Source organism: Monodelphis domestica, chromosome 2, assembly GCF_027887165.1.
Source record: "Monodelphis domestica isolate mMonDom1 chromosome 2, mMonDom1.pri, whole genome shotgun sequence".
In the NCBI taxonomy this organism is placed as follows: domain Eukaryota; kingdom Metazoa; phylum Chordata; class Mammalia; order Didelphimorphia; family Didelphidae; genus Monodelphis; species Monodelphis domestica.
Window position 1 is genome coordinate 254,916,639 of NC_077228.1, and position 121,896 is coordinate 255,038,534.

A 121,896-nucleotide genomic window follows, 5' to 3' on the forward strand; every position below is an offset into this window, starting at 1 on the left:
CAAGTTTTCTTGGAGGACTCCTACATATGCCTTCTCAATTTATTTTCTTCTCTATATTCTCCACAGAAATCTCTGAAATCTACCCCTTTGGGCTAAAAATTGGAATCCAAGATAGCTCTAAATCAACAACATAACCAGGACACTAATGTTCTTATTTGCCTTTATGTGAAGATTTTGAAAGAGAAGTAAGGATTTAAGGGAGCAAATGGCCCCAGGAAACAACACTGTTAGAGCAAAAAAAAATGATGATAAGGTCTAACACAATAAGTACATAATCTACATAGAAGATATCTCCTAGGAAAAAGGTAATAAATTGCTTTGGTACTGAAAGAAGAAGCCCCTGATTGTAATGAAATGTCTTTGGGCTATAGGGAAAAGCCTGAAATTTTTCATGATTGAGGCAAATTCTTCTTTTCAAACTTCTGAGCAGTACCATTTAATGATATAGCTTCTTGGTTAAGGACAGTCTTATATAAACTAGACATAAGATGGGTATTCTTAGGAAAGAAAGAAGAGGGAGCTTTCTGGCCAGTTCAGCTATAATTTCCAGTCCTCAAAAGAAAGCATTACAAAAATTGGAGGCAAAAATCAATGTTATTTGTATTAGACATGAAACTAATAGCACACCGACTTTAAAGATTGCCTCTAGAAAATAAGAAGTCAGATAACCAGTACAAGAAATAACAATAATAATTCAGTCAAACCAATCATATAAATATCTTGAAGTGATTAGGCGAAAATAAAGAATGTAAGTGTTCAGACCTTGTTGTTCAATGCTTTGCTCAAATTATTTCATTGTCTTCCTAAACAATGAGCTGAAGTTTCACATGCTAAGAGGATGAGTTTGGATTCTGTTTTCTAATTCTGTTATCCTCTTCATTTAATAAGTGAATTCATCCCATTGACAACACAATTATGGTTGTTAAGTATTTCTTTCCCTCTGTCCTACTCTTTTACACTTTTCCTTCTGTTTCCTGCCCTCTCTTTAAGAATTTAATTTGCTTTTGACTAATACCTCCTTTATGCTACCCTTTTTCGTCTTCTCCTTTTTCCCTGAACCCCTTTCCCACTATTTCCCTGTTGGGTGAAATGCATTTCTGTTTTTCTAACTCTGTGTATGTGTACCTATAAATAAAAAAACATATGTAGTTCTTCCCTCCACTGATAAGTTAAGATGAGAGTGAGGTTCTAGTTTCACCATCTTCCCTCCTTCTTATTGCAGAGGCTTCTACTTATGAACCCTAATTATATGAGATAATTTTTATAAAATACTTAGTATACTTACTTAGTATCTACCACTCAGTATAAATTTAATAAATGTTTGTTCCTTTTCCTCACACATCCCCTCCCCCTTTTCCATTTTTACTTCAAGATCATGGAAACATAATAGAACCAAATTAGACTCCATCTTTGACTTCTAATGATGAGTTCTGTGAGAATAAATGTTTCATCTTCTCATATAAGGATGTAAATAGTTTATCTTTTATCTTTTTATTAGTTCTTTATGATTGTTCATTCATGTTAACTTTTTTAAGCTTCTATTGACAGCTGAATTTAAAAGCTAAAGTTTCTGTACAGTTCTCTTCTGATAAGAAATGCTTATAAGCCCTCTATTTCATTAAAATCAATTTTCTCCCTTGTAAGATTATACTCAATTTTCTGGGTATGCTATTTTTGGCTGTAAAGTAGATCATTTTGAAATATTGTATTCTGACAGGGACATCTACAGAGTCGTGATAGGGGACAGTTTAGAACTGTCAGGGGACAGCTTAGAGCTGTCGAAGAACAGCTATGGAGTTGCAAGAAAGAAAGACTGGAACATTATCAAAGAGGGATAATGAACATTTATTGTAAGCAGCACACCAGATTTAAAACTCTTCTCGAGAGACACAATCTATCCTCCCCAATCCTCCCCAGAAGGTGAACAGGGGAGTTAACCCGTTCTCAGGATTTCTTGGAACTGTTTATGCAGCCTTGAACTTAGATTTCTATGTTTTGGCGTACTCAGCTGGAATGGTATGTCACAAACACCTGGGAAGAGGAACTCCATTCCATGAAGTCATGAAAGGTTCACTGCAGTATTCCAAACTCTCTGTCATGTATGATTCTGACCTCAGTATTTGAATTCTTTTTTTCTGGCTAATTGATGTTAGTATTTATTTTTTGACTAGGAATCTATGAATTTTGACTATAATCATGAGAACTTTTTTTTTAGGAGGTGATCCATGAATTCTTTCTGTTTTGACTTTGCCCTCTATTCTAAATGATCTAAGAAATTTTCTCTTATGATTTCTTGAAATGTTATGCCTAGGCTCTTTGTTCATGACTTTAAGATATTCTAGTTCTCTTAAATATGTTTTGTTTTGTTTTGTTTTGTGGGCAAATGATTCTTGCTATGAAATGCTTTTCATTTTATTCTTTTTTCAGTTTTTTGACTTTGTATTATTTTTTTGAAGTCTCATGAAATCAGTAGCTTCTTATTTAAAGTGAGGTAGCACAGTGGATAGAGTTCTGGGTCTGAAGTCAGGAAGGTCTGAGCTCAAGTCTCACTTGAGGTACTAGGTTTGTGACCCTGAATAAGTCATTTAATCTGTTTGCTTCAGTTTCCTCACTGAATGGAGATAACAATAACCCCTATCTTCCAGAGTTGTTGTGAGGATTAAATAAGGTAATAATTTCAAAGTGCTTAGTACAGTGTCTGGCTAACTATTATATATACTATTATAATAGTATATAGTAATGCTAATAGTAATTAGCATTATAATAATTATTATTATTGTTTCTATTAGTCTGCTACTGTGTTTGTTGTTGTTATCATGATGATGATGAACTGAATTCTAATTTTCTGGAAGTTGTTTTCTTTAGTAAGATTTTGTACCCATTATTCCAAATTGTTATTCCATAGCTATTAATTTTCTCATTTTTTCCTTCTGTTGTTCTCATTTGATTCTAAAAACATCTATTTAAAAAGCTCTATTGAAAAAAGACAAAACAACATACTCTTGCTTTGCTTCTTCGAGGATTTTTTGTTGGAATAACCTTAATTTTTCTTTTAGTCATTGCTTATAAACATTTTAGAATATTTTGAATTCATGCTAGAGCTTATCTATTACTATAATAGCTTTTTATGTTAGGATTCTTTTGCTCGTTCACTGTTCCAGCCTATTTCTTAACTTTTTATGTATTTCAGGTATGGGCTACTCAGAGGATAGAATAGTTCCTGCTCCAGAAGCAGAGCCATGTAGCTGCCCCACAAAATGGAGAGTTTTTAATGAGTTGATATGCAACTACTTTTACATGGAATGAAGAGAAGTTCTCTTTAGTCATTTGCTTAGGGCAGGTAGCAGTTTCTACTTAGTAAGTAACAGAGAATACTGAATTCTGTATTTCTCTCTCTCTCTCTCTCTCTCTCTCTCTCTCTCTCTCTCTCTCTCTCTCTCTCTCTCTCAAAAACCCTTACCTTCCATCTTAGAATCAATACTGTATATTGGTTCTAAGGCAGAAGAATAAAGATGGTAAGGACTAGGAAATGGGGATGTAATGACTTGTCCAGAACACAACTAGGAAGTATCTGAGGTCAAATTTGAACCTAGAACCTTCCATCTCTAGGCCTGGCTCTCAATCTACTGAGCCACCCAGCTACCCCCTGCTGGGCATTTGAAAATATCATATATTAATTTCTAAAGCAAAAAAAAAAGTATTCTAAACTGAACTTCAAAGCTTACCTTTTCAGGAGGCAATCTATGTAATTTGATTTCACCAATTTCATAATTAGTAATTCAACTTACTGTCTTAGAATTTATAAGGCTCTCATTAGTCATATACATTTTTAAGATAGTTTCTTCTTCTAGAGTCAATAAGATTTTATGAATTTGTCTGAATAAACGGTCCCAAGGAACCTGAAAAGTCCCCTTCACAAAGATTAAAAATTTATAATTTTTAATAAATTTTATAATTTCCCAAAACACTAAGTAACCATCATGATTATAATTTAAAATCAATTAAACACTTGACGGATTTTTTAAACCATAATGCAAAAGTTTATAACAAGTGATAATTTATATTTATAATTTTATAACACTCAGGATCAAAAGAGGAGTAATCTAAAGATTCAAATGCATTTACCCAATTAACATCATTTCTTGTATCATTATTTCTGAAAATCACAATGTGAGAAAAATAGGTGTTTAATAACCATATGAATAATATAATGGATTAAAAACATGAAACAAAACTTGACACTCAACTGATATCAAATCGGTTAAGTGAAATTTTTGAATTATCCTTTATTACATAGGAAATAATTTTATTCATCTATCAATTTGAACGTTTTATACTAGTTGCATTCAGAGACCAGTACACATGGTCCAAGTATACTTATAATTCTTATTCTTCTATTTTCTAAACATATCATCTTAATGCCAAATTGAAGTATATTTACCATTATTATTCTAAAAGGAAAAACATCTCACTTTAAATGAGGCAGCATTATAATTTTGTTTAAGACAAACTTCACTGAATCAAATCTGAATTTATGGGGCAAGTAGGTAGTTTAATGGAAAAAATGTCAGCCCTGGACATGGAATGTTTGGGGTTCAAATCTGACCTCAGATACTTCCCAGCCCTGTGACTGGGCAAGTCACTTAACTCCAGTTGCTTAGCCTTTATTGCTCTTCTGTCTTGGAACAGATACTCAATATTGACTCTTAGATAAAAAGTAAAAGTTAGTTGTTTTTTTTTTAAATCTGGGATCTACAGTTGCACATGGTATTCTACAGAATTCCATTTTTCCTTAGGACCATTCACTGCTAATAATTCAAATTATAGGGCTTAATTCTTTTAACAAGTCTACTGCCAAAGATTAATATGGTACCCTTTAATTCTTATTCCCCTCTCCCCTTTGGGGGTCAATGAGACTTTTGAAACATGGAAAATTGCTGACAAAGCCTTGTTATGTAATAATGAAATAATAAAATGCCACTTTAAATGCAATCACACAAAATACGGGGATGTAGGAAAAGAAAACTTTGGGAAATACTAAGGGACTTCTGGGGGATGAAGTCCAAAGGCTCAAAATCTCATATATACATCATATATGTTATATAACACATGCCACTTAATAGTAATGTATGTTTATAGTCCACAGTCAGGAGATAATTTTACTTTATTCAACTTTCAAATTGAAAGTTTACTTGAGCCATTTTCTATTTAGCTACAGAGAAGTGAAATGATTCACACAGCTGGTAAATACCTAAGGTGAGACTGACAGCCAGGTTCTCTGACTCCACATTAAACGCTCTTTCCATTTTGCCATATTTCTACTCTGGGGAGGAAACTGAAGCCCTAAACAGGTGAATTGACTTATCCAAGCACACATAGCTTGTTAATGAGAGAGCAGACTACAATTTATCTCTTCTGGCTCTATATCCAGTCCTCTCTCTGTCTCTGTCTCCGTCTGTCTGTATGTCTGTCTGTCTCTCTCCCCCTCCCTCCTAGACATCATCTCTTTTCTAGGAATGATGGAGTTGAGACTCAGGTGGAATTAAATAATTTTTCCAGTCATATGAGCATGTTGGACTTGGGATGAAAGATGAAATGCCTTTCATCTTGCCATAACAATTTATTTTTTTTTAATCATTAACTAGAATTATTTTATTAAAAACTGTTGAGATACTTTACAATTCCTCTGAACTTCATGAAATGGCCCCCGGTTTTTTTACTGGACCACAGCCAGATCCTATTACCAATTGCTTCAGGGCTCCTTTCACATCTTTGTTCCTCAAAGTATAAATGAGTGGATTTAGCATGGGTGTCACCACAGTGTAAAAAAGAGAAACGAACTTACCCTGCTCATGTGAACTGCTCTTAGCAGGCTGAAGATACATGAAAATGATGCTCCCATAAAATAGGAACACTATCATCAAGTGGGAGGAGCAAGTGTTAAATGCCTTGGCCCTCCCCTCAGTGGATTTGATCCTCAGCACAGCCCGAGCAATCTGACTATAAGAAACCAGGATGAGTCCCAGGGGCAACACGACAAAGATGAAGCTGGCTACATACATCTCCAGCTCATTGAGACTGGTGTCCACACAGCTCAGCTGCATGATGAGGGGCATCTCACAAAAGAAGTGGTCGATGCGGTTGTACCCACACAGAGGCAGTTGTACTGTGAGTGTTGAGCCTAGCAGGGAGGTAGAAAGACCACCAACCCATGCAGTGGAGGCTAGACCCCAGCAGACCCTTGAATTCATGATAATAGTGTAGTGGAGGGGCCGGCAGATAGCAACATAGCGGTCATAGGACATGACTGCTAAGAGGACGCATTCAGTGGCCCCCAGCCAATGGGAAATGTAGAACTGGATCACACAACCTGCATAGCTAATTGTTTTCTCTGGACCCCTGAGGTTGACTAGTAGTTGAGGGACAATACTAGTAGTGAAACCAATGTCTAAAAAAGAGAGGTTGGTGAGGAAGAAATACATCGGAGTGTGAAGCCGAGCATCTAAGTGAGATACCAGCATGATGGTGGCATTTCCCAAAAGGGTCAACATATAGAAAATTGAGACAAATATGAAAAGAATCATCTCTAATAATGGCCGGTCAGAGAAGCCCAACAATAGAAAGCCTTCTGAGATGCTCATATTGATTTTTTCCATTATTCTTAATTGGAAGGGAGCACTAGAAAGAAAAGAGAAAAACATGATCAATATTCTTGCTTCATATATGTGTGCATAGAGCCCCAAATGAGGATGAGGTCATCTGATGGGCTCAGATGCCTCTGTTGAGTTTTTTTGTTAATGCATTATTACCTACTTATACCCACTCATCCCCATGGTATTTGAAATAACCTTTAGCTTTAATTCTTCAGAAGCTAACAGGTCTATAGAATTCTCATATGTGACATTTCATTTTCTCCCATGGATTTGCACAAACTCTTCAGTCATCCCATGACTCGAATTTCCTTACTTACCATTGCCTCAGAGAGACCCCAATTTCCTTTGAGAATCAATTCAAGTACTATATCATAAATATAGTTTATTCTCATCTTCAAGTTGATAGTACCCTGTCCTTTTCTAATTACTTTGAATTGATTTTGTTGATCTTTAGTAATTACTTTCTTGGGTATATGGTGCTTCTTTTAATAAAATGTAAACTTCTTAAGAGGCCTAATTATTTTTATTTCTTTTTATTATTTGTAGCCCTGAATGTAGTATCTGACACATGTTAATAAATGATCAAAAACATTTATTATGTACTCATCATGTGCCAAACATCATAATAAGTGCTAAGGAATACAAATACCAAAAAAAAAAAGACAATTCCTGTCTGAGCATATATGTTATATTTCCCTATTCTAATAGGGAGAGGCCCTACATATAAGTGAGTAATGGCCAAGAGAAGGTGTTTTAGTCTGTTAAGTCCATGATATTGGCAGTAGAGTCAAAGGAAAATTGATTGACATGAGTTATTCAGAGCAATGTTAGTATACATGTATATGGAAGGTCAGAGTTGATCAATCATTCCCCTCCCTCAGCTCAATTCATGAAATCATAGGAGAGGCAGGAAACAGAGACAAAAAGGTGATAAATGAAATACAAAAATAAGTGTTTTCACTTTGCTACCTCTTTAGAGGTGTGAAGATATGAAATAAAAAAAAAGTTCTGACTAAAGGTCAAATACTAGTCAAGGCCCTTTAATAAACTATTAAAACTTTAAAAAACTGACAAATATGGGGACAGAAAAGGCAGGAAGTCCTTGTAGACCTCTAGAACCAACAGGAAAGTCATCTATGGAAAAAGAGCCTAATTCTTGAGAGAATATTGCTTTTCTCCTTTCTTTTTGCAATTGCCAGGAGAGAGTGACAGGAATTTCTTCCTCTCCCCGCCCCTCCTTGAATCATAACCATGGTGACTTATGACAGAGCTATTTATTCATTGTGAGACTCTGTACCCAGCAGAGAGTCAGAAAGATAGTCAATGGAGGCAGCTTCAAAGAGGGACCCATGGTAACAAATTAGTGTCAACCATAATTTCAAGAGAAAATTAGCTCTGACAGTCAGGAGTTAAGCTGCAGAGAGGAGTGGGCTTAGAGAGCCCAGGTGACTAAACTACCCAGAATAAGCCACTGAGGAAGGGAGAAAATCAGGGAGGTGAGGACATGAGGACATCATGAGAAATCAAAAAAGCTTTGGAGTCCTATATAGTGCTATAGGTATAAGTCATTGTGAGCATATGTACTTCACTCTCAGTATACTCCAAGTTTATGCTCATTCTTCTCACTGATGCTATATGTATTTTATGGCAAAATATGCCCCAAGTTTGTTTCTTCTTTTTTTTAGAGGGAAAGATGAGGAGAAGAATTTTGTAGGAACTTACTTTACCATCTTAGGAAAAACATTTTTTTTAATTGGACTAATTGTGTCTACTAGCTGATTATTAAAAGTAAACAAACCAGAAGGGGCTTGGGAGTTATAATTTTAGCACAAATTGCTCTATGCAGACCCAGATAATAATCATCCTGGTGTAATAATTAAAATTATGAGACTGCTAGTAGCTTTATAACTTTATAAAATGAAAGTAGTAGTAGTAGTAGTAGTAGTAGTAGTAGTAGTAGTAGTAGTAGTAGTAGTAGTAGTAGTAGTAAAGAGAGGGAAAGATAGGAGAGAGGTAGAGAATTATTTAGTTTACTAATCTAATGGTTGCCATGATGGATTGGAGCTAACCTCCAACAAGGGTTCCTCAGCTCTCCACAATCCAGTCAGAAGACTTCAGCAGGCTCCTGAGTCTCCCCTTATGAACTGTTTTCTCTACCCACTAGCTCTCACATGTCACATCTAAGGAACCAACCATAGTTTATTAATTTTCTTGGGCCATGCAGAGGGGCAGTGCTCATGGAATCAATTTCCTGTCTCATTTGTTCCTTGGTTCTTTAATGTTCTTTCTCTGAGGGCTTATCTATACCTAAATTTATGCAATGGTCTTTGACCTCCAAGTCAAACAAAGCTACATAATAGAGAGAGAAATTCTCTTCCAACACTGGGGACCCAATAGGCAATTTACTTATTTAAGTGCAAGTTAGAGAGAATAACCCTAGAAGGGGTGTGACAATGGGTTTAATTTGATTATATTTTCCAGAGTAAGAGGTAAAACATATGTGGAATACATTGGAAGGCCTGTTCTTATATGGCCAAGGTGAATAGATGAATCATATGCATGGCCTGGTTGCTCTAACTTGAGATTATGATTAGACATCAGTTCAGTTTGACCCCAGGGCAAAAGTTCTGAAGTTGAGTAGATTAAGTCTCACAGAGAGACCTAATATTTTGAAAGCTGCAGTAATAGATGGATGGAAAAAAATTGCCTAGAGTGAATGACTAGAAGAGATAGAACAAATAAGAGGTGCTTGATAATGGTGAATGGATGAATTTGAACAATGGGCCTTTCAGTCAGAGAGAAGTTAGAGTCATTAAAAGCAGTGTGTAATTTCCCAAAGTCAATCCATCCTACAATGCTCATGTGATCAATTCTGGTTCTATTTGAAGTATCTCTCCAAGATATATAAACAGATCTATCATCTCTATGTGCTGTCCATCTCACTACATATGTTAGTATGAATAATAAACATTTTTCATCTAGTTTTTTTTTTCCCCTAGGGGATCAATAGATCAAACTATATTAAATGATTATGTATCTCATTTAGGAGTCTATTCATTCTCATTCTTACCTTGTCCCTGATTTTCTGGCTAAGGCTGAACTAAAATATAGTAAGGATATAGACTTTGCAATCTAAACTATATACCACAGTGATAAATTTCAGAATTTAAGGAAAGAACACTGAATTTAAATTTGGAAAATGTGGGTTTAAGTAACCATGTGACTATTGACAAGAACTAATTTAAATCTAAAAGCTTCAGTTTGGTCATTTATAAAATGAGAATGGTAATAGATGTATTTAACCTGCCTTTTGGGATGGTTTTCAGATGAAATGACAGTGCTTTGTAAAGTGTACCATAGAAAGGTAAAACATTAGAATCTCTTTTGTTTTCTAGTGCAAAAACAAAAAAGAGAAAATGAAGGTTTTAGGCCAGAATTTCTTAACCTAGGTTCTATTTTTTCCACATATATATATTTTGATAATTATCTCATTATAATTAATTTCCTTTGTAGTCTTATAAATTTTATTTTATACATTTTGCAACATAATTCTGAAATAATATCCAGAGTCTTTACCAGATAGTCAAGTGGTCTATGGTGAAAGAAAGGGGGGATAGGATAAGAATCTCTACTATAAACTTTGAGGTCCAAACCAAACATTCTAGTCACTTGACTCAATTCTGGTTCTATGTACCACATCTAAATTGATTAATAGACCATCTTGATCAGTGATGGTGAACCTTTTAGAGACTGTGTGCCCAAATTACAACCCTCACATCACATGTGAGCCCCCCACCTTACCCCAGACAACGGAGGGAGGAAGCACTCCCACTGGGCTGCTAGGCAAAGGGGAGAGTGATGTGAGAAATGTCCTCAGGTGTGTGTGGATTGGGGAAGGGGAGAAACCCCCATTGGCATGTGTGCCAGAGGTTTATCAACAGAGATCTAGATAGTATATTAAGATGGACTATGAGGGAGGAGGAGGCTTATGGGTGTTTATAAATGTTAAATTCTGAAAAATTCTCTTAGGGTCTTTGGGACTCCTCAAATTCATAATCCCAATTCCTATAAAAACTCTAAAGGGTTAGCAGTCTTCAAAGACAGGTATAATAGAGTTACAGTTCCCATTCTACTTTACAGATAGACACAAGAGAACTGAATTTGCCAGTCAGATCTGGATGGACTTTTTACCATTTACCTGGCACTAAATCCTCCAGTACCAATTCACAAAACACAAGGTATTTTTCTTCAGAACTAGACTGATCCATTTTCAGTCTATTTTCCATATAGTAATCCCCACAACTAGCTATCAGCAACAAAATGCTGTTAAAGAAAGAAGGTGGTCAGTAATTTTTTTTGCTCCAAGCCCCAGTTCATATTCCCTATATCCCCATGCCCCACCCTCTCAACCCAACATGAGGATTTCATGGAGATTTTCCCTGGCAAATATTTGGAAAAATAAAATACAAAAAATGATTTAAAGTCTTGGTATTCAACCCAAAGAACTCCATGTGCTGAGACACTGATGGGCAGGGGCTTCTGCCTCTCTGGATCACACCTAGGTCACCTCCTGACTCCCTAGTCATTAAGGCAAGAAGAAGCAGGAGCCAGAACAAGACCATCATCTCAGCGTCTCAGCATCTGTTCAGAGCCCCTCTCAATACTCTTAGATCTATGACATCTTGGGAATTGAGGGCCCCATTTTGGATCTGAATATCAACTTACCAGAGAGATTAATTAGATTGACTATGACTTGCCATCTAGTATCTTCCATTTCTTGTTGGGAAATCTGTTTTAGAACTCTACCAGTAGAGATGTTGAATGTTAGAACTGGAAAGCATCCTAAAGGTTTTGTAATACAGCTGACACATTGAAAAGATGAAGAAACTAAGGTTGAAAGTAGAGAAGTGTTTTGTCCAAAGCCATGCTGACAGTCCATGGCAAAATTTAGGATAAATCCAATCCAAGATAGATATCTTTCAAAATAGGAAATAGGAATCTTTACTACCCAAGAATCACCTAAACCTATCAAAAATGTAACTCCTACTTCATAAGTTAAATCCATATTGGTTGTCTTACATAGGCACAGGAAAAAGTAATGGCAAAGTGCCTATGACCTGGATTCAATATCCAAGTGATCCAGTTGCATAATCCATTGTATGGCTTGCATCCCTGAAAATGGTTATGCATGTCCATTAACACTTGTAGATTATAGAAAGACTGAGTTTGAAATCTGAATGCAATGATCCTGGACAAATTTAACTGTCTAGTAGTTAAATAAAAAAAAAACACTTCAAAGCACATGCTATACTAACACTACATTCATAGTATTTCCCCCCATATATATCTTGCAAATGCAATTATCATTGTTCTCATAGGATCCCAAAATATCCTCAACTATTCTCAGGATTATTAATCCAAAAGCTCCAACCCATTGATCTTCTTCCAAAGGAAGAGATAGAAAAGAAAACAATCTCCTCAAATATACCTCAAGCACTACTAAGTAGAAGAGGATGAGGATGCATTTGTTAATATCTCTCCTCAAAGCAGGGAAATGTATATTTAGACAGAGAATTGAGTCTGATCCCAAAGAAACAAAGCTAACATAATAAAAAGCCTTTGTGAACTGGGCAAAGGTATCATAATCCCTGGGGCTTTGGGGAAGAAATCAGATTGAAGAAAGGGGAGGGTTAGAGAATACATGGATTGTTAACTCAAGAGATGGTTTCCCCTATGGAATAATTACAATTTAATTCTGAAGTACCTGAACAGACAAATGCATGTGGGCATTGTTTAGGGGTCTTCTGAGGAGAGTAGGAGTTGGGGTGAGGTAAGGAATGGAAAATGGGAAGTATTATCACTTGATTTATTAAAAAATGATGATGTAAGGTAATGAGTCAATAGGATTGTAAAGTTCTATCTATAGTTATCCTGTTGATCTGTCTATGCAAGTATGAAAGTAAAATATCCCCCTAGTGACTATCCATCATCCTGAATAGACATTCATCTAATTTCATATTCTTGTAACTATATTCTCCCATTTCAGCTCTACACTGAAAACTATCATATGTACTTAAGTTGTGTATAATATTAACAATATAGTACTAACATCAAGGGTCTAAAGTCCAAGTGCTGATCTCTTTCTAGCATTGATCACCTTCCTCTCTAATGTAGAGTTGCTTTCACCAACTTGGTGATAATATATGTATGCCTATGTAAATAGACATATCTGTATATGTGAATCTATATAGTGTCAACATGGAGATCTAGAGATCCCCAGTTTATTTAGTTGGAGTATAGAAATCCCAGGTTTTGACTTTCTCACAGGAGAGTTTCCCCCTGAGGGAAGGTCCCTCTTCACCAGACAGTGAACTTCCTGGTAGTTTGGGTGGGAACAGCAAATCCCATCCAATGTTAAACATCCCTTTTGTCCCAATGGTTTCTTCCCCCTAGGCTAAAGTCCACGACCAAGGTGACCCAGCCCTAGGCTGAGTCTTTCCCTTTTGTGTCCATTGTGGGGCCCCAGCCCCTCACTATTATTCCTGTCTGGAACTTCTCATTTTCCTTTCTCACCATTGTAAAGTCAATCAACTGTCCCTCTAATCCTAAAGCCCCCAGGTCATCTAGAGTGGTACATAGGTTCCCCAAGTTCTTTTGTTCCTCGGAGTCCATCCTGAGTCGGTGGCACTCCCAGGGGCTGGTGACCAGAGTGTCTTGACTCAGGTGCAGTCTTGGAAATCAGCTCTGTTGTCATAGTAGCAGCGCTAACCCCTTTTCCCTTGATTAAAGAGTGATTTTGACTATTTAATAGTTCTGTGTTTTTTCTAGTTGACAATAGCCAGAAACTATTCTATGATAGTCAAATGACATAGCTATAACATACTGAAGTGACCATTATTCTATTGAATAGAATGACATTCTATTACAGTCATCCCTCACTATATTGAGGTTCACTTATTGTAGCTCTATTGTATTGCAGATTAAATATATATATTTATATATGCTGTCAACATGGAATTTAGGAATCCCAAACTTGTGGCCTAGTGGGATCTGATGAACCCCAATTTTCAGATTTAGCTTGTAGATTGGAGACCCCAAAGCTTGTACTTGTTCCCTGTTCCCATGGGAATCTACCCTGAAGGGAATCCCAAGTTAGAAGTTTTAGACTGAGTGGGGGACCCTCAGGGAAATGAGAATCCTGGTTGGGTGAGATAAGCATATGCTAAGGACCCTCTTTGTTTTAGGTAGTCTCCCCTATTGTATTAGAACCTTTCCCAGGAAGATCCACACCTGAGCTGGAACCATCCTTCAGTATCTATTGTAAGCAGCCCCTTCTCTTAAACCCTAGCCTCTAGCTATGATTCCTTTCCCAAGCTTGATTGTATCCTGTCAGTGTAGTTTGAACACTCCCATTTTCCTTGTAGTGATGTCAATCATCTTTCCCTGCCCCTGGATCTCCCAAATAGTATATAGGTTCCCCAAATTATTTTGTCCCTTGGAGTCCATCCTGAGTCGGTGGCACTCCCAGGGGTCAGTGACCAGGGCATCCAGACTCTGTGCAGTCTTGGGGAGCAACTCTGTTGTCACACTTAGTAGCGATAACTCCTTGATTAAAGAGTGATTTTGACTATTTAATAGTTCTGCATTTTTTTTCTAGTTGACAATACCTAATTCTGTATTGCAGAGTTATACTTATCAAGGCATACTATTGGCTGATGGAATGAAAGGAGACCAACCACAGTGCTGTGTTCTGTATCCTGGGTGCTGATTAGCTCAGTGACTATAATTTAATAAGAGTGTAGAAAAGGTGTATAGGAGAGTGGGAAGGATTAATGAAGCTTTAAAATATACATAAATAATAAAATAAATATAATGCTGCTATTTCACAGATTTTCACCTATCCAGGGGGTCTCTGGAATGTAACTCCCACGATAGGTGAGGGATCACTGCATTTTCTTTTCAGAAACCCCAAAGCTCTTCTCTGAGGCCAAGCTCAGAAAACAGAACAAACTCTTAATTTGTTTCAAGAGTCCTTTGTTGCCTTGGGGAGAATGAAAGAAACCGATTTGTTTAATATCTAGAACTTGTGGTCTAGATATCAGATTAGATGTTTCCTTCCTCTCTATGAACTGAATGATCATCTACATTTCTTTCCTAATTTACTCATGAAAAATAATAGACCAGAAGTTTTTCTCTCTTTGTGACTCCATAGCTTGACATTAGGAAAAGTCTCCCAGCTATTCTGGGTATATGACATGTATGGTGATTTAAATTAACTGATGTTTAGACATGAGAGTAGAGTGAACAATTGCTTTCTTTGTGTTGTGATGTTTGTTATAATTGTGAAAAATTATTTAGATATGGTCTTTCAACTTTCTTCAAAGATGTGGAAATTTTTACCAGCTCAAGCCTACTAAATACTAGTCATTCTCAGAGATCCTCCAAAATCTCACTTATTCTCCCTAAATTCACTTTTCTTCCAGGATATTTCTGTTGTAAGCACTATCATCCATCTAGTTAAAAGCATTGGAGTGTCCTTTTACTCTTTACTCATTCTCACATCCTCTTCTCCAATCAGCAACCAAGTATTATTGATTCTTCCACCACAATATCTCTTGTATCTAATCCCAATTTATTAGTCACATAATAACACAGGACTCTATTATCTCTCACTTGGACTATTGCAAAGCTTCTTAATTTTGCTGTCTGCCTCAAGTATCACTTCTTTCCAACCCATCTTCCAAGGAGATGCAAAGCCGATATCCTTAAAATATATTTGATGACTACAATCTCTTGCTCAAAAAGCTTCAATGCATCATTATTACTTTTTAAATATAAACCCCTGTACATTTACCCCAAACCTCACAGCAATGTGTGAATAAATTCCTTATTCAGTTTGAAAAAGTGATAAGGTCATTGGATGAAGGCAACTAATACAACACCGGGGAAAGCTTTTCTTTGGCTGAAAGACTTAATAAGTCTTTGAGCTTCATTGCCAAGCAAGCTTAGAAGCAATAGCAAACCTCAAATGCTTTAATGCCAAGGACCCTCAGACAAAAGTAGCACTAAATTTCCCAGTGCTGTCCAGAGAACTTTTGAGAATATTCAGATCATTTAGTTTTCAATCTTTATTTCATCAATTAAGAAGGGAGATTTTATAGCGACCCCCCCCCCCCACGGGAGTCCTATAATACTTATCTGTGGGTAATAACCTGAGGTGGAAAAGAGGAGGCTAAGGAAATGGAAGAATAATAATGACTCAAAGGCAGAAGTTGCTGGTGAAGGACCATAGCTGGACAGTATTAATGTGATCCTTGACAAAGACTACGAGTCTACTAAGCAAAGAATCCTTAGGCTAGGAGTCACAAGGATGCAATGAAGCAGAAGAATTTCCCTATCAATACTCTGCCCAAGTTTCTGGGGGTACAATGTCCATGGCAATGCCCATGTCATCTCCCCCCTTTCCAAATATCTAAGGGAAGGGTGCAATGGTCTCAGTCTTCTGTAGATTCTTCAGAGCTGAGAATGGTTGTAACCCTGCCTATTGTTAGGAGAGAAGTATTGACTGTAGGCAATGTCCAGGGCTTCAAGATGGAATACTTGCCGAGGTTACAGGGGCATCTGGGTGACTCCTGTGAGTGCTTTTACCCTAGAAGCAACTAGTGAAGTGATAAGGTTACAAATGCAAGGTTCACATATCCCACAGGGGAGTAGCTAAAACTTGAACAGGGAGGGAAAGGCTGTGGACACAGGGTCTTTAGGGGCATGTCCTCTGTGAATGCCTGGGTCCTAGGTAGGTGAGGACCTGCTTGGAGATCTGAAGGATGCCCAGCAACTGCTTCCCCCGATTGGTAGACAGGTCACAAGGGGGAGAGTCACTCCTTAAGATAGAAGTGTAAAAATCAGGACTGGGGCAAAAACTAGAACACCAGATAGAAACAGAGAAGCCAATAGACTCCGTCTTCAGAAATCATCTTCTGACAAGAATAGATTCCTTTAGGAAATCAGATTCCAGAGTTGTCTGCAGAAATGATGTTTCTGTTAAAGAATATCCTTTTGCAAAGTACACATTAGCTATAAACAACTTGAGTAACAATATTTTACAGATGTATTTCTTTACCCCAAATTCTGGGGGAAATTCAAGAAAGCCTTGAGTTATATTTCCAAACTCAAGATCCAAACTTCAACTGTGGTAAATTAAGGCTACAAATACAAGCCATCTATTAATAAGCTTCACCTACTTCTCAAAGTATGTTCCCTAACAATTTAAGAATTTTCAATTATTAACCTAATAGGTTGTTTGGGGAAATGGAAACTTTAATTTTACAATTTGCATTATGTGCTGATTATGGGAATTTGTCACAAAGGAAAAGCCGACAGGAAAAATATTTCCTCATGTCCCAAGGGACACATAGTGAGGGCTTCATGTACAGGCCAAAGCTATTATTAGCTCATTCCACCATTGTATCACTCAAGGATTAACAGCCTAGATGGTCAGAAAAGGTCTATTCCTAGGAGAGCCCAGAATATGCCTCTGTAACCATCCCAGGACATTCTCTGTCTTTTGTGTACTTTATCAACATTAGATCCCAGAAGCCTTCTTTTTCCTTAAAAGACAAGTCTCACCCATTACAGCTCAGAGAAATTCTGCTTATCAGCAGTCCAGAAACAAATTTCCATACCCTCAAACAAGCCTTTTATATCCCTACAAGGCTGATCACTCACTTATTCTTATGTGTTATGGCATTAATTTACACATCACACTTTAGTCACAAAAACCTGAAATAAAGAACATGAGTGAATTGAGTAGCTCCATAGTGTGAGATTTAAAATGGTTGAGGGCTTAAACTGTAGTGAGTTAAAATGGTGGAAGATATAAATTGTGATAGATATAAGGGAGGGTGAGTAAATTTGACCGCAGAAAATATGTTTCACTACAGTGTCTTGGTTTTCAAATCAAATATGAGGTGGTCGCCAGGGAAATATTCCCAATTATTCAAATACCCAAGTCAATTGGGTTTTATAGAGATTTTAATTAACAATACGAGTAATCAAAGAAAGAGAGAGAGAGAGTAAGAAAGGAATAAGTATGAAGGGCCTCAAGCCAATATGGCCTAGACCTGAGTCTTAAGAGAGAAATCAGTCAGTCAGTCTTTTAACACTCACCACAAGGTCTGCCTAAACAAGGATTCTAGTGACACCAGGCCAGCTCCATCTCAGCTGACTTCACCAGAGAGAGCTCCCAAGCGATCCTCATCAGAGATCCTCCAAAAGGACTTCTCCAAAAGGATATCTTTTCAAGAAATTCTGCTTTTTCTTATATAGGGATTTTTCTCCCATGTCACCTCTGTGACATGGAAATCACTTTAAAAGACTGATATATATTAATTTAAGAGTGCCAAGGAATTCAGCTATGTAATTCCTAAATGAAAACTCAAGTCAGCAGTCAACCTTTTGGAGTTTTTAATTACAAACAGGAGGAAGAAAGGTATTAGAGAGAGAGAGAGAGAGAGAGAGAGAGAGAGAGAGAGAGAGAGAGAGAGAGAGGAGAGAGAGAGAGAGAGAGAGAGAGAGAGAGAGAGAGAGAGAGAGAGAGAGAGAGAGAGAGAGAGAGAGAAAAGGGGGAGAGAAGGGAATAGGACTTAAATACCCCTTCTGTTTAGGCTGGGCCAAAGGCCCAAGCCCTTAGATAGCTGAGGCAAAGAAAAGAGATCAGTCCCTATCACTCACGTGACCAAAATGGAGAAACAGTCTCAGGGGCCTCCACCTCCAGACTACTTCAGAGCAAAACCTCTCAGAGCAAAACCTCCTCAGAGCAAAACCTCTCAGAGCAAAAAACTCTCCTCCCTCTGTCCTCAGACCCCGCTAACTTTAAGGAAACCATCTAAGTTCCCTCCCCTCAGTTCTCACATCTACCAATCACTGTCAATGTCTCCCCTGTGCCAATGGTGGCTCTAGTTTAACCCAGGACCGCCCAGAGGTCTGTGGCTTTGCACATATCTGTTGAAGGTCATATTCTCAAATAATTAAATCTTGATCTTTGCTGCAGCCCTTCCTAAATCCTGTTACTCTAAGTAGGGTGGAGATTGTATTTTCCAAGACCTGGTTCTGTCATTCCAAGTATCTCTATTGTATCAATTCTAAAATCAATCATGACTCAAAGAACTTCCTGTTCTATGCTTAAGCATAGGTCAAAACCCTTTCCATTGTTCAGCAAAAGGTTTCTGACCTAAAGTAGTCTTAAGTAGGGAGGAGAAGGATCCTCCCATGCCAAGGGGTTTCACATTCCAATAGAGTTCTTACTATCAGTAGGAAATTTTTTCCAGTATGAAATTTCCCAATGGGGAAATTTCCAACATTCATAAGTCTAAGAAATTTTAAGGTTTACACCTCCTCTAAGTCCCTACATCTACCAATTACTGTAGACGCTTTCCAAAGAACTGCCTCCCCATCTAAATTCCTGCTAAGTCGACCAATCTCCTCAGTAAGTCTGAATCAGAAAAAATGCTGCTGTGTTAACCAAATCTCCTCAGTAAGTCTGAAGGAGAGAAAACACAGCTGAGTCAACTAATCTCATCAAGAGAAAACTTCCCCGACCCTTTTAGGTACCTAGCATCTCATTGTATCAATTCTAAAAACAGGCCTGGCTCAAAGAACTCCTTGCCCCACCATAAGCATGGATCCAAGTACTTTCTTTGTTTAGCAAAGAGTTTTCTCCCCTAAAGCAGTCTTAAGTATGGTTAGAGTAGAGGTCCTCCCATTTCTGATCCTGGAGAGTTCTCACATCAAAATGGGGAATGTTTCTCATTAGGGAATTTGTTCCAATTAAGAATTCCTCGATGGGGAAATTTTTAACATTCACAAGTCTGAGAGATTTCAAGATTTACAATAGTAATATAAACCAGAGCTGTATCATCTCTTGGACCTAAGCCATCTGAAAGACTAAGACAAGATCAGTCAGGAATCACTTCAGGGTAACTGTCCAGAGAAATTATATAATCATATGTGATTTTCCCACAACATATACATTAATTTTAGAAATTATCCCTAGGCCAGGGATCCAATTATAAGAGTAGAACATCTATCTGTTCTCTTTCACCTCCCTGTGTGTCTCCTTTTCTCTCTCTCTTCCTTCAAAACCCTCTGCCTAAAAAGCAGAGCAAGATTTCCATTCTTTCTTCTGTTGGGCATCACTTTAATTGCTAATCGGTAAACCAAAAGAATTCTGATTTGAAGGATTACATCATTGAACCACTACATCTTTAGCATAGTGCTCATCAATTATAAATTACTGATCATTTTAGCAGCACATCATATAACAATCATAAAATTCTGAAAATATACTTATCTTTAAGTTCTATCACACAGTGGTTGTCAATTCTGTGAGGTCCCTATTTCAGCAATTTATCCTAAGGCTGCTTGGCTCAATTTAGGTTTTAACCTTGTCCCATCCTTTTTTAACAAATGAGCTTAGCTTACCACAATTTAAAATTTTGAATGTATCAAACCCCCTTCATAATAATTTACTCTCAATGGATTATAGTTTGAACTCCACAACTTCCAAATAACTTTGATTAAGTCCTTTAGCAATCTTTCAGTGTGTAACCAAACTGAAGTGCAAAACATTTACCTGTACTTCTCTCAAACCTGTTTAAAGTAGAACAGAACCTCCAGTTTAGTTTTCTTTTAGCTCAAAACATTGCCACATACATGATTAAATTCCATCAACATTATTCCAATTTATAATTTGTTGTATCTATTTCACACTAGAATTCATAGTATCAACTAGTAACTCTATCCATTCTCTTATTTCTTCTGGCTCCTCCTCTTTTCCATTATTGTAAGTAGAGGAAAGGTACTGTACTGAATTTTATTTAATACTCATGACAAGCCCTTCTTGATTTAAGCACTGGTCAAGTTTGTCTTCAGGACATACAATTTGCATATCATATGCCCTTAACCTTTTTAGGTGGAAAACTTAATTCTCTCTATAGCACAAATGCACACATAATTTGTATCTGAATACATGTTCATCTCCAGATCACAAATTCCTTCCTATACATTGTGCACATTTTTAAACAATTCATAAAACCTGAGTCAAAGACAACACCATTTAGAAATTCCCTCTTGAAAAATACCAAATTCTTAGTATTTGTATTATTAAATCCCATGCACAGATTAACCACTTTAAAAAACTTCTTGTGTGTCATATGATTTCTTATTGCTAGTTCTGACAAACATTAAAATAACATCTGATTTTAAAAGATCCCACGTTTAAATTCTAGAATAAGTTCTTCTCAACAACATAACAACTTTTTCTGGATGACTTTTACATCTATAAATAGCCAGTACAATTTCTATCCTTATAGAATAAAACATTCCCTCTCTATGTCAGGCTGGCTATCAATCACATTTAGACAATTCTCAAATTCACTGAAATCATTATGCATTACAAGATCTAACAAAACAAACTTCTAACCATGAGTTTTGTTGTACTCAAGAAAATCTGGCTAACATTTCACATTGAACTGACAGTTACCACAATACCTGAAATTACATTTGAACCATATCAAAATCATTAGCAATCCTCCCAAGTTTCATGCAGCAACCCTCAGTCTTTTTGTGAGTGTCCAATTTAAGAATACATAGAAATGAGATTGTGACAAAGACAATGATAAACAGAAACATCCCCAAAATAGGGACATCTCACTAGTTGTCTTTCTGTTCAGAATCAACCCTCTTCCTCCCTGAAGCAGAGGAGGAAGACAGATCTGATCAGTGAACTGACAGCTTCAGGTTGCCTGTTTTTCTTATCATCTCTGCCTGGATTTCTCAGTGCGCCCTTGCCTTAAAATCTAAGCAAAGAGTAAGGGGCTTCTATCCATATTATGCCCTCTTTCTTGTAAAATATGTCCAATTGCCTCCTGGTGTTAGAATTTAGGGTATCAAAAAGCCAATTTCCTCATTTTTTTTCCTCTGATGGTGCTTAGCTATTTAACATGAGAAACAAACAAACAAACAAACAAACAAACAATTGAATTCTACCTCCGGTTGCTTAGATTTGATCTCTTCCCTATAGGAGGAGCCTGTGAGGAAACTTTTCCCTTTGTCTTAATTGGGTTGGCTAGTCCCTATCTGGCTCAGACCTCAGGATTGATAGCCACTCCACACCTGAGGCTTCCCAGACTGAAAAAGGGAGAAGTCCAGCACAGCCACCACCCAAGTAGAGGATGGCATTACAATTTTAGGTTGTCATGGATAGGCCATACCTCTTGCTTATTGAAGGTGTAACACAGTCATTCAACATTAAAAAGAAATTAGTTTGGTTTTTTTTTTTTTCCAAGCTATTTAGAGCTGATTTTTCTAAACACAAAAGCAGGCAGGGCAATATGTGATGGACTGGACAGTCAAGACAGATACAACAAATATGAACGTTGGGCTGGATGTGCTCCCCCACCCACCCCAGTGGTCCCCAAAACAAAGTGGTGTGGCCAGGTTTCCCCCGGGGCCGCATTCCCTTCCTCAAGTGTATCCATTGGGTTTCCTACTTTCAATGGGGGGCCTCTAGCCACCCCAAGTTCCAACGGGGGGGGGGGGGGGCCTCTAGCCACTCCTAATTCCTACCACCTGGGGTAGGAATTAGGGGTAGGGGGGCCTCTAACCACCTGGAACTGGGGACTCTAACCCCAGGCAAGGGCCTCTAACCCTGCTACTGAGGTCCAACCTCGGTGCCCTAGTTCCAAACTAGTCAAAGGGACTCTCATCCCCTGTATTTCAGGCAAAAAATTCACAACAAACAAGAATTCCTGCCACCCCCTCCCCCCCCACCCCCCATGTTCCGGGCAGAAATTCTTGGCACCACAGTCAAAAATTTCTGGCAGTAATACAAACTCAAACATTCATCACCAAAATGCTTCCCAGGCTTTCCGGCCTGGCCCCTCGAGAGACACAAGAACTGCATACTAATCTGGTACACACACACACACACACACACACACACACACACACACACACACACACACACGGTTGGGACCAGACCACTCAACGGAATTGGACTTGACAATAGGCCCCCTTCGTATAAACCCCGAAGACGGTGGGACTGGCCAGGCCACTTAGTCATAAATCCTAATACGGTGATCAGTTCCCTATCATTCACAGTCATACAACACTACCACCAACAGTCACACTAACCTGGTGTTCATCTTCTGGTGGTCCACTTGTGGAGGATTCCCAGCCAGCGCACCAAATGTAAGGTCCGAGAAAATCCCCCAAGAATGGAGTCACAGAGACAATGCAAGTAAGCAAGGGAACACCTTTATTTACTAGCTCACTAGGGCTGCTCTGAAGAAGGAGCCGCACCATCTAGGCTTGGGGAAAATCTTTTATAGCATAAGCATAGGAGGATCAGGCTGTGAATAACAGGATATTTCAGTTTGGCCATTGCAGCTGGCTAAGGGGCTATGGGTTTTCACAATGCAGGGAGTGTCTGGCCAGCAGTTAGGCTGACTTGGGCAGGAATTTACTCCTGGCCCTCAAAGGGAGGTTGTTCTGACCTCCTTCACTATCTCAGGGAAAGGGGAGTGAAAGGGAGGAGAGGGGCAATTTGGATATTATAATTTTAGGACTTATTTGTAAAAGATTGTTATTACATATACTTGGGGAAACTAAATGCTAAAAATTTTTTTAAAGTATATATTGTCTCATACATAAGAGCACTGGTAAGACTTTGAAGTCTTAGGGTTTGAGTTTGAATCCAAAGTCTGTCACTTATTGACTGCTGGGCAAGTCCCTTAACCTCTCATGGCCTTATTTTCTCAAGCACGAAAGAAAGAAGTTGGACTAATGGTTTCAAAGGTTCTCTTCAATTCTAAATCAATAATCTTCTGGGCAAACATGGCGGCAGTCTAGACGCAAGACTCTCCTCAGCACCCACAGATATAGACTACTTCAAAAGACCAAAATAACAAAATTCATAAGAACAAAGGGACTCTACAGTAGGGTGCAGAATTGAAGGTATGTGGGATTTGGGCAATTCCACACTATAAGGGGGTGAAAAAGCTCCTACCAAAATGCAAGCTGATTTACCCTCCCCCAACCCACCTATGGAGCCAGAGTCAGAGCCAGCATGTGCCAGAATCAGTGAGTGAGCAAGGGGCACCTCTAGAGTGGATAAGGGGCACTTCAAAATCCTTGGGAGCTGACTAAGATCACCAAAGACCTACCCCTGAGAGCAGCTGCACCTGAAACCCCAGCAGGCTGAAGAGCACAGACTGTTGGTGCTCTCGGGAAGATAGCAAAGAGCAGGTGTGACGGCAAAAATATGGGTTCAAGACTTTGAATTGCCAAAACTGTAAAGATAATTTTATTGTCTTGAATTAAATCAAAAATAAGTGGTCACCATGGGTAAAATTCCCAAATATGAAATACCCAAGTCAGCTGGGTTTTATGGAGATTTTAATTAATACAAATCAAGGAATTAAAGAAAGGGAAAGAGACAGAGTAAGAGGAAATAGTAGGAAAAGGCTAGGGCCTAGGTCAATGGCCTAGGCCTTTTCTCTTTAAGAGAGAAACTAAGTCAGTCTTTAATCACTCACCACAAGATCTTTCCAAGCAAAACTCTAGTGTTCAAAGACCCAGCAGCCTCCTCTGACTCCTGATCGCCAATTCAGCTACCAAAGCTGAACTAATTTGAACTCCCTTGAACTGGTTCAGATAGCTCCTTTTAAAGAGAAATTTCTCTTGTGTCACCTCCCCTAAATTTTCACATCTACCAATCACAGTAGATGCTTTTCCTAGGATAGCCCATTCTTAGTTTTTAGTTCTCACCTTCTCTGAGTAGGTTATATCTTCTGAGTATTCTGCACCTCTTTGTTAAGCTTGCCCCTTGCAAGTTGCCTGACCTTTTAGTGATTAATTTGACCTTCATAAGTACTTAGCACCCTTTTGTATTATATCTAAAAATAGACCTAGCTTAAGGGCTTTTGCCTCACTATAAGTATGGGTTAAGTACTTTTTCATTGTTCAGTAAGGAGTTTACAACTTTATCTTCCCCTAAAGTATTTCTAAGTATGGGTGGAATAATATAAAGTTCCCAATATATTACCTCCATTGTTTAAATGGGAAATAACCTTAACCATAACCTTAAGATAATGTTCCAAGGTAGAGTCTGAGAAATTTTAAGATTCATAAAGGACAGCAAACGGCAGAAGCTGTGGAGATTTGAGAGCTTGCCTCAGTTCCAAATCAATAGTATCATTTTGGATAATGTTAACATAATCATCATTTCTTTGATGTGTTCTTTGACACATTAGTTTCTGACAACTGTTACTTAGTTTCCATTTGTCAATAACTTTTGCTTCTATTTTCTGTATTTATTTCTAATTTTATTGTATTTATGGTCTGCAAAACACATTTAATATTGATGGTATGTTACCCATATTTATGATACCTTTGAGTTATTACATAAGATCAATTTTTGTAAAGGTATTATTTGATCCTGAGAAGCATGTATTGAGTGCTACTATGTGCAAAGCAATGTATGAAGTGCTAGAAATGCAAAAATAAAGTAAAATAAAATTTAAAAAGGCAAAAGTTAGTCTTTGCTTTCAAGTTGCTCAGAGTTGCCTGCTCCATTGGTGGAAGAGGTAACATGCAAACAACTATGTTTAAGCAAGCAGGATAGAGCAACAGATGGTACAATGGATATAGTGCTGGGCCTGGAGTCAAGACAAACTCATCTTCCCGAGTTCAAATGTGGCCTTAGACTCTTACTATCTATATCAGTGTTGGCAAATGTTTTCGAGATTGGGTGTCCAAAGTGCAACTCCAAATTGCCTGTGAGCCCCTGGTATTACCGCAGACAGTGGGGGGAGGGAGTGCTCACACTAGGAGGCTGGACAGAGGGACAGGGCATGCAAAAACGTCCTTGGGCACTGTGGGGGGGGGGGGGAACAGAGTAGCCCTCTCCATGCCACTCCAGCATCCCCTTCACCAACATGGATATATATGAACCTGAGAAAGTCTCTTAACTCCGCCTCAGTTTCTTCATCTGTAAAATAAGCTAGACAGGGAAATAACAAACCACTTCAGTATCTTTTGCCAAAAAAAAAAAAAAACCTGAGTGGAGTCATGAAGAATTGGACATGACTGAAAAACAACTCAGCAACAATAATGGTGGGGTTCTATTTCTAGAAACATAGACCTGCTATCTTAAGACTGGGTTCAATTGAATAAACAAATCCAAAAACTGAATGAGTGTCATAGGTAAGACCTATGAGACTACTGCACAGTTTAGGTTTTGAATTATATCTCATTTTAGTGATGGCATAACAAGAATGGCATACATCTTTGCCTTGTTACATGTTTCCTTTTTGTTTGTCTATATTAATTAATCTAGTTCTGAAAAAGAAAAAAATAAAGGCAATAATTATGTTACTATGTGTTTGCAATTTCAGTAAACTTTATTCATTTCCATGATACTCCATTTGTGTGTATTTAATAATGTCAACGACATCTTTAAATATGTCTTTGTTTCCCTTGATCCTCTAAATTTTATAGTTAACATGTATGAAATCATGTTTATAGTCCCTACCTTTTTAGAACTGCCTGATATATAAGAAATTTTGATCCAAATCTTTGGTTTAATTATCTTTGTGCTTTGGGTTTTTTTGGTTTTTAATGTATTCTTGCATATAGCAAATTAATAGATTTTGTTTCTTTATCCATTGCCATTCCCTTTCCTTTCATCAGAAAGTCAAATACATTACTACTTAAAATTATAATTATTAGTAGAAAATATGTGTATGAGTGGGTAGTCATGTAATATAACTATGGCTGGCCTGTGTTTGGCATGCATAAATATGTGACCTGGGATCTGGCTCACCCTGTACTCAGGGGAGATTTATAAGGAACAAGAGGAGGGCCATCTACCTTCAGAGGTACAGAATGGACCTAGATGGGCAGGCAGTCTCTACCACATTCTCCTTTCTCCAAAAGAAAGATTAGTCTATAATTATTTCTATCTATCACACATTAAATATATGTAGTCTAGAGTTACAAAAAGCTCAGTATAAAAGATACTTTCTTTGAGTCAAAAAAGGCAATAGTTGTGTTGGTAATAAAGGCAATTATCAAGGCATAATATTATTTAGCTTACTATTAAGAGTTTAGCTCCCTCCCACCAAATCTAATTACAGAAGACTATCTCAAATAGCCAGCAGAACTTTTTTTTATCAAAGTGAACAGTAAGAAATTAGGGATGTCACGCAGATTAGAGTAGTCCAAAAAATTCATAAGAATAAATTAGCTCATATGGGCAACTAGGTTGTTCAGTGGTTAGAGAGCCAGGCCTGGAGATTGAAGGTCCTGGATTTAAATCTGGTCTTAGACACTTCCTGGCTATGTGATCCTGGGCAAGTCACTTAACATTCATTGCCTATCTCTTACCACTCATCTGCCAAGACTGAAGGTAGAGTTTGTTTTTGTTTGTTTGGTTTTTTTTTTTTTTAAGGGGAATTATCTCATCTAGTGAGATAAGATCTCAGTTCAACTAAGAGAAAGAAAAAATCTCACTGGGGAAAATCCAATGAGCAATCTCTAGGGCTGTAGGTGTTGTATATCACTGAAATAGGTTGGAGGTCATCTTCCTTAAATGTTTGTATTGCCAGAGAAATCTCTTTTCTACCATTCAAAAATTCTGCATTTCCTTTTTTTTTCCCAAGCTCTTTTGTTTATTTAGAATATTTTCCCATGGTTACATGATTCATGATTTTTCCCACCCCTCTTCCCTCCCCACTCCTGGAACTGACAAATAGTTCCACTGGGTTATACATGTATCATTGTTCAAAACCTACTTCCATATTATTCATATTTGCAATCTTTTAACTCCAAAACCCCAATCATGTCCCCATTGAACCATGTGATCGATCATATATTTTTCTTCTACATTTCCGCTCCCACAGTTCTTTCTTTTGATGGGGTCAGTGTTCTTTCTCATAAATTCCTCTACATTGTCCTGGATCATTGAATTGCTGCTAGTAGAAAAGTCTATTACATTCAATTGTGCCACAGTGTATTGGTTTCTGTGTACAGTGTTCTCCTGGTTCTGCTCCTTTTGCTGTGCATCAATTCCTAGAAGTCTCTCCAGTTCACATAGAAATCCTCTATGCTTATCATTCCTTTAAGCACAATAGTATTTCATCAGCATCAAATACCACAGTTTGTTCAGCCATTCCCCAATCGATGAACACCCCCTCATTTTTCAATTTTTTGCCATCACAATGATCAAGGCTATAAATATTTTTGTACAACTCTTTTTCTTTATTATCTCTTTGGGGTACAGTCCAACAGTGGTATGACTAGATCAAAGGGCAAACATTCTTTGAAAGCCTTTTGCTCATAATTCCAAATTTCCCTCCAGAATGGTTATAATAACTCACAACTCCACCAGCAGTGTATTAATGTCCCAATTTTGCAACAATCCTCCAACATTTATCACTTTCCTTTGCTGCCATATTGGCCAATCTTCCAGTTATTCTTATTTGCATTTCCTAATCAGGAAATGTGATTATTGATAATTTTTATTTCTTCATCTGAGAACTGCCTATTCATACCCCTTGACCATATGTCAGTTGGGGGATGGCTTGATTTTTTGTAAATTTTATTTAGTTCCTTGTATATTTGAGAAATCAAATATTTGTCAGAGTTTTGTTATAAAAATTTCTTCCCAGTTAGTTGCTTTTCTTCTAATTTTGGTTTAATTTATTTTGCTTGTACAAATCCTTTTTAATTTGATGTAATCAAAATCTTTCATTTTATATTTTGTAATGTTCTCTATCTTTTGCTTGGTCTTAAATTCCTTCCTGTCCCACAGATCTGACAGGTATACTATTCTATGTTCATTTGTTTTATTTATTATTTCATTCTTTATATTTAAGTCATTTGCTCATTTTGAATTTATCTTGGTATAGGGTATGAGATGATGATCTAGTGTGGAAAGGAAAACTAAAACAAGTTCTGGACTTTCTGCCACTGAGTTGGAACAAACAGCAGTGGGAATGTTAGAGAGAAGATATTAACAAGACTGACAGTTGGTAGGGGAAGGGGCAAATGGGAGTGGCAGTTGGTCTTGTGACAGGCACTTTCTTCCTGGCCCTGGAAGTGGAAGGAGCTCTCTCCTGGTCTCTGGAAAGAAGTACCTTTATTTTCCTGATTTTCCCAACTGTGTGCTCTCCCTGGATTCCTGTGATCATGTCATCAACAAAAGGACTTAAGGGAAGCAGTTTGAACTGTAAAGCCTGTCTTTAGGGGCATCAGCCTAAAGAGACAGGCCCAACCAGATCTGAAGGTCAGAACTTTTCTTCATCTTGCTGTCTATTGCTAAGATTTTTGAAATTAAGAAAGCTAGCACAGATAAAGCATAGACAGGAATAAGAGAAACCCTCCACCAGTCTGTGAGTTCTGGCCTCAGCTGAAAAGCTGAGAGAGACTCAAACACCTCATCTAGGGAAGTCCCTATTTCCTCTTCCCTGGTACCACTCCAATCCAAACTTGTTATTAAATTTTATCTGTATTTGAATATCACAGTAAGATAAGAGGACAAACATTTCAGGGGATATAGAGGGAGCTTAACCTCAGGACAGCCATTCAACTATAAACTATCCTTATTGGACCCCTGCTGAGCGACTAAGTCTGGGGGGAGTCTTGTCCCTCAGGAGGGCCCGTGCTTACCTGCTCTGGGGTATCTGCAACATCAATATATAGAGAAGACCTTCCCTCAGGCTATCATAAGTGGCCAATTTCTCACATTTTTTCAAAAATAGCCTCTCAGCAGGGGGCATCTCTCTCCTTATACCTCACTGGCAGCCATATTCCCTCTCTCCCTTCAACTCCTCCATTCTCTGCTACAAAACCTTCCATATCCCCTGTTCTTCATATCCACCCATTTTCCATATAAATATTACGAATTAGATCTGATCTTTCCCATTATATTTTCCAATTTTCTCAGCAGTTTTTGTCAAATAGTGAGTTCTTGTCCCCAAATCTGGGATCTTTGGGTTTATCAAATAGTAACTTGCTGAGGTTATATTCTATAGTCTATTCCATTGATCTACTCTTCTGTCTTTTAGTTTGATGACCACTGCAATCCTTCACATTTTTTTTCATTAGTTCCCTTGATATTCTTGATCTTTTGTTTTTCCAGATGAACTTTGTTATAATTTTTTTCTAATTCTGTAAAAAATGTTTTTTGGTAGTTTGAGAGGTTACATTTGCTTTTCAAAGCCCTCCAACAATCTGGTATTATATCTCCTTCTTTATACATAATGTCAAAAGCTTCAAATTCCTTCAGTTAATTAAGAAAAATATATACTTACATGTATACACAACTCAGTATAAAGTACCACAAGGAAACTAGGGAAATGTGTTAGTTTGTTTTCAGAGAAACCACTCTAAGTTTAAGTATAAGTGGGGTTACATTAGATTTTTATTTTCTTCCTTTCAATTCTCTTGTATTGATTTCTCCCCTTCTTTTTAAATTGATGCTTGCATTTTTCAAATGTGTTTATACAAATTTTATCTCTTTCTTCCTCTAAGTTCTCCCTTTCTCTACCCTAAGACAAGGTTGTCTTAATTTAATTTTCTCTTATCCATACTTTTTCACATAAATAAAATGAAGCAAAGCTGTAGTAAGCTAGGTTATTAAAAATCACATGAAGTATTCACCAACCAGGAGAGTAAGACCCCCTAGGAAGTCATTTCAGAATCAAAATGCTTAAGTACTTTGGACAGGGCATGAAGAGGGCTAGTTAGGATATAACTGAAGGGTCAACTTGATGTTTATGCATTTTCTTTTGTCTAGGACAGAGTTCATTGTCAGTAAAGGTCTTCAAGTAAAATCAGCATGTTGATTTTTTAAGGACATTGTAGAGGAGATTTCTGATAGGGTGTCAGTAAAGTCAAGCCAAGAAGTATTTATTAAGTCTCTGCTATGTACGAGGCACAGAACTAAGAACTAAAGTTACAAAAAAATACAAAAAAATAGATCCTGCTCTCAAGGTGTTGATGGCCTAATGGGGAGACAATAGTAGAACAATTATGTACAAATAGTATATATATATAGGAAGGGGAGGTGCTAGAGTTAAACAGGAAATGAGGGAAGGGAGTGAGCAGAGATAAGGAAGAAGAGAGTTCCCAGAATGAGGGACAGTCAGTAAAAAATGCATGGAGCTGGGAGATGAACTGTTTTGTGTAAACAACAAAAAGGAGACAGGTGTCATTGGATCAGGATCATGGGGAGGTGAGTAGGAGTGGGAGAAGTAAAGTATAAGAAGACTGGAAAAGTAGGAAGGGCTTAGATTTTGAAGGGGTTTAAATGCCAAAGTAGTTTTTATTTGATTCTATAACCTTTCAGATCTTTTCTAATTCAATGTTAATGAATTTTGGTTCATTGGGAATTTAAATATAGAATTGAGGCAAATCTTGATAATTCAATTAAAATATTTTTGTTTCAAAATTTTAATACTATTGATATAAAAACATTAAGAGATTCGTTGATAAGTACTATTCAGTCATACTTAGTGGCATTCAGAGACATTTTAATTACTGGTTTTATTATATGCTCAAAGCAGAATCTCGTGGTAAAAAACATAAATCAACAGGTACCATCAGTAACATTTTCAGTAATCTTACATAGGAAAAAGCAGGATGGATACTACTGGAAGTTTTACAGAAAGCAAAGTGGAAGGTAAAGATTTACCCACTAATGGACCTATATAGCAGATGAACAAGATCTACATCAGGCAAAATAATAACTGGATCAGCAAATGCTAAATGATCTTTTCCAGAATTTAAAAATTAACAAGGAAATGATCGTTATCAGGAAATAGAGTTAATAAAGTTGATCCAGAAATTCTTTTTTCATTTTACCAAGTTTTCATTTAACTTGACCTAAAAATTTGGAGGTCTCAGCTGAATTCTAGAAAAATTTCCATGCTGTCTCAGGGGAAATGGTACCTATAATAAAGTTCTCTTATGACATTGTAAAAAAAAATATTTTAAATTTGAATTTCCTAGGTAATTACATCAATTCTCAATTTTTACTTTGTATAGACAGTCAAAATTATGTTTTAGCGAGTTGCCATGACTGTATAGATGCAAGGCCTAAACCATTATTTGAGGTAGTTCATTCAAATAATCTGTATAGACAATAGTGTGGGAAATCAGGCAAATGATCTAATTTAACTATATAGTTTATAGATTTAAGCTACCAGTTACTTGACCAAACTGATCAACTATTTGATTAAATTTATTGCTGACTGGGAACAGCATTGTATAAATATTAAAATAAGGATAATTGAAATTATAAATGATAGGAAGTGTGTTTTGATTAAACCTTTTTGAATAGAAGTAACTTAGGAAGATGTAGAATCCATATTAGTTTGGCCTTTGGGTCCTTTTTTTCCATATCAGTTTAGATCAATTAGGATGGTAGCAATGCCTATGAATAAATTTATTTGGGGTGAAGCTCAGTGTATAATGTGGCTGAAGTATCCTAATATGTTTAAAAAGTTGATAGTATGGCTTATTGTGTTTATAAGTTTATTAGTAAGTGAATTGAGTTCTATTTAGGAGACCTAGAATAGTAATAATAATGGCTGATAATTTGGTTATGATAGATATTGTTATAGTGATTGAGGATGTTGGTGGAATGTTTATTGTTAGGATAAATCCTGAGAAAATGCTGCCTAAGTCTAGGCATAGAAAAGGATTAATGAGGTTTGAATTATATGTAACAATAATATTACTTGGATAATGGGGAACTGTCAGTTCAATCAAATAGTTAGTTGATATAGTAGCAGCTGGGAAGATGAAATTTCTCTTAAAACCCAAAAGCTTTCTCTGGGATTATTGTCATCCATGTTGGTCCTTAGAGTATCCTGTTAATCACTGTATGAAGCAAAACCCTAGGAAATTATCATCATATAAGCTCTATGCATACAGAGGTACTACTATCTTTTAATAGCCAAATTCTTCACTTTACATTGATGTTATGAATCATTGAGTTTAATAAATCCCTCTGAGTTTTAGACTTCAGGGAATTAGTAAGGGCTGAGATCATCACTGTGATTACTGATCTTTCAGAGAGATAATAATAATCTTTGTGATTTACTCTTCAAAATTTTTAGATTAATCTTTGTTAATGTAGCATACCAGGCATTTTAGCATCTGGGAAGTATGATTGATGTATTGACATTGTACTACCTGACACATGGTCAGAACTCTTGATGTTAAAGGGACAGTCCTAGGCATTAGCAAAGGACAGGCAAATTCATGGGCTGGGTCTTGACAGGCCACACTGCCTCAGCTCAGAGCACATTCATTTACATAGTGCTGTTTGAATCAGGAAGTGGCTCTGCTCAGACTTCATTTACAAAGCAAGGGATGGATTAAAACTCCACCTCTTTTATCTTGTCATTGTCAATTCAACCAATGTAAATACCCATGTCATGTTATGTATACATTCCTAAAACCCTCAATAAATACTGGAAACAAGTGCGAAACTCTTCCCTTACTAACCCCTCTCTTACTCTTACTAACGCTCTCTTTCCAGCTCTCTCTTACTAGCTCTCTCGCCCTTCATTTCCTCTCTCCCTCTGTTCCCTCCTCTCTGCTTACTCTCTTGCTTCACCGTATCTCTTTCATAGCTACTTGATCGCCCCAGTGCCAGCTATTGCTATAGCGGCACCAGGAGCCAAGGCTCCCACTCTTTCATAGTGACGAGGTCACCCCAGTGCCTACTATTGCCATAGAGGCACCAGGAGTAAGACTCCACTTTTCCTAGAGACCTAGTCACCCCAGTGCCTACTATTGCTATAGAGGCACCAGGGAGTACAGTCTCCCACCTTTTCTAGCAATGTTGTCGCCCCCAAAGTAGACTCTCTTGTCTAGGAGTATCAAGGGGTTGATACTCCCCACCTATTCTCTTGTTCCTCCTACTTCCTTGGAGTTCGCGTTACTCCCCATGTGTTTTTACTTGTCTTTGAGTCATTATTATTCTCCCATTTCCTTAGCCTCCTCTCCCCACCTCAGGTTATTCCCACAGATATATGTTATAGTATTCCCTTGGGGAGGTCGCTATACCTCCCATCTGGATGTTATAGTTAATAAATTCAGTCTACTTAATTTCTAACTGTCTAGCATTGAAATCTTGGATACTAAGTGTCTTGAGTATGTTTGAAATAGAATGTATAATAATAACTATAAAAATAAGATATCGGCACATCACTTTTACAAAGCACTTTACAGACAACAACCTTATGAAGTAAAGCACAAAGTATTATTATTCCCATTTTATAGGGGAGGAGACCAAGTCTGAGAGGTGAAATTATTTGCTTAAATTCATTCACCACTACCAACTCTCCTGACTCTCACTTTAACTTTGCCTTATCCTTTAACAATTTTAATACTGAACTAAAAGCTAGGATACAAGTTTAAACAACATTTCTGGCCCCTACTAGTCACAAGAGTTGTTCCCACTTCCTTTCAAGTTTTATTCCCTATTACTCCCCTTCAACATGTTCTCTTTTTTGGTCAATTTGTCCTAGTAACTGTTCTCCATACACTGAATCTCCTCCCCTGCTTCTTTGTACAAGTGGTCCACTATATCTGAAATGCACTCCCTGGTGCCCCTTTCTACCTCACTGAATTTCTAGTTGCCTTCAAAACCCAGCTCAGGGGTCATTTCTAATGATGAACACTTTCCTGATTTTCTAAGTTATTTCTCTCTCTCTCTCTCTCTCTCTCTCTCTCTCTCTCTCTCTCTCTCTCTCTCTCTCTCTCCCTCTTTCTCTCTCTCCCTCTCTCTCTCCCCCTCCTTTGTTTGTGTGTGTGTACATGTGTGTCTCAATAACCTTGTATTTAGTTTGTATTTAATTAGATGTGTGCATGTTGCATCTTCCCAACAGAATGTCAGCTCCTAAAGGGCAGAGACTGTTTTTTCCCCTTTCTAACAAATGCTGATTTCATGTTTGTTGAATTTTACTTTTTCCCATCTTGTAAAATAGAAAAATATAGAATACTCTTACTATTTCATAGAGTTATTGTGAGGAAAGTATTATAAAATGATGAAATGTCATAGAAATGAGAGTTATTGTTTGGGAAGATGATGGAGCGAGAGATTTTTGAAAAGAAATAGTGAGTATATGTAGTACAACACTAGGTACCAGAGTATAAGGAAGGTATCAAATCCAAAATTGGAAATGTTTAACCAGTGGCAGAAGAGGAAGGATGTTGATGCCCCAGCCACAATTCTTCTATCATGATCTATGAATTGTATCAGTCACAGTAAAGTCATAAGGGTTCTAACTGGTGGCCTATGAACTTTCACATTTTCTTATGTTGTCAGGTCACATATCTCTCAGAAGTACTGCAAGAGGCATAGTATGTTATAGTTTTATCTGTGTTTTTAAAGTCTCATTTAGATTATAGTCCTGACTTTGCAACTGATTAGCTATGTGACCTTGAGCAAGTAACTTTTATCTTTTTTTCTTTTTTCATAAATTATAGATCTAGAGCTAGAAGAGACCTTAAAGGTCAACAAGTTCAACCCCCTCATTTTACAGATGAGGAGACTGAGACACAGAGACGTGAAAATGACAGATAATAACAGGAAGAACTGCCCTTGAATCCTGGTCCTTCCTTGTCTTCAAAATCAAGGGTTTGAACTAGAACAATGATCTTTAAGTTTATTCCCAGCTTTAAATTATTTGATTATATAATCTATAATAAAGTCTATAATGATCTTTCTATAAACTCCTCCCTATAATATAGTTTGCATCACATAATTTCCCAGTTTCATATGTATAAGTCATGTATTTACAGAAAAATGGCAGACTTTTTGTGTGCAGAGAATCTATTTCCCATTTTTTATATCCTTTCAAGTGCCTAGTTGTTGTTCTCCAGTCATTTCAATGGTGTCAAACTCTTTGTGAACCCATTTGGGGTTTTCTTGGAAAAGGTATTTTGCTATTTCCTTCTCCAGGTCATTTTACAAATGAAGTAACTGAGACAAACATGTTGAAGTGACTTTCCCAGGGTCACACAGTGTAAAAATGGAGATTTGAGCCCGGGACTCCAATCCCCAGAAGTCCTTGCTCACTTCCCAGAATGCTTTATAATCACATTGAATTCTCACCTGGGCAAGATCACAAATTATTATTTAAAGGAGTTCTCTGCCTACTGAGGCTCTCTTTCCTACTTCCACTTCCCAGCAGATGCGTCTCTCATGATGTGAGTGAAATTGAATTTCTTACTTGTATTTTCCAAAATTCCTTATCTTAAATAAACCTCTAAAAATATAATACTCCTTGTAGAGAGAAACTAATTTTAACTATTACAGTTATGGTGACCACTAGATTGGATGAGAACTTCTCAAATTTAAAAAAGAAAAGAAAGAAAAGAAAGATAGCCTAGAATTTTTTTAAGCCACATTTCTCTGGCCAAGGTTTTTTACCCTCACAAAGCTGCTGTTCGTTCCAGTCATTAGATAGCTCACCAGCTCCTGGCCCAGTCCTTCCCTGCCTGCCTGCCTGCCTGCAGCCATCCGCTTCAGACTTTCTTGAGCCTTTCCTGCCGGCCCAGCTGCTCTCCGGTCTCACCTGGTGCCCGCTCTCCCGGCCCTGCCTGCCTGTTTCTGCTCCCCAGACCCAGACGGCTTATCACCCAGGCTGCTGGTAGCAGACCCAATTTCTTCAGGATCAAAAACCAGCTGGTAACAAACAGGGTAATTTTCCCTTAGGCTAAGATTAGCCACGTGGACTGGGGCAGGAGGAGATCATAGGAGGGGAGAGAAAAAGGGGAAGAAGAAAGACTTTACAAACAGAAACTTAAAAGCATGGCTATCTTTTAATTGCATTGATCCTTTTATTGACTTCACCTGCGGGTCAGGGAAAAAATTCAGCTCTGTACAACCCTTTAGCTAACTATGGGGAGGAAACTCTGCAGCTCAGTGAACTGAGAGCCAGGCCTAGAGACGGGAGGTCCTGAGTTGGAATCTGGCCTCAGATACTTCCCAGCTGTGTGGCCCTGGATGGGTCCCTTAACCCCCATTGCCTAACCCTTACCAATCTTCTGCCTTCTGACAATAGGCATCTAAATGGATAAAAACCCAAGGAACTTTAAAGGGACTGGAGGTTATATTTTAAAGCATTTCAGACTCCAATGGTTTATACAAATCTCTGAATTCTATTGCATTTACTGTTTGCTTTGTTTGAGATTTAACTTTGTGATTTTAAGTTCATATATTACTGCATTCAATATTATTCTGTTACACTGAATCATTTTAATGTACTGAGTTTTAAATACTGTTAAATTCTGTTGCTTTTCCCCTATAACCATATTGAACAAATATCATTGTAATTAAGCCCATGTATGAAAACAGCTTTTCTATTTTTGCCTTTGTAAATTGTCACATAGAGGATAGATGGACTTCATCAGAACTTGTTACAATTGTATAACAACCTTTAGAAACTTTAATGTGCTAAATATCTCAATTGATTTTAAGGGTTTTGTAAACATGATTTTTGGAATTTTTTTTAACAATCTCTGGTCATTTTTGCCTGCCCCTAACACAAGGTGTAAGGCCCATTCTAGTAGCTGAAGTTAAATTCATTTTATAACCCCCAACCTTCCCGCATTTCTAAATATGTGAATGGAAGTTGGGCAGTTAATCTCAGGGCATTTGTACCCCTAAAAAGCCTCCAAAAAAGGAGCATCCCTCATTTATACTCTTCAGCTCACTACTTTACTTCCACCAGAATGATATCTAGATTTCTTGATGATGTTCTTAACCCAAAATAAGTTTTACTTTGTTTAAATACCAAGGTTAAAAGATTTGCTATGTTTGTAAAAACTTGTGACAAATATCCATCAGTTCATAGGCTTTTAAAAATGACATATAGAAACTTTTGTGAAATATGATAGTGTGCTTGTTTGCTATTGTAATTAATTGGGCTATTGAGAATTTTGGGGATAATGATTCCTACATATTTGTACTACTGTTCTTTAACAATAAAAAATGTTTCCTTGCTCAATTCATTTGCTCATACTCACAGTGGATCATGGCCAGATATGAAAAGGAAATGGATTTCATTTTTGGTGAGAAAACCTTGTATTCTATATTTTCTTAGCTGACACAGTGTGTCAATGATTATAAGCTATATTTTTTAATTTTTAAAACTCTTTTATTATTTTTCTTGCATGTGCAATATACTATTTCAGTTTTTTTCATTTTATTTTTTCTCTCCTTTTTTATATTTGAAGCACATGTCACCAATATTAAGATTTCTTTAACTTTTTTGATTTTTCAGTAATGTAAGTTTAAAATACATTTGCTAATGTGTGCCCCTAAAGCTTGAGACTATAAAAATGATGCCACTAATTATTTTTAAAAAATTATGGGACTTTGCTTAATAATTCTGTCTGATTCCAGGACAAGATATACACTTCAAAGCCAATGCAAAGGTCTTGAACCTAGTGTAAAGACTCAAGGTTATTGTGTTTAACATTGTTACGACATAGGCTTTTCTTGTGTCCACACTCACTCTGAAAATACTTACAGATGAGTATCCCAAACCTTGGCTCCTCCCTGGCTCCTATAATCTGGTCCCTTTTTTTGCCTTTCATAGTGTGGTACCTTTCTGTAGTCCTGGCTACTGGCTGGGTAAATGCATCATTGCTTAGATCATTATAATTGGGCCCTGATTCAAGGCCCTGCTATAGATTTATTTTTACTTTACTTAGAATTTTTACACATAAGACTTTGATAGTCTATATTTTCATCAAGAAATTTTTTCTTTTTTATTTGGATTTTTCTGATGTCTTTTTAATTTCTCTTGCCAATTGATTCATATACCTCATAACTCAGCTATGCATGCCTAAGTGATCCTGTATTTTCAATCACCCTTTTAGTGGGGAAATGTAACAATATTATTTTAAATTGCAAAGTTTAAATTCCTTTTAAGAAGATTTTAGGTAAAGAAAGATGCTACCTCTCAGAATCTAGAAACTGAACCATTTGGAGAAGATACCATGAAGCCTCCAGACCACAAGCTGCACAAGAAGATCAAAATTGAACTTTGGGTGTGGTTGATTGAACATTTATTTGTATCTATACTTTCATGCCAAAGGGGACTGCCCCCTAACTGGCTTTTTTGTCAATGCATCTAGCAATTATTGGTTTTGTTTTGTTTTTTCCTCTTATCCTCAAATTGTTGTGATGTTTAAGTTGATTATGTTTTCATGATCCTTTTTGGGGAAACTTCTTTCCCAATAACGATCAAACAGGGCAATGTAAAAATGGAGATTTGAGCCCTGGAAGTCCTTGCTCACTTCCCAGAATGCTTTGTAATCGCACTGAATTCTCACCTGGGTAAGATCACAAATTATTATTTAAAGGAGTTCTCTACCTACTGAGGCTCTCTTTCCTACTTCCATTTCCCAGCAGATGCGTCTCTCATGATATGAGTAAAATTGAATTGGGCCTCTCGGCTCACCTAGCACATGCCTTTCTTACTTGTATTTTCCAAAATTCCTTTTCTTAAATAAACCTCTAAAAATATAATATTCCTTGTAGAGAGAAACTAATTTTAACTGTTACAACAGCTAGTAAGTATCTGAGGGTCAAATTTGAACTCAAGAAGAAGAGTCTTCCTAACTTCCGGCCTGGCACTCTATCCACTGTGCCACCTTGCTGCCCCAATGCTCAATATATTTATTAAAAAAACCCTTGATTTGACTTTTGAAGTGTTCATCACTGTCACAACAGAGGGGTTGTTCTCTAAAAACTTGTATATGACTCTAGACATTCAGATACCTAGTACAAGAATGAGCTAGTGAAGGAATTTCTTCTTAACTTTAAGGGATACATGTGACCCATATATAACTAGAATGGGTGTATGTACCTTCAATTTCCTCTCTTTGAGGGGATAGACTTCTACAGTTAGTTCAGATTAATGCAGGTTCATGATGAGGAAATCAAGGTCATGCATGAGTGCTGTTAGGCTACTTAACGCCATCTTTCCATGACTCATCTTCCATCTGTAACACCATCTATGAGGAGAACTTCAAATTAGAGTGGGTGGCTGCTATACTTAGTGCAAAGCCAGCTTCCTACTATAAAGGCAGCCCAAATTGAATGTGTGTATATGTGTGTGTGTGCTTATGGTAAAAAAAAAGTTTGCCATAATATAGAAAAACAATACAACATTATTATTTTTAAGGGAATACTCAAGGAACCAATTTACATCCCATAAGAACTCTATTTAAAAAGGAAAAAAATGTTTATCTTCATGCTTCTCTTGTCCTCTGTTCCCAGCCCAGGAGTTTCTTCATTGCCCCTTTCACATCCTTGTTCCTTAGGGTATAGATAAGTGGGTTGATGCTAGGGGTTAAGACAGTGTAGAAAAGGGTAAGGAACTTCCCCTGGTCCTGGGAGTAAGTATTAGCTGGTTGAAGATACATGTAGATGATGGTCCCATAGAAGAGAGAAACCACTGCAAGGTGGGAAGAACAGGTATTGAAGGCCTTCTTACGCCCTGCTGCTGATTTGATTCTTAGCACAGCAACAGCAATCAGACCATATGAGGTGAGAATTAGGGATAGGGGCACAAGAAGGAGGATCACACCAAAGATAAAGGCAAAGGCTTCAACCAGTGTGGTATCTTCGCAAGCCATTGCAATTAGGGCTGGCATCTCACATAGAAAGTGATCCACTTGATGATGTCCACACCGTGCCAACTGCATAGTCTGGGGGCACATGACAAAAGAATTGAGAAAACCACAGAACCAGGACACAATTGTCAACTGTAGGCAGAGTCTTGGGTTCATGACAACAGTATAATGCAAAGGTCGGCAGACAGCAACATAGCGATCATAGGACATGACACACAGGAGTACACACTCAGTAGAACCCAGGACCATGTAAATATAGAGCTGGGCCACACAACCATTGTAGCTGATAGTCTTCTTGGGACCCCACAGATTCCACAGCAGCTGGGGGACAATGCTAGTAGTAAAGCAGAGGTCCAGGAAGGAGAGGTTGCCTAGAAAGAAGTACATAGGGGTGTGTAGTCGGGAATCTGCAATTGACAACACAATAATTGTTGTGTTTCCCAAAAGAGTCAATATGTAGAAGACTAATACAAAAGCAAAGAGAATCATCTCTAGCCAGGGTCGGTCAGAAAATCCCACTAGGATAAATCCCCCTAGTGAGCTGTCATTGCCCCTTCCCATCACCTTCACCACCTATCAAAGGAGAAGGAAAATATTATATTGAAAGAAAAGCAGAGACGATCAGAGTCCAAGACTCTGTTCTTCAGAACATTAAAAACACAGGTTTCACAATTCAAATGTTAGGGCTTTATTGAGTAGCTTCCCAGTGTAATAAAAGTTTGTTGTCACTAATTTACTCATATCCTTCAGAAAAATGTTCTGTAGTTCTCAAAATGTAGTTCAAGTATGTTTGAGGATCTCTAAGATTCTTTCAGGAGGTCCTCAAGGTCAAAACTATCTTTATAATAAAATTAACATTTTTAATATGATAAATATTAGTAAATATATTAATGTGAGTTGTAACCCATATAAACATAAAACTTTGGGGAATCCTCAATAATTTTTAAGAGAGTAAAGAAAGGGGGGTTAGGATCAAAAGGTTGTAGAATCACTGGACTAGGCAATCCATGAAATTCCTTTTAAATCTGAGATTCTCTTATTCTAATTGGTTCTGTTCATCCCTTTAAGGTCTGAATATACCTATCTATGCTTGGAGGAGAGAATAGGATCACCAACTTGCCACGCTAGGTATTATTTAGGGTACATTCTGACCTGCCTGTTTCTTTTTTTTAAACCCTTACCTTCCATCTTGGAGTCAATACTGTATATTGGCTCCAAGGAAGAAGAGTGGTAAGGGCTAGGCAATGGGGGTTAAGTGACTTGCCCAGGGTCACACAGCTGGGAAGTGTCTGAGGCTAGATTTGAACCTAGGACCTCCCATCTCTAGGCCTGGCTCTCAATCCACTGAGCTGCCCAGCTTCCTGCCCCCACCCCCCGCCTGTTTCTAATGTCCTCTCTGTTGTTCTGTCTGTCTATGTGCAAGGAATCTTAGGAAGCTTCTATTTCTTTTTATAGATGAGGAAACCAAGAAAGAGAAGTCAAAGAATTTGCCCAAGGTCACATAACTAGCTGGAAACAAAACCAAAACAAGAACTCAACTCTCCTGACTTAAGATAGTGATTTTCTCACTATGCCACATCTGTCTTAAGGAATGAACAGGCTTCAATGTGAACATCAAGGCAGTTAGCTGTTAAAGGGATTGCTCCATAGACCCTCATACACCACTGAAAGGAGAGATTTTAAGGGAAAGATCATTTGCTTCCTAATGTATGTCATTCAAAGCACCATGTCATAAGATGTCTCTGTTGCTACTCCCCAAAGAAATGGATAAGGGGAATAGAAGCAGTATCTATCCATACCTTTTTCAAGCAATAAATTTCTTCATAATAGCTTTGATCTCTGTTCCTCATAAACCTACATCACATTTATTGACATTCTGACTATGGTTCTTGTGAAATACAGTTTTAGTGTTGAAAAGGACCTTTAAGATCATCTAATTCAATCACTATTAGAAGCACAAATCCTCTTTACAGTATCCCCAACATCTAGCCTTCTATCCCCCATACCTCCAATAAGGGGAGACAGTGTTTCCTTCTATTTAACCTAAACTGACCTCCCTAAAAAAAATTAGCTGTTGATTCCAGTTCTGTTATAAGGAGTCAAGTAGAGTAAGTAATGTCTCCTCTATATAATTTAAAACCCACTCACTGGCCAAGTTTTCTTTTCTCCAGGCTAAACATCTCCAAGTTTCTTTAGCTGTTTGTAATACCTCCTCTTCCCCTGATTGCTTTCATTTGGATATGACTAACCCACTGCAAAGACTACATATCCCCACCTTATATGCAGATAGTTTGATTCCCTAGCTAAGAGAGTCTAACTGCTTCGAGAAATGGGAAAATATGAACATCAGTAATAGTACTATATTTTCTGATTCCTTATTTATTCTATTGATCCAGTAGTCACTATACACAACCCTCTTCCCCAAATTCCTGGGTCTCCCCTGCTCTTTCCAACTACTCCAAATATACCATGTTGTTTATAGTTTAATCCTATTTACTACTTTCATGAATTGTGTGCTAAGTTCCTGCTTACTCTCACATAAATCATAAATGTTAAAAAAAAAAAAGGCCCATCCCTATAGCACTTTGGTATATGACATAATATAATGGACATTGTCAGAAGAAAGGATTAATTAGATTCATTAATTGAACTTCTTTCTTCAGCCTTTAGGTAAGAATCTCACATGAGATCTGGGAACTAATTATTAATAGACACAGGTTAAGTGCTTGGGTCTCCAGAATCTTTGTCTAAATTATTTTTGCTGTACTATTGCCAACAGACTTCACTAATTAGCTTTTTTTTTTTAAACCCTTACCTTCCATCTTGGAATCAATACTATATATTGGTTCCAAGGCAGAAGAGTGGTAATGACTAGGCAATGGAGGTCAAGTGACTTGTCCAGGGTCACACAGCTGATAAGTGTCTGAGGCCAGATTTGAACCTAGGACCTCCCATCTCTAGGCCTGGCTTCAATCCACTGAGCTACCCAGCTGCCCCCCACTAATTAGCTTTTAGCACTAGTAATGAGACAGCTGACTTAAATATGGAGGTCCCTATATGGCCAAATTCACTTTGTTTAGCAACAAACCATACTTCATCATTGATCATACAAATGGTTTTTGAAGCCTCAATAGAATAAACAAACTGAATTTATTTTCCTTTCAATACCCTAGGATCTGCCAGCTACTCCATACTTTGGGGAGAAGAAAAAGTCATCATACAAATGAATGTCATTTTCTTGGTATATAAATATATAAATTGTTACTGAACAAATGAAACAGAAAAGGGCAGGGAAAAGAACAATAAGTAATTCCATTTATTATTAGTCATATGATTTAAGGAAAATCATTTAACATGTCTGCCTCATTTTCTACATCTGTAAAATGAAGGTAATTATAATATAATAACAATAATAATAAATCAAAATGGATATTGATTTTTACATAGAGCATCATCATCATCATCATCATCATCATCATCATCATCATCATCATCATAGCTAACACTTACATAGAACTTACTAAGCCAGGAACCATCTTAAGAGCTTTACATTTGTTATCTCATTTGCATCTCAAAACAACTCATTTTTATAGATGGGAAAACTGAGCAGAAGCTTGTCAAAACAACTATTAAGTATCCAAGGTCAAATTTTAATTCACATCCTGCTGACTTGAGGTCAGGTGCTTTAAACTGCTTATTTTCAGTTAAAACTGAGTATTCTGAACAAAGAACAGGATTGGCAGTAGTGGGAAGGTTATGCTCTCTCAACAAATTGTTAGTATCTTGTTATACATTTCAAAGGAAGTATTAGTCACAACTCAACCAAATCAGACATACTTGCCTTTACTCCTTCTTTCTGTTAGAATTGGTATATACAATCTTTTCTGGATCTGATGCTGTTTCTCTTTTCTTGGATAAAACTCAGGTAGGAGGCATAGTAAGAGAAACTCCTCTCTTTAATGGCCTAATCTGAAACTGAGGTGGGTACTAATGGAAACATTGACAGAAATATCTATTAAATTCATAAACAAGGGGCTAGAGGCAGATATGGGACATATAATACCCTATCTATGTCTATAATTGTGGAGAGACTTTCATCTTTGATCTTCTCATCAAGCAGGTAACTCAGTGTTTGCTCCATATCTACTGACTTCAACCCCAAACCAGTCAGAAACTTTTTGGATACTCAGTTCTTTCTCTCTTTTAGTGACTGGATCTTTTGCAGGAGTCCAAATCCATGGGCTACTGTGGGCAGAAGTAATCAGTGCTTTGGCACTAAGGACATAAGAGGTAGACAGAGGACTCTATGCACCAGAGTAGCTCCCAATTGGATTTAAAGAATTAGGATTAGGAGAGCTTTTATAAACATCAAGGAAGAAATAGGACTTTTTCTTCTCCCCAAAGCATGGAGTAGCTGGCAGACCCTAGGGTATTGAAAGGAAAATAAATTCAGTTTGTTTATTCTATTGAGGCTTCAAAAACCTTTGTTCTAGTTCAGCAATTGACTCATGGGAGTGTGGAGCAGGGGAAGCAAAGGAGAGGAAATCCATCAGGGAGGGAATCATGCAAAAGCTTTTTTACCCTAAGCAATTTAGGAAGGTGTTTTTATACCTAATAGAGTCAGAATTAGAGAATTTAGTGAAAATCACTACCAAGAATTTCCCCTTTGGTTTCAAATCTTGACCTTATTACCTGTGTGACCTTGGGGAAGTTATTTAAATTAAGCTTCAGTATCCTTATTTGTAAAATGATTGGGTTATGATAACTCCTAAGATCTGTTCCAGTTCTAACTCTATGGTCCAGGATTTAAAAATGAAAGCAACCTTAAGAATAAATAAATCTAACTCTCTAATTTCACAAAGGAAGAGAGTAAAGTCCAAGATTTTTAAGGTAATAGCAGAGACAGGGTTGGAATCTCATACTTGATTCTCAGTAAGGTACCTTTTCTGTTATTCTATTATCCATCAAATTTAGGCACAATAGATTTCTTATGTCTATGCAATAACAAACAGTTGAATGTCTTCAGTTATCAGTTATGTTTAGCATCATGTTAACCTAATATCAGGATGATTACATTTTTTTACTTTTCACAAAACTGTTTTGGTATCATTAAAATATTCCAAGATTTAAAACTAAGGTAGACATTCCTTAGGCTTCCTGAAAGGTATGAAGGTGACCAGGAAAAAAGCTGAACTGCATTTTACTCTTTCTTAATATTGAACTCCTTGTGGGAGTTGGAGAAGGGAGAGATAGATATAAGACATTAACCCTGAGAAGACAGAGAGAGTGCTACAAGAATATAGCATTATTGGAAATTACTTACTAATATGGTGCTGATAACTAAGTCAGAAAGAGCTAAAATAGAAAAGGAAAATTATAGATCAATTTCCTTAATGAATACAGATATAAAAATGTTAAATAAAATACTAATAAAGGAGATGTGACACCATATATCACAATGACACCAATGTATCACAAGGATCATTTACTATGACCAGGTGGGATTTATACCAGGAATGCAGGGCTGGTTTGATATTAGGATATCAACATAATGGATCATATCAATAATGAAACTAGCATAAATCATAGGATTAGCTCAATATATATATATATAGCTCAATAAAGTCTTTGACAAAATATAATACCCATTCTTACTAAAAACATTAGAAAGCATAGGAATAAATTAACCTTTCCTTAAAATGATAAGTACTATTGGATTTGCATACTAAGAATGGAAGTTGCAGAATAGGAACAGGTCCAGTTTGAGCCACTTGACATGAATACAGAAGGCAGAAAGGGCAGGAAACCTACACATTCCCACACAGCAGCAGAGTGCCTGAGGTATCAGAGCCCAGAGTAAGAGATCTATGCAGCTCAAGGCATCTGCAGGGGAAGGGAAACAACAGAGCAGGGGCAAGGAGAAGGGGAAAAAAGGGATGGGGGGCGGGGGCTGGTAACACAGACTACTGAATCTAGCTGGACAAAAGAGCTGCAAGTTTTCCCAGAGGCAAACAAGGGCAGCCAGGCCTACCCTAAGTAACAAAGAAGAGTATTCTGAATGTTTGCAGCAATGCTCTATCTCAGGAACAGAGAAGAACCTCAGGTAATGGGTAAAAAATTTAACTAGAAAAATGAGTAAAAGACAGAAAAAGCCTGACCTTCAAAAGTCACTTTAATGACAGGGAAGACCAAAATAGGAACTCAGAAGAGGACAATAATGCCATATGAAGACGTCATGTCTCAAAAAACCAAAACAAAAATATGAAAAGAAATTTTAAAATAAAATAATAAGAGAATTGACAGAAAAACTCAATGGTTAGGAGAAAATTCACTGAAGAAATCAGCTCCCTACAAACAAATAGGATAAAAGGAAAAAGAGGCACAAAAATGCAGTGAAGAAAATAACTATTTAAGGAATAGAAGTGACCAAATGGAAATGAAGGCCACCCCTCAAAAAAAAAATCACTGAAGAAAACAACTCTCTAAAAATTAAAATTGGACAAATAAAAGTGAATGAATCCATTAGACATTAAGAAATAAGACAAAATGGAGGGGGAAAATATACAAAGGAAGAAGGCCTGGCTGTGCCAGATCTCAAACTATAAAACTATACTACAAAACTACAATCATCAGAACAATCTAATATTGAATAAGAAATAGAGTGGTGAATCAATGGAATAGAATCAACACATGGCAATTAATGTCCATAGCACCTTAGTGTTTGATAAACCATACATGCTTTGGGGAAAAGAACTCACTATTTGACAAAAACTGTTGTGAAAATTGGCAGAGACTGCCATGGACCAGCATCTCATATTATATACTAAGATAAAGTCAAAATGAATACTTGATCTAGAAATAAAGAGTGATACTAAAAATAAATTAGGGGGACATGGAAAAGTTTACTTGTCAGACTTTGGATTAAGGGAAGAATTTATGACAAAATAGAACAGAGAACATTATGAAAAATGAAATGGATAATTTTTATTACATCAAATTTAAAAAGTTTTAAACAAAATTAATACAACCAAGTAAATACATCAGCAAAAAGTTTTGGAGGGAAACTTTTATAGAAAGTATCTCTGACAGAAGCCTCATTTCTCAAACAGATAGAGAAATGAGTCAAATTTATAAGAATACAAAACATTCTTCAGTTGAAAAATTGTCAAAAGGTAAGAACAGGAAGAAATTAAAACTATCTATAGTAATATGAAAAAATATTCCAAATCACTATTGATAGGAAAAATGCACATTAAAACAACTCTGAGATACCATCTCACACCTATCAGATTAACTAACATGACCAAAAAGGAAAATGAGAAGTGGATGTCAGAAAATTGAGCTACTAATACACTGGTGGTGGAACTGTTACCATTCTGGAGAGCAATATGGAACCAGGCTTAAAGGGCCAACAAAACTATGTATTCCCTTTGATCCAGCACTACTGGGTCTGTATCCCAAAGAGATCAGAGATAAGGGGAAATATTTTTAGCCACTCCTTTTGTAGTGGCAAAGAACTAAAAACTGAGGGGTTGTCCACAATTTGGGGAATGGATGAATAAGGTGTGGTTTATTGTTGCAATGGAATACTGTTGTGCCGTAAGAAACAATAAACAGGAAGAACTCAAAAAAACCTGAAGTGGAAGAATGAAAAACAGGGAAGGAAAAAATATGAATTCTAAAATGTCATAAACAATCGTCAAAAATTGTTTCTACATGTAACTGAAAAAAATAAAAAGAAATTTTAAAAGGAAACATCCAAAAATGATAAGAACTATACCTAAAACATCAGGAAGTGTTATCTGTGATGGGGATGAACTAGACACTTTCTCAGTAGGATCATGAGTGAAGCAAAGATGTCCATTATCACTACTATTATTTAATTTTATACTAGAAATACTAGCTTTAGCAATAATAGAGAAAAAATAAATTAAAAGAAAATAGATAATGAAAAATATTAAGCTATCATTCTTTGCAGATGATATGATGATATACTTAGAGAATCAAAGAATTCACAAAAAATGCTAGTTGAAATAATTAAGAACTTTAGCAATGTCACAGGATACAAAATAAACCCACATAAATAATAATCATTTCTATATATTACCAACAAAGTCTAGCAGCTTGAAAGCAGCAAGAGATAGAAAGGGAAATTACATTAAAAATAACTTTAGATAATATAAGATACCTGGGAATCTACTTGCCAAGACAAACACAGGAATTATATGCCACAAAATGCTTTTCATACAAATAAAGTCAGATCTAAATAATTGGGAAAATTCTCATTGCTCATGAGTAGACTAAACTAATATAATAAAAATGACAATTCTACCTAAATTAACTTACTTATTCAGTGCTTTTCCAATCACACTACCAAAAATCATTTTATAGAACTAGAAAAAATAATACCAAAATTCATCAAAGAACAAAAGGTTGAGAATATCAAGGGAATTAATGGGGGAAAAAAGTGAAGTAAAGTGGCTTAGCACTACCAGCTCTCAAATTGTACTACAAAGCAATAATAATTGAAACAATCTGGTACTGACAAAAATAGAATGGGGGATCAATAGAATAGATTAGATACACACTATACAGGAATAAATGATCTTAGCAATCTAATATTTGATAAACCCAAAGATCTCAGCTTTGGGGATAAGAACTCATTATTTGACAAAAACTGCTGGGAAAACTGGAAAACAGACAGTATGGCAGAAACTACATATAGACCAATATCTCACAACCCAAGGTAAGGTCAAAATGGGTATGTAATTGAAACATGAATGGTGATATCATAAGCAAATTAGGGGAACATGGAATAGTTTACCTGTATGGTTAAGGGAACAATTTATGACCAAACAAGAGACAGAGAAAATTTAAAAATGTGAAATGAATAATTTTGCTTATATTAAATTTAAAAGTTTTTGTATAAACAAAACCAATGTAACCAAAATTAGAAGGGAAACAACAAAGAGGAAAAAAAATTTACAGCAAATTTCTCTCTAAGTATGTAAGTATACAAGTCATAAATGGTCCAAGGATATAAGCTGGCAGTTTTCAAATGAAGAAATATAAGCTATTACTAATCATATGAAAAAATGTTTTAAAGTTCTTAATTAGAGAAATGCAAATGAAAACATCTTTTGGGTACCACTTCATATCTATAAGATTGGCCAATATTATAGTAAAGGATGATGAAAAATGTTGGAGGGGATGAGGCAAAATTGGGACACAATGCATTGTTGCTGAAGCTATGAATTGATCCAACCATTCTAGAGGGCAATTTGGAACTATGCCCAAAGAGCTATAAAACCATCATATCCTTTAATCTAAGTAATACCACTACTAGGTCTGATTCCCAAAGAGATTTTTTTAAAAAGGGGAAAAGGGTCCATTTGTACAAAATAAAAATATTTATAGCAGCTCATTTGGGGCTGTCAAATAATTGGAGATTGGATATATTTTATTTGTGTTTTTATCTTTGACTTTTGGTTCTATATGAGTGTTCTCTCACAATAAAGACCAATAGGGAAATGTGTTTTGCATAATCATATACAATCTAGATCCATCTCAGGAGGGGGGTGTTATATTGAAATCACTTTAAAAGACTGATATATATTAATTTAAGGTCGCCAAGGAATTCAGCTATATAATTCCTAAATGAAACACTCAAGTCAGCTGCCAATTTTTTTAAATGATGTTTTAATTACAAACAGGAGGAAGAAAGTATTAGAGGGAGAGGGAGAGAGAGGGGGGTGTGGGGGAGAAGGAAAGAGGGTTTTAAATATCCACTCTGCTCAGGTTGAGCCAAAGCGGGCTTAAGGCCCTGGATAGGCAAGGCAAGGAAAGAGATCAGTCCTTATCACTCACGTGACCAAACTGGAGAAAAACAGTCCCTGGGCTCCTCCAACTCCAAGCACCAGCCTCCAACTGACTCTCGCCCTCTTCTCAGGAAGTCCGGAGAACTCCAGAGGCTGTCCTCTATCTCACTTGCTCCATCTCACATGTGCCAACGGTGGCTCTACCTTGACCTAGGACTGCCCAGAGGTCTGTCCTTTTTGCACATGTCTGTTGAAGGCCATATTCTCAAATAATTAAATCTTGAATTTGGCTGCAGCCCTTCCTAATCTTGTTACCCTGAGTAGGGTGGAGATTGTAGTTTCCAAGACCTGATTCTGTTATTCCAAGTATCTCTATTCTTATTGATCAGGAAATAGCTAAATCCCATCTTCTGAATAGGGTGGAGTAGTTTTGAAATTCACATTCACAGGGGAGAAAAGAGAGGGAGAAAATTTTGATCTTATAATTTCAGAAAATGTATACTGAAAATTGTTCTTATATGTAATTGGAAAAACAAAATATTTTAAAAGGAATTATCAGTTTGATCTGTATTGCTCAAATGCAATACAGGTTGTCCTAAGAGTCTTCATGGAATTTTAAGCTTCAAAAACTTGAATAAGTGTTTTTTTTTTCCACTAAGACTTTCAGGAAACTATTTTTAAGGTGGTCAAATCGTTCCTTATATATGGTGCCCTCAGTGTCTTACTCTCTACTCATACAATCCCATCCTTTTAAAGTAGGAAGACTTCCAGCCAGATAGCTGAGTGAATGTCAAAGTTCACCTCCCAGTAGAGTCAAATGGTGAAAAGCAACAACTTTGCCTCAACTACCTCTGAACCCCTTCCACAATGGCCATGGAAAATGGGCCAAACTGAATTCTGAGAAGGAAAGCCAAGAAAAAGGCACAATGAGTAATTCTCCCCACCCAGGGTAGCATAGGAGGAAAGACAGAAACCTGCAGCACAAGGTTACAGGATGACTAGGAACACATTACAATGGAAATGGCACCTGGCTGTAGTGGCAATACTGAGGTATAGTGATGGCAGCAGTGGTAAGAAGCAGCAAAGGACCCAGGGATGATAAGGAGACTGAATACTTGGGCAGAAAGGAACCCCAGGGGACCTATATATGGCACCAGGAGCAGGAACAGGTGCCATGTAGAAGTTTTCTCATGAATGACTCGGTTTCAGGTCACAGTTTCAGAGCAAATGGGAACAATCATGATGACCTGTGTAAGGAAGAGTGTACAGACCTGTGAAAAATTAAAATTAATTTTCAATAACAAAAATGTTTTATTTTAGAAGATTTATTAATGATTATTAGAAGTAAAGGAATAAGAAGGTAACAAATAAAAAAACCACATGCCCATGTCTAATCAGCCAGTTCAAAACCCCCACGCTTACCACCACCATACTCACAAGAGAAAGTCAAAAAGAGGAAGACCTGGAATGCCCACTGAATTTATCCCTCTGTTTACAGGAAGTACATACATAATGACAGGAAGTCAGTGGGCTCCTGGGAAATGTAGTTTTTAGGGTAACAGATTTCCAATTACACAGACCAGAAAGGCACAGAAAAAATTATTGGATCACACAATTTTGGAAGCACTGAAACTTACTCCCAGATAGATCTGTGAAGGCATTATGACATAAAAGATAGATGCTCAGGCTAGACAACACTTCCTTTTACCCTTCAAGGTAAGCAAAAAACAAACTCTAATATAAAGTTCAAAGTTAAGAAGGAAGCTGGAAAAATTCTCATACAGGGAAAAAAGAATCTGAGGATAAAAAATTTCTATGGTGACAGGGAAGCTAAAGACACACGCACACAAAAAAAAGTCAAAAGCCTGAAAAGCAGGAGAAAATGTGAAATAGCTCATAGGAAAAACAAAGAACCTGGAAAAATAAATGGAGAGAAAACTTGTAATTATTGGCTAACTGAAAGCCAAAAACAAAGAAGAACTTTGATATCATGTTTCAAGAAATTATAAAGAAAAACTGTCCAGGTATCTTAGAATCAGAAAAAAAAGTAGAAATTGATAGAATCCACTGGTTACCTTCTAAAAGAAATCTCAAAATGAAAACTCCCAGGAATATTTTAACCAAAATCCCAGAGCAAAGGGAAAAATATTATAAGAAGTAGCCAAGATTAATCATAACTCAATCAAATTGGACATACCTACCTTCATTGCTCCCTTCTGTTGGAATTGGTGTGTGAAATCTTTTTTTGGGGGGATCTGATGCTATTTCTCTATTCTAAGGTGAAATTAAAAAGTAGAAGGAATAGTAAGAAAAACTCTTTCTAGTGGCCCAAATGAGGTTGAGATGGGACAAAAGAAATAATTCAAACACTCTGGAGTCACAGTTCAGATAAAAAAAGATTTAGTAGCTGCTACTCTAAAAGCATGGAGGGCTTGGTATGTGATATTCCAAAAGGCAGAGGAATTTGAATTACAAACAATAATAATCCATTTAAGAAAACTGAGTAAAATCTTAGAGAGAAAAAGATACTTAATGAAACAGAGAATTTTCAAGCATTTCTTTTCTTTTTTTTTTAACCCTCACTTTCTGTCTTAGAATCAATCAATGGGAATTAACTGTTTTTCTCAGGGTCACACAGCTGGAAAGTTTCTGAGGTCAGATTTAAACCCAGGATGTCCTGTCTCTAGGCCTGGCTCTCAATCCATTGAGTCACCTAGATGCCCCCAAGTATTTCTAATGGAAAAGACTAAAACTGAATAGACAAACACAGGAGTTGAGAAGGATAAAAAGGTACATATGAACAAATGACCATTAGGGTTAAACTGTTTACCTTGTGTATGAGAAGACAATACATGCATACACTAAGAACATTGCCATCATTAAGGCAATCAGAGAGAACATGGCTGTAAATTAATTTGTTGGGATGATCTCAGAATGTAAATGGGAGGAGGGTAAAAGGAAAGGAAAATTATCTCACATAAATGAGACATTCAAGGAAAAGTTTATACAATGGAGGGGAAGCAGGCAATGATTTAACCTCATTCTCATCTGAACTGATTCTCAAGAAGGGAATAACATACACACACATACATCTATGTACAGAAATTCACCTTACCTTTAGGAGGGGGAAAGGGCTAAGAGAGAGTAGTGGAGGTAGGGGAAAGCGAATAAGAGGTAAGGAAGATTAAAAAAAAAAGACATCCATCAGAAACAAAATGACTTTTGAAGAGGGAATATAGTTTTTTAAAAAGCAAAGGATAAATAAAGAGAATAGGATGAAGGGAAACATATAGTAGCCATAACTATGAAAGTAAAAGGAATAAATTCACTTGTAAAACAAAGAGAATAACTAGAATCCAATATGTTGTCTAGGAGAGGCACATTTGAAATAGAAAAGCACACTCAGAATTAAAATAAGGCACTTGAGTAGAATCTATCAGCTGAATTAAAACAAAAAAAGGTTGGGGTAGCAAACATGCAAAAATAGACCTAATTAAAAGAAATAATCAAGGAAATAACATTTTGCTAAAAGACGCCACAGACAATGGATTAATATTAATTCTGAACAGATATACACCAAATGGCATAGCATCCACATACTTGAAGGAAAAGTTAAATGAGTTACATGACAAAATAAACAACAAAACTATAAGTGAAAGACCTCAACCTACACCTCTCAGACCCAGATCAATCTAACTATAAAATAAATAAGAAAGAAGTTAAGCAAATGGATAGAATTTTAGTAGCATTTGATACAAAAGATCTCTGGAGAATATTGAATAGGAATAGAAAGGGGTATACCTATTTCTCAGTTATGCATGTAACCTTCACAAAAACTGACAATGTATTAAAGCATAAAATCCACACAAACAAATGCAAGAAAGCAGAAGTTAAATGCGTTTCTTTCTGACCATAATATAATGAAAATTACATTTGATAAAGGCTTTGGAGCATAAATTCAAAATTAATTGGAAACTAAACAACCTAATTCTAAAGAATGTGCGGGTCAAAAAACAAATTATAGAAACAATGAAAAATTTCATAAAAGGTAATGACAACCTGAGATAGCATAATGAAATTTGTGGGATACTGCCAAAGCAGTACTTGGGGGGAAAATCACATCACTAAAAGTTTACATCAGTACAAGAGGAAGAACAGAACATATTGGGCATGCAATAAAAAAAAAGAAAAAGAAAAGAAACAATTTTAAAATCCCAAACACCAAAATAAAAATTCTAAAAAGCAAATGAGAGATTAATAAATTTGAAAATAAAAAATCCATTCAACTATTTTTTAAACTAAGAATTGGATTTATGAAGAAAAATAAGAAACTTGATTATTTTGACAAGGAAGGAAGGAAAGAGAACAGAAGAGGAGAAAAGGAAGGAAGGAAGATAAAATGAATATGTATACATCATTCTGCATTCACTCTCCATTGGTTCTTTCTCTGGAGAGCAATATTGTAAAATATTGCTATAACTATAAAATGTTCTCCTCCCTTCACTTTGCATCAGTTCATATAAACCTTCCTAGGTTTTTCTAAAGCCATCCTGCTTGTTATTTCTTATAGCACAATATTATTGCATCACAATCATATACTATAACTTGCTCCCCAGTTGAAGGGCTTTTCTTCAGTTTCAAATTCTTTGCCACCACCGAAAGAGTTAATATTAATATTTTTGATATATGTGTCCTTTTCTTTATAATTTAATCTCTTTTGGATACAGGCATAGTAATGGCATTGCTCAGTAAAAGATTATGTACCAAATGTTAGCTGTTTGGCCACAGTTCCAGATTACTCTCCAGAAATGGTTTTCAATTCCACCAACAGTATATTAGTGTCCCAATTTTTCCACATCCCCTCAATGTCCTCATTTTTCCTTTTCTGTCATATTAGCCAATCTGGTATATATATTAAATAGTATCTCAGAGGGTTTTTTTGAATTTGCATTCTCTAAGCAATAGTGAATTAAAGCACTTTTAAAAAATATAACTATAGGTAGGCTTTGATTTTTCCTACTGAAAACTGCCCATTTACATGCTTTGATCATTTGACAATTGTGAAATGACTCATTTTCAAATAAATTTGACTCTGTTTTCTATATATTTTTTGTTTTCTATATTTTTGAGAAATGAGACCTTTATTAAAGAAACTTGCTGTAAAATCCACACCTCCCCTTCATTACCTGCTTCCCTTCTAATCTTGGTTGTATTGTTTTTCTTTGTACAAAACATTTTTAATTTACCAAAATCAAAATTACCCATTTTATATCCTCCAATGCTCTTTTTCTCTTGTTTGGCCATAAATTCTTCCCATATTCATAGATATGACAGGTAAATTTTTCCATACTCCTCTACATTGTTTATGACATTACTCTTTTATGTCAAAATCACATACCTATTTTTATTTCATCTTGGTATGTGGTGTAAGATGCTAATTTCTGTCAAACTGCTTTCCTAGCCATTTTTGTCAAATAGTGAATTCTTGTCCCTAAAACTTGAATTTTGCGGTTTATCAAATACTAGATTACTATAGTCACTTATTACTATATAATGTGTACCTAATCTATTCCACTGATCCATCACTCTACTTTTTAGCCAATACCATATTGTTTTGATGATTATTGCTTTATAATATAGTTTGTGATCTGGTACTACTAGGCTGGCTTCCTTCATATTTTTTATTGATTCCCTTAATATTCTTCACCTTTTGTTTTTCCAGATGACTTTTATTTTTATGTTTTTAGTTCTATAAAATTATTTTTTTGATAATTGAACTAGTATGGTCTGGAATAAATACATTAATTTAAGTAGAATTGTCATTTTATTATAATGGATTGGCCTACCCATGAGTAATTAATATTTCTCCAATTGTTTAGATCTGACTTTATTTGTGTGAAAAGTATTTTGTAATTGGGTTCATAAAGTTGTTGGATTTTTCATGGCAAGTAGATTCCCAAGTATTTTATATTGCCTAGGGTTATTTTAAATGGAATCTCTTTTTCTGTATCTTCCTCCTGGACTTTGTTGGTAATAAAATAGAAATATTGATGATTTATCTTGGTTTATTTTATATACTTCAACTTTGCTGAAATTATTCATAGTTTCAACTACTTTTACTTTTTTTTCTCTAGGATATTTTAAGAATACCATCTCATCTACAAAGAGTGATAGTTTATTTTCCTCATTGTCTATTTGAATTCCTTCATTTTATTTTTCTTCTATGTTGATAATGGGCATCCTTACTTCATCCTTGATCTTACTGGAGAGACATCTGGCTTATCCTCATTATAGATAAAGCTTGCAGATTATTTTAGATAGACACTACATACCAACTTAACTTAAAGAAACTTCTATTTATTCCTTTGCTTTCTGGAGTTTTTAGTTGAAAGAAATGTTGTATTTTATTAACACCTTTTTCAGCATCGATTGAGATAATTATAATTTTTGTTGTTGTTCTCCTTGATATGGTCAATTATGCTGATATTTTCCCCAATATTGAACTATCCCTGTATTTCTGGTATAATGTGTGTGTCAACATAGAATCTAGGAATCCCAAATTTGTGGACTAGTGGGATCTGATTGTTATAGGGGTTGATGTGTACCCCTGAGGTTTCCCTCTTTCTTCTGGGCGCCAAAATGTTATGGGCGGGAAGGATACCCTTGGGGTTCCGGAAGGATACCATTTGCCAGCATGCAAGACTCCAAAACTTAGCTTAAAAACAAAAAAGAGATTTATTAATTTAGAAAGGAATGTTGAGAGTGGCCAGGAAGATAGCAAGGTGGAATAGCAAGATGGGGAGCAGTTCCTTGGGAGGACAGCATGAAAGGAAAGGCTGTTCCCCACGAACAACATAAGTTCTGAGGTTTTTATACCTTTTTACAACAGATTCTATGCCCTGGTGGGGACGTGATTTAGAGTGGTAAGCCTTCAGGCATTTGGTGGGGTGAGGTGGTCATCTGACTGGGGTCTGCCAGGAGGCATAAAGATTCATCTCTTTGTCCATCTTAAGTCTCCAGGATGTTCAAGGGTAGATAGTCATCTCAAGAACCTGGGGGGGGGGGGGCAGGGTCATTGGGTGTTTCCAGGTTCAGAGTCACAAGGATGGAAGGGAAAGAGGGAGTTTCACTGATAATAGTCTGTCTGTGTTTCTGGGGTACAGTGCCCATGTCATGATGAACCCAAAGTAAGGGAATGGCAATCCACTTCAGATGGGAGCTAAGCCCAATCCAAAATCGAGTGACCCTTCGTCTCCAGAAACCTTTTCCCAGTATATCGCACCCTCCTTCCTAGGATCGAATTCAAGACCTTCAGCTTGAAGACTGAGGCATTGCCTATCGAGCCAAAGAGTCACTCTTTAACCAAGGGAACAAGGGGTTCAATGCAATAGTAGGCCTTGACCCAGAGCTGAGTGCCACACACAACTGCACAGAGTCTGAGGGTTGAACTCTGGCGGCTCTGGATACTGACCCCTGGGCGAGCCAACCCTGCTAGATTGGATATATTTCCCTGAGGGTCTTCCACTCAGTCTGAAACTGCTAGCCTGGGATTCCCTTCAGGGTGGATTCCCATGGGAACAGGGAGCAAGTACAAACTTTGGGGTCTCCAAACTATAAGCTGGTCCTGAAACTTGGGGCTCCTTTTCATGCTGACATGTGCATGTGTGTGTGTATGTATGTATAACGTATATAATAGTGGTGCTGAGCTGAAACAGCTCACACATTCATATATACTATCAACTAGAAAAAAAACACAGAACTATTAAATAGTCAAAATCCCTCTTTAATCAAAGGAAAAGGGGTTAGCGCTACTAGGATATGACAACAGAGCTGCTCCCCGAGACTGCACAGAGTCTGGAGGCCCTGGTCACTGACCCCTGGGAGTGCCACAGACTCAGGATGGATTCCAAGGAACAAAAGAATTTGGGGAACCTATATACCATTTGGGGAGTCCAGAGACAGGGAAAGATGATTAACATCACTATAGTTACAAGGAAAATGGGAGTATTCAAACTACACTGACAGGATACAATCAAGCTTGGGAAAAGAATCATAGCTAGAGGCTAGGATGTAAGAGAAGGGGCTGCTTACAATAGATACTAAAGGATGGCTCCTGCTCAGGTATGGATCTTCCTGGGAAAGGTTCTAATACAATAGGGGAGACTACCTAAAACAAAGAGGATCCTTAGCATATGCTTATCTCACCCAACCAGGATTCTCATTTCCCTGAGGGTCCCCCACTCAGTCTAAAACTTCTAACTTGGGATTCCCTTCAGGGTAGATTCCCATGGGAACAGGGAACAAGTACAAGCTTTGGGGTCTCCAATCTACAAGCTAAATCTGAAAATTGGGGTTCATCAGATCCCACTAGGCCACAAGTTTGGGATTCCTAAATTCCATGTTGACAATACATACACAAAATATATACATACACCAACTTCTAAAATAATCTTCTCATTTTCCTGAGAAGGAAGCCAAAGTCAAGAAAAGGGAATATAGTCGCACATGTTCACATCTGTAATAAGCAGCAGGGCCTTGAAGAGACCTAAAGTCTTCTTTCCTCGACTTTAAACTGTCAAATAGAAAAAACGCAGAACTATTAAATAGTCAAAATCACTCTTTAATCAAGGGCTAAAGGGGTTCAGTGCTAAAAGACCTCAGCACTAATAGGCCTACGACAACAGAGCTACTCCCCAAGACTGCACAGAGTCTGGACGTCTGGATGCCCTGGTCACTGACCCCTGGGAGTGCCACCAACTCAGGATAGACTCCAAGGAACAAAAGAATTTGGGGAACCTATATACCACTCTAGATGACCTGGGGGCTTAGAGTGAGAGGGACAGTTTACAAAGGTAAGAAAGGAAAATGAGGAGTTCCAGACAGGAATAACAGTGAGGGGCTGATGCCCTACAATGGACACAAAAGGGAAAGACCCAGCCCAGGGCTGGGCCGGCTGGGCCTGCTGGGCGATGGACCTTAGCCTAGGGGGAGAAACCATAGGGACAAAAGGGATGCTTAATATTGGAAGGGATTAGCTGTTCCCACCCAAACTACCAGGATGTTCATTGTCTGGTGAAGAGGGACCTTCCCTCAGCGGGAAACCTCTCCTGTGACAAGGTCAAAACCTAGGGTTTCTACACTCAAACTAAATAAACTGGGGGTTGACAAAACTATCTCCCTATACGATACAAAACCACCGAGATGTAAACACTTCACGGGTCCTAGAGGGAACCCGGAAGTTCCCGGCAACGGTGTCTAAGGCATGGTCCCGCCTCTCAGTCCGGAACACTTCCTGTCCATTGTTCTCGGCTATGGCTTTCGCTGTCCTTGGTGTGCCTTAACCTCTGAGTTCCAGAAAGAGGCCCCCAAGCATCCCTACTGTGAGCCACCGGGAGGAGGAGACCCAGCCCAAGCACCAGCCTGTGAGTTTGAACCTGGGCATAGGGGACGCTAGCGCCCTGGGGAGGGGCTGGGCTCAGCCTAGGAAAAGGAGCCAACCTGGACCAGAGGAAGACAGGAGCGGGAGGAACTGAGGAACTGAGGAACTGGAGTTCCCGACAGACTGAGGGGTGTGGGTAGGGGCTGAGAGGGAAGAACCTGGGGATTGGGAAACCAGATAACCAGGGGTCTGCAAGGAGGCCAAGGGAAAACTGCGGGGAATTATCTCATGGTGCCTGGGAAGGAATAGCCGCCAGAAATGCAGGCTGAGAATGAATGAGGGAGCTGAGGCCGAGGGCAGAACCAGGTGCCAGGAGATGGGAACTGATTGGTTCCTGAAACCTGGAGGTTACACCTTAGACTCCAATTAGAGGAAGACACAATGGAAGGGTTGGGAAACATGGTGTTTTGTTTCCGATGTTTAAGGGACTTTGAGAGGCAGTCGGTAGATTTTCACTCAGGACATCTGAGAAGTTAGAGGGCTGAAAGAAGAGCTAGAGGCTATAGATGCAAGATACCTAAATACTAGAAATGAAGGCCCAAGGAAAGGGAAGGGAAGCACTGCTGGGGCTGAGTGGCAGGGAACTGAAAGGAGAATAATGACATTAAGAATCTACTTTAGGGGGCAGCTGGGTAGCTCAGTGGATTGAGAGTCAGGCCTAGAGATGGGAGGTCCTGGGTTCAAATGTGGGCTCAGACACATCCTAGCTGTGTGACCCTGGGCAAGTCACTTGACCCCATTGCCTAGCCCTTACCACTCTTCTGCCTTGGAGCCAATACACAGTATTAATTCCAAGATGGAAGGTAAGGGTTTTAAAGAAGAAGAAGAAGAAGAATCTACTTTAAAACCTGCTGCACTCCGCATTTGTTGAGGGTTAATGATCTAGGCACCTGGAAACCAAATACCACAAAATAAGAATCGGTTTTCCTCCAGAGAGGTATTTAGTAGATCGATTTAGTAGATAGATAGATTTCTGTTGAAGTACAGTAAGCAGCTAGGTAATCTGGGAGGCATTTTCTGATGCTCTTCTCTACTAGCAGGAATGAGAAGCTAGAGAGCTTCCATTCTAGAGAGAATAAAGTTCTGAAAACAGCAAAACAAATGATTCCATTGATGATTTTTTAAAGTGATTTAAAGAGACAATTGTATATGCACAGGGAAATCATCTAACAATTTAGATATTTAAAAGACACATATAGAAGATATTTCCTTTGAATTGAATTGAAATATTCCTATGAATACTTCCTTTTATTTAGGTACCACTAGCCATCCAGTCACCTAGATTCACAATTTTGCTTCCATCTTCTCTTATTCACCCTACATTTCCAGTTACTAAATCTTGTCTCTACCTTTGCACCATCTCTCATGTCTGGCCTATAACATCCCATCTTCACTACTCATACAGCCACAATTCCTAGTTTAGGATTCATCACCTCTCACTCTCACCTGGACTATTGCAGTATTCTTTTAACTGTCAGATTCTCACTATTTCAATTCATCTGTATAACCAAATATAACTACCAAAGTGATTTAACTGAAGTACAAGTCTGATCATATAATGCATTTACTTCACTCAATAAAGTCCAGTTGCTTTCTTATATGGAGCAGCTAAATAGAGCAGTTGATAGAGTGCTGGACATGGAATCAAGACCTGAGTTCAAATCTTTCCTTAGATACTTACTTGGTGTGTCATCCTAGGCAAATCAACCTCTGCCTTGGTTTTATCATATCTAAAATGGGGATAACAATAGCACCCTCTCAGGTTAGAATAAAATGAAATAATATTTGTAAAGCACTTTGCATAACTTAAAACACTATATTATTATTATTAGCTATGTGGCATGGTGGATTGAGTGCTAGGGCTTGAGTCAGGAAGACATGAGTTCAAATGTGGCCTCAAACACTAGCTATGGGACTCTGGGCAAGTCCCCTGCATTTGCTTCAGTTTCTGTATCTCTAAAATGGGGATAATAATAGCATCTGCCTCCCAGAGTTGTGAAGATCAAATGAGATGATATTTGTAAAGCACAGCATCAGGAATGTAGGAAACATTATACACATTTCTGTTTTTATTATTATTACCTCTTGGACCACATATAAACTACCTCATTCGAGATTTGTGTTGTTGACAGCCTTTATCTTTCCAGTATTCTTACACATTTCTATCCATGCTGTCTTCAGTTTAGCATACTGGTCTACCTTGTGTTTGTCACAGTGTCCCTCCCATCTCTGTCTTTGTACTAGCTATCTTGTTCACTTAGAGTGCTTTTCCTCCTTACCTTTTTGCCTCTCAGAATCTTAGTTTCCTTCAAGACTTTGTTCACATACTGCCTTCTGCAAGGAGGTCTTTCCAGTCTGCCTACTTGCTAGTTCTTTCCCCTTTAAGATTACCTTCTGTCTATTTTTTTTTTAAACCCTTACCTTCCATCTTGGAATTAATACTGTGTATTGGTTCCAAGGCAGAAGAGTGGTAAGGGCTAGGCAATGGGGGTTAAGTGACTTGCCCAGGGTCACACAGCTGGTAAGTGTCTGAGGCCAGATTTGAACCTAGGACCTCCCATCTCTAGGCCTGACTCTCAATCCACTGTGCTACCCAGCTACCCCCAACTTCTGTCTATTCTTTATGGATGTTTTCTTCCCAATTAGAACGTAAGTACTTTGAGAGCATATACTTTTACATTTCATTGTATTCCTTACACATAGCACAATGCTAAATTCTTATTGACTGGTAGATTGGTTGAATATATAAACATGGTATATAGTCCTATAGGAATTGCATCAGGAGTGCTAAAACTGAGAAAGAGTTGAAGCTGCAGGGAAAACATAATGACAGCAAATGGGTATTTTTAAAAACTATAGGTTGTGGAAAAGATGGGCTCAAAGATGGGATGTGACCCCTATTAAGGGTGGCCTGGGGCAATGTCAGTTAACAGTGAATGGAAGAACTGTCCAATTTTTATTTTGCTTCTCTTTTCTTTGACAAGGATCTTTAGATGAAAATGAACCGAACAACTATGGCTGATAAGGAATTGATACCCCAAATAAGTAAGTAAGACATAAATGGTTTTCTGGATGCCCTTTATAAGTTCAGGTCATTTGGCCTGGATGAACTATATTTTTGATTCCTAAAAGAATGAGCAGATTTGATTACATCGTCATTAAACTCTGAGGGGAAAAAAAAAACCCCTGATGACTGGGAGAGGTTTTGTAAGAATAGAGAAGGGTAAATGTGTATAATGTTTAAAAAGAGCAGAGGGGATTTTGCAAACTACAGAGCAGAGCAATGAACTTAAATTTCTGAAAAAAAAATTAAAGACTATTATTAGGAGGGATGGTTAGTGAAAATCTAGAAAATATGAGATTACAAAAAGCCAGAATGGCCTAATTAATAAAAACAAGTCATTCCAAACTAAACTTACAAAATTTACTTAGATTTTGGTAAAGCATTTGGTGGCTATTTATACTCTGCTTGTGGACAAATGAAGACCTGTAGGCTAGACCAAGGAAAGTCTCCAATGGACTTCCAAGGATCTGGGATTAGTCTAGTGCTTGCTAACACAGTACCATTCTGTGTTAAATAGGATTTAAGACTGGAAGGGACCTTAGAGATTATCTAGTCCAGGCTTCTCATTTTATAAAGAAAACTTCCTAATGATTAAAGATATTCAGATATGGAATAGGCTAGCTCAGGAAGAAGTGATTTTACCCTCACTTGAGCAAAGATTGGATGAACACTTCTCAGGTGTGTTGTAGGGGAGCTAGGTGGTGCAGTAGACGAGAATGCCTGGCCTGGAGTCAGGAAGACTTATCTTCTTGATCTCAAATCTAGCCTCAGACATTCCCTCTGTGACCCTGGGCTAGTCACCTAACCCTGTTGGCTTCAGTTTCCTCATCTGTAAAATGAGCTGGAGAAGGAACTGGCAAACCTCCCCAGTATCTTTGCCGAGAAAACTCCAAATGGTGACACCAAGAGTTAGATATGATTGAACAACAACAGAGGGAATCATTTCCCTGGTATGGGTTAGACTTGATACCTCTAAGGTTTTTTTCCAACTCTTGAGATTCTTCTACCTTTACAAACTGAGGCTCATTGAAGTTAACTGTTTTGTCTGTGAATACATAGTTAATAAGTGGCAGAGGTGGGATATGAACTCATGTCTTTCTGGCTCCAATTCTATTAGTTGAGATATACTGTGACAACGAAATCACTTTAAAAGACTGATATATATTAATTTAAGGTCGCCAAGGAATTCAGCTATGTAATTCTTAAATGAAAACTCAAGTCAGCCGTCAACCTTTTATAGAGTTTAATTACAAACAGGAGGAAGAAAGGAATTAGAGAGAGAGAGAGAGAGAGAGAGGGAGAGAGAAAGGGGAGAGAAGGGAATAGGGCTTAAATACCCCTTCTGTTTAGGCTGGGCCAAAAGGCCCAAGCCCTTAGATAGCTGGGGCAAAGAAAGGAGATCAGTCCCTATTACTCACGTCACCAAAATGGAGAAACGGTCTCAGGGGCCTCCACCTCCAGTTTCCTTCAGAGCAAGCTTCTCAGAGCACCTCTCCAACCACTCAGAGCCAAAACTCTCCAACCAACCACCCCAGCCTCAGACCCCTCTGTCTTTAAGGAAACCATCCAAGTTCCCTCCCCTCAGTTCTCACATCTACCAATCACTGTCCATGTCTTCCCTGTGCCAATGGTGGCTCTAGCTTAACCCAGGACCGCCCAGAGGTCTGTGGCTTTGCACATGTCTGTTGAAGGTCATATTCTCAAATAATTAAATCTTTGATCCTTTGCTACAGCCCTTCCTAAATCCTGTTACCATGAGTAGGGTAGAGATTGGAATAATTAAATTTTGATCTATGCTGCAGCCCTTCCTAAATCCTGTTACCCTGAGCAGGGTGGAGATTGGAAGTTCTAAGACCTGGTTCTGTCATTCCAAGTATCTCCATTGTATCAATTCTAAAATCAATCATGACTCAAAGAAATTCCTGTTCTGTGCTTAAGCATAGGTCAAAGCCCTTTCCATTGTTCAGCAAAAGGTTTCTGTCCTAAAGTAATCTTAAGAAGGGATGAGGAGGAATCTCCCATGCCAATGGGGTTCACATTCCAATAGACTATCACTAAGAAATTTTCCAAGTATGAAATTTCTCAATGGTGAAATTTCCAACATTTATAAGTCTAAGAAATTTTAAGGTTTACAATACATACATACATACATATATACATACACATATATATATGTTATATATATATATATATATTATAAAAGATAATAATATAATGTATTCAAGATTGAGAGGCAGCCTGGCATACATACATACATACATATATATATATATATGTTATATATATATATATATATTATAAAAGATAATAATATAATGTATTCAAGATTGAGAGGCAGCCTGGCATACATACATACATACATACATATATATATATATATGTTATATATATATATATATATATATATATTATAAAAGATAATAATATAATGTATTCAAGATTGAGAGGCAGCCTGGCATACATACATACATACATATATATATATATATGTTATATATATATATATATATAATAAAAGATAATAATATAATGTATTCAAGATTGAGAGGCAGCCTGGCATACATACATACATACATAGTATGTATGTATGTATGCCAGGCTGCCTCTCAATCTTGAATACATTATATTATTATATAATATATATATATGTATGTATGTATGCCAGGCTGCCTCTCAATCTTGAATACATTATATTATTATCTTTTATAATTATGTATTATCTTTATAGTAAGCCTAAATTTACTTCATTGCAAATTCTACCATTACTCCTCTTTCTTCCTTTTGGGCCCCAAAACATATCTAATCCCTTTTCCTAGAGCTTGGTAAGTGGCACTGTTGTTATTGTTTTGGATTTGGAGTTTAGAAGATATGAATTTCAGTCCTGCTTCTGACAGTTCCTATGTTACTGTGGATAAGTCACATAACTCTCTCAGTCTTGGTTTCCCCAAATATAAGATGAAGATGGTAATGATAGTACCTGTTGCAGTAATCAAATGAAATAATGTATCTTTGCTCTGCATAACTTAAGGCACCATATAAATGCTAGCTATTATTTTCCACATGACAACTCTTCAAATTCTTGAAGACAGTAATCTTGTTTCCCCACTAATTTTTCTTTTCTCTAGGTTAAAGATACCCAGGTTTGTTTTTTAACTAATCCTCATGGCATGGCCTTAAAATCCAATGAAATGCTGTATGCATAATGCTTTGCACATTTTAAATTGTTATATAAAACTCAGTTAATACTATTTCTATTAAAAAGCATGAGGCATATAAGGAAATCTGGAAATAACTTTATAAAATAATAAAAAGTGGAAAAAGCGCATGCTAATGATATTTAAAAAAAAGTGATGGACAAAGAAATCTGAGTGAAGCTAGAGGGAGTACCTGAAAAGTAATGAAATTTAGTTTAAATGTAAATAAGTGAAATAATAAATGTAAATTGTTAACAAAGCAATTTTAAGTTATATTGATTTTTAATATTAAGCTTTACATTCTTTTACAGTAAAAAAAAGAATTAACATCAAATTTGAAGTCAGACTAGCTGGTGTGACCTTGGGAATGTTTATTAAACTAAAAGGCATTTGAACATAGAGCAACATTGGTTCCAAAAGACAGTGTTGAAATATATCTTCCTTCTTTTTATAGAGTAGCAGGGAACTGTGGGTGCTAGATGTTGCATAATATTGCCATAATGCTTTACATTTTCTCATTTGATATTTTAGATCTGGTTACTTTGTCAGTTGGTTTTTGTAATTTTGCCATTGTGACAAAGGAGGCTACATAGGTGGAGAAATATGGGGACATGTTTGTAGTATAAAAGTAAAAGGTATCAATATAACTTTTGAAGGTAATTTGGCATTAGAAAGACTGGAATTTTAAAATAGCTTGAACTACTATGCTAACCAATTGATGTGGTTCATTTTTTTTCATGAGGCAAAGAAAATAGAGATAGTAGGATGAAAATATTTTTTCAAGGAAAAAATTACATTATATGCTTATAATTATTTTTATTTAATGTGCATTTGCACAGAAAAGGAGAAGGAAAATATTCATTATCAAATGTGTTTCCTTGTAATTTTTTATTTAGGAATTAAGGTCTACATCCTTTTTTTTTACATTTGCTGCAAACAGGCTTTTATTTTTGCAAATGAAGCATACAATTATGGTCTTAAATGAATTGCATTTTGACTGGGGGAACAGCCATATCTTCAACTTTTATTATTGATTGTAACCTCTTATTTGCCACTTAGACACTCCTCACTCACTTTTTGGATGTATTTTGATGTATTCTTGAAGGCTAATACTTTATATCCTTTTAAATATATTATCTACAAGTTGATAAGGGCCACATTGAGAAAATTTTAACAAATAGACATGCAGAGGCTATTTTCTATTTACTACTTTCACTGAATAACATCTTGCTATTTGGTCAAGAACATCTACTCTAACTTTATTCTTGTAAAATAGGATACTATCTATGTGTATTTCATGATTCATGATTCATGAGCTTAACACCACTTCTGTAAGTACATTGCTATCATCTTTGCTTCTAGTATCCTCTTTTTCCAAGTAAGGAAATCCATTGAACAAATAATTGTTTTCAAAAGATATTACCAAACAAAATTTCAGGTCAAATTTATCTGGTTTGTTTGATATACTGCCTATTGAATAAATTTACAGTGTGCCTTACAAGGCAGCTATTGTTCATGGACCTTTAGATGATTTTCACTTAAAGGATTCCACAGTGAAGATGTTAGCCAAAGCTTGTCCCACCATAGATTTGACATAGATTTTATCTCTCTTCAGTTTCCAGTGAAGTGAAGTGAAGATACTTCATTATATCTGGAAATCAATTATATGGCATAGTTTTATTGAACAAGAACATCCTTAGAGCTGTCACACATATTTTTTTATGTGTAAATTTCTCTCATCTATAGTGCCATGAGCAACAATAATAAGACCAGTGAACTTTTCTTGATCTTCTAGTATAGAGGAAAAATTAGCATTGCTTGCTACTCATTGACCCTCAGCATTTGTACATTTATGAATGTTTCTAAGTATTGGTGCACTATATTTCAAAAAAGAAGAAATGAGACCTTTTTCAATGATATGGGAGTATACTAAGTAGAGCCATACTGAAGGACTGAAAGTTAATAATATTTAACTATTGCAAGTGTCCTCACAGTGCTTGAGAAACAACAGCCCATTCTAAGAGTAAGGACAATCCCAAGACTAGCATATTCTCTTTGTTAGCAAGGTTAGATGAATGTTCCCTAGGAAGTCCTTTATGCAGATGAATAGATTCCCATGCATCCAACAAGCAGTTTCAAATAAAAACCTTGTGCTGACGTGCATCTGCAAAACTTAAGTTTCCAACCTTAGTACTTCTATTTATGGTAAACTGCTGAGGTTTGGTCATCTTGAACAGAGATTTATAGTACCTTTATCTCCTTAATAACACTTTTTTATTTTTAATAAAGAGAGGTGCATAGATTCAATAATGAGACATAGTAGTAGGTAGTGTTAGGTGGTGCCAGATAGTAGAGAATATATTGGATTTGCAGTCAGAAAGCCCCTGATACTTTGCAGTTGTAGACTATGAGCAAATCATTTAAGTTCTCATTATGATTTGAGAGTGCTTTGTAAACATTAAAGTATTATATATAAGTTTGAGCTACTATTACAAGGGTTTATTATCTGCTCACCGTCTACTTGGAAACAGTTTCCAATTGAGGAAAGATTATTCCTTTTGTAAGCTATCCATCATTCAGTCATTACATCATAGATTTGACCTTACTGATTTCTTTTAAGCAGGGATGTACAAACATTCTTTGTCCTTGTTTTTCTGTGCTTTTTTTTTGCCTTTTCCTTTTGACTTTTGTTTGTATTTGTTTCTATGTATCTGCTTGACTTTATTTTTTTAAATATTCATCTACCTTTCAAAAGGCCCTTATTCCAGATATTAATTTTTAATTCAATTTACTGCTGTATTATATTTTGTTTTCTTTCAACAAATTGAGGTTGTTTGGCAGATTCTTTTAGAGAAGTCATATGTCTGAGGTATAGAGCTTATTGTAGAAAGGAGAGATAGCTTGTGAATTGTTCCAGATTCTTAAAAACAAAAATGAAAAACTGACCTTCCATATTGTTGCTGGGTCTAGTCATAACTCTGTTAATCCTGGCATTGTTTTGTTGACCCCATATTGTATGCCTCTACACTATGGGACTAAATTGCTTAATTTACCTCCTGGGTCTAGATATATTATATCAATTTCAAAAGAAGAGATTGTGTAGTGAGGCAATGGTTTGGAAAAAGCAAGAAATGTGTGATCTCCAGTAATCCCTTTGAATCCTAGTGAATGGGTAAAGGGCTTTCATTGCAGAAAATTTCAAAGGGATTGATATCATTAGTAGAAATGATAGAGGTCAATGGGAAGATATTAGCTCTTAATGGATAGGAACTTTAACCACTGAAAAAGCAATGTGAGATGCTAAAATAGGTAAAGTGAGAGAAGTTATAGACTCTAAATGAATATTGATTGGGGTATGTATAGTCTTCCCTTCCTAGAGGCAAATAGAAGGATTCAGCCAGACTGAACATCATATTTTCAATTGATGGTTGCAATTCAAATTGGACACTATACTACAAGTTGTGTATTTTTTCCCATGTATTTTCACTTTTTCTTTTTTCTTTTCCTTTTCTTTTTTTTTTACCCTTCTAACAGTTATCCTAAATAAAAATTTGTGAAGGGAGCCCTTTCTCTAACCTTTACTCACAAAATAAATTTACTTTCACCATAGGTTCTTAAGTAGTACAGATACTGATTGGGTTGTAACTATACTTAGTGCCTTCAGAGGCCCTTGCTATAGACAGAGATGCATTTTAAAGCCAAGAAAAGTAAACAAATTATCTAAGCTATGGCAAATTTCCCTTAGATTGATGCTGGTCAGAAAATGGGTGAATTGCTGCCCAAACCACTAGAAATGATAAGATACTTACATTATTCCAGGAGTCAATAACTTTTGAGGACATGGCAGCCTACTTATCACGAGAGGAATGTGGACAACTGAACCCCACTCAGAGGGATTCCTACCAAGACATTTTACAGAAGAACTATGGTAATGGAATTTCTCCAAATCAAAGTTGTTTTTTTTTTAATTAATTATTTTATTTGTTACATTAAAATTCCCAGGTGTTTCCTACCCTTCCCTCTCTCCTGCATAAAAAGATATATATATTTATAAAACTGTGGTCTTGCTTGTTTCTCTTTATCAGTTCTTTCTCTGGAGGTAGACATAAATAAGTCATTCTTCAAACTATATCTGTTGCTTTTTTTAATGTTCCCTTGGTTCTGCTTGTTTCATTATTCATAATTTTATGTAGGTCTTTTCATTTTTTTTAATCAACCTACTTGTCACTTCTTATGGTTCAATAGTATTCCATCACAGTCATGCGTCACAACTTGTTTAGGCATTCCCTAATTGATGGGCATCCCCTCAAATTCCAGTTCCTTGCCACCACAAAGAGAGCTGCTATAAATATTTTAGAATATATGGATTTTTTCCTTTTTCCATGATTACCTTAGGAAATAAACCTAATAGTGTATTGCTGGGTTGAAAGATATACACAGTTTAATAACCCTTTGGCCATAATTCCAGATTGCTTTCTGAAATGATTGGATCAGTTCACAGTTTCATCAACATTGTATTAGTGTCCCCATTTTTCCATATCCTCTCCAAATTTGTCATTTTGTCCTTTTATCATTCTAACCAATCTGATATGTGTGTGATATCTCAGAGTTGTTTTGATTTGTATTTCTCTAATCAATAATAATTTTTTCATATAGTTATGCATAACTTTGATTCTTTATCCAAAAACTGTCTGTTCATATCTTTTGACCATTTATCAATTGGGGAATGGCTCATATTCTTATAAATTTGACAGAATTCTCCTATTAGGACACTTACAAGAGGTAAGAGGGAATGAGGGGAGAGGAGATAGATGCAAAGGACAATATGGAATTAGAATCTTCAAGATTTGATATGGCTGTTGATGAACAAGAATGAGTCAAAGATAATACCAAGGTTAGGAACCAGGATTACTGGAAGGATGATGGTACCCATTTGGGGTGAATAGATTTTGGGGGAAAGATAGTTCTATTTGGGGAGCATGTTAAATTTGAGATGCCAGTTGAGATGTCCAACAGGAATTTGGTGATGTGGTACTATAGCTCAGGAAAGAGTTTAGGGTTGGATTTATAGATCTGAGAATCACAATCAAAGAAATAATTGAACCAATGAGAGATGATGTGAGATCACCAAGGGTGAGAAGGCACAGAAAAGATTCATGAGGAACATATAATAATCCAACAAAAAATACCAAGAGAAAATGATCAGACTGCTAGGAGGAGAACCAGAATATAGCATCACAAAGATAATAAGCCAAAAGAATAAAAGATTTGATCCAGAGCCATTTTTTTTTCATTCTACAAAGTTATCTTATGGAATAATACTCTTGTGTTTTAAAAACAGTGATTTTGATTAGTACAGAGAAGTAGTGTTGCATAAATTGAGGAATGAATAGTGTCAAAAGCTTCAGAGAGCTCAAGAAAGATGAGGCCCAAGACACAAGGCCATCAGATATAGCATTTAAGAAATAATTGATAACTTTTGAGAGTATGAGTTTGGGAGCCAGATTGCAAAGATTTGAAAAAAGTGAATAAAAAAAAGAAAATGGATAAAAGATAATAGATGGCTTTTACTAAGACTATGTGTATGTGTATACAAATGCATGAACACATTCACACACTTGAAGCCTGAAGGATCTGGGTTCAAATGGGGCCTCTAATATATATTAGCTATGAAATGTTAGTATTTTTTTTAATCTGAACTTATTCTTGGTATGTAAGTACTGCTTAGGTCCTATCTGATCAGAGGTAGTGGGTAGATAGCTCTTTTCCACTTATCTACTCCTCTCCACAAAAAACTCTCCCTTTAGAAAATTATTATGTCTTTTGTGTTTACATCCTACATTTCTAAATATTTTCCTCTTTCCTCCAGAGAGTTATTAATATTTTTTTTACAAAGACTAAAAAAGGGGGGAAATTTCCACCAAAACTAACTAGTACTTCAAAAAAGTCTAACATTAACATTGGTGTTCCACACCAATACTTCCCCACTTCTGTATAGAAGTCTAGATGCTTTTTCATCTCTTCTTTAGTCAAGATTTGTGTTAGGTTCACATGCACTTTTATTGTTTTATTTCTGCTTTCTCCATTAACATTGTAATCATTATAATATTTTCTGTGTTCTAGTTGCTTAATTTGTAAGTTCATTTAAGTCTTCCTATGCTTCTCTGTATTCATCATAGCCATTATTTCTTATAGCATATGAGTATTCTATCAGGCAGCTTTGTACAATGGAAAGAAATGCCTGGAATCAGAGCAGGTAGGTTCAAATCCAGTTACTATCTCTGTGACTTCAGGCAATTTACATAATTTCTTAGTTTCCACATCTGTAAAATTAAGGGATTGAAGGAGTTGAATGTGAAAGAAGGTAGAAAAAGCAAAATCTGGCAATTGATAGATTTTGTAGGATGAGGGAGAATGAAGGGCAAGATTACAAACCTGGGACACTCAATTGATATTGATAGTGGTTTGGAAGAGTGGAGAGTTTTGGAGGGGAAATAACAATAATTTTGGACATGATGTGTTTGAAATGTCTCCAGGATACCAAGTTGGAAATGCCCAATAGACAATTGCTGATGTAAGACTGAAGCTTAGGGGGAGAGATTGGGACTGTGAATCATTTGTACAGAGGTGTTAGTAGGACCTAAGGTAGCTGATGAGGTTACTGAGAATAATAAGGAAGAGATAGGATAACTTTGGAGAATACCCACAATTGGGAGGTGTGATATGGACAATAAACTAACAAAGGAGATGGGAAAGGATCAATTTGACAGGAAGGAAGAAGAATATATGAGAATAGTGTCATGAAAATCCAGAGAGGAAAGCATACTAGGAGAAGAGGCTGCAGAAGGGTTGAGAAAAATGATAATTGAAAAAAGACCATCACATTTGGCAGTTTGTTCAGACCCACATCACCTTCATTGTTGCAGTAGCTTTCTACCTGATCCCCCTTTTGACCCATCAACACTCCATTCTGTTCTACAAAAATCCAACACACCAAAGTGATTTTCCTTAAACATAGCTCTGACCATGTCATCACTCCTACTCAGTCGACTCCCTCCCAGGGATTCCCTATCACTTCTAGGATAAAATATAATCTCCCCTGTTTAGTTTTTAAAACCATTTCCAGATTGTCTTCACCCTATCTTTTCATCTTCATTGCAAGTTATTCTATCCTACATACAGAGCTTCCAGTAAACTACTCTTTTCTAATTCTTCTCACAAGATGCTCCCTCTCCTGAGTCTATACATTTGCAGTGGCTATCCTCCAAGTATGCTTACTTCCTCATCTCCATCTCATAGAATCTCTCTCCTTTCAAGATGATGTTCAAGCACTACCTTCTAAGAAACAAGAAGTTTTTCCTGATGCTTTCAACTGGTAGTACCCTTCCCAAACTACCTTATATTTAACTACTTTGCATTTATATTCCTTTTCCTTATTCTTATTCTATAATACTATTATCTTCCCCTTTAGAACACAGTAAGCTCTTTGCAATTAGGAATTATTTCAGTCTTTGGCTTTATGTTCTTATTGCCTAGTATATAGTAGGCATTTAATAAGTTGTTGATTGACTAGATGACATATATGATTCCCTCCTACTCTGATCTTTAATAAAACAGTTTGTTTAGACATTTCTCAATGGATGACCACATACTTCTTGTTCTTGACTACTACAAAAAGTACTGCTTTAAATATTTTGGTGTACATTAGTCTTTCCTTTTTATTATTGAACTCCTTGGGAGCATATGCCTAGCAGTAGAATCTCCAAGTTAAAGGGTACAGACATTTTAGTTAGCTTCTTAGCATAATTGTTTTCCATATTTGTTAAAACAGTTCACAGCCCTACCATCACTAAATTAGGCTATTTGTCTTTCCCAAATCCATCTTTTTGTTATCTTTCCCAATTTGTTTGGATAAACCTATTTCTTAAAAATTTTATTTTCTTAAATTTAATTAATTGGAACCTTTTTTATTATGGTTGTTTATAGTTTACAGTTCTTTTAAGAATTTAATCCTTCCCTTTTCATACTGATGGTAGGTGAGGTCTAGCCCCTAAATTGGCAAAGGGACCTCTCTCCCATATCACCCCATGGGCAGTCAGTTACTGAATGCATTTGTTCAACAGACCTCTGGTTCTCTCCTTAATCCTTTAACCTCCAATTTCCCACTGGTGGAATTAAAGAGAGAGACCTAGAGAAGGGGCACACCCCTTTCCATGTCCCATTCCTAGACTCAGCTTGGGTTGGAGGTATCTAAGGGACTGGAGAAGGGAGAGGAGGCAGCTAACTTAGATCTTTCTAGATCTTGAAGAGGGATGATCTCAGTTGGAGGGATGGCAGTGGTTGGACATTGTTCACCAGAGGAGTCCAAAGTTTTGCTATTCTACCTTTTCCATGTCATTTGTCTTGTCTCGAGCTTTTTTTGTGCAGGTCCATATTTAAACATATATATCACAGAGGGAAGAGGGTATAAAATGAATAGGACCATAATGACATGAGCAGCAATTCTGGTCAATCCCTTGACCCTTCCTTCCAATCATGGTTTCAAAATTTCCTTCCAAGAAGTCTTCCCTAATCAACTCTCCCTTAGTCATACCAATTCACTCAAATATTTATTGCATATGTGCCAGGTGCTTCCAAGTGCTAGGCATAACTCAGTCCCTACTCTTAAAGTATTAAGATATACACATATCTTAATACATACATACATATACAGAAGAAAGAAATAGCAATACAAGTGGTACAGTGGTTTGAGCAATGGACCCGTTGTTAGGAAGAACTAGATTCAAATCTAAACCTCAGACACTTAACTTGCTGTGACCTCTGGCCAAGACACTAAAACTTTTGGGACAAATTGGGAGTGCAATTTGTCATTACTTTGATGTTTTGGCTTTCTATATAATTCTATTCCCTAAATGTAGACCAGATTTGTTGTATGAAAATAGCTGAGTGGAATATAGAGGATTTTAGACTTATATCTTGAAAATTGCTGAAGCAAATAATCTTAAAGTAGGTGATGCATACATAGAAAGTTAAAAGGAGTACAATTCCATTGGTCTTATTCTTGTTCCCTACCATAATCTTTCCACTCAATTGCAGCAGTCTTAGTCGATTTTTCTCCCCACTTCTCCAGGATTAGGCCTTCAGCAAAGAATCAGCACAGAGGGCAGCTTGAAGCAAGAGGCTCTGGAAATGAAGGAGTCTTCCAGTGGGTTGTCAGCAGAATCTGACACAAGCAGGGCCCAGCAACTGTGTCATGACTGGGGTAGAGCTGATGGCGGGACTAAGGAGCCTAAAATGGAAGAACAATCAAGGACCCCATCAGTGGAAGGAAAAATGGGTAAATCCAACACTCCAACAAGGAGCCAAGGAAAATTAATTGGTCATGAGAGACCTGACACAGAGGAAAAGCCATTTAAGTGCCTGGACTGTGGGAAATGCTTTGGCCGAAGCACTCATCTTAGTCTTCATCGGAGGACTCATACTGGTGAAAAGCCCTATAAATGTGGGGATTGTGGTCGGTGCTTTAGTGATGGTTCTGCCCTCATCCGCCATCAGCGGATCCACACAGGTGAAAGACCCTACAAGTGTAAGGAGTGTGGAAAATGCTTTGGTCGCAGCTCACATCTGGAGCTGCATCAGCGGACGCACCTTGGGGAAAAGCCCTACAAGTGCCCTGAGTGTGGCAAAGGGTTCCGTGACAGTTCAGGTTTGGCCAGACACCAGGGCATCCATACAGGTGCCAGTCCCTATAAATGTGGTACATGTAGCAAGAGTTTTAATGACAGCTCAGCTTTCATTCGTCATCAGCGCATCCATACTGGTGAAAAGCCTTATGTGTGTGTGGAGTGTGGCAAGAGTTTCAGCGATAGTTCCAACTTCCGTACTCACCAGAAATCTCATTGGGAAGAAAAGCCCTTCAAGTGCACAGCTTGTGCAAAGAGCTATGTGCGCAGGTCAGACCTTGTCATACACCAGAGGACACACACTGGTGAGAAGCCTTACCAGTGCAGTGATTGTGGCAAGAGCTTCAACCAGAGGTCTGGCCTCATTATCCACCAAACAACTCACACAGGGCAGAAACCCTTCAGTTGTAGCAAGTGTGGGAAGAGTTTTGGACACCATTCATATCTCTTGAAGCATCAGAGGACTCATTTTAGAGAGTTCCCAGAGAAACCCCTAGAATAGACATGCCCCTTATTCTTGCCAATTGACCCTCTTATAGAACATCAGTGGAACTTATTACTTGAACTGTTTGTCCAGTAGACATAGGTTAAGATAAGCCATTCATGCACATAGCCTGGCACATCTTGAGGTTAACAGCATCCATTTAGGAGAGGGCTAGATGGAAGGTGTGTGAACCATTTGAGTATTGAACTCATGATCTCAGCCTTAATAGCACCAGGAGAGCAGATCAGTCCTTACATTCTTATCTTACTGCCCTCACAGCTATTACCAATATGGGTTTTCTGTTCCATCAAGTAAATGAGAAACTCATAATTCAAAGAAAAGGGGATGGGCCCAAGCACATGATGAGTTTAGCTGGAGGAGCCAAGACCAGTTTCCTGTCTGGCTTAGGAGATGCTTTTTAACATTACCCTTCCTTGTATCAGAATCCTAATCCTATTTCTAAAAGTGCAATTTGAAAAGCATGGCCTGGGATATATGGAGGGTTCTTGCCCACTATGAATTTTTTCCTGCTTTCTAGAAAAAGTTCCCTGAAATGTTTTAATTATTTTGGAGAAAAGTCAGAAAACCATAAAAGCAGTTAATTTTTTTTTAATACAAGTGCATGTGGAGACCCATCCCACATTTCTATGGTGCCCTTATCCCAAATCAGTTGTTAGGATTGGCCTAAGCCCCTGGTTTCATGTGTGAAACACCCTCCTCAAAACACCCATGTTTCTAGTTACGTGTTTTGTGAATCAAATATGGTCCACCTCCCTCCTTTCATAGGTAAGGAAATAGAAGTTGATTTGCTCATTGTCATTTAGATCTCATTTGCAGACCAGGGAATGTGAACCCAAATCTCAATTTTCTGTCCACTGTTTCTTCAGCCACATTATGCTACGATATTCATAATGCCTTGACAGTTTTACTGTTAAAGCACCTCATGTGTGTCCATCAATTGGGAACTGACTGAATAAATTATAGTATGTGAATACTATAATTACTTTAAGAAATAATGGTTTGAGGGAAACCTGGGAAGACTGCTGAATTGATAGAGTGAAATAAGCCAAATCAAGAGAACAATTTATGTAATAACATTATAAAGACAACTTTGAAAAAACATTGACTAATCAATGCACTGACCAACTACAATTCTGGAAAAATGGTGATAAAGGTTACTATCCCAGGAAGTAACGATGGACTCAAAATGCAGAATGAGACATTTTGGACATGGACAATGAGGGAACTTGTTTGGTTGATTATACATAATCCCCCACCCACCTAAAGGAAGGGAACAGGTGATGGAACTGAATGTTGTAATTTTTCAAGAGTAAAATAAGTCATAAGAGGTAGTTTTGTGAACTCTTAAATTTCCTAACAACTTTTCCTTCCCATCATCCTTCTTTTGGGACCCTACAGGTGTGGTTCTCAAGTTTTTCCATAATGATAAGACCCTTCTAGCAAAGCCCTCTAAAATTATTTTTAGTGCCTTTTATATTAAATCATATAAGGCTAATTGAAAACTTTCAGATGTTTCAAGTTTCTTTATAGCATACAATCTGATCACAGAATCATGTTCCACCAGTAGATGCAGTGGTATACCACAAGTCTAGCCTTCTTCAGAATTAAAAGGAAAATCAACTTTTACTCTTGTTCCCTTTCCCTCTCAACTATGCTGGAACTCTCTCTTAGTGAAAAGGGAATTTCCCATCCTGCTGTCCTGGCAACTTGAACAGCTACATATATAGAGCACTGAATGTACTTGGTTGAATGACCCTTGATAGATATTATCTAGCAGCCTTTCTCATAAGTATATACAGAATATACAGAGTATAATTTAACAGGAATCAGAGATATCCTGAGTAATTTGCTGCAGATGGTACTTCTCATAGCTATAGTCTTGAAATGGTGGCCCGAAGACAATGAGTAACTTCCTGCACAAATGATGTGGACTTGTGTTAAAGAAAGTATGTTTGGGAGTTCTAGAAGTTTCCCTGGATTCTTTACCTCCCAGGAAAGATGGTCTTTTTATAAGCCTTTTAATGTTACTTTTTAAGCACTTGTCCATTAAGCCTTCTACATATTGAACATTTCTTTTGTGATGAAGCAAGCAGCTATATACCTCTTTTCTAGATATGTACAGGTACTATACTTCATACTTAAGCTTTAAAAGATTTTCCCTGGAGACCTATTATGGAGTAGAGATAGGAATTTAAGAAGTTTGAATCCTATTTTGGGGGAATTAAGCACCCACCCAGATCCTCTTGAGCTAAACTTGAACCCTGAGGTAAGGATGTGTTTATTACTTCTTCCACTAATACAGACTAGCACCTTCTCTTGCAACTTCCAAGAATTACTTGGGTTGACAGGTGGCTAAGAGTTGGAACCACACACAGTGCATGCAGACTAAAATTCTTACATCAAGAGAGTTGGCAAGTAAGGGAGACCCCTTCTAAGTATTAATGGGGGGGGGGGGGAGGAGGAGGGAATCAAACAAGATAAACAGGCATGGAGAGATTGTGATCAGCATTAGAGGGAATATCCATGATCAATTCACAGATTCACTGAAGTAATCAAGTATTTGTCATGTATGTCTTAACTCAATAAAGTATGACATGAAGTTTCTGAGTGTTCTTTTAAATGTTTGGCTGCTTTCATTTCTTGATCCTGAACCATATCTTCCAATATGGCTTTTTACCATCGTTCTATGCTTTTTTTTAATTTTACTTTTCAATTAATACCCACTTTTCATCCCACTTCCAAAAAAAACAAAAAACTTAACATGCAGTCAAACAACTTCCCACATTGGCCATGTTCTAAAATTTCATGTCTCATGCTTCATCTCAAACCTTCCCCTTCTACCAGATGGATAGCAGTCTTATGGAATCATGATTGGTCATTGTGTTTTTAGAATTGTCTTTACAACTTTTTTTCCTCCTGATTCTATCACTTATCCTGCTTCAGTTCACAGACAATATACTGGGTCTTTCTTACTACCTTTCATTATTTCTTATGGCATAATAGTATTGCATTAGTCATATATAGTACCTAAATTTGTTTAGCTGTTCAAATGGATAGGAATTCCCTTATTTACTGGGTCTTAACTGAGCACTGATAGTTTTTGTTCTTTTATCTCTTTATCTTGGGGGGTGGAGGGGAATGGTGTACCTGGTGTTCAAAGAAGACTGGCCACCTCTGGGAGGGAGGGCTTGCTGAGTCCTTTTCAGGGCTGTTCCCTTCTGGTTTCTACCTGGCACTGAACTCACCTGTGGCTCCAAAACGCTGTAGCATGTGCAACAGCAACACCTCAGGAAGTCATCTCAGCAGATGGGCTAAACCAAGGTGAGGGTAACCAATGGGTCACAAGTACATCAGTGAGTTAGAAGGGAACCCCAAGCATATGAAGACCTCCCCTAGGAAAATGGGCAGAGGAGAAGTGTTCCAAAAGCCACGAAAGTGGCTGAAACAAGTGGTATGGAGGGCTTAGAGCTTGGTCAGACATAGAAGAAGCCAAGGTCATCCAGCACATCCTGAGCCATTCATTTTGAATCATCAGTCTGATTCTGACTTTTGATGCTAGACTTCAACAAATGGAAAAGTGAAACTTTGTGCAACTCTGCCTCCCTTGACTACAGCTCATGTGCAAGTCTTCATTCACCCTTTATGCCATTGATCTTTGAAAATGAAAGACAACAATCTCTGGTGTATAGGCCTAAGAAGTATTTCTGAGTCAAAAGGCCTAGTTTTTTGAGAAATAGTTCCTAATTACTTTCTAGAGAATAGCCATGCTAATTCACAATTTCATCACAATGGTGCCTACCTTTGGATTAAAGTCAGAGCAATAAAGCATACTGAATTGGAAGGCTTTACATTCGTTGTAGAAAGATTTACCATTGCTATCCCCTGCAATAGACATTGGCACATGAATTGCAAATATCTTTACAAAGTTCTTTTTGTTTTATACTCATAGAAAGCATTGAGAATTAAGATAATCAAATGTCCCATGAAGTATCTCCCTTTTAATTAACATCTGGTCACTTTTTTTAAAAGAAAAAAATGTCAATGGTGATCCAATTTCTCTGGAGGGTGGAGGCACTGGTTGTTGGACAAGGGTTTTACATTTTGAATATAAGGAGTGAATGTCCATGACCTAAAAACTATACAACACTACACTCTGACATTTTTAAATATCTTAGTTTGTAGCTAATGACAAATTTAAAGATTTACATTGCTTTATTGAAGAACTTAATAAATACATATATCATATCCTCCATTGAAGTCCTGCTTTATAATGTCTTATGTAAAAGAAGTGATTCTGGCTTCTTAAAAGTTGTGCTTGAAAAGTACGAGTTATGGCAAGGTGTGGGCTTAGTTATGGATTCTACATTAAATAGACAAGGATCAGTCCAGCTAAGTTTGAAGAAACTCATCATCATACCAGCTGCAGACAATTTCTTTTTTAAACCACACACATTCCCCAAAACCATGTACTAAGTCAAAAGAAGACCTAAGGAGGAACCACACTGAAATAAAATTATTCTAATCTGTCCCATTCAAGGACAAAGCCTTGAAATACTTGTGGTACACCTACAGAATTTTGAATGTGCAGCAAAGAATTAGGTATTTTATCAGTCCATGGTATAGACTGAGCAAACACTGATTAGTCCAACTCTCACTTTACAGTTGAGGAAACCAAGGTCTGTCCAAGATTACTGAATAGTGGAAGAATTTGGACTTGAACCTGGTTCTTTGGACAGCAGGTCCTGTGTATACAACATCAAACATTCAACACCCTCTTTGCCATGGCTTTACAATGTATATCACAAAAGGATAAATCAGAAGTTCAGACCAACTTCATATGCATGGTAATTGCCTAGGTGAACTGGATTATTGCTTCAAGTTCTGAAAATATGTGGCACAGTAGAAAGTACAAGACTTCCAAGTCAAAAGTTTTGATTCACTTCCTGCTTTGCTCTTTGTTTCCCGTGGATATATAACAATACCTGAGCCTCAATTGCCTCATTTGTAAACTAGGGGCCTGGACTACCTCTCATAATGGGCATTGAAGTGGCACAGTTGATAGTGCCAGGTCTGGAATCAGGATGACCCAAGTCCAAATCTGGCTTCAGACTCCTCCACTCTACACCTTGGGCAACTAACTCATTATTAACCTTTATGGGCTGCTTCTTTTGCAAAACGAACTAGAAATGGCAAACCATCCCAATGTCTTTGCCAAGAAAACTCCAAATGGGGTCACAGAGTTGGACACAACTGAAAAACAACAAAATCCTTTTAGAGGGGGGTAGCTAGTTAGCACAGTGGAAAGAGTGCCAGGCCTGGAGTTGGAAGGCCAGGTTCAAATCTGGTTTCCTAGCTATGTGACCTTGGGCCACTCACTTAACCTCGATTGCCTAGCCCTTATTGTTCTTCTGCCAGAACTACATAAGTTTGTTTGCAAATTATTAAAAATATTAAGCATCTGGTATGTACAGAGCATGGCACAAGGCACTAGAGAAAGAAAATTAAGATCAGACTGCTTTGACCCTTGTTGAGTTGATATCATGTAAATGCTATTTCCTTTTACTGGTCTTGAACATACCAAGAAAACACTTCAAGTCATACTTTAAGTCTGCCAGAATTTGGTGACATCTATGTTCAACCCAAGCATAATCTGAGACTTCGATCTTTAACATGCCTTTAGACATGGTAGAGTAAAAAAAGAATATTTTTAAAAATTCAGATAACCTTGATTCAAGTTCCAATTCTAACACCAAATATTTAGTTTGATACCTTTAAAGTCTGAGATAGCATCCTTACTTTTTACACTACCTGCCTCATAGGGTCAAATTGAATAACAGCAGCTAGGTGGCATAATAGATAGTGCTGGGCCAAGAATCAGAAGACCTGAGTTCAAATCTAGCCTCCAATGCTTACTAGCTGCCTCAATTTACTCAAGTGTAAAATGGAGATAATACTAGCTACATCTCAAGATTGTTATGAGGATCAAATTAGATATTTGTAAAGTGCATACTACGGTGCCTGGCACAAAGTAGTCACTATATAAATGCTTATTCCCCATATAAATGTCTTTCATATGGCATTTAGATAAAAAGTAATTAGCTATATAGTAAATAGCTATTATCTTTACTGAAGACAACTTTTTGCCCTATATCCTATCTTGATTATTCAGGAAGAATTACTTGGAGCAAAAAGTGCCCTTTGAAATAAGCCAATGCTTACTATCTTATATGTGAGAAAACAGAGTACCAGAGTAGTTAGCCAAAGAGATAACATATTTATGTCAAAGCTGAGTTTTAAGTGGTGGGCACCCAGTCTCTAGGTCTAAATCTGCATAACTTAGCTACCTTGGCTTTTCCTTCTCTGCAGACAGATCTAATTTAGTAAACTTAAGGACCCCTGGCATTCTTGTAGCATTACTGGGTCTAACAGATAGGCCCTAACCATGCTGATGCTCTTATTAAAACCTTCATGATTTCTCTGCATCTGGATAGCACTTTTGATACATAGTATGAAAATGAAAACATTACAGAAGTTGAGGAACTCAGACATTATCTGGTTTGAGTGTTTCATCACAAGATCCAGAGATGAAATGATTTGCCAACATCACAGTGACCTTGTAGAAGAATCAGAATCTCAATTGCATGACTCAGTTCAAAAATTTTTCTGTCATACCACTTGGGTTGAGAAACCAAAGGATTGGGTAGGATACATAAAAATGTGGAAGGCTTAATGATGTTTTGCCACCAAACTATTTATCTCAGTGGTATCAAAGTCCATATTCACCAGCTTAGAACAACATCTCATTATACTCTCTACAACATCCTTTTGAATTGCTGAGACAAGACCAGCCTTAGGACTTAGAGGGACCCAGCCAATTTAAGAATTCCTGATCACAAAAGATGGGTTGAGCTAAAGTGTCAGAGGAATCAGGAGGTAAAAGATTCCCCAGTTCCCCCAATTATCTGGCAGATGGTCATAGGAACTGGGCTACAGGATAAGGGGGAGAACAGGGGCCTGAGTGTCCCAGAGAAGGCTACCTGAGAGAACATGAATAACAGGGATCCATCAGTTACACTATAAAATGAGATATGTCCAGCCTCGTGATCCAGAAAAATCCCCACTCGCCGGGGAGCCTCTCTGAGTGGAATGAAGGTCCGGTCAGGAGAATAGTAATAGTTTCCAAAGAATACCAGGATCCAGAATCCATTGCCAGTGGACAATTCCCCAGTCTCCTTTCTGTTCACATTTTCTTTACAAACTCCCAGAGCCCAATTAACCCGATCCCCAACCTCCACCTCCCAATAGTGTCTCCCAGAAGTGAAGCCTTCACGACCAAGCACACAAGGACCAGGATCAAATCTCTCCTGGCTGTCAGGCAAAGCTTGTCGTATGTCCCCCCGTCTCACACTTCGTCTGTCTTCAGAGAGGACCAATTCAGGATTTGCTGTATCTGGATCCAGAGTCACATCTCCTATAGAGAGAAGCCAATGGACATTTTGAGGTCTTAGAACATAAGAACATCTATAAAGGGCTAGGTGGTAAGTAAATTCAACTTAGTTATATGATGCTTTTACTGGGCATCAAAGGGTAATGATAATGACATATCTTCTTCCTCACAATCCTACAAAGTAGGGAGAGCAAGTATTATGATCTTCATTTTATAGGGGGAAGAGTAAGTATTATGATTCCTATTTATAGATAGAACTAATGCTCAAACTCAAGTCTGCTGAGACGAAGACTTTTACATTATTTCCTCAAAATTCAATTCAACATTTATTAAAGGGACATATAGGGAAGGCACTGTTTTAGGCACAGGGATTAAAAAGACTTATTTTTCATACAGAGAAGTGAATGGAAGATAAATTGCTAAAAGAGAAAACTGTTAACACCTGAGAGAATTAGGAAAGTATAAGGTGGCACCTGAACTGAGCCACCAAGGAATCTTGGGATTCTGGAGATGATGAGAGAGTGAATTCACATAAGATAGGCCCTAAGATAGAGTTCAAGAAATGGCTTTTAGGCAGCTATAAGATTGCTGTTTGGCTGAAGCACCAACTACAAAAAAGTCTGGAAAATGAGTACAAGTTTGTGGAAGGAAAGCTGGATGGAAGTTTTTCCTGTATTCTACATGGTAAAGGCATGGTGGAGGGTTGGATTACAACTCATGCTCTGGGAATAGCAACCTACACAGTAAACAAATCAATAGAATTTCTGGAAGGGCAACATCAATCCTGTTCTATATATCAACCTACCATCCTGTGACTGCCCTGAATGAAACTCCCTTCCATGGCCACAAATCTATTAAAATGTAAACTTTTTTTTTTTTAATTTTAAAACCCTTACCTTCTGTCTTGGAGCCAATTCGGCTCCAAGGCAGAAGAGTGGTAAAGGCTAGGCAATGGGGGTCAAGTGACTTGCCCAGGGTCACACAAGTGGGAACTATCTGAGGGCAGATTTGAACCCAGGACCTCCTGTCTCTAGGCCTAGCTCTCAATCCACTGAGCTACCCAGCTGCCCCCAAAATGTAAACTTCTTGAAGGTAGGGATGGTCTCTTTGTATGCCAATGTTTAGCAATACCTGGCACATAGAAACTGCTTATCAATAAATGTTCCTTGACTGATTGATCTACTACTTTTTTTATTTTTAACTAAAAGGGACTTATTGAGAGGGAAAAGTTAAACATGCATATGGGGTGAAGTCTTCCCAAGAGGAAGACTTTCACTACTTTTTCATGCTGTATTTGTATCATAAAGGTACTCTGAAATTTCTTAATGTTATGTACCCTTGCTTACCTTGCTGCCTCCATCATACCAGCTCAATATCTACCCATCCTCAAGACCCACCCCAACAAATGCCAATTCTTCCTCAAAGAAGTCCCTCCTGATCTCTCCAACCAGAAATGGCAGTGTCAGATAAGGATCAAACATGTTTGTCCCATTAAGATAAATTTGGTTAAGAATATACTACGGTGTACCTATTATTGTGCTAGATATTGCTATATAGAGCTTGGCTAAGACACACTTCCTGTCTTTAAACTTATAGTCTAAGAGAAGAATATAAATTATAATGACAATACAATGAGGATACAAAAATAATACATAAATGCCTTAGAAAGGTACAACACAATTTGTGAATCCTGAAGGTAGAAAGATTACCATTGACTTGGAAAAACTGGGAAAGGCTTCAGTAGAATAGTAACATTTGGGGGGGGGGGGGCGCAGCTGGATAGCTCAGTGGATTGAGAGCAAGACCTAAAGACAGGAGGCCCTAGGTTCAAATCTGGCCTCAGACACTTCCAAGCTGTGTGACCCTGGGCAAGTCACTTAACCACCATTGCCTAGCCCTCACCACTCTTCTGCCTTGGAGCTTGGAGCCAATACACAGTATTGACTCCAAGATGGAAGGTAAGGGTTAAAAAAAAAAGAAGTAACATTGGTGAGTTAGGCTTTAAAAAATGGGTAGAAATTCAACACATTGATAAGAACAGGTTTCCAGGTTTATGGAAAAACAAGAAACAAAGTGATCTTTCCCACTCCTACCCTAGCATTTGTTTGGCTTTCATGTGAAAGTCTTCAATTATACTGTGTGCTTTTCTTATCTCCCCTCCTAAACTAAGCTGCATAGAAAGGGGTCATGTGCTGTCATATGCTTCTTTATTTTCTGCCTACTCCAGTGCCTAGTAAAATACCTTACCTTTTTAAGCAGGGGTTTAAAAAATATCTGCTGAATTAAAAATATATAAAACTGATGGGTGAGTCACCACTTTTTCACTGCAGCTCCTAAAAGTACATTTGTACCCATGCCCAGTGGATGTTCTATATGGTACCCAGTAGAAGCATGAAGATAAATAGACCAAACAGAAATCCAGCAATAAGCTTAATTAAGCCTAATGGAAAACAGTCACTTCTCTCCACATACTTCTACTTGGTTTTCAAGGAAATGTGTGTTAATGGGTTCAAGTAGATTAATAAACCTAAAACCATCTGGTTGGTTCAGGGTCCCACTTACCTCGAAATCTTCTCAGCATCTCCACCAGCCCAGGAACCCTGCACACAGTCCTCAGCTCCATGGAAACGACTTCTGGTAGCTGCAACTTCACATCCTGACTCCTAGGGTGAGCACAGGTTCCACCTGACTCAGCCAATGAGCACTCTCGCACTCTCCCACCCACCCACTCTTCTAAGAGAAGCAAAAAATATCACATACCTATGAAGTACATCTCTGACATCCTATGGGAAGAAAAAAAAGTCAACAGTGAGCAGGAAAGACAGGAACACCCACTATGATCACTAGTCCATCAGGGGCTAATGACCTTAGCCCATACTCTTAATTCCTTAGAGATACAAGAACAACAAAAAAATCAACAGTTAATTTAAAAACTAATTCTTATAATTATCTTGGATGAATCTCTTTTTCTTTCTGGAGGACTGGGCCTTCAAGACACTATTCCCTAAAGTGTTTTCATCTCCGACCCACCTCAATTTTCATATGAGCCTGATGGATCCAAAACTAAACTAGAGAAGAAAAGCAGACAGGAGAGAAAAAGATGTTTATACCTCTAAGGAAGTCCTCAAATTTTTGAAATCTGGTTTCTAACCTTATCACCCAACTGAAACTTATCTGTTCAAAGTTATCAATAATGTCTTAGCTATCAAATCACACTTTTCTCAATCTTCATTTTTCTAGGCCTCTCTAAAGCATTTGACAACACAGACCCTCTTCCTCCGTCTGGTTACTTTCCCCTTTCTGAGATGTCATGACACTTTTCTCTGTTGGTTCTCCTCCTAACTATTTGCCTTCTCGATTTCTAGATCAGTGATGGGAAACCTTTTAGAGATGGTGTGCCAGCCCCTCCCCCCACTGACTGCCAGGTGTGCCCTCATCTATCCCCTTTGCTCCACACAGGGAAGGGAGAAAGTATTCCCATTGGGCTGCAGGGCAGAGGGGTGAGTGAAGTGAGGTATGTCCTCAGTGGGTGTAGAGAGGGGAAGGGGAGTGGCCAAGCACTCTGCTCCCCTCCAGCTCTGCCACTTGTGAACTGCCCACCTTACCCACTCCCATTGGGCTGCTGGGCAGAGGGGAAGGGGACATGGCACCTGTGTGCCATCACTATCACTGTTTTAGACCATCAGTCACATTATGCTCCAAGTTTCTGTCCTAAACATTCTTTTCTTCTCTCTCTATACATTATCACCTGGTGACCTCATCAACCCCTATGATTTTTTAACTGTCATCTCTATGCAGATGATTCCAAGATGAGAAGATTAACTCTATATCATTTATTTACTGATCCTATTTATAATTGATTTTGTTCTTTAAATGTTTTTGTTTGGTAACTGCTTAATCTTTGTCTCTGAACTTAGTTCAGAGTTATCTGTAATGGGTTAAGTTTTAAAATCCAGCTCTCCTGCCTCAAAGAATTTAACTGACCTTGAGAATGTATGTGAATGATAAGGGAGTTGGGCCTGATATCTTTGCTCCACCAAACTATCCTTAAAGGATGTTTGGTTTGCTGTCCAAAAGTGTGCTATCTCATAGCTAGACTCCAACAGTGAACACTTCTTAATCTCATGAGAAGAAGGGAAGTGGCTGCTAACCCTCGTTACCAAACTTCCAACCAATCATGTTGTTCTCATGCCTCAAGCTCTATAACCAATTATGATGGGGTCTACCCTGTTCTGTACTCTCCAAAACCTATATAAGGGGAAATAGCCTCTTGCTCAGGGTCTTTGGCAAGTCACTGATTCATTTATTGACAGGTAGCAAGCCTCTGTTACTAAATGTTATCTTGCTCAGAGATGTGCCTCAGTTTACCATTTTGTTCAAAGTTAGAGTACTACACTGATCTATAAATCTAGAGCTAGATCTTTAAGTTTAGTCTATTGGGCACTATAAACAATCTGTCAGAGATATCTCCCATTCAACATGAGCAAAAGAGTACTTATTCTCTTTTCCTGAAAACCCTCCCTTATATAAAACTTGTCTATTTTTTATCAAGGCCACTAACCTTTTCTAATCATTCAAATTTTCAACTTTGGCATTAACCTCAACTCTTTTCTCTTCCTCATTCTACATGTCTAATCAGATGCTAAATCTTAAAATTTCTAATTTCTTTATCTGACCCTCTCTTTCTACTTTGGCTACCAAATTATTACATCTTACTTGGAATACTACCAAGAGTCCCCTATGTCTGACTCAGCTCTCCCTCTCCCTCTCCCTCTCCCTCTCCCTCTCCCTCTCCCTCTCCCTCTCCCTCTCTCTCTCTCTCTCTCTCTCTCTCTCTCTCTCTCTCTCCTTTAATCCATTCTCCCCACAGCTGACAAGCCCATTTCCCTTTAAAGGACAGGTCATATCACCCCCCCTCACAAAAAAAATCCAGAAATTCCTTATTATCTCCAGAATAAAATACAATCTCCTGTTTACCATTCAAAGTCTTTTTAAAATCTGGCTCCAACCTACCTTCAGCCTTATTAGACACCATTCCCTTTCCTGCACTCTAGCTAAACAGGCCTTCTTAATGTTCCTCACAAATAACATTCCATTTTCTGACTGGACCTTTGTTCTAGTAGACTCTCATGCCTTAGAATGAAACCCTTTTCTCACCCTCCCACATCCAATCTTAGAATTTTTTCAAAACTCAGCTGAAGCAACAGCTTCTACATGAAACTTTTCTAAATTCCTGCCTCCTAACCACCAGATGCTTATATTCTTTCTTCTCTCCTCCAGTCATTCAGTTAATAAACATTCATTAAGTACCTATTAGGTGCCATCAATCATGCAAATTGCTAGGATACAAAGAGGCAAAAGTCTCTGGCTTCAAGGAGTTCACAATCTAGTGGAGACAATTAACAAGATAAACAGGAAATAATTTAAGAGAAGAGGCATTAGAATTAAGAGAAGTGATTTCCTATAGAAGATGGGATTTTAGATGGAATATAAAGGAAGCCAGGGATGTCAGTATATAGAAATGAGAGGGGATAGCATTCTAGGAATGGGGCCCAGCCGGAGAAAATTCAGAGCAGAGAAATGGAGTATCTGGCTTGTGGAGGTCAGTGTCTACATGGTAGGATGTAAGGTGTAAGAAGACTGAAAAGGATGAGGAGCTAGGCTGTGAAGGACTTTGAAAGCCAAATAGAGGATTTTGTTTTTTATTTTAGAGGCAACAGGGAGTTTACTGAGTGGGAGAGAGGAGAGGGTTATATAGTTAGTTTTAGAAAAATCAATTTAGTAGCTGAACAGAGGACATATTAGAATGAGGAGATTTGAGATAGGCAGATCCTTCATTAAGTATTTCAGCAGTCCAGATGTGAGATAAATCAGAGTTCTGTAGCACAGTGATAACAGTGTCAAAAGAGAAGAGGGTGCATATTGGAGATGCTGGAAAAAAAAATAGAAATTTATAGGCCTTAGCAACAGATTGGATATGGGGAGGGCAAGAGTCAGGACGATGTCTAGGTTGTAAGCTTGAGGGATTGGGAGGGTGGTTTGTGCACTCTACAGTAATAGTGTAGAAAGTAGGAAGGGTTTAGGGAAAAGATGATGACTTTCATTTTGGACGTGTTGATTTTACAATGTGTAGTAGACATCAAGTTTTGAGATATATAAAAGGCAGTTGGAGGTCAACACAGAGGTTGGGGCAGGATGGGAGATGGGAGAATCATTAGCATAGAGAGCAGGGACTATTTCATTTTTGTCTTTGTAACCTCAGAGCCTCACACAGTGCCTGACATACAGGCGTTTAATAAATACTTGCTGATTTATTGGTTGGATTGCCTTTGGGAAATTGAGCTATGTTTTCAGTAACTCCATGCATTTCTCTGAAGCAAATGTCAAACTTATTAAATGCTTTGAAATTCTTCTAGTAATACTGTATGACTGTCAGCCATAGACCACTACAACTTCAGGAGAATTAAATTTGCATCTGAAGGGCAATGGTAAGATAGAGTCCACTATTATATTATCAATGAAGAGGTAGACAGAAGAAGAAAATATCATTCTTGGAAAAGGCTGGGTGGCTTGAAACAAAAATGACAGTTAACCAACAGCTAGCCCTTGTATTCAGTGATATCTTCCCAGAGGAGATACTCACCAGCACACTGAGGTTATGATGGGTATGGACAATAGTTGCATAGGAGAAGGTATGGTTGGGTTGTGCTCTGTACTTCTGGAAGAAATACCCACATCAATGATCTAGTTAACCCTCTAGGAACTATAATCCCTAGGCAGGACAAAAATGAAGAGATTTGATCTATATTATTACTCTTTTCCAATATATGAGTTTCCTCAGCACATCTAGTTCAGAATATTCCTCATATCTATACACCATGATGAGAGGTAGAAAGGCCTTTCTCATTTTTCTTATGTCCCTACCTTTTAGGGCTGGTTCTCAAATGACAAGCCATGTAATGAGGCTCAATGGGTAGGAAGGAAGAGCATAAACAAAAATTGGAACCACATAGACAATATTTCCTCCTCTGAATATCCTTCCTTTATAGCATTGGGAAATCCCTTTCTAAGGAACTAGGGCTGAGTAAGAAATTCAATTCAATAAATGATTATTAAGTATTTAGATTACTTAAAGAATATGATATATATCTGGGAGAGGGCTCAGCAGCTATAATTTCTTTTCCCTTCTCTCAGCCTCTTCTTCTGGCTAAACCACTTGAAATCCATTCCCCAGATCTCCACCTTTTGTGGGGTGTCCCTAATGGACTTCCCTGACCAGCAGGGTCCCACAAGGGAAGGGGCTCACCTTTGTGATGGGACCCAAGGAGAGATAGGGAACCGAGAACCAGGGTGGAGAATGAAAGACACAGACAAGTCAGTACTTGAATAGGCAGGCAAACCTATGATATTTTCCTGGTTAGGAAAATATGAGTATAAAGGAACACGAGGTGGATGAGGAGATTGAGATAAGAAATGTAAGCCGAGATGGGTTACAGCCTTGGGGAAGGAGAAGGTTTAAAGAGGGAGAGAGACAGAGAGATTGCTAGAGAAGATTGAAGATCCAAGAGGAATATTCATGGTCACCGCCTCTGTATTTATTGATTGCCTTAGTCTGTTTAGGGAAGTATTCTCAAGCATGTAGTAACCACGTTACAAAGCATAGACCATATGGATTGGATGGTGAGGTAAGAGTAACACCTTTTTGGGCTTGTAGATTACAAACTGCTTTCAGGCTTTCCCAGGGCAATTGTGGCTAGTTAATGAGTCTGCCCTAGGCAAGGGCCGCATGGCCATTTCAAGGTTACATTCACAAGCCTCATTGGTAAAACCTTGTGCTTTGAGACACAGTAGCCACACAGTCATTTATGATTCATAGATGTGAATATGCTTGGGATGCTACACCTTTTTTCATGCCTGTTCTCTCCCCAACTTTACTTCTTCACAGGCCTTTTAGCACTCCTCCCAATCAGAATAAGCAGTACCAATAGGATTGGTGACAAGAAAGGGAAAGATGACAAGTTGTCAATGAACCTCTCTGCTTTAACCATAGGATACCAACAGTCCATTTGATTCAGGCTCTCTTTCATCTCTAGCCTTTGTGCCTTTAAAATTAAAAGGAATCAAGACTCACCTGCAACAAGCCCAAGGCAGGTCGCTGGCATCTCTCTTCTAACTCTACTATCAGTTCTCCCAAGGAATGGCTCTGCTGAATCAGTATAGCCTTATTCTCCCTGAGCCTAGGCAGTGTCTCACTCTCTTCCTCCTCCAGCTTCTGCAGAAGCCTCTGTTCCTCCTCAGCCAAGAAGCGGCGCAGTTTATCAAACTCAGCTGTCACATTCTGTTTCTGACTCTCCACCATTTTCTGTACATTAAGAAAAGGAAAGGAAAGCTCTGACTTTAAGTCACCTCTGCATTTCTCCTATATTCCCACTCTATATTACTAGTCAGGCAATATTTATTCTTCCTACTTAAAGTGTCTCAAAGGCACATACTCTAAGGGCTTGTGCCTTGTGGTTTACTGGCCAGAAGTGACACAGCACTCTCATCATCCCTCATTTCCCTTCAACCACTGTCAAAGTAGTATGAAAAATCCTACTGCAGCTCATCACTTGCCTGCCAAATAGTACAGGTCTCCTCTCCCTGGGTCTGGAACTGTAGAGCTTCCTCCATTTGCTTCCTCAGGTGCTCCAGCGATTTCTCCAATTTGTCCTAGAGAAAAAGATGAAATTGATTAAACCCTTAGCAGTGTTAGAGCACTGAATCTATCCCCATTCCTCAGCATGTACTCATTAAGTTTTGTAACTTCTTTTATCAGCTCTATAGAGATGGCTCACAACCCTATGGTTTAAGGCCCAGTTTCTTAACCCAAGATTGTCTGGTATCTTTCCTGGACTTTTATTTTACTGGTGATCCCCATGCCTGGAATTACTCCCTCTAGTACAATTACTCCCTTTAGTACAAACAAAACCAATGTAACTAAAATCAGAAGGAAAACAACAAATTGGGAGAAAATCTTCATAGAAACCTCTGACAAAGGTTTAATTACTCAAATTTATAAAGAGCTAAATCAATTGTCCAAAAAATCAAGCCATTCTCCAATTGATAAATGGGCAAGGGACATGGATAGGCAGTTTTCAGATAAAGAAATCAAAACTATTAATAAGCACATGAAGAAGTGTTCTAAATCTCTTATAATCAGAGAGATGCAAAACAACTCTGAGGTATCACCTCACACCTAGCAGATTGGCTAACATGATAGCAGGAGAGGGTAATGAATGCTGGAGGGGATGTGGCAAAGTAGGGACATTAATTCATTGCTGGTGGAGTTGTGAACTGATCCAACCATTCTGGAGGGCAATTTGGAACTATGCCCAAAGGGTGACAAAAGAATATCTACCATTTGATCCAGCCATAGCACTGCTGGGTCTGTACCCCAAAGAGATAATGGACAAAAAGACTTGTACAAAAATATTCATAGCTGCGCTCTTTGTTTTGGCCAAAAATTGGAAAACGAGGGGATGCCCATCAATTGGGGAATGGCTAAGCAAATTGTGGTATATGTTGGTGATGGAATACTATTGTGCTAAAAGGAATAATAAAGTGGAGGAATTCCATGGAGACTGGAACAACCTCCAGGAAGTGATGCAGAGCGAAAGGAGCAGAACCAGGAGAACATTGTACAGAGACTAATACACTGTGGTATAATCGAATGTAATGGACTTCTCCATTAGGGGCGGTGTAATGTCCCTGAACAATCTGCAGGGATCTAGGAGAAAAAACACTATTCATAAGCAGAGGATAAACTGTGGGAGTAGAAACACCGAGGAAAAGCAACTGCCTGACTACAGCGGTTGAGGGGACATGACAGAGGAGAGACTCTAAATGAACACTCTAATGCAAATACTAACAACATGGCAATGGGTTCGAATCAAGACATATGTGATACCCAGTGGAATCACGCGTCGGCTACTGGGGGTGGGGGGGGGGTGGGGGGGAGGAAAAGAAAATGATCTTTGCCTTTAATGAATAATGCTTGGAAACGATCAAATAAAATATTATAAAATTAAAAAAAAAAAAAGAGTCTGGCCTTGTAGGCCAAGACCATCTTTTTTTTTTTTACATTTTTCTCACCAGAGCTTAGGATATATTTGTTCCCCCCATTCAATCCTTGAGTGAAGCTGGATTTTGTTTTTGTTTTTTTGTATCTCTAGCTATTAAAACAATGCCTAGCACAAAGAAGTATCATGATAAATGCTTGATTAATCAAACAAAGGCTTGCTTTTCCTTGGAAGGTAATACATTGTCAGTAAGTGACTGAACAAAATAAATGCTAGGAAAATTAAACAGCAACAGTAGGACAAAGGATGATTTAGGGAAGGGAGAAAGAAACAGCGGGAAGAGGTTTCAGCAATAGTCTACGCACATGGTGGTAAGAGAAGACAGAATCTCTCCTTTCCTTCCTCTCTTATAAATCAATAAACAAGCATTTATTAGAACCAACTCTCCTGACACATATTAGGGGTACTATTAAATAGACTGTGCTAAGTGCTAGGGAGACAAAAATAAGCAAAATAAGGATATTTTAAGGGAAAGGGTAAGCACAGCAATTAGGTGGCATCAAGAAGTTTCATGTAAACAATTCTAAGAGGCTTGCTGAGGAGTACAAAAGTACAGAAACAGGAAATAAAGTTTTATGTCAGAATCAAGTTTGTCTAGACTGTAGTGTGTGTGAAGGGGAGTGATGTGTAATAAGGCTGGAAAGTAGGTTTGAGCCAAGTTTGAAAAGCTTTGCAAAAACATACTAAAAACTAAAAAAAAAAATTTTTTTTTTCATTCAAAAATCAAAATACTTCCCTAGTCTAAAAATCCTTTCCAGGGGGCAGCTGGGTAGCTCAGTGGATTGAGAGCAAGACCTAAAGAGGTCCTAGATTCAAATCTGGCCTCAGACACTTCCCAGCTGTGTGACCCTGGGCAAGTCACTTGACCCCCATTGCCTAGCCTTTACCACTCTTCTGCCTTGGAGCCAATACACAGTATTGACTCAAAGACAGAAGATAAGGGTTTTTTAAAAATTAAAAATTAAAAATTAAAAATCCTTTCCAGACTTTTGCCCTTTGGAAAATATATAGGACTAGAACAAAATTGGATTATAGGTGGAAACCAACAACAACAACAACAAGCACTGGTCTAATTGAGATGAGTATCTTCCTCATCCCCTGAAGCGAATGTTACTAGGGTTCATCTAAGCAATATTCTCTCTCCATCTTTCCTGGAAGGTTCAGGGTATTGATTTTGAAAAGAGGTCCCTTTGATTACCACAGATCACCAGTGACCAGCCTGGGGGGCAATAGAGGTGATGGAGATGTCTTTAAGAAAAGCAGCCACATGAAATACTATTGTGCTGAAAGAAATAATGAACATGTGAACTGTAATGACCTCCAGGAATTGATGAAGAGCAAAAGGAGCAGAACCAGAAGAACATTATACACAGAGACGGATACACTGTGGCACAAACATAACGGACTTCTCTACTAGCAGAAATGCATCGATACAGGACAATTCTGAGGGACTTATGAGAAAGAATGCTCTCCACAGCCAGAGAAAGAACTGTGGGAGTAGAAACATAGAAGAAAAACATTTCCTTGATCACATGGGTTGATGGGGATATGACTGGGGATGGAGACTCTAAATGATCACTCTATGGCAAATATTAATAATATGGAAACAGGTCTTGACCAATGATACATGTAAAACGTAGCTGAATTGCTAGTTGGCTACAGGAAGGGGGAGGGAGGAGAGGTGAGAAAGAATATGAATCATGTGACCATGGAAAAATATTCTAAATTCATTTTAAAAAAAAAAAGCAGTCACAAAGAAGGATGAAAGGTTCTCTGGCTTCTTCTAAAAAAAGAGCTCCTAAAAGATTATGTACTGGGTCTCAAAAAAAAAAAATCTTTTTTATCTTAATTGTGATACTTTTCTTCCTTGTTCAAGATTCCTGAATTATCTTGTTACCTTGGGGAGAAAGATGTTTGAGGACACGAAGTGGGGGAGACTGTCAAATGGGACATTTCTCTCTGAGGTAGGTATGTTTGGATTTTTAATAATGTGAAATGAATAAAAGCTGTTTCCAGTAAACTTGCACCTAAAACAGAGTACTGTATTAATATTTTCCATCAACTTTAAATACCAAGCAGAATTGATATTTGATCACATGCATATCATCAACCAAAACAAAAATCTGTTTTGAACATGACAGAGAGTGACATCAGAAGAAGTTTTAATGAAAATGTTCAGTTTTGGACTTGCCATTTGGGTGTTAACTAGATTCCAAGTTAGGAAACTTAATTTAAGTTTAAGTTGGATTTGGGAGTAAGTAAATGAGATTGCTCAGGGAAAATACATAGAAGAGACAGTAAAGAGGAGTACCATGACATGATTGTTTGAGACAAAAAAGTCAGTCAGAAAAGGAGAAAAGTTTATCAATGCTAATCAACGGGAGTACTGCCAACCAATCAAAAATATTTATTGTCTACTATTTGTTACACACTATGCTAGGCCCAAGGGAAATAAAATCCAAAAGCCAAAATATTCTACACCCTCAAGGGGCTTACATAAATACTGCATAAAGGTCAGATCTTAAGAGATTTACTTTGTGTGACTCTGGGTAAGTCATTTAATCTGTTGACTCAGTTTCCTCAACTGTAAAATGAGACTAATAACAGCACCAATCTAGAGCTATATTGTGAAGCATTTGTAAATTGCTTATTAGCACAAGGCTGGACACAAAGCATGAGCTACTTATTTCTCCCACTCCTACTCCCCCATTACTAGATAAGATAGTGAGGAAGTATTATGAGACTACTTTTTCAAAAAGCTTTGTTATGAGGGAAAGAAAAAGATGGGATAACAAGTAAAGGAATTGAAAGATTCAGGGTTTTTTAGGATAAGCAAGACCTCATTTTCCGGTGGATTAAGAAGCCGGTAGAAAAGAACTACTGAAGGTGTCTAGAATAAAGGTGGGGGGAGTTGTGTGTGCAGGATAATAACATTTTGGGGGAGGCAGGAGAGATCAAGTAGATGGGTAAAATAAATAATAACTAGCCTCAATAGATATAGGTATCCTTTTCCAAGAGGGAAGGAGAGAACAAGGGATAATACTGAAGAGTGAAAGGAGGTAGTTGAGGGACAGCTTATGAAGTAAAAGGGGATGTTAAAACACTTTCATCACTGCTTAGAGGATTAATATCCAAAACCTTCAGTTTAGTTGACATATACTTGAGTTTGTCTTACTGAATTAACTTTCCACTACTCCTCAACATCAACCCTGGGCCCTATCCAGGTTTGGTCTGATTTTATTTATTTCAAATCCCAAACCATGCTATCCTCTCCTTTCCTCAATTTTCAAATCATTAACTCATCCTTCATGGTCCAATTCAAGCCATCTTCTTTCCTTGCTTTCCACTTCAGCATTCCCTCACCAGGCCTTCTGATAGTAAATTGTCCTTTCTCCCATCTACATATTGGAATATGGATTCTTGCTCCACATATTTTTCGGCTTTCAGGGGGCAAGAACAAGCTTTTCTTAAGCTCTTACTTTGTGCCAAGCACCTACTAAACACTTTACAAATATAATCTCGTTTGATCTCATTTTGATCATCCAACAATCCTGCAAAGTAAATGCTACTTTTATCTTCATTGTACAGTTAGGAGACAAAGGATATGTGATTTGTCCTGGATCAAACAGCTAATTGCGAAACTCATCTGGGATTTCCACTCTGGTCTTCCAGTCACCAAATCCCTCGATCTGTGCAGGGCACCCCCTAGCGGCCTCACAGCAGAATTGATTAGAGGAAACTACCTAATTTAAGGAAGCACAGCAGCTGCATTTTAGTTGCACTGATTTTAAAATAAACCTGGACTCTAGCTCTCCTCCCAAGAACTAAAAGATCGACACGCCGTTAACCTTTCTTTTAAGCGAGGCTCTTTGCCCGAAAGTTTCTGTTTGTTCCAGTTCATTAAGATTTTTCTCCCAACGACACCTTCAATGATCTTCTAGGTGTGGAGTCTTCCTCCACCAACTCAAGATCCTAGTCCTGCAAATGGAACTATCCAGTGGTCAGTTAGAGAAATTAAGCTCGAGCTTATGTAAAAAGGCTGGTAGTACAGTGAAGGGGAGGGACAGTGGCTTTGGAATTAAACATATGTCACTTATTCTGTGGCCCTGGTCAAATCACCAGCTTTCTGGGCCTCACCTTGCTTTTTTGGGGGGGGGGGGGACACGACTTAAGAATTGGATTAGATGGCCACTCAGATTCCTTCCAGATCAAAATCTAAGATTCTATTGGAAGAATCTCTGAACTTGGCCAGGCGATGCTCTGAAAAAAAAAAGCAAAAAACCGACACAGGACGTCACTTGGCCCTATAAATATTCAAGTATGAAAAATTCTCTTCAAAGTTTATCTTGGGAAGGGGCTGTAAAACTAAGTTTAACTGATGTTCTCTAGACCCTAGAGGGTCTACAAAAGAACAGTACCAGAAATCTGGGCTCTATTAAAATTAGTGAAGTGGGTGGGGCCCCCCTTCCATGCTTGAGTGGTTAACGGGCTGGCCCCAAGCCCCGCCTTCGATTCAGGTGAGGGCTCCAGTTCTGCCATTCATCTGGTTTAACTACAAAGTCACCTCTTTCTGAGCTCGTTTCCCGTCCGACCCGGCCCTTAGGGTTCCGCCTCACCTTGTAGTCCTCTGCAGCTTCCTCGATCTGTGACACCCGGTGGGTCCAGTGGTCACGGGAGCGCTCGCACATAAGGCATAGGAGGGCCTGATCATCTTCGCAGAAGAGCTTCAGAGGCTCCCGGTGCCTGCCGCACAAGCCCTGGGGCACAGGCGACGGAGGGTGCAGCTGCCGGGCCATCTCGGCCATCTTGGCCAGCGGTCGGTTGGGCCGCAGGTTCCTCTGCGGTGACATCTCCCTGCACTCAGGGCACGGGAATGGGCCCTCAGTCTGTCCCCAGCAGCGGCTAATGCACTCACGGCAGAAGTTGTGGCCGCAGTCGGTCATCACCGGATCTGTGAAATAATCCAGGCAAATAGCGCAGGTGGCTTCCTCCTGGAGGTTCGCAGATAGGTCGGGAGTCGCCATGGCTGCAGCTGAAAGGAGGCGCGAGGGTCCGTCTGTCAGTAGCTTGGCGACTATAAGCTATTGGGGAGTGTTAGAGGCGAAAGTCCCCAATCCTCCTAAAGCGAGTGCCGGGATGAGCGCGGGAAGCGGCGCATCCCATCACCAGCCCCTGGAAAGTACACGAAACGAGCCCCGAGGGGAGAAGCGCGGAAGCCACGCGCCAGTCTCGAGAGCTCCAGACGATGGATGGCCAAGCTTTTCGGGATTGGAGCAGTGACAGCCTCCAGGTAGTGATCCGCAAAAGCAATTCGCTAACTGGGTAGGATGCACCGAGTTTCTACAACTGTAAAGAAATCGAGAGGTCGCGCACAAGCCCTAATTTCACTACGGTCCAACACCTAGGGGCCGGCCCGCGAAACATACCCAGAGGGAACTAGAGGAGAGGAGGGTGCGGGAAAAGCGGCGGCAGGAAAGGTAGGAGGAGGCGGAAGCAGGAAGACGCAAGTTTTTTGTTTTTTTTTTTGGAACAACCCGCTTCGTTTCGGATTGGCGGGTTCCTACCACGGGATCGCGGCGTGCTAAAGGAGCATTTTCGATTGGATAATGTTCTGCAGGGGACGTCATTGTCACAGCATTCTGGGAAATAAAAGTTTGGGGTCTTTGCTGTGGTAACGAGACAATTTGCTCTTTCTCTCAAGGGGTCAGTTGGAGAGCTTGGAAATAAATTCCTTAATTTCTCTGTAGCCTGCGTCCCCTCTCCCACTTGTGTTTTCGTGACACTCGTCTATAGTGGTTGTGTCCTTTTAGCATCTAGGTGGTGCAGTGGATAGAACTCGGGGCTCGGGGTTCATATCCAACCTGAGACATAGTAGCTGTGTAACCCTGGGCAAGTAATTTAATCGATTTGCTCCAGTCTCTCCATCTGTAAAATGAGGATAACCCCACCTACTTACTAGAGTTGTTGACCCTGGGCAAGTCACTTAATCTCTTTGCTTCAATTTCCACACCTGTAAAATGGGGATAATGATAGCATCTACCTCCCAGTGTTGTTATGAGGATGAAATATGGTAATTGTAAAGTTCTGGCCAGGGTTCTGGCCCAGGTTGTCTGGTTCATTGGCTGTAGTGCTAGGCCTGAAATTTGGAATAAGAGTTCAAATTTGTTCTCCAGCATTTTACTAGCTCTGTGACCTTGGGCTTGCCATTTAACCTCTGCTTCAGTTATCTCAACTATAATAATACCTCACAGAGTTATAAGGACGAAAGACAACATTTGCAAAATACGTTTATTCCCTTCCATTTTTCTTTCCTTATTCATTCCTTTTCCTAACCCAGTCTCAGAAAATTTAAGCGATTCCCCTTGACTTGTAAGCTAAATTACAGTCCTCTGATTAGCAGTTTAAATCGATTCAATCTGGCCCCAGGCTATTTGTTCTGGTTTACTACACTTGGGTTAATAATAAGAGAATTTCTGGCTCAAGTTTCTTGCCTTCACTGTACTAAGAAAAACTTTGCCTCCCACTCAAGACCCTCAAGAAGTAGAAACCATTTGAACTATTATACCAGCCCTTATCTTAGTTTTAATTGCTTTTCCACCTCTACGAATTCTTTATATAACAGATGAAACTTATAACCCATATTTAATAGGGCTATAGGTTATCAATGATATTGAAGCTATGAGTATACTGATTATGAAGACTTAACGTTGGACTCCTATATAATCCCAACTCAAGATCTTTTACCAGGACAGTTTCTTAAGCTCCCTGACACTATTTGTTTGAAGCCAGGTTTTGTTTCCTGCTAAAGTTTGGAAAAATCAGTCTTAAGAAGTAAACTATATCTCCACTTTTAACTAATTGGTTCCCTGACTTTCCAGATGCAGGCATGCATATCTTCTGCTCTCAGCAAAATTCTTTGTACTCATCTTGCTTATATATTTGAATTCTATAGTGATGCTCAGAGTTCCCTGAATGACTGGCCTGGATTCGGGGCTGCTTGTGCTCTGAGTAGTTGGGCAGCAGTACCTAATCAGTAATAATTTTATTGTAGATTCTCAGATGAATTCTGGTAACAGCTATTATCTAATGCATATGACTCCCAACTCTTCCAGCCCTCATTTGTTCAGCTTTTGCCCCACACCTCCAACTTTCCTAGACATCTCCACCCAATTCTCAAAACATATATGTACAATACTCAGCTCATTCTCCTTCAACCCAAACTCGCTGCTTTTCCTAACTTTATTTCTGTGACAAGTACAAAATAATGATCCATTCACCCTCACATATCCAAATGAGTTAAGTCTTTTTGTTGGGGAGTGTAGAGGTGAACCCTCTGAAACTTAAAAGTAAAGAGAGAGATTTATTAATAATGTTGAATTTTTGGCCAGCAAGGCAGAATTAGTTGCTTCCCCAATGCCTCCATGCTGGGGTTTTTATATTCTTGTACTGCAGTGGGGATATGACTCCTAAGCAGGGGTTGGGGGGGAGGAGGTTGAGGGCATGGGGGTGGTTCTCTGGATTTGGAGGATGAATGAATGAGGTGTGTCTCTTTCTCCATCTCAATTCAATGAGGCAATCAAAGGAGGGTAATCTTCAAGGTCAGGTGTTTTGGGTTGGGAGTCTCAAGGGCTTAAGGGAGCAAAGGAAATTTCCCTGATTATAGTTTGCTTGAGTTTCTGGGGGTACAAAACCGAGACATTATCAGTTTTACTTACTCATTTCTCTAACCTGTCCCTTCCCTCAGATTAACTAAAATCTTTAAATGACCTGTCAACATGGAAATATAGAGATCCTCAGTTTATTTAGTTTGAGTGTAGAAACCCCAGGTTTTGACCTTGTCATGGGAGAGGTTTCCCGCTGAGGGAAGGTCCCTCTTCACCAGACAATGGACTTCCTGGTAGTTTAGGTGGGAACAGCTAATCCCACCCGATATTAAGTATCCCTTTTGTCCCAATGGTTTCTCCCACTAGGCTAAGGTCCATTACCAAGGTGGCCCAGCCCTGGGCTTGGTCTTTCCCTTTTGTGTCCATTGTAGGGCATCAGCCCCTCACTGTTATTCCTGTCTGGAACTCCTCATTTTCCTTTCTTACCATTGTAAAGTCAATCAACTGTTCCTCTAATCCTAAACCCCCCAGGTCATCTAAAGTGGTATATAGGTTCCCCAAGTCCATCCTGAGTGGGTGGCACTCCCAGGGGTCAATGAACAGGGCCTCCAGACTCTGTGCAGTCTCTGGGAGGGGAGCACTTAGTAGCACTAATCCCTTTCCCTTTGATTAGAGAGTGATTTTGACTAATTGTTCTGCGTTTTTTCTAGTTGACAGACCTGTCACTTGGAATGTTTGTAATAGCTTTCTAAATGTGTCTCTCTGCATCTAATTTTGCCCCCTCCAATCCATCCTTCACATGGCTATCAAAATGATAATGTTAAAGCACAGACTTAACCCTATTTCTCCTTTCCTCTAAGAAATTTAAGCGGCTTTCCCTTGCTTTTAACTTTAAAAAACTACAGTTCTCTGATTTGACATGAGCACTGTACCCCCAGAAACCCAGGGGAACTATTATCAGGGAAACTCTTGCCTTTGCATCCTCATGACTCTTAACCTAGAAACACCCAATGACCCCCACCCAGGGTCCTGAGATATTTGCACTCTTTTGTCCTCTAGATTTAAGATGGACAAAGAAATTAATCTTTATGCCTCCTGGCCAGACCCCAGTTAGATGACCACCCCACTCCACCAAATGCCTGAGGGACTAACATTCTGGTCAAGTCCACACCAGGACATAGCATCTAAAGAGTATATAAACACCAGAACTGATGTCATCTGGGGGACAGCCTTTCCATTCATGCTGTCTTCCCAGGAACTGCTTCCCATCTTGCTGTCCCACCTTGCAATTCTCCTGGCCATTCTCAACATTACTTTCTAAATTAATAAATTTCTCTTTTTGTTTTTAAGCCAAGTTTTAGAGTCTTGCATTCTTGCAAAAGGTATCCTTCCGGAACCCCAAAGGTATCCTTCCTGCCCATAACATTTTGGCGCCCACATCGACCCCCATAACAGATTGACATTTAAAATTCAATTCAATCTTGCCCAAGATTATTAAAAAAAAATTCTTACCTTCTGTCTTAGAACCTAAGGCAGAAGAGTGGTAAGGGATAGTCAATAAGGGTTAAGTGACTTGCTTAGGGTCTCACAGTTAGGAAGTGTCTCAATCCAGATATGAACCCAGGACCTCCCATCTCTAGGTTTGACTTTCAATCTACTGAGTCACCCATCTGCCCCCAATAAATGTGTATTTTTTGACTGATTTCTAGGCTGTGGAGAACTTGAACAACTGTACTTTACAGTGAAATGGGTGTTGGGGAGAGCTGTTGAGAAATCAATCAGTCAATCCAAAAGGGATGCCTTAAGAACCCCAGGAGCCTGGGACAAAGAGAAAGACACCACTTCATCAAAACCTAGTGTAAAAAAAAAAAAGAATGGAAGATGATGTAGAGGTTTTTTTGTTTGTCTTATTTTGCTGTGTTTTGCATTTTAGGTGTATAGAAAAAGGAAAGAAGTATCTAATCTTGAAAAGAGGCAATTTTCTCAATGTGACTGACTACCCTGGTCCCTACCACCTGAAGGTACTTGTAGCCATGGGTCCCTTGTACTCAAATTCATTTTAACACTAATAATAGGATTAGTTTCTATAGAGAAACGTTTGTTTCAAAAGTATATTAACACTTAGTACACAAACAGTTTACTCCCAAATATGTGGGCTTAATATCCCCCAACACTTCAGTCTCTAAGGGAGGGGAAGAGGATTACATTCATGGTTTAGCTCATCTCTTTTGGAGTAGTCCCCGTTCCAAGTCCAAAATCCCTTCAGAGTTGAGTCCCAGGCTCCCAGGCTTCTTAGGGCATCCCCTTTGGGCTGACTGACTGAATCTTCCTGTCTAGAATTTGACTCTGAGGTTACCATGGTTCCAGTGGAGATTATTGCCATCTCTTGAAAATGAGGATTTAAAAAAAGCAAATAAAAAGCAATTGAATGAAAAGCAAAACAAAATAAACATTGCAGACACAGAATCTAAACAGAGGAGAGAAGTGATGTTCCCCCTTCCCAATTCACTTTATATTGCTCAAACTGTGGGTGAACTATGTAATCTTTTGACCTTTAGGTACAACACTTGTGTGGAGTAAAAAATCAGTAGTGCATTATTTACAATTATGGTTAGCATTAGAATAGTAGTAGCTAGGCCCTTCTGGGAAGAGAGAAAAGAAGCCTATTTCTACAAAACAAACAGACATCCTCTCCAGGAAGTGAATAGACCCTTCCCCCATCCAAGCCCCTTCTGATTATTAGTAATACATTAAAAGCAGCCAAACACCTTTGCTTTTCTTTGTTATTAATTCTCAATTGACTTGCAATCCTCATTTCAGGGTTAAGAAAATTAAGTCCTAAGGAAAATTATAGTACAAAGAGTCCAAAGAGGAGGCCATGGAGCCTGGAAAATACAGTAAGAGTATCTTCCATGGGAATAGCACTCCTACCTAGAAAATTGTGGTTCTGTCTTGCACATTCCTGAATTATGACTAAACCTGAGGAAATGTTAATTTGAGAAAAAACTCTCATGATTCAAAGAAAGCTGGGAACCAAAAAGGGGGTAAGGAGTATGTCAGATAAGAAACCAATGACTCAAACACAGGTAGTAGTGAACTCAAGGAACCATTGTATAGATTTCCTATAAAATAAGGATTCTTTATGTAAGCCAGTGTACATGGCTGAGATAAAACCCAGCAATGTTCCTTGCTGTGTTCTCTTTCTCTAATAAAGGTCACTTCTTGTCAGCATCTTATCTAAGTTTCCTGTCTGCTCATTAGAGTGATTTCTGGGGGTGCTAGGCCCCTCCAAAACCCATTGCACATAACAGGAAAGTATTCAGAAACTGAGCAGTTTGGCCAGGATTAAATATGGACTTTATTCTGGCCATTGTGTATGAGAGAGAAAGAAAGAAAGACTTTGCAAAAGAGAGTAAATGCAAGAGTTTGCAGAGTTTACTGCTTGCCACAGAACTTTATAGACTCTATTCTTGAGTCTGAAGAAGAGGTAGGAAATGGCACAGTGAGACAGTTGGGGTCCTTTGGTTCCTGTCCTTCAGGGAGATTGGAGAGGTAACTTTCCCTGGCTTGGTGTGTTTGAGCCAAGTGGGAGTTTTGCCTGCCTGTTCCCTGGGGAGCTGAAGGTTCCTGCTATCCTGGGATCCTGGGATCCTGGAATCCTGGTATTGTAAGGATGATATTAGAAAATAAGTATTGTTTTATTAGTTTAGAGGTAAGAAGTAAAGTGGCTGGCTTGAGAAAAGAACTGGAGTTTGAAGCAGAGCTGAGAAAGCATGTTAATTTCAACTGCTGACATAACCATTTTTTAATGTCAATTACTCTCTTTGGCAGTTGGCAGTTTGGCAGTCTCTGGCAGAGACACACTCTCAGAGACTCTCTCAGGGCTGGAGGAAGTAACATATTTGCCTCTCTGTCTGAGAGAAAGATCTGAAGGAGCTCAGTGCTTTCCTTTCCCAACTTGGGAAACACTTGAATATCCATTGTGGTTTTTACAGATTGTTTGAGAAGACCAAAGAAAAACCTGGTCTTTGGTTGGGACTCTGAGTCTATTAAGGTTCTGAGTTCTAACTTGATCCTTGTTGAGACTCAACCAGCTAGCCTTTGCTATTTTATAATTTGAAGGCAAAGTTAAGATTTATAAGAATATTAGCGGTAGTTTTTATTTAGATAGTATAAATTTGGGTTAGTCAGATCAGGGAGGATTAGTGTAGCCTGTGAAACACAGGAGAAGTGGTTCCTTGTGGAACCTGGGAGTTTATTTGGGTGGATTTAGAATCCCTTAGAATTGGAAATCCTTTATTTATCCTTATATATTTCAATAAACATTTTATGTTTATAATAAAAATCTTTTTTAGTGTCCTTGCGCCTGGCAACTGAAGGGAAGTTCACATTTGAGGATATTTTTGATTACCTCTTTCAAAAGTATCTGAACAGTTTGAACCTGAACTGGGTTAAACAGTTTTGAAAAAGTTTTGAACCTATATTGCAACAGTTTTTCCATCTAAATATTTTATTTTTACAACTCACCAAATTTTATTTTTACAGTATCCAATGTGAGATCCCATCAAATCTGTCTCCACATTTATCATCTACCTGTGTTCCTGTGTCCTAAGTGTTTCCTGATGCCTGAAAAGAGAACTGCCATAAACCCAGTAAAGCCTGTCTGTGGGAAAGGCCAAGAAGCCATCTTGGGCTTGGGCCTAAGATGGTGAACTCACCAAGAGTTCAAAGCTATTCTATAAACTTGTCCCACCTTAATTTGGAGGACCAGTTAGGTCAGATAGCTATTTAGTGGGAGTTTTATAGATAGAGAGTATAGAGAAAGGCATCTGAAAGACTTTGAAGAAAGCTTCTCTTGAGGCCTATAGAAAGGTGGAGTTTCCAGAATTTAAGAAATAGGGATTCCTTTGTTCCTGGTCCTCCTATCCTCTTTCATTTGTATGATAATAAACCTTATCTTTAATGTGTTTTTTTTGTTTGTTTGTTTTATAAAAACCCTTACCTTCCTTAAGAAGTGAATTGGTTCTAAGGCAGAAGAGTGGTAAGGGCTAGACAATGGGGGTCAAGTGACTTGCTCAGGGTCACACAGCTGGGAAGTGTCTGGGCCATATTTGAACCCAGGACCTCCCATCTCTAGGCCTGGCTCTCAATCCAATGAGCTACCCAGCTGCCCAGCTGCCCCCATCTTTAATGTTTTTAACTTTGGTCTACTAATCCGATAATGTTCTGGGCCTATAAGCTGCCTGTTTGGGTCTACCCTCTCAGTGGTATATCCAAAATTGATAATCACTTATACAAACCTTTCCATCAATATTACCCACCTATTTCACTATGTACCCAATCAAAGGAGGCTATACTTTCCCACATGGTAGGGAAATTTAGGAAAGGAGGATTCTTCCATGTTAGAAGACAAATCCTATTTTATGTTTCTCCTATTTAAATGTGAGTTAATAAGGAAGTTTCTCAGCTGAGAAGAGATAGGAAAAGATTTGTATGAGAGGTTTGAAGGTAGAAGGGGAAGACTAATGTTCATATTTCATGTGGGACTATAGATTTCAATTGTAGAACTGTTCTACCTACCCAAAGGGGCTTTGCACTGGACTCACTTGTACAAAGTTCATTCATTTCTTTCTTATTGCCCTCACCTCAGAGTAACTAGAAAGAAATATAGATCTGTCTCAAAATCTAGTCCCTGCCTTCACTCAATTCCTCATTTCCATTGCCCTCAATCCTCCCACCTCAAAGTTTCAGGCAAATATCATCCAGCCCTTCAACAGTGCCCTCTATAATACTTGTTCCATAGGCAATGATCTTCTGTTCATCTTAATTTTTTTTTCTATCAGCTCTTCCATCTATTGAAATTTAGCTCCAAATACAAAGAGGAAGGGGTGACATCTGAATCTCATTTTCATCTGAACTAGGAGCAGAAGTATATTGCTGGTTCTGAGTATATTCCTTTTATACTTTTTTTCTTAAAGTGGATTTTTGCTCTTTAAAAAATGTTTTTTTTTTAAAGATGTTAAATGCAGCTAAAATTTAAGAGAAAGTTGATGGAAGAAAATGTTTTGTAGCAAATTTTTCTGATATAGGTTTCATTTCTAAGATTAGAAATTGATTGGCACTTATAAGTCATTCTCTAGAAACCTGGCCAAAAGATATGAAGAGGTATTTTTCAAAAGAAACAAACTATTGTTCAGCTCTTTTGGACCCCATTTGGAGTTTTCTTGGCAAGTTTATTAGAATGGTTTTGCCTCTCACTTTAGACAAGGAATTGAGATAGGATGTAATTTACACTGGACACACTATAGTGTCTGAGAATGGATGTGTGGATTTCAAGCAAGCCTAGTGCTAAGTCTACTACTGGGCCACATCCTTCCTCAAATCCACCCACAGTTTTGTCGAACCCAATCTTAAAAAACAGAAACAAAAAAAAAAACTAAGAGCTCCCTTCTCAGTTCGGTTACTATGCCTACTACTACAGGCCTTGTCACCACAAACTGGGCACCAGACCTTTACGAAAACTGAGCATTTGAACAAAAACCTCAAAAAAGTATTAAGGGTATTATTGCATTTTAATGACAAGACACTATCAACATTTAAGGCCCTTTAGGCAAATTTCGCTTTTAGAACAAAGGGGGTTTAAAAAAATAAATTTTAACTTCTAGCCTTATTTACATGTTTGGTTTAAAGTGCTGCAATTCAAACGGGAAAGCCACACAGGGAAAAAAACCCAAAGGTATTGCACTGCTTTATAATCAAAATTGAACTTACCAGCTCAGCTTTAACATCTTGCCTTAAAACAAATTTTCACTACTAGTTTCACTTCCTTAATGTAGCACAAGTGACATTACAACTCTCAGTGAAAATATAGGTGGCTCTTAAAAGAGCCTTTTGGATTTCTTGTCCTGGCTTAAGCCCTTTCTCCACGAATGCGGCGAGCAAGCTGGATATCCTTTGGCATGATAGTCACCCGCTTGGCATGGATGGCGCACAGATTTGTGTCCTCAAAAAGTCCCACAAGGTAGGATTCACTGGCCTCCTGCAAGGCCATCACAGCCGAACTCTGGAAGCGCAGATCTGTCTTGAAGTCCTGGGCGATCTCTCGAACCAGCCGCTGGAAGGGGAGCTTGCGGATCAGCAGCTCTGTAGACTTCTGGTAGCGCCGGATCTCTCTCAGCGCCACGGTGCCAGGTCTGTAGCGGTGAGGTTTCTTCACGCCGCCTGTAGCCGGAGCGCTCTTCCGAGCAGCCTTGGTAGCCAACTGCTTGCGGGGTGCTTTGCCGCCAGTAGACTTACGAGCTGTTTGCTTAGTACGAGCCATCTTAAAGCGCGAGTCCTAGAAGAGCAGTGAGAAAAGTGCTAAGGATCCGTTCCAGTCCTTATTTATAGAAGTGACCCTATCCTGATTGGACAAAACAACATTTGAAAGTCCCGCGTTATGTTCTAATTGGTTTTCAATTCAATGCCCTAATTTCACTGAATAAAAAGCCATTTTAATGGACAAAATCAATCCTGAAGAATTTCCATTCTCCTAGAATTAAAATATTCGTCAGAATAAAACTGATTTCCTTTCTTCACCCCTAATATTTTAAAAAACTCGCTCTGGTTTGTGACTTATCTTCTGGGATATTTTTTTCCCCGCTTTTGTTTACATTTTGACTTGTTTCTGAAAGACGGATTTGTGTCTCTCTAAGCAGAAATCATTAGGAATTCTTATTCTTTTTTTTCTCCCAAATCACGTTTTGATAGGACGAAAACACAGGGTTGGGGAGTAGAGATGCATGAATGTGCTTTTAAAATGAACAGTGGGATAAGATTAATGAAATCATTAAAAAAAAAATTCCTGGCTCTTATAGGTTACAGTCCATTTTGCCAAAAAGGATGAGAATTTCCTAGATATTTTCAGGACTCAAAGTCGGAATGCCTATTTGTGAATTCAGCCATTTCAGTAATAGATCATAATTTCAAAAAGTAAGGAACCTTTGCTATTTGGCCATAAATTAACTCACTTGTTTTGCAGAAGAGGAACCTAGCACCCAGATAAATGAAAGGCGTTACCCGCAGGTCAAATCCTGGACAACAAATCCAGGGCTCTTTCCACTAGATCAGAAAACAGGGGGTTAGGGGTTGGGGGTTGGGGAAAGATTACGAACCCGGAAGTTATCTGTGAATAGATTTAAGAGGAATTGTGATTTTGATTGCGGGAGGGGGGGAGGGGGAAGGGGGCACACTATATCTTTTTCATTAACCTCTAACTAAAATTCAATGTATCCTTAATTTTTTTAAAGAAACATTTATTCTAACGACGACTTTACCAGACTGCCATAGGAGTCCGTCACACACAAAAAACATTAAAGATCCCCTGCGTGGCAGTGTTGCTCGAGGGAGTTTAGTAGTGTGGTCCACATAGTCATTTAGTATGTTAGTGACTGGGCAGGAAAGTGAGGTGGTAGAACGGGCGAAGGAGGCAGTATAATAAAGCGATTCCTTACCAGAATAGTAAGGATAATAGCAATCATCATTTGGTGGTAAATGGGCATGCAACCTCCCGATGCCATTCTCACCCGGGATGCACCCCGATCTGTTCCCTTAAGCCCAGTTCAGGTGAAATTTACTTTCCCCCTTTTGGTGTAAGCTACTTTTCAGATCCTGAGTTGTCTTACTAGAGCGCCTGACTGCTGAGTTAACATAACCCTATACTTTCTTCCCAAGGACCTGAAGTGGTCCAGAGAATCGAACGAAGTGGAGCATAGGAGGGAGAAACTAGTTATCTACCAGTTTTGCATTTTCTCAGCTCTAACCCCAACTTCCTTCTGCACTAGAAAGGCCTAAAGGGGAAGTGAGGCATGCGTTAGAGCCATCTGGCTTTCCAAGCCTCGGCAGAAAGCAAATGCAGTGCCTTGGCGTAGGAGGGGAGTTTGGGAAAGAATTGGGCAGTTTCCGGGACGAGGCTTAGTTTTAACGATTTTGCTGTACAACATTGCGCAATCGTTAACGTAAAATGCCACCATATTCTCATAATTACGAAATATAGTGAATCAACTCTTTTTCTGAAAACGTGGGTGGCTCTCAAAAGAGCCTTTGGTGTCAGGGACAATGAAGTCGTCCTAAATGACCTACTTGCCTTTGCTTTTATGATGACTTTCGGTCTTTTTGGGCAACAGCACAGCCTGAATGTTAGGCAGGACTCCACCCTGAGCAATGGTAACTTTGCCTAGCAACTTGTTGAGTTCCTCGTCATTGCGGATGGCCAGCTGAAGGTGCCGGGGGATTATTCGGGTCTTCTTGTTATCCCGAGCCGCATTGCCTGCGAGCTCCAAGATCTCAGCAGTAAGGTACTCTAAGACAGCAGCCAAGTACACGGGTGCCCCAGCTCCTACTCGCTCCGAGTAACTGCCTTTACGAAGAAGACGATGTACACGGCCCACTGGAAACTGCAAACCGGCCCGAGAAGAGCGTGTCTTGGCCTTGGCGCGAGCCTTGCCACCTTGCTTTCCACGTCCTGACATTATGAGGAGACTGAAAGTAGTAGAGAATGAACCAAAGCAAGAAATGTACCAGATGCCTGAAGCCGTGGGTTTATAAAGTCTACTGAGCGCGAAAATGAAGAACGATGATTGGATAATTTGTATCAGCCAATGGAAAAGCTTATTTTCTATCCTCTATGCTTATAACCTTTCCCACTCACCCACTCCCTCGGAATTTAACCTATGACCAAACTATCAAAAATTCTGATAGTAATTGAAAGTGAAGGGGAGGAGGGAAAGAAAGAGCACGGAGGAAGGAAGGATTGTACTGACTGATTAGTCTTATGCAATCTCAACAGAGATACAGAGACAGTGAGAAAATTAGGAGTATAGGAATTGTCTTCAAATATTTTAATAACTGTAGTAATGTGGAACTGGTATTAAATTTGCTCAATTCTGACGGTGAAGAACTAAGAGTAGGGTGGAGCTAAGAGCAAGAATAGGCTCGATATAAGAAAAATGTATTTTACAATTAAGAATTAGTAGTGGACTGTTTGGTTATCTTTAAAGACTGGTTGACTATTTGTCTGATGTGTTGCAGCCTTGAGATTCCATGGGAAAAGATAATTTAATAAAAACAGATGCACATAAAATATTTGGTGCATATTTTGTACTAAATAGTACTGGTCATGGATTATCAAACATATGCACATCAAAACATATCTTTTGCCTGTACCTTCTGTGAAATTCTTGTTTATATCCTCCCATAAATCCTCCAAATAGGGTCCAGCCAATATCCTGGGGCCTTCTCTTGATATTGTGTATATACAAATTAAGAACTTAAGCATTAAATAAAAATAAAAAATACTAATAAAATAATACTAATAAAATAAAAATAATAAAATAAACTAATAAGTAGGAGTAGTCTCTCGGTAACCGAGGATGACAATTGTCTTTGTGCGTTTTTGTGCACAAAGACACTTGTGCGTGAAGATTTAAATGGAAAAATCGATGCACAGACAGTCCCACTCTCTCCGGGTTAGAAGCCTGGGTCCAGTGGTACAAAAAGTCGTTACACCTGGAGACTTCCTCAGCTGCATTGGATGGCCGTGTTGTCCTTTGTGCTCCAACACACCCCAAGCACTCCACAGTGCTTTGCATCTCAGCCATTGAATCTTCTTAATTGGTTTCTTTTGTCTGTTCCACCGAAGCAGTCTTCACATGCTGGGTGGGCAAAGTCCTGGTTCACCGGGGGTCGATGGTTAAGATCAATTTTTATCACATTGGAATCTGTTGGCCATCAAGACCCAAGGATTGAACACATGTCCTGGGAATCACTGGGAATCTCAACTAGGATCCAGATTGAAAGAGATAAAGTGGGTCTGCCATGTAAATACACCACGTAAATAAGTAAGTATATACAAGATATATGCAGACTATATGATGGGCAATCTCATAAGAGAAGGCACTATCAGTTGGGGGGGGGGGTGAGATTTGAGCTGTCCTGAAGGAAGGTAAGGAAATGTAGTAGTGGTAAGGAGGGAGAGCATTTGAGACATGCACTATAGCCAAATCAAAAGCATGGGAATGGAGCTAAAACAGTAGTGTTGTATGGAAGGAACAGTAAGTACGTAGCTCTAACTGATTCATAAAATATATGGAAAGAAATAAAGCATACGAATAATAAAAAGCTTGTAGGGGATAGCTTAAGAAAAGCTTTAACAGTTAAAGAGAAGACTTTCTATATGATTCTTGAGGTTATAAGAAGCCATTGAGAGGACTGAATAGGAGATAGATGACATGGTCAGACCTATTCTTCTTTTTTTTTTTTTTAACCCTTATCTTCTGTCTTAGAATCAATACCATGTATTGGTTCCAAGGCAGAAGAGTGATAATGGCTAGGCAATGGGGGTTAAGCTACTTGCTCACACAGCTAGGAAGTGCCTGAGGTCAAATTTGAACCCAGGACCTTCCACCTCTAGGCCTGGCTCTCAATTCACTGTGCCATCTAGCTGCTCCTGCTCAGACCTATTCTTTAGAAACATTACTAGAAGTTAAGTAGAGAATGGATTGGAGTAGGGAAAATATTTGAGCCAGGAAAACCAATTAGGAAACTATTGCTATAATTCAGACAGGAGGTTATGAAGAAGACAGAATGATTAGACAGAAAGGGGACATATGTAGCACATAGTGTAGAGAACTTAGAAAATATGATAACCAATTGAATATGTAAGGTGAGTGAAGAATCAAGGATGACATTGAAGTTGTTGATCGGAATGACTGTGTTCTTGATAGGGAAATTATCAGTATCAGAGAAAGTAGTAAAAGAATTGGGCTTGGGGAATGAAATAATGAATTTTGTCATGAATGTGTTGAGGTTGAAATGCCTACAGGATTTCTAGTTCAAAATATCCAGTTGGTGGAATGGGACAGGAACCTGGGAAAAAATAGATCTAGATCTATTCATCTGGAAGTCATCTAAAGGGAGGCAATAATTAAACCACAAAATATGTAGAAGATTTCAGGTACAAATCAGATGGAAAGGTCCTATGGTGATTATGTAATGGTAGCACTAATGTAATATTCTTGTCAGTTATACAAACAGAACTATATCAATCTCTGATTTTATCATTTGACAATAACAAGGACTTATGGCAAGAATTTTCTATTCTAGATCTTTAATAACTGTGACTTGTAGCACCTACAAGCTATTGCTAGGGTACATCACTATAGGATTTCCCCCCAGGGTGATGACTGAGTAGAATGTGCTGAAAGTACTGTTATTCCCAAGGCTCTTGGGTTCAGGTTCATGAGCTGTCTAGATCTGAATGTAAAAGGAGATGGCTGTCAAATTAATAGGGTTGGTTTTACTTAACTAGCACACAGTGCCTCCTATTTCTTTCTCAGGGAAACTTGCTACTTCATCGGGGAGGACTTACTTGCTCTGTGGGTGTTACAACTTGCTCCCTAGGTTACAAACTGTTAGAAATAAATGGTTTCTCCATAAGAGGTGCTTCCCTGGTTTATGGCTGGGATAGCTAGGATAGAAGTGTGATAGGACTCTTGTTTTTATATGTCTCATGAAAACCCAGGAAAGAAGGGAAAGTTTGTAAACAGAAAAAAAGTTACAGAAAAAGTCAAAGAGGATGAAGGGGGGAAGGGTGTGTGCACATAAAATTTGGAAGTTTAGTAGTTGTTGGTAATTTTGAAGAATGGTTTTACTTGAATAATCAGGTTAAAAATTAGTGAAGATTGAGAAGAGAGGAAACAGGTTTAAAGTAGAGACAGCTTTTTTCAAGGAGGTATAAAGTATAGATGATTTTTTTTTTCATCTCCACAGGCTCGCTATTACTTCCAGGATCACATGTAAAAGCTTTTTTGTCATTTAAATACTTCTACAGTATGGAGTCTTTCTTATCTTATCTGATCTTCTTACACTTTATTCTCCACATATTCTCCCATTCACCTACTCTAACATATTTGCTATTCCTCACATATCACATTCCATCTTTTAATTGCGTTTCTTTGCAGTAGCTTGTTTCCTCATGCCTGGGGGGTCTACCTGCAATGCTCTTCCTCCTCCCTCAGTTCTTCTAAATTTGAAGATTGAGCTCAAATTCCACCTTCTTTAGAAGTTTCTCTCCCAGGCATCTGCCAGCCTACTAGTAGTGCATTCTCTGTGTGGTTACTTTCTATGTGCTGTGTATATATGCTATATACATATACATATATATATGAAACATATATATATATATGCTATATATGTATGTAGTTGTTAACATGTTTTCTTCTCTCTTAGAATGTGAGCTTCTTCAGAGAAGGGACAATATTTTTCCTTTCTTTGCATCTCCTATCCTTTGAAATGGTCACTGACTAACTCACTAGCTTTCTGTAGTTTTTCATTGTTTTCTCGTGGTCACTCTGTTCTGATTTGGCTTACTTCACTTTCCAACATTCCTGGGACAGTAAGTTGGTGCATGCATGAACCAAGGAAGCTTCTAAGTCCATTAATATAGGTTAATGGCAGGCTAAATCCTCGGAGCCCAACGTGGCTGCTGGTGCAGTTGCAGCAAAGGTTATCAAATACTGAAAAGCCAAGCATAAGTAGAAACGACTCAGAGCAATTTTACATCAATACACATTGTAGAGTTACCAAGAGATTCAGGCATGTTAAACGGAAACAATTTGGAAAGCATTTTAAAAATTGTTCCCAGCCTACGAGAAAAATGTCATAAAGGAGTAGGATTTTGGTTGTATAGATTCAGTCTCTTTACTTAACTAGCCAATTGAAAACTTGGACTGTCATCTGGTCCTTTGCATATGCTCCTCCCAATACGGAAACGGCTTTGAACATGCTTCATCCAATCCGGCGTTAGGAATTTCCAATCTCTCATTTGAATACGCGCACTACAAGTAGCACCGACTGAGTGAGAGCAAACATCCGCGTTTGAGTTTCTCTGAGCTTTTGCTTCGCTCTATTCCTCGACATGCCGGAACCCGCCAAGTCTGCTCCTGCCCCGAAAAAGGGTTCTAAGAAGGCGGTGACCAAAGCGCAAAAGAAAGATGGCAAGAAGCGCAAGCGTAGTCGCAAGGAGAGTTACTCTATCTACGTGTACAAGGTGCTGAAGCAGGTCCACCCGGACACGGGCATTTCGTCCAAGGCTATGGGCATCATGAATTCTTTCGTCAACGACATCTTCGAGCGCATCGCCGGCGAGGCTTCCCGCCTGGCGCACTACAACAAGCGCTCCACCATCACTTCCCGGGAGATCCAGACTGCTGTGCGCCTGCTGCTGCCTGGGGAATTGGCCAAGCACGCCGTGTCCGAGGGCACTAAGGCTGTTACCAAGTACACCAGCTCCAAGTAGACTTGGGCAGTAAAACCTTAAAACTACCACCCCAAGGGCTCTTTTAAGAGCCGCCCACACGCATGAGAGAGCTCACAACACATGTTGCATGATTTGCTCTTGGAAGGTAACTGCAACCCAAAACGCAGTAAGATTCCATCCCTCAACTCGTGGTTTTTAAAATACTCTGCTGAGTTAACTACGGTCAGGGTGACCATTTATTTCATTCTCTAGATCCTAGGATTATGACCAAGTTTATCTTATAAGATTCCTGTTTTCCTTAGTTATTTTGGTTTGGTCTATGGTGACTAACGTGACCCCTTTTAGCTGGTTTACTAATTGTAATTATGTATATGTATTCCGTGTTTATGCATGTTAACATGCTAAGTGGTGTCCAATATAGGCATCGTTCTATCCTGGAGGGGGATGGAAAGGGAGGTCTAACAAGTCGCTTATGCCTTTTAACAAGATTTTTAAGCAGTAGAGTGATGACTAAATTTATATATAAGAAAGGTTATTCTGTCAGTGTTGTGATGGATAGATTGGAGTGTGTGTACATGTGTGTTGGGGATGGAAGCAGTAAATGGAGATGGGAAAATTACAGGTTATTGAAATTCTCTAGTGGTTGGTAATGAAGGCCTATGTATCCTATGAATATAATATGCAGGATAAGATTCCCCAAACAATGTGAGGATGAGATGAAGCTAAAAAGGATACTTATATAAAAATAAAAAAAAAGACTAAATAGACCTTTAGAACACTGAAAGATTATATTTTGAATTATTTATTTCATGAATATTTAAAACTGAAAAAAACAAGTGATTGCTTGATGACTAAAGATACATTTCAATACTATTTCCTATAACTTTATGACAAAATCATCATCAGTATACCCAAGATGAAATAATAGATTAAGTAGTCAATTTGACAGTATCCTATCACAAAAGGGTTGATAGGGAGAAGAGGGTAACCACAGATATGTAAATATATATTAGATATATTTATACTTTCTCAATATCCTTTGCTTTTTTACCATAGATATCCCGTCTCTCATTATAGGTGCATCCCCAAGCCTTTGTATCAGCCCTGTTCTCTTTCTGTTTTCCCTTGGTGGCCTCATCAGGTTTTATCATCTTTCTGCAGATGATTGCTAAATGTATATATTGAGCCCCAAGTATCTCTTCAGTACCATCCCAACTGTTTATAGGACATATTCAACTGGAAGTAGCCATCTTAAACTCAACACGAGGATGGAACTTTGGCATCAAATGAGAAAAAGGTGCCTCAGACACTTACTAGCCATAAGACCCAGAGCAAGTCATTTAGCTTCTTTTTCTCAAAAATTTCATCTGTAAAATAGGGGAAATAATAGCACCTACCCTGGAGTGGTTGTTGTGAACATGAAATGAAAAGTGGAGGGCTTTGCAAATGGTTTCTATAGTTATTATCATGCCTGAAAACTGAGTCATTATTTTTGTCCACCAACCTACTTTTGACCTCTAAGTCTGTGGAGTTCCAGTATTCTAGGACCCTCAGGTTGGCAAAACCCATTAACTTGAAGCCTTCACTCTTCCTCCTTCACCTATCAAATTATAACCTCCACACAACTGCAAGTGATTTTCCTAAAGGGAGACGCAAGTGTATGTTAATTCTCCTTTTCAGCTAACTCCGACTTCACTTTTTGACTCTTCTGTATCTGCGTTTTCTGCTGAGAGCTCCCAGTGAAGAACTTTCTCCACTAATTAAAACTGCTAAACCCTAGGGATAGTGACAAGATGGACTTCCTTGCAATCTAGTGCCTAGCATACTAGAAAATAGCCGATTTGCCGCAAGACACACTAAAGGTTTATTGAACTGAGACTCCAATGGATATTCAATTCAGCTAAATTCTATTTGGAAAGTCATTCCACTTATTAACTCGTGCAAATTAAAAGGATAGTCTGCAAACTCCTTTCCAACAAGTGGCATGCAATTGAGCACTCAAAACCTCACAAAGAGTACAAAGTACCAAGATAAAATTTTGTGCAACTTTACAGCTTCTCTCAGTGAGATCGTGGGTGGCTCTGAAAAGAGCCTTTAGCCATAAATTCGGAACAAAAGGGGTTTCAAGCTCTCTCCCCTCGGATACGACGGGCCAACTGTATATCCTTGGGCATGATCGTTACCCGTTTTGCATGGATGGCACATAAATTCGTGTCTTCGAAGAGCCCTACTAAATAGGCTTCACTGGCTTCCTGCAAAGCCATGACAGCTGAGCTCTGGAAGCGAAGATCGGTCTTAAAATCCTGTGCGATCTCACGTACCAGCCGTTGAAAGGGCAATTTACGGATTAAGAGCTCTGTCGACTTCTGATAGCGTCGGATCTCCCGAAGAGCTACAGTACCAGGTCGGTAGCGGTGAGGCTTCTTCACGCCACCGGTAGCGGGAGCGCTCTTACGAGCCGCCTTGGTGGCCAGTTGCTTACGCGGGGCTTTCCCTCCGGTGGATTTGCGAGCAGTCTGCTTTGTACGAGCCATGAGTAAAAGCAGAAGGAACAGCTAGACACTGCTGAGAAGACAAAACTTAAGCCTCTGGCTACTGCAGTCTTTATTTATAGACACAAGCCCGCTCTGATTGGAACGTTGGAAATGCTAGCGCTTGAATGATTGGTTAAAAATGAAAACCTACAAGTGGCTGAATACATCAACAATTTGAATGGAAATCGATTCTCATGGTTCCCATTTTCTCTTTGGACTGGTATGCTGATTTTCCTGTTCATCTTTAGAGCTTCGGGTCTTAATTTTCTGACAGTTTTTCATTTTAGCACATACACATGCTAATTTATCCTGTTTAAACTGCTGTTTAAGAGAGAGAGAGAGATTTACTTGGATAGGAACTCTGGTGGGGCATTTGAAAAAGGCTTCTGGAATTGTGGGAGATCTGGTTGGGGAAAGTGCTCACAATTACCACGCTCCCACGAATCTTTAAAGATAGAGGAATTTATTGAATGAATGGTCAAGAGGCAGGTGCAGGTAAAGTCTGCCTTAGTTGAGGAGAGGGGGTCCAGGATTTTTATACCCTTAAAGAACAAAGACTACATGACCCGAAGGGAAGGGGGACAAATAAGAAGGATTATGTGATATTCCAGTGTGAAGTGCCTTTGTGTTTGAGTTAGAAACACAATTATACATTGTTTATGACATATAGAGCCCTGACCATAAAGGTGGGTGAGTTGCATAACTCGGAGAATCTAGTGGTGTTAGAGGTACAAACAAGGTATTCATCCGAGCGAAAGTCCTCATCTTTAAACTAGGGGAAATGCATCTAAAACAGACGGAAATGCAACTTTATGGAGTCGTCTCTTTGGGCTTTCTTATGCCACCAACATTCCTGGGATCCAGGATCTAGGAATTCCTCATACTCTTTCTGACATGGGATTCCTTGAGAGACTTGGGGTGTACGGAGGACCCCCGCACCCCCATTCCAGGATGTGATTGATTAGATAGTTTGCTTCTTTGCTTTGTATTCCTTTCCTTTCCCATATCTTCAAATTCATAAATTAGAAATCGAGTTAATACTACCTCTAGTCCTGCTCTGCTCTGCCCCACCGAAACGGGCATCCAGCAAGATTTGATTTGTGCATATTTTACCTCCTTTTGTTAACCATTGATTTCCTGGTAACATTTATGCCCTATAAATTCCACTTCCATACAACACTAAACAATGGGAGCCAGCTGAGTGGAGTATCTACTGCCTGGGTGCTGGGGAAAGTGGCTGCCCTAGCAAGTTTGTTCCAAAAGGCTAACTGCAGAAGGGACCATGACGCACTTTCTTATCTGGCTCACTAGGTCAGCAAAAGGAGAACTTATTCCCTCAAATATTCTAGCCAGGTACAACAAACCCAGATCCAAAGTTTTAACTACTTAGAAATAGCTGCTTTTGTGGCTCACATTGCAACTAACTGCTATTCTACTTAAAACTAGAGGACAACTGATCTTCAAATACTTTTCAAAAAAATTTGTTTTGGGGGGCAGCTGGGTAGCTCAGCGGGAGGTCCTAGGTTCAAATCTAGCCTCAGACACTTCCCAGCTGTGTGACCCTGGGCAAGTCACTTGACCCCCATTGCCTAGCCCTTACCACTCTTCTGCCTTGGAGTCAATTGACTCCAAGAAGGAAGGTAAGGGTTTAAAAAAAATTTGTTTTGATCAAAGAATATTTTGGGTCCCTGGCCATTTTTTCACAAATAATATACACAGCTAATTTTCTTAGACCATGTTTTATTTTAAAATTCTAGCGCTATATTAGAATTTTATTATGCATGCAATAAGTTAACAAATTTTGATAAAAATCATTTGTAATCATATCTGTGACAAATAATAACTGATAATGATAGCAAGTGTTTATTAATTAAAAGTTAGCAAAGCACTTCATATAGGTCATAAGGCAAGATTTGAATATCTTATTTTAAAAATAGGAAAACAGGAGCATATTAATTTAAAAGAAAGAAAAAATTACTCTCTTTTCTCTAGGTTTTTTTTTTTATTATTGTTATTTTGTTTTTAGAACTCTTGCTTTCTGTTCTAGTAACAACCGGAAGACAGAAGGGAAAGGGCTAGGCAAACAAGGTTCAGTGACTAGCTCATGGTCACACAGCTACAAAGTGTCTGAAGACAGTTTTCTCTAGGTTTTTCCAGATACCACACACTCCTGGTTCTCCTATCTCTCTGACCCCTCCCTTCTCTGTCTCCTTTCCATGGATCCTTCTCCAGATGACACTCTCTAACTGTAGGTATCATACCTTCATGTTTCTGTTCTAGCCTTTTTTCTCTTCTCCTTATATATTAGTTGGCAATCTCATCAGCTCCCAAATATCTAACTACTATCTCTATGCTTATGATTCTCAGATCAATCTATCTTGCCCCAAATTTTCTGCTAACCTCCATTCTTGTATCTAAAACTGCCTTTTAGACAATACAGGGGGAGATAGATCTTTCCTTCCCCTCTTCCCTCCCTCCTCCTGGATCCAATAAGCACTTCCTCTGGGTTATACAGATGTTATAACTTATAACTATTTCCATGTTGTTAATTTTTGCAATAGAGAAACTTTTTAAAGCCAAACCCCCAATCATATATTTATGTAAATAAATGATTGGTCATTTGTTTTTCTTCTGTGTTTCTACTCCCATGGTTCTTTCTATTCAATGTAGTTAGCATTTTTTCCTCATAAGTCCCTTGGGATTGTCTTGTATTAGCAAAGTCCATTACATTGGATTGTTCTACAATGTTTCACTTTCTGTGTATAATGTTCTCCTGGTTCTGCTCCTTTCACTCTGCATCAGTTCCTAGAGGTTCTTCCAGTTCATATAGAAATCCTAAAGTTCATCATTTCTTATAGCACAATAATATTCTGTCACCATCTTATAGCATAATTTGTTCAACCATTTCCCAATCTAGGGACACTCTCCTCATTTTCCAATATTTTGCCACCACACAGAGCATGTCTATGAATATTGTTGTATAAACATTTTTATTATTATCTCCTTAGGGTATAAACCTAGTAGTGGTATTGCTGGATGAAAGGGTATGCATTCCTTTATAGCCCTTTGGGCATAGTTCCAAATTGCCTTCCAGAATGGTTGGATCAATTCACAACTCCACCAGCAATGCATTAGTGCCCCAATTTTGCCACAACTCCTCCAACATTTATTATTTTCCTTTACTGTCTTATTTGTTAATCTGCTAGGTGTGAGGTTGTTTTGATTTGCATTTCTCTAATTATGAGAAATTTAGAACACTTTTTCATGTACTTATTGATAGTTTTGATTTCTTTATTTGAAAGCTGCCTATTCATGTCCCTTGGCCATTTGTCAATTGGGGAATGGCTTGCTTTTTTTTTTTTTGTACAATTGACTTAGCTTCTTATAAATTTGAGAAATGAGATCTTTAAGAGGTTCTTGTTATACAGCTTTTTTTTTCTCAGCTTGTTGCTTCCCTTCTAATTTTGGCTGCATTTTTTGTACAAAATCTTTTTAATTTAATGTAATCAAAATTATTCATTTTACATTTTGTGATGTTCTCTTTCTCTTGCTTGGTCTTAAATTCCTTCCTGTCCCACAGATCTGACAGGTATACTATTCTATGTTCACTTATTTACTTATAATTTCCCTCTTTATATTTAAGATATTTAGCCATTCTGAATTTATCTTGATATAGGGTATGAGATATTGATCCAACCCTAATCTCTCCCATACTGTTTTCCAATTTTCCCAGCAATTTTTGTCAAATAGTGGGTTCTTGTCCCAAAAGCTGGGATCTTTGGGTTTATTGAACACTATCTTGCTGAGGTCATTTA

The 121,896-nt window shown here is 38.2% G+C and overlaps 7 protein-coding genes across 10 annotated transcripts; 2 read left to right on the forward strand and 5 right to left on the reverse strand.

The window, feature by feature from the left end:
• Positions 1-5,693: 5,693 nt before the first annotated feature.
• On the reverse strand, positions 5,694-6,659 carry LOC100617762 (olfactory receptor 2C3-like). The gene has a single exon (XM_007483349.1). It carries the CDS (start codon positions 6,654-6,656, stop codon positions 5,694-5,696), a length of 963 nt encoding a protein of 320 aa, XP_007483411.1. The 5' UTR covers positions 6,657-6,659.
• Positions 6,660-39,995: 33,336 nt separating this feature from the next.
• Positions 39,996-40,943, reverse strand: LOC100011541 (putative olfactory receptor 2W6). Its single transcript, XM_007483350.1, has one exon. It carries the CDS (start codon positions 40,938-40,940, stop codon positions 39,996-39,998), a length of 945 nt encoding a protein of 314 aa, XP_007483412.1. The 5' UTR covers positions 40,941-40,943.
• An 18,513-nt stretch (positions 40,944-59,456) lies between these two features.
• Positions 59,457-78,702, forward strand: LOC100617847 (zinc finger protein 239-like). Of its 3 annotated transcripts, XM_056814278.1 has the most exons (5): positions 59,457-59,619; positions 62,621-62,681; positions 69,714-69,822; positions 72,090-72,150; positions 75,025-78,702. In XM_056814278.1, exons 3-5 carry the CDS (start codon positions 69,820-69,822, stop codon positions 76,077-76,079), a joined length of 1,119 nt encoding a protein of 372 aa, XP_056670256.1. In that variant the 5' UTR covers positions 59,457-59,619; positions 62,621-62,681; positions 69,714-69,819; the 3' UTR covers positions 76,080-78,702. The 3 variants fall into 3 exon arrangements, with proteins under 3 accessions (XP_056670256.1, XP_056670257.1, XP_056670255.1); XM_056814277.1 differs by lacking the exon at positions 72,090-72,150 and having other exon boundaries at positions 59,461-59,619; XM_056814279.1 differs by lacking the exons at positions 69,714-69,822; positions 72,090-72,150.
• Positions 78,703-80,058: 1,356 nt separating this feature from the next.
• On the reverse strand, positions 80,059-99,159 carry LOC100011616 (E3 ubiquitin-protein ligase TRIM11). 2 transcript variants are annotated; one of them, XM_056814274.1, is made up of 7 exons: positions 98,264-99,159; positions 92,143-92,238; positions 91,661-91,891; positions 90,173-90,247; positions 86,290-86,312; positions 86,092-86,192; positions 80,059-83,553 (listed from the first exon to the last, which is right to left on the reverse strand). In XM_056814274.1, exons 1-7 carry the CDS (start codon positions 98,669-98,671, stop codon positions 83,009-83,011), a joined length of 1,479 nt encoding a protein of 492 aa, XP_056670252.1. In that variant the 5' UTR covers positions 98,672-99,159; the 3' UTR covers positions 80,059-83,008. The 2 variants fall into 2 exon arrangements, with proteins under 2 accessions (XP_056670252.1, XP_056670253.1); XM_056814275.1 differs by lacking the exon at positions 90,173-90,247 and having other exon boundaries at positions 98,264-99,156.
• Positions 99,160-107,425: 8,266 nt separating this feature from the next.
• LOC130453524 (uncharacterized) lies at positions 107,426-118,081 on the reverse strand. The gene is made up of 5 exons (XM_056814685.1): positions 117,677-118,081; positions 115,220-115,511; positions 110,376-110,753; positions 109,744-109,832; positions 107,426-108,587 (listed from the first exon to the last, which is right to left on the reverse strand). Exons 1-5 carry the CDS (start codon positions 118,079-118,081, stop codon positions 108,162-108,164), a joined length of 1,590 nt encoding a protein of 529 aa, XP_056670663.1. The 3' UTR covers positions 107,426-108,161.
• LOC100011344 (histone H2A type 1-D-like) lies at positions 110,312-110,815 on the reverse strand. The gene has a single exon (XM_056814284.1). The coding sequence runs from the start codon at positions 110,758-110,760 to the stop codon at positions 110,368-110,370; it is 393 nt and encodes a 130-aa protein (XP_056670262.1). The 5' UTR covers positions 110,761-110,815; the 3' UTR covers positions 110,312-110,367.
• Positions 115,147-117,679, forward strand: LOC100011182 (histone H2B type 2-E). Its single transcript, XM_007483075.3, has one exon. The coding sequence runs from the start codon at positions 115,206-115,208 to the stop codon at positions 115,584-115,586; it is 381 nt and encodes a 126-aa protein (XP_007483137.1). The 5' UTR covers positions 115,147-115,205; the 3' UTR covers positions 115,587-117,679.
• Positions 118,082-121,896: the final 3,815 nt, after the last annotated feature.

Bases quoted from the DNA above. Each gene is read 5' to 3' on its own strand.
- LOC100617762 (XM_007483349.1), bottom strand. From the start codon at position 6,656: ATGGAAAAAATCAATATGAGCATCTCAGAAGGCTTTCTATTGTTGGGC.
- LOC100011541 (XM_007483350.1), bottom strand. From the start codon at position 40,940: ATGGGAAGGGGCAATGACAGCTCACTAGGGGGATTTATCCTAGTGGGA.
- LOC100617847 (XM_056814277.1), top strand. From the start codon at position 69,735: ATGGCAGCCTACTTATCACGAGAGGAATGTGGACAACTGAACCCCACT. The intron at 69,823-75,024 runs GTAATGGAATTT...CCACTTCTCCAG, and splicing joins CATTTTACAGAAGAACTATG to GATTAGGCCTTCAGCAAAGA.
- LOC100011616 (XM_056814274.1), bottom strand. From the start codon at position 98,671: ATGGCGACTCCCGACCTATCTGCGAACCTCCAGGAGGAAGCCACCTGC. The intron at 92,239-98,263 runs GTGAGGCGGAAC...CTTTTTCTCTAG, and splicing joins AAGCTGCAGAGGACTACAAG to GACAAATTGGAGAAATCGCT. The intron at 90,248-91,660 runs GTGAGTCTTGAT...TATTTCTTCCAG, and splicing joins CTGCCTTGGGCTTGTTGCAG to AAGTACAGAGCACAACCCAA.
- LOC100011344 (XM_056814284.1), bottom strand. From the start codon at position 110,760: ATGTCAGGACGTGGAAAGCAAGGTGGCAAGGCTCGCGCCAAGGCCAAG.
- LOC100011182 (XM_007483075.3), top strand. From the start codon at position 115,206: ATGCCGGAACCCGCCAAGTCTGCTCCTGCCCCGAAAAAGGGTTCTAAG.
- LOC130453524 (XM_056814685.1), bottom strand. From the start codon at position 118,081: ATGGCTCGTACAAAGCAGACTGCTCGCAAATCCACCGGAGGGAAAGCC. The intron at 115,512-117,676 runs GCTTGAAACCCC...TTCCCCAGGCAG, and splicing joins GTCGTATCCGAGGGGAGAGA to CAGCAGGCGCACAGCAGTCT. The intron at 109,833-110,375 runs GCAAGTAGGTCA...TTAAGGGAACAG, and splicing joins AAGTCATCATAAAAGCAAAG to ATCGGGGTGCATCCCGGGTG.